The sequence below is a fragment of the Odontesthes bonariensis genome, chromosome 18, assembly GCF_027942865.1.
Source record: "Odontesthes bonariensis isolate fOdoBon6 chromosome 18, fOdoBon6.hap1, whole genome shotgun sequence".
Lineage (NCBI taxonomy): Eukaryota > Metazoa > Chordata > Actinopteri > Atheriniformes > Atherinopsidae > Odontesthes > Odontesthes bonariensis.
The window spans coordinates 9176156-9295449 of NC_134523.1; the positions used below are offsets into that span (position 1 = coordinate 9176156).

General features: G+C 40.9%; 6 protein-coding genes and 2 long non-coding RNA genes across 11 annotated transcripts in view; 7 read left to right on the plus strand and 1 right to left on the minus strand.

Moving 5' to 3' along the window:
• Positions 1-1522, plus strand: part of LOC142367515 (homeobox protein Hox-A7-like) — a 2481-nt gene extending 959 nt beyond the window's left edge. Inside the window, exon 2 of the mRNA XM_075449511.1 lies at positions 335-1522. Within this exon, the coding sequence (XP_075305626.1) occupies positions 335-627 (293 nt within the window). The 3' untranslated portion in view covers positions 628-1522. The remainder of the gene's footprint in view (positions 1-334) is intronic.
• Positions 1523-5515: 3993 nt separating this feature from the next.
• Positions 5516-7888, plus strand: hoxa5a (homeobox A5a). The gene is made up of 2 exons (XM_075449496.1): positions 5516-6233; positions 6827-7888. Exons 1-2 carry the CDS (start codon positions 5651-5653, stop codon positions 7075-7077), a joined length of 834 nt encoding a protein of 277 aa, XP_075305611.1. The 5' UTR covers positions 5516-5650; the 3' UTR covers positions 7078-7888.
• Positions 7889-15643: 7755 nt separating this feature from the next.
• On the plus strand, positions 15644-18342 carry hoxa4a (homeobox A4a). Its single transcript, XM_075450151.1, has 2 exons — positions 15644-16141; positions 16665-18342. Exons 1-2 carry the CDS (start codon positions 15724-15726, stop codon positions 16997-16999), a joined length of 753 nt encoding a protein of 250 aa, XP_075306266.1. The 5' UTR covers positions 15644-15723; the 3' UTR covers positions 17000-18342.
• Positions 18343-20839: 2497 nt separating this feature from the next.
• On the minus strand, positions 20840-27415 carry LOC142368090 (uncharacterized). Its single transcript, XR_012767251.1, has 2 exons — positions 27199-27415; positions 20840-21464 (listed from the first exon to the last, which is right to left on the minus strand). It is a non-coding gene; the product is annotated as an uncharacterized LOC142368090 (long non-coding RNA).
• hoxa3a (homeobox A3a) lies at positions 21823-32787 on the plus strand. 4 transcript variants are annotated; one of them, XM_075450147.1, is made up of 4 exons: positions 21823-22161; positions 24325-24385; positions 28096-28675; positions 31074-32787. In XM_075450147.1, the coding sequence occupies exons 3-4, from the start codon at positions 28213-28215 to the stop codon at positions 31856-31858; spliced, it is 1248 nt and encodes a 415-aa protein (XP_075306262.1). In that variant the 5' UTR covers positions 21823-22161; positions 24325-24385; positions 28096-28212; the 3' UTR covers positions 31859-32787. The 4 variants fall into 4 exon arrangements, with proteins under 4 accessions (XP_075306262.1, XP_075306264.1, XP_075306263.1 ...); XM_075450149.1 differs by lacking the exon at positions 21823-22161 and adding an exon at positions 22706-23082; XM_075450148.1 differs by lacking the exon at positions 21823-22161 and adding an exon at positions 22706-23028.
• A 3215-nt stretch (positions 32788-36002) lies between these two features.
• LOC142368088 (homeobox protein Hox-A2a) lies at positions 36003-38237 on the plus strand. Its single transcript, XM_075450150.1, has 2 exons — positions 36003-36592; positions 37186-38237. The coding sequence occupies exons 1-2, from the start codon at positions 36226-36228 to the stop codon at positions 37896-37898; spliced, it is 1080 nt and encodes a 359-aa protein (XP_075306265.1). The 5' UTR covers positions 36003-36225; the 3' UTR covers positions 37899-38237.
• A 3881-nt stretch (positions 38238-42118) lies between these two features.
• On the plus strand, positions 42119-43470 carry hoxa1a (homeobox A1a). Its single transcript, XM_075449635.1, has 2 exons — positions 42119-42731; positions 43091-43470. Exons 1-2 carry the CDS (start codon positions 42125-42127, stop codon positions 43468-43470), a joined length of 987 nt encoding a protein of 328 aa, XP_075305750.1. The 5' UTR covers positions 42119-42124.
• Positions 43471-45018: 1548 nt separating this feature from the next.
• On the plus strand, positions 45019-80035 carry LOC142367665 (uncharacterized). The gene is made up of 6 exons (XR_012767146.1): positions 45019-45108; positions 47698-47788; positions 48250-48378; positions 62989-63102; positions 76100-76180; positions 78806-80035. It is a non-coding gene; the product is annotated as an uncharacterized LOC142367665 (long non-coding RNA).
• Positions 80036-119294: the final 39259 nt, after the last annotated feature.

Here is a 119294-nt window from a genome sequence, read left to right on the forward strand (position 1 = left end):
CATGCAGAATATCAAAGGAGGCACGAGGCAAACACCCCAGCAGGACTCCTTTTAATTGATGCAGAAAAGTTGGAAAAACAAACATACTTGTACCCTTTAACAGAGAATGTTTGTGGGCATAGGGATAATGTGAAAATATGAGCCACAATTAAATAGCAATTACAGATACATTAAAAACACCCTGTTGTTTCCTTCAGCGGGTTTTTATTGTCAGCACACAGTTTCAGCAACGTTATAATTGATGGTTTAGTCTGCCATATGTCATAAATACAGACACGTGTATTTTTTAAAGTTGACAAATCCCACCAAAAGTCCTTTCTCTTGTCCTCCACAGATCCAAATCGGAAGCGTGGACGGCAGACCTACTCCCGGTACCAGACCCTGGAGCTGGAGAAGGAGTTCCACTTCAACCGGTACCTGACCCGCAGGCGGAGGATCGAGATAGCCCATTCCCTCTGCCTCACAGAGAGACAGATCAAAATCTGGTTTCAGAACCGCAGGATGAAGTGGAAGAAGGATCACAAGGACGAATCGAACCCCAGAGAGAATCCCGGTGATATTCAGGTTGAGACCGAAGCTGGAGACACCGAGAGCGCCGGCGCAGAGGCACAAAAATCTGCAAAGTAAAGACGGACAGTGAATTAAAAAAAACATCAAAAAACCAACACACTGTTGATTATGTCTGGGATACTAAGGGATATGTTTTCCTCACACACCACGCGCGCACAGCTATAGGCTGGTTATTTGAATGACAGTGATGGAGCTAATGTGGATTTTCTGTAATTAGTATTTAGAAGTAGTTCTGCTTTTCATATTTGAACCAGAAATGGAATTTTCTTTCTTTCTTTTTTTTAAAGCTCCACATCAAAAGAGATATAGCCTACTGTGTCCGAACTATATTTTTTATATTTGCTAGACTGTATGTTCTCTAACCTGATTGTACTACTGAGTCAACATTCCTGAAAAAAAAACTACCTAGAAGCATAGACAGCAGGCACAAGAAATTAAGCATAAGTTTAAATATATATATATAATATTAGCTCCACATTCGGCTGTTTTTTTTTTTTCTTTTTTAACGGAACAAACTCACCCGCGGAAAGGTGTCTTATCAGAATCGACTAACTAAAAGTAAATGTTATATTTGACGAGACAGCTTTGACTTAGGCTGTTCATTAGACATGTCCAACGCCTGGTTCTTTCTTTATTTGATGTTTTTCACTTCCCTTAATTGGCCGTGGCCAGTATGAGCTCGTGCAAACCTACCTCAAATTCCCAGAGAGCCAGCTTGCTTACTGTAAACAGGAACACACAAATGTACATGTTTAGCTGTATCTGTAAAATGCTGGCGTAACCCTTCATTTCAGCCTCAACATTTCATGAAAGTGTGTGACACGCATGAGGCTAATAAGTGCATGCACCGTTATTTAGAAGGCATTACAGTTCAGTGCTACTTCCCTTACTTTGTTATCGTCAGAGATAGGATCAGGATCTGCGATGCAGCATTGTGACATATTTGTCGTGAAAACCCTTATTTCAACTGTGAAGTTATATGTGAATAAATGGTCGAAATACTGTATAGAACAATGAAGGATGGCTTAAATTTGTGAATGAGCACAGTAAATAAAATAGCTTTTACCTGTATGTACTCAGTCAATATCTGCGCACTTAAATCACAATAATCAAAAGTTAAGTTTGGCAGCCAAATAGTATTTTGCTCACATCAGCTTGTGTCCCTCAATGTGATCAATGCGTGTATCGAAACATGTTGCAGTCAACGATGGTCGGTTAAGTAAACCTCTAAGTTAAAGAATGTGAACTATGAGGACGCGAGATGGGACAAGCTGCGGATGAAGGGAAATTGCTGTTGAACTCTGTGTTCCCTCTCCTCTCAGTAAGATGGCGCCTGACCCCCTCCCTCCCTCCCTCACCATCTCTCCCTCCAGCGCTGGGTCATAAATCCGTTGTTGTTTATGAAAATTTACAACATAGCGGCACAACTTTACGACGCAGCTCGGCCTCCTATTGGCCACAGCTGGTCACGAGGCAGGGAGCCGTGAACATGAACTTTTTTATATATAATTTCCAATAGCAGAATAGAGCAGCCTTTCATTTAACGGGCTCTTCGCGACAGCGACCTCCGTTCGCTCTCTCTCACATAGCCATTTTATTTGCAATTTCTTTCCTTCTTTCTCGGAGTTTGTTGTTTTCATCCTGCCAGGCTGACGCTCAGCTCGAGGAGCTTACATCTAAACATGACTGGATCATTTGGACTCCTGACATGTCTTGGCACGATAAGTGGAAGGAGCCCCTGTGCGTCAATGACCCCCCAGGAGCCCCTATGTCCGTGCGAGGACTCAGGTGGAGACTTTGCTCCGTCACTGGCCGTCTGCACCTGCCCACTCACTCCCCTCACCTCCTGTGTTGACACGCAGAATCCCACGTAAGGTAAGAGCTGAAAATTCAGTCATTTTCATGCATCTGATCTTTTATTATTATAAAAGGACAAGCGGCTCTGACAAATATTAAGATCTTTATCCAAAGTTTTCTCTTTTACTTTCCAGTGTTGAAATTATGTGAAGGAACTGGTTTAATGTTACCATTTATTATTATTTCTATGACTGATGCTCTTTGTACATCTCATTTGGTCAGTCTGATGTAGAATTGACAATCTCTTTTCGTGGGATCTTTGCGCGCTTGCATGTCATCTACACCAGGTTTGTTGTTTGATTTTAATGTGAATGCAAACTCGACTCGAGGACAAAAGTGTGTGCTCTTTGCCGCCCTCCTGTGGAGGCTCTGATGGTGTCGTGGCTGCAGCTGCTTTGCTGCATAACCCTGCACTCAGGCTGGACAGCAGACAGGTTGACCTCTATGTGTGCTCGTACAATTTTCTTTGAGGTTTTCTGCCTCACATGTGTGCACACAGGCATCGATTCTCTGCGCATTTCACTGATCAGGACAGTCTTCGGTCTGCGAAACGGAAATTGGATTCACTGGTTGAATGAGCTTTGCTTGACACAAAGGAATTTCTCTGCAGGAGTAATTCGAAAATGTCGTTTTTGTCCAAAACAAAATGTCCCCACATTCCCAAATTAACGTTTTTGTTTGCTTTGATCATGCATGTATTGATGTAGACAAAAGCAAAACACGCACTCATTTCTTTGACATTTTATCCACTACAAAACTGAAAGAACAGTTAATATTTCAATTGTAACCTTCGTTTGTCTAGTATACACAGTCTGTTATTTCTCTGCAAGGGTATCAACAACATTTCTATTTTCACTTTCATTTTCGTCTTCAAAAAATATATATTGCGCAAATTAAATCGTAAATGACAGGACCGTGAGTGCAAAAGTATTACCGTCTGTGGTGTTTTTGTGTGTGTGAGGGTGCCTGCAGAGTGCACTGCCCTCTTTTTTCACTTCCCTAGTAAACCCCCCCTCCTCCACCTTCTTTCCTCCCTCCCAGTCTGACACCAGTGCGCACTCACTTTTCTCCTCTCCATTCTTTAGGTCCAAATTTAGTTTCTGGGTGTGTCCCTGTCTCAACTCGGAGAAATAATTTTCGTGGGAACTTTGTTGCCATTGGCTTACCATAAATCAGCTGCTGTGGTATGACTGTTAGCCAACACACTCTCTGTGCACAGGTCTGCCTCTTATAATGGGCCCAACTGCTGCATAAACTTTCCTTAGAACATCCTGCCTCCTGGGTTTCTGTTCCCGCAAAGGGCACGCATACCTGGGACAGAATAAATAATCAGTGTGGCTGCTCTTGTCACAGTTAGCACAGGAACGGGCTTGTGTTGGAAAAACAGGCCGCTCTTCGAGAAAGGGCTCATGTTGAGGAAACCAGAGGGACAAGTCTCTGCCTTCGAGAGACGAAGGTGCCATAAAAATTCCTCAAGGAGAAAACCAAACGGCAGGACGCTGCGCCACGGCTTTATTGAGACTTCACGCCTCTGTCGGGCTCTGTGCTGATCTGTTTGTCTGATCTTCCTCACGAATCTAGCTGGATAAAGTGGATTGCTCTTAAATACTACGTAGTCATATCGTAGTCGTGGATTGTGAAGTTGGGCAGTGTGTCAAGGTTTTTGAATACAAAAAAGAGGACTGAGGAATGGAACTTTAACAGCTATTTGTACTTGGAAAACCAACTTTTAGTTTATCTTTTAGCTTCTTTGTTTGGAAAATTAATATTCACACTATGTCATGCATTTTATGAGCCAATTTTAGAAGTCTAATTGGTGGAGAATATCGCGAGGTTGCTACATTTTTGTATTGCTGGATCCAAAAAGCACATTAAATAAATGAACAGCTGTTTCTACATCTATTAAAAAAAAAAGTAAAGTAATGACTGAACATTGTTTGATTTTTCTCTCTAACTGTTTCAAAAGCACCAGTTATATATTAAACTCAAAATAGCTTCCAATATGTGCAAATTTCAATCGTTCATGGTGCTGTTATTTTTTCGGTCGTTTTGTTTCTCCAGATTCCACTGGGACACGCAAAGCTTTGCGCTGTGGCCGTTGGTTTCTAATAAAAAAGTTATTATATGCTGTTGTCTATCTTAAGCTGACATCCCATCAACAAACAAACAAAACACAAGGAACGCAACTCGGTAAGACTGACTACTTAAAAGTTAAAATGACAGAGGAGTTGCCGCTAAATTAAACCAATAATAATACCGGCTCACGTCCAACGGGCCTCCAACAGCTATCATCTGAATGTTTGGCATCGTAAAATTTGAACTTCGGCGTCAACGGTCTTCGTGCTCATATAAAGCCTGTATATGTGGCTATTAATATTGTCAAAGTGGCAAAAAAGACAGGCCTCGAAACGGCAGCCCATGTCGCGTTATTTGATAATGTTGTGTTTGGTTTCTATATTCCCCTCAAACATTTATTCATTGGAGTTGTTTTTTTTCGCACGAAGCCGCTCACTTATTTCTTTGATTGTAGAAAAAAGCTGTGAAAGAGCGCAGCCCCTGCTCTGGATGGGCTTTTATTCTATTAACTGCAGAGACTATTTACACCCATCGCCCATCACAACGTGCATAACAGATCCTGATCGAATTATTTCTGTACACTATCATTGCCGAGATTGCACTCTCAGCATGTCACTTGTTGTATTGTTTAGGAACCCGTTGTTTTTTTTTGCCGCAATGGTCGTTAACCTCCGAATGACCCCGCATGGAGCCCACGCCTCAGAAATCGCCGCAGACGGGCAGTGCAACAGTTGCGCCAGAGGATGGCGCACAACGACAGTTCAAAACACTACAGAGCTGCCTCTGAGTTTGCCCTAGCCGAGAGCGCAGGGAGGCGCGCGCCCCTCATATCCCACCCAGTATTTCCTGCGTGCGCGAGTTTACCTCTCGAGGTCACCAAGCAGGATTTACGACTGGTCAACAAAAGCACGTGATTCTTCGCCGTACCCCATATTTGGGTGCCTACGTAAGAGAGAATCAAGTCCATGTCCCACTCATTTCCATAATTCATCATAAATTGTGCAAGGGTGCTATAGGACGCGCTAAACCATAAGAGCCACAAATCAAGACAGCAGGTTTATGCTTTTTACTTCCTAAAATAGTAAAAAAAAACAAAAAAAACAACAACAACTACAATACTGTAAGCAAGCGGTGGAACTGTCAACAAATGAGCTCCTATTTTGTGAACTCATTCTGCGGTCGCTATCCCAATGGCGCGGACTTCCAGTTACATAATTATGGAGACCATAATACGGCAAACGAGCAATACAGAGACTCAACTGCAATGCATTCCAGCAGGTACGGCTATGGCTACAACGGGATGGACCTAACAGTCGGGCGAACTGGTAGCGGACACTTTGTGGGCAGCGAGCGGACACCGGGCTACTCCCCGACTCACTCAGCGGCGACGACACCCTCTGTGGAGCCCATCAGGTACAACCAGTCCGCGAACAGCACCGGGAACTCGTCTCTATCGCCTCCACCTGACCCTCTCCCGTGTTCCTCGGTCGCCAGCTCGTCCCCGGTCAACGAGACGCAGTCGCAACACAGAGCCGTGAAAAACTCCATAAGCACTCCGTGCTCGAGCTCGAACGGAGGCACGCTGCTGCTCAGCCGGGACTGTGTGCCCAAGGCTTCCTCCCTAGAGGAAGAGAAGCCTGCGGGAAGCGCACCGACAACTCCCCAAAATACCAGCGACTCAACGCAACCTCAGATATATCCGTGGATGAGAAAACTCCATATAAGTCATGGTAAACTGCTAAGTTAAATGATCTTGTATTGATTTTATGTCTTGTATTGTGACCTGGCGCTGTGTTATTTAGTGACTTTTGTAACTTGCAAGCACGAGAGAGACTAATTTGGACAGTTTTGCATTATTTTACAGTAGGTTCAAAGGCACAAATAAATGTATTATCCAAAAAAATGTCATGTGGCGCCAAACGCGCCACTCACCTGTTTGGTAGATTTTTGGTTAGCACAACTATTGACAAGGTTCGGCATGATTTCACTTAACATACGAGGAGACACTTAGTTAAATTAAATTCAGTAATTACCAGATAGCTGTATGTTTTCTGGTCGTATTGTACATATTTTTAATGTTAAATTTGAATCTTTGCTATGTTCAGTTCATCAGATGTGTACTTTCCATTGTTACCTGTAGTTTTTAATGATTCGGATTTAGTTGCCCTTTAAGACTAATTTCTGTGTTAAATGTAAACCATCCTTACCTAGAACATCAACTCACATCTTCACAATTTGCCAGAAGTGTGTTCAAAGTTGCTGCACCACCCTAATCAGTTTTTACATCCCCTGTATCTGATGTTCTCCCCTCCTCGCTTCCAAGATTTGTCTGGACCAGAAGGCAAAAGAGCCAGAACCGCGTACACTCGGTACCAGACCCTGGAGCTGGAGAAGGAGTTCCACTTCAACCGGTATCTGACCCGCAGGCGGAGGATCGAGATAGCCCATTCCCTCTGCCTCTCAGAGAGACAGATCAAAATTTGGTTTCAGAACCGCAGGATGAAGTGGAAGAAGGACAACAAGCTGAAAAGCATGAGCATGGCGGCTGCAGGCGGAGGTGCCTACAGGCCTTGATATTCACACATTTACTCATGAAAACGAGCACGATCAAATAATAAAAAAGATACAAAAAAACAAAAAAAACCAAAAAAAAAACAGAGATTGTCATATCAACTTCTCCTGTTGTAAGAAAGAAAAAAGAAAAAAAAACCCGCAGAGACTTATTGACGGGGTGTGAGCGGGACAGGGGGTACTCCACCTCCTGTATGACCAACAACAGCCCCATTATATTCCTTAATATTATTTCCTTTATACTCCCAACGTGTTGATGCTTATGTGAGTAAAAACTGCATTATGTACAGATCTGTTTAGATTTAGGGCAAAAAAAGGAACCACGTGAAAATATACGTTTGTTTAAATTATTTCTTGCTCAGACGAAAAAAATGAAAAAACTTAAGAAATGTCAAAGCTTGAAATGCTATTGTCTGCCGCGAACAATTCCAGTATATTCTGTGGGATGCACTCAACAATAACAGAAAAATAGACCGTTTGTGTTTAGCCTATGTTTTCTCTGTATGTACTGTATATGTATGTATTTATTTGTTTGATGTATTGTGCCAACTTGTCAGAAAACTTGCTTCCAAAAGTAGAACCAGCAGATAAGCCTTGTGTGGTTATTGTGTGCGTCGTGAACACATGTATGGACAGAGGTGCCGCCTCACCCTTGTATGTACAGTAGCTGTACCTCGGTTTTTTTGTTTTTCCAGGAGCTTATGTTTGAGTTGTTCACCTGGGCGCAGCTTCTTAGTAAAAGCGTGTTTTGTCTCTCGCTGTTTTTATGTGAAAGGTCCCGCAGTAAAATTCCTTTGCCTATGTCTATATCTTCATCGTGATGAGCTTTTTGTAAATGTTTTTCAAAGACTGGAAGTCAAAATATGCTATAATGATAATGATGGTCATGTAAATTATGGCTACAATAAACTTTTTACTGGAACGGAGACGTCACTGTGAGTTTTTGTAAGCTTGGTTTGCGGCTGTGCCACACAGGGCTGCTGCATGGAGGAGCCAGAGTGAGTTTGCTTAGTTTAAAAGTCATTGCAGCTAAGCTGTGAAAAAAAAAGTGGCAAGGTTCGCTCAAGTTAAAATCTCCCTGAATTCAACAGGTCCCTTTGAATGAAAGCCTTTACTCACCTTGCTCTGGCGCTGGGGGCTTTGGGGTCCACTAACACGCTTCAGGGGCCGAGTGTCCCCTTTGCGCACAGACTGCTGAGCTATTCCCCGAGAATTAGCTTGACTTTTCTTGCTGTAAACTTTATTAGGGCACGATTCTGGCTCCCTGACATTTGGGTGCTAAATGAATGGGGGTTTTGTCTATGAATTAGATCGTAAAATTCATCCGGAGAGCGGCCAGATAGGCTCACTGGCCATAAACGGTCACGTGGTGGCCATTAAAGTAAGTTTTATGGTTTTGGGGAGTTGACAGTATATTGCACATAACATATAATCGCACTGACGGCAAAGCTTCGTCTGACTCTCTCTTTGCAGGCTGTAAGTGTTACTTGACCGGTACAGCCCTTCTCTATTGCTCAGACTTCCCAGTGCGGACCGGACGCTCTCCAGGATGAGGACCGCGTCTCAGGGTAAGTTTCTCCAGACTAGCCGGTAGCCTAACAACAGCCACCCCGTGTTAAACAGCCGTATTATTGTATTCGCTCCCTCTATCCGTCCCTATTAGTCCATTACACTAATTTGTCAGTTGTGGAGTGCTGAATACTGGTCTCGGCAGATGTTGCGCAGGGTTGGGTCCGGCTCATGGCTATTTAATTGCTTCCTTTCCTGTGCAACTTGTTTCCCTCCATCTGTGGTGTAGCTCATAATCCATTTTTACATGTTGGATAATTATCTCTGTGTCCATTTCCACCCCCACAAACTTGTCGTTTTATTACATTGGAGTATTCACAGACCGTGAGCCAGAAAGTTTCCGTTGGGCTGCAGTGGAGTGTGTAGATTTCCTTGATAAAGTCAAGCGCAAATGCAGGCCAATTGAGTCGCAGCCAGCAACTGTATGATTTGATTTTGTATGTGAGGATGACTTTTGCAGATTGTAAGTTCATATCTGAATGAGTTGCAGTTGTCGCTCTGCTGATCGCTGCATGCGCCCCACATGTTGGCTCCCTGCATGGCTGTAGACTTTAGGGCCGGCTGTAAACAGTGTCAAGTAAACACAACATGGGGAAAAAACAGCAGCAGGGAAACGTTTAAAGGGAATTCCGTTTTGTGTCAACTAAGTCTTTTTGTGTGTAGGGTTGAAAAGTTCAGATGACCTTTTAAAAAGTCACTCTCCCTGTGTGGTGACCTCTTGTCCGATCAGAGCAGGGGCGAAGCTGGTCACCAGTGGACACTGACTCCGAAATGCATGAACTGAAAAGGGGACGATTTGTGTTATTAAATTCAGATTTTTTTTTATTTAGATTATTTTAGATTTTTCTTATTTATTTTTTGTTCTTCAGAGAAAGGCTGTTTTAACCCGGTGCGCTCCTTCAGTTTTTAAACATTTCGGTCCAAACACAGACGTTAAAGGTCTAAAACCTGTCGCGTCTTTTGAGATTTAGCAACTGAAAATGTCGGAAACAACAACTGTGCTGTATGTTACTGGGTCCTGGGCTGATTTTAAAGGATGTATGGCCCGCTTGACAAAACATTTTAAATCTGAGGGTTTCATTTTCGGTGCAGAGGCCTTCCTCGTGCTGCCTAAAATCGTTTTCTCAGTAAACTTTAAAACAAAGTCAAATTCACAATAAATCTGCCACTGTTTAAAGAAAAAGTGAAATCTCAGCCCTTTTAAGAACACAAATTCTGTGCAGTGGAGGGGAATTTCTTCTCGATCGATTTTTTTCCCCATTCCTCTTCCTATCAAGCGGAGGGGGAAAGGACTTTAAAACTGCATTTGCTCAAATCACACAGATGAAATCTGTGGATTCATCGCCTCACATATTTACATTGTTGTGTAAACCAGTCACCAGCTTAATAAAAATACGGATTTATGCTCTTTCTAGCTTGATTTTCGACACATTGAAAATAAAACAGGACGTACCGAGAATGCGGATATTTGGAACTCTACCCCTTGCTAATATTTCAAAAGGAGACATTTCGACAGGGCCCCATGTGCGGCATACTGCCAGGCAGATAGAGAGAGGAGCGCTGCATGGGTTCATCTGGAGGTCAGCCACAGCACCAAGATAAATCTGCATCCTCTCAGAGCCACCACCAGAGCTCGCTTTAGGCCAAGTTCACTGTCACCCTGCTGCAGAGACAGAGAAGAGAGAGGAAAACCGCTCAAGCATCCACTGTGGCGCCCGTGCACACACACACACACACACACACACACACGCGCGCGCGCCTATACGTTAATGGCACGTTTGCTTGGCATCGCCTATTAGCACAATGTACATAGATGAAGTTACGGGAGGACGAAGAGCCTGTGTTGATGTACTACAGTGAAGAGGCAAACTGTGTGAAGAGACGGTGGGAGTGAAACTTCAAGTGTTGCCTCCAACAAAGACTTTTGGCTGCTTTGGTTGCTCTGGCTAATGAATGATTTGCATATTTTACGGCCCTATCAGTCTTGACTTGGAGCTTGTTGTTGGATGGATCTCCCATCCCTGCCACAAACATCACGACGACACAACTGTGTTCTTGGATCTTGTGCTGGCATCCTCTCCGCTCATCAAAATTGTGAAAATGATCATCGTGATGGCAAGAGATGTACACATTGTTAAAATCAACTTCTCATTTCAGCAGAGGGGAGGGTAAATTGAGTGTGGTGGGGGGGTTGTATCTCTCTGGGCTGGGACTGATGAGAGCGAGATAGCTGCAGAAGAGGAGGAAAAATTGGGGTCAAGAGTTTACGCGCTGAACAAGTCTCCGTCATCTGTTCACTCGGAGCTTGATGCCAGCCTTATAATAGCGATCTTGACTCTCCACACAAAAGGCAGAATAGCTTTGCATTACATATGTTGGACGGTGCACTCCAGGTGAACCCTGGAAGCGCAGTGACCCCGCGTTTGGGACCGGGGAGGGGGCTGGATACGTCCCCCAGCAACAAGATTGAGTGGCTGGCGTTTTATTAGGGAGGTTGATTGGTGAATTTCCTTTGAATAAATTGCATTTGATATGTTTAGGGACGAGGGCAAAATTAGCATTTTGAGGATTAATACTCTCGACCCGGTCACGGGGTAATGAGAAGGCCCACAGCCCCCCAGAATAAGCCTCCTGATCCCTTAAAAAACATTTAGCCCCTCTCTTCCTGATCAGCTGAATAGAACTTTTTTTTGAAGAGTAGAAAGTGCAGTTTTTTTTATGAAGCAATTTTAGAAATACATTTTTCAATGTTGTTTTACAAAAGGCCCAGTCGCTGTAACAAAAAAAATGAAAAATGAAATATAAAGTATGATTATAAGAAAGTGTTATTATTGTGAACATTGAGTTGTGGCTGTAAAGGGGATAAAGACGTGAATGCGACATGTTGCCTAAATTTATCCACAATCGTCTTTTGGTCAGATTTCTTTATTCCTACATGCAGCCGGGATCACAGCACATGATTACAATATAATTTCTTTCTTAGAAAACGTAGCTGAAACATTCAATTTTTCTGAAAAACTGCAATTGCACATTATGCACGTGAACTAAAAATAACCTTCAGATTCAAAACAGATAACCACTTTCGATTTCAGAATGTTTTTATTGTCACATTAAAACGAGATGAAAGAATAAAAACTGCAGTTCATTTCACAAATGTACAGAATCGACCTGGACTTGTCTGCTTTTATCAAACATATTTCTATATATTTTAATTCATTTAAACACATCCCACGTGCACAACATCTGTGATGAAAAAAAAAATTGACGCGTTAGAGACAATAAAAAGATTGACATTTCCAAAAATGTTTTAAAACAACAGACGTTGTAGCCATTTTTCCTTTATTTGCCTTTAGGTTTTTTTTTGTTTTTTTTTTTAGAAATAAGGCCTCACTTTCAAATCCAGAAGTGTTTAATAAAGAGGTGGAGTCCAATTCGTTCAAACTTCAATCCCAGCGCAACGTGCTGTTGCTGCACATGTTTGAAGCTTATTATTTCTTAAACAGCAAGCAATGTTTCATTTCCTGTAATGCAAATTTTTCACAAGGGTTTGTTTGCTTTATCTCGCCGTGAAGTGCACATGCAGTCAAACAAATTTTGCTTCAAAAACTTAGTCTTTAAACAGCTATATGCAGCAGTTAAGCGTGTGTTTTCTTCTTCTTCTTTTTGTGTTTTTGTGGTAATTGAAGAGTCGTCCAATGAAATGGAAATATCCTGACTCCAGTTGCATCTGCGCCTCCACATTTTCTAAAGGACGCGCACTTGCCTCTGTGCACCCTTCCTTCCACGAGGCTTCGGGATGTCTAATCAAAGTTAACAGCTGCAGAGAAAAGTTAATGATCATTATTGGTAATTCTGAAAACCACTCTAGCTTTTCTCAGTGTTATTCCTTCCTCAATAACCAAGTGGTGAAAAGCCAATCACACATGGCACAGCGGGTATGAAAAAAAGTTGCTTTGTTTCATCACCAGTGTTAAGCTGAATTACAATGTTTCCATAAAGCCATGAAATGTTTGTTGTTGGCTCGGGTTCTTGGCACATCTTGAGCGCAGGAAGACGCTTTTCTTTTTTTTTTACTCGGTCATTCATAGCTCCATATAGACAGGAGACCTTGTGGGAGCGATCCGCAATCTGTCACCATCGTCACAGCACTTCTCTGATAATCTAAATTTACAGTAAACTGTCAGCATGATGTATGTTGGCTAACAAGACCTTCACTTCACAGTATATGCGCACAAAGCGAACGCGCTCCTCTGGCTGGTGGAAATCTCAGCACAAGCTTGCAGCGGTTTTTTTGTTCCCAACCAGAGAAAATTGGGTTTTAAAATTTTCTGGAAAATTGCCGAGATAGCGTGAGCAGCTTTTACACTCTCACTACATGCAAACATTCACTCCGCTGTGAAATTAGATAAGTATTGCTTTGCCATGTTTTCGCGTGGCCTGCACTGATATTTCAAGACGCTGTTGCATTCAAACAAACAGCAGCATTTTGCAGGCCTGCAGATAAGAAAATAATTACCAATTGGTAAGGTAAGGCTGCCATATAAAAGAGTTCTTCTGCCGCACCGGATTCTTTACCCTTCCTGATAATACCTTTTTAATAAAGTTATTCCCAGCTCAATATCAAAACATATCAGCAACAAGTAGAATGACCCGTAAAGCACGCAAGAATAACTCACAGTAAGTGGATAATAGCCATGCTGACCCAGCCCATATTTATACAGGACCTATATGTAATAGAATGGCAGCAGAGTGTGAATTTAGATATCATGTAAAGTCGTCTTACCCGCTGACATTATGTTGACGAATTGCCTCTCAGGTGGTCTCCCGGCCGCAGGGATACAGTGAATCTGTGGCGGAAAGTACATCAGCTGCCATTTCCAATGAGTTAGGTGCAGGAAAGCCAGTTAGATACACAACAGCTCTGCCTCACAGCAACAGTGCACTAACATGAAAGGAATCAAGAGCCAAAAACAGAGGCCTGGGTGTTCTCAGTCGCCCTCATCCAAAATCAACCATTTCAGAGTTGAAGATAAGCCTGTGAAAAACAAAATAAAATATGACTCATTAATAAATCTTCCATTTTCTACAGATAAGTATTTCATATGTAACCAGTGGTTCAACTTCTGAGCGTCTTACATAGTTGCAGGTCTTTTACACTTTTTATAAAATCTTTTGAGGACCCTCCTGGGGTGCTGACCCGCGCTAAGTGACTCCCTCCCCCTTCATCCAACCATCTCCCCAGAGTTGAACAGAGCCTGCAAAACTGAAGTCCAAGTCCGGGGTGAGCCCCAGGTCACCACGTCTAACAGATATGAAAATGTCGCCTCTTTGGAGAAAAAAAAGGGGGCACGCCTTGTTGTTTAACAAAGAGTGTCAATGGGCAAGATTAATCAGAAACAAAATGGAAACGGTGTCACTTCGGGGTCAGGCAGAAGTTATCTCTGTGTAGGGGTGCAAAAAGAATAGGGAGGGTGACCAGGAAAAAAAAGAGAAGAGAGAAAAGAAAGCTTTCAATATTTCCGTAAGTTTGGCCCCTTGTTTCTCTTTGCAGAGGCCTTGTTGAAGTGGACAGTGTGGATAAGCTTTAAGAGGAGCTGCTGCATCCCCACGCAACACGGATACAGTGAGTCAGCTCGGATATGGAAAGGAAACTGGACCTGGACGTGATGCCCGATGGCGAGGAGCACGGTGAGAAACGTTTCAATGATCTACTCATAAACATGCACTTTCACAAAATCTGGTTTATTTTTTTGTGGTCCATAGAAATACATGTAAGAGTAAGACAGAATAATCCTTTATTTGTCTAATTTAGAATAGTTTAGACTAGTTTATATAACAACAATTATTATCATTATTATTATCCATTTCAAACTTTTATCGTCTCCAGATTTTTATTATTACAAAACATGAGAACGATTTTGTATGATTCTTACATCAAAGTAAGCTCAGGAGAACCTATGTTCAGTGCACTGAAATAGTCCAAAACCGTTTTGAAATTAAGTGAGTTGTTTTGTCCTATTGTTTTCGTGAATTTCCACATGTGCAGAGTCCCAAACATCGTCTGTGTGTCAGATATGAGGTCATCTGCACAGACCTGTTAAGGCCGACGTGCAGCTCCATACTGTAAATCCTTTGTGCTAGTGGAAAATGTTTGTTTCGGCATCTTCTTTAACGTGAGTCATATGTTCTCAAGTGTTTGTACGATGTTTGTATGGGCTTTTTTGTAACACGCAACACACGGTAATGCACAGAGCATATTCTGTGAGAGCTATTTAAGCTTAATGTTGCACTAAAAGGACAGAAAGAGTCTAAAAAAGCTTCATATCGCTGCCTTCTTCTGGCAAACAATAGAAAATCTGTGCTTCTATGTCTATGGCAATGTGCTCGGATAAAATATCGTGTGCAATTGCACAATTGTTCAGCTTAAAGAGTGCGCGCTGTTTATTTGTGTGTGTTAAGCGGGGAATCAGTCAGCTTTTATAGATGCTAGATCTTTGCAGGCTATGGAGGCTTATATTTTATCAGCAGAGAAACGGCTCGTCAGTGCTGCCAAGGAAGCTTGCGCTCTTATGTTGTTTTCTTTTTCAATGATTTGAATAGTTTGATAATCAAAATTGCAATTTGCATGATTGTTTTTGTTGCCTTGTCCAGCTCTTGACCCGGATGCAACAGATTTCCAAAATCCAGTATTTACGTTTGTCATAGGATCAGTGCTTTGTTACTGAACAGGCTCTACTCTTCTCATGGCTCAGATTTCATGCTGTTTCACATGAAGATAGAAGCCTCACCCACATTAGTTTTGTCCATGCAGTATACAACTTAGTTGATTAGTTTTTCTTTATATACTGTGATTTAATAAGGAAAACACCAACGCAAGCCAGTCCGAGCGGTGCTGGTGGTACCAGTGCCATGCTTTCCATTGGTTCCTGTTTACATGATGCCCACAGGACAGGCGGTGATTGGTGGCTTCTCACACGTGACCAGGCAACTTTGTACATTTGACAGGGAGTAGGAGGGTTTTGTGGAGATCAGAAAAACGACAGCGCGATAAAAATTAGTATTGTTGCACTTCACAAATTAATGACCATGAGTTCCTACTTGATAAACTCCAACTATATCGAGCCTTCCTTTCCTCCATGCGACGAATATCAGCAGAGCGGATACATCCCGAACCCTGGAGATTACTACGAACGGCCAAAAGATACGGGCTTCCCCCATCACGACGAACCATCCTATCCGAGGTCCAACTACACAGAAACGGGCTACGATTATGGTAACGTACCCGCCACGGGACTCGACGATTTCGGCGATGGACATCACGCACAACCGCAACCGGTTCCACAGAGCCACGGTCCTCGCCTCACCGCGGCGCCAGATGGTGGCGCAGGGGCAAATGCCAGCAAAGACTGCAGCCTCGCCAGTGAGGTGTATCCCGGCGTAGCGAAAGGCAAGGAGCCGGTAGTCTATCCCTGGATGAAAAAGGTCCACGTTAACACCGGTGAGTTATCGTTACGGTTAAATAGCAGAACCACTGAGAAACAACCACTGGAACACACACAAGCCTATTGAGGCAGCACTAGTAGCAGCCCTTACAACAGCAATTTACGACTATCGAGCAGCAGGGTCGGTAATTAAGGACCCTCGTAAATTTTATTGCCTGTGTTCGTCTGTCGGGGCCATGTGCCTTTGTTGCTTTTTAACCCAAACTACCTCCACTACTGGAGTCAAGCCAAACTGTAATATTCCGCCCTGCTGTTTTGTTAATCATTCCTAAGCTTGATCTTTCCCTGGATGCGAGTGTTTGTACATTCGGCATCTCCACATAAATGTTATGCCCCTAAACTAAAACAGGACAAAGAGAAAAGCAGACAAAAAAGTCGGAATTTCCATTTCTTATCCTTTTGTGATTTTACACTATGCAGTGTGTCCAGTTGTGCCAGTAAAGGACTGGAATAAACGCTATCAACCTGCATGTAACACCTGCTTGCCTGCCTATGTATGGCTTCTTCTTTCCCTCCCAGTCAATGCCAGTTACAATGGAGGAGTGCCCAAGAGGTCTCGCACTGCCTACACCCGCCAACAGGCTCTAGAGCTGGAGAAGGAATTCCATTTCAACCGCTACCTGACCCGGCGCAGGCGGGTCGAGATCGCGCACACCATGTGCCTATCCGAGCGCCAGGTCAAGATCTGGTTTCAGAACCGGAGGATGAAGTGGAAAAAGGAGCACAAGCTTCCCAACACCAAGATCCGCTCCTCCAGCTCGGCCTCGTCTTCAGCCTCCGGGGCCCAACAGCAGCAGCAGCAGATCAAAACAGGCCAGCAGCTTGTCCCCACGCCGTGCACCGTGGGTCTATAGTGCACGAATGAACCCTCAACCCCCGAAAAAAAACCCAATCCAGACTGAGATGGCAAACAACACAAGTGGAATTCGATGGACTGATTTTCAGTATTTTACACACGTGGTGTTATCTCTGTCACCTTGCCTCTGCCATTGGGCCCCTGTCACGTCCTTTGTACCCTTTCCCCTCTGCGGTCATCCTCTTCATATAAGCTTGAAATTCACCTTTAATTGCCACGGTGGCAACAGTGTTTATATATTTGTTTATCATGAAAGAATCCAACGCACATTCAAACGTAGGACTGGGAGCAAAGTGTACCTATCATTGCAGTTAAAATTGAGTGAGATGAAAGTAAGTTTGAGCTTATTTTTTTCTGCTTTCTTCCGTTTTTTAATTTTTTTTTTTTATTACTATTGCTCATGGAAAGTTCTAATATACTTGAAAGATATTTAGCGAGACTCTGTAGATGCCTGTTAGGAAACCGGGCGGGCTGTTTTAGAGGATTGGTATCAAGTCAGGGCAACAGTGTAGTTTGTGTGTTTGAGTGGGTTGGTTTACCGTTGAATGTAGTCCAGGTGACTTTCACATCTAATGTAAATAGACAAATCCTACCTAATGAAGGCACAAAAAGGAAAACCTTTCGTCAAATTGTTGGTGTTGTAAGGTCCAGTTTAATTTGTGCTAGTGCGTCCTATGTTGTGCTGTGTTCTAAACTGTGAATATTTGTATGTGTTGTCTCAGTAATGACCGTTGTAATGTATAGGCTAGTGTAGGTTAAACATGTCCTTGTGAAATAAATATGTACTTCACTTACAAGGCTGAGGTGGTTTCGAAGATTTTGTCCGCGTAAATATCTGGCTTCACTTGATAGGGCGTTTTTTTTTTGGTAGTCGTTTCCATTTACATTTATGTCCATTTGCGTGTCTCCCAATTTAAATATTTATGATTAATTTTACAGATTGCAGTTTCGAGCTAAAACCTGCGCAGTGTCACACTAGAATGTGTAACATACGCTCGTCGACGGTGCAAACGTAGTTACACAATATAGGTTAAAGAATATATATATATATATATATATACATATACACACATATATATATGTATATGTATATACATATATATATATATATATATACAAATATATGTGAAAAAATGACAACTCTTTCTGGATTTTGAATTGTTACAGACCTGTGCATGTGTTTCAAATTTGGTTTAACTCGCGCATCCACAAAAAACTGTAAGAATGATACATTTTCAAAGCTCCAAAAAGTCATGACAACATTGTCTTTGTAAATTTCACATGTTTACGTTTTGCATTAAATGAAACTATCTCAGAGCCTTTACCCGAATCTTGTACCTGCATAAGATTGTGATGGCCTGTTCGAGTATTTGATAATTCCCTGTGTCACGCCCTAAATCATCAGTGCAGATTGCTGTTTAAATACTTAAAAAAAATAAAAATTAAAAAAAAACTTCAGTGAAGTGGAATAAAGTGAGTTGGCCACATTTCAGGGCATTTGCAGTGACTAACTTGGTGTTGCGCATTTCCACATAAAAGAAGATTAATTTGCTAGCAAACATGTGAATCTGTAGCCTAAATCTGTGCAGAATTGAGTGTACATGCAATAGTGTAGGTATGTGTCATCGTGTTGAGATTGTCATTGCTCACCTGTCTTAAACCCTAATCCGTAAAATGTGCATAAATATCGCACATTTCCGTGGATTAAGATGGGGTACGGGGGAGAAATGTGTAATTCGCTAACAAGAAGTTTTTTGACCAAATCTGAATTGTTAGACGTGTCTGTCCACAGTTATTGTTTTCACTTTGGCATTAGAAAGAGATCTCAACTATCCTTAGAGCACCAGAGTGTGAGTGTTGGTCACTACCTGCTACAACCAAACAATAGAGAGTTCAGCTTGGGGACACGGCCGCCACTGGCCAATCACCAGCACGGAGCACTTCTTCTGACCCCTGACCTTTCGACACACACAATGTTCAGACCATACATCAGCGCAGAGGTCTCCGTCAGCTTTTTCTTCTCGTTCGAGATTTACCCAGAGACGGCGTGGAAACAATAACGATGTTTAAGTGTGAAACTGAGCCATGAATTTCCCAAAATGATTCTAAGAGACAGCTCTTGTGCAGATCACCACAGAGACACCGCTGGCAGGACTTAAAGGGAGGGCAGACATGAGCAGAGACATGCTGGGAGCGCTCATTTTGTGCAGAACAATCGTATGCACGTGTTGACACTGAAGATTTAGCTCAGCGATTATGTCAGTAGGTTTGTAATGGATGGGATAACAACACACATGATTGTAAATTATTTAGAAAATAATCCAAATAATCCTTAGGGTGACAGATGCATAGAGTTAAGATATATTTTAGAAGGCTGTTTGGTGTGGCTTTTGTTACATCTTGTATGTCGCCAAAATATCTATGCCCACAAAAGCAAGATCATTTAAAAAATGACCATATTTGCTCCAGAAATCATCTCGGGCTTTTGCGCAGCAGGAAGCTGTGAAGAAGACAGCTATGAGGCTGACTGGCACCGATTTTGCGCAGACTCCAACAAGTCCAACTATAGTTCAATTACAGATTGCAAGTCATTTGATTTGCGAATAGAGGTCACTTTCAGAGTACTGAAATTTTAATTCGCCCGTTCACGTGACTCGTTGAATAATGAATGCCCCGGGGGGTCAGAAATAGATCTGAAAATCTGAATTATTTTCATTTGAAGTGATGCTCTGCAGGGTGCGGGTCAGATCTCCTCTCTTCTGACAGAACTCTGGACTCAGACGGTCATGACCTGTGAGTAGATTTGGCTGCTTTTTATTTTTGGCTTTGGCGATATTTGCGTAAAATATTCCGGAACTATAGTCTGTTTCATATTAAGATGCATAATAACATATGTTGTATAGAATATTTTTTTCTCCCCTCAAAATGTACCTTTTTATTGACCAAAAAAATTGTATTAATTGAAATTCAGAACATCTTAATTGATTGAGAGAGCACTCAACAGATGTGTTAAATCTGTTAACAAACGTTCAAAGTTTTAAATGGAACATACTTTGATATTAAATCGCTCAGCAAATATGCTTCAAGAGAGCAGCTCTGCCAGTCTTTGATGTTGGATCATTGGTTTAGAAACTAAATTGAGATGCAGACTCTTTACTTTAAGAGGTTCATGATACTAAACATTTTTCATCTTATCTTATCTTATCTCATTTCATTTCATTTTATTTAGTCTCATTTTGTTTTTATTCAGTTTCTTTTATTCTTGTCTATTTTATTTTGTTTACTTTTTATTCTTTTTCATTTCATTTGTATTTATTTAAAGAGAATGTAGCTGTGACTACAACACAGCCAAGCAACTGAAGCTGCCACGAATGGTGACAAAATAAACAAACTGCCTGCTTTAATGCTGGGAGTTTGACCTCAAGTATGCATGCAAAATTGTGTTAGCTGCCTCCATGAATGCTGAAAGTGAAAAACTGATAGTGACATTAACTTAATATTTGAATATGAAAGTGTCAGAAACAGCTATTAAACAGGCGTAGAGGCTTAGCTGTTGCTCCAGCTCAAAATAGAAGAACTATTATAAAGAAAGTGAAGCACATCCATTTTGACAGTTTAACATGAACAAAATCCCAAAACGTCTCGTTGATTTCTGGCGTTTTTTACATTTAAGAATTATTATTTTTTTAAATATAAATGTTAACATTTTATCAGTAGTATTCTCATGAGTGGAATCTGTGACCCATCATTTTACTTACCTCTAAAAATGTGCCTGACAGCTAATGCACACAAGTCTACAATGAAACACTAACAGCCACGATAAAGAGCCAGTAAAACATGAAAATAAAATTTGCTTTATTACAACCACCTTCAAGCAAACAGTTCCTCTGTCCTCGTCCGTCACAGTGTTGGGCTGAGGTTAATTAGAGAAGGCTCCACTCAGCTTAAGGCGTTGAATTTCACATTAGCCTTGATGTTGGCCGGTGTAAACCTTGCAGAGGCAGTTATCTTCGGCTGAGAGAATGGGTAATTCTAGCCTTGCTGTTAAAAGCTCCGAGTGTCAACATTGTGGGAAGATATGGACCACCGTCTGGCCAACATCCAGAGGTCTGCGCCTAACTTCTTTTTGCTGACAGTGATAAGGAGCCCTGATTTGTGTAAATACACCCGAAACATTTGTGTTATTGATATGTGAAGCATCATCAGTCAAGTATTACTTTGGTTCAAATGGAAAATTTGAAAGTTATTGCATCAGAATGTTGGGGGGGTTATATCTGCTACCAGCTGTGGGCCTTGGATTTCCATCTTCTTCACATTTTGAACCACAAACAACGTCCCACTCAAACTCTTCATGCATTTGCGCGGGTCAGGGAAAAGTTCAGGTGCGGTGGCGAAAGGCACCGTGGGATGATCTCCCAGATCACGGACACATAGAGCCACACGTCCTGCTGACGGCTTCACATCTGTAAAAGGGAAAAAAAATAACATATTAAAGACGCAAACCGGTCTAACGAAGGAGAAATAGCTTTCTTTTCAGAATTATTCCTTTAAAATTACCCAGACACCTTCTTCTTCACGACTCTTCCTCTAATCTCAATTTTTAGATTAAGTTTAAGGTAAATTGATAGGGTTTGCCTATGCTCTTGACTCTTAAAGTTTGCCACTCAAGTTGTAGTTTGAGAGGACAAAGGCTCATGTGGGAGTGCGATGCTGTCTCTGTCCGCCCCAAATGATTAATAGTGGTGGTGGGATTTTTCCACGCCCGCTGCTCGATGTTGACGGAAAACAAGCGCCAAACGGTGCCGAGAAGAGAGAAGCTCTTCCGGGCGAAGACTTTTGGCAGTACTTGGAGTGCCAGAAGCCAAATATCTTCCGTAGCGCACGTGGTTGACCCTTTAGAAATAACCTTTTTTCCTTCTTATAATTGCGGATTTGGCAGCCAATAAACTCAGAAAATTTGGTTCAAGCTTGCAAATTCTGCCATCACTCAGCCGGTCATAGGAAATGCACAAGTCCGTGTAGTTCTAATGAGGGTCCATGTACTGATCAGCGGGGTCGAGCAGCCAGTCTTTGGTTACCTCACCTCCACTTTCCGCCCACTGCTGACTGACAAGCACCCCTCACGAGCACCAGGACGCACACCCTCCTTGTGTATGACAGGTAAATGTGTAACGTTTGGTTTTTATTTACACCGCAGCATGCACACTTTACTGATGGAAGACCAGAGAGAGACTAAGTGGTACTAATGCAAAAGTGCTACGAGGACGGGGGGGCGATATTGAGTTGAGTTTTGTCCAACACACCCTACATGCAATGAAGGGAAAATGAGTTGAGGTTTTCGGGGGTAATGAATATACCATCTTTAAATTGTGCTTTGTAAAAACAGCTTTCCCCATCTCACATGGTGCGAATTGTTACGCTTGTTGTGTTAACATTTTAGTTTCTGCCTCGCTGTGGGCACTTGAAACTCTTTAAGGATTAGCCCTTTCAGCTGCTAACTGGCACCAAATATATGGCACTTTAAAACTGTCAGAACAGCCTTTCCCTGTGAATGGGCGACACGTGGAAAAGCTGCTTCTCAGTAAGAGGCTTGCTCCTCTGCCAGATACATTGCAGTGTCACATACCCCTCTTTTTTCTCCCTCCAAACTGATCCGTTTCTCCTCAGGGGCAATGACTGCCTCCATTAATGATTCACGGGCTCAAATAAAAGGGATTTAAGTTGACGTTGCGTCACGTGAGCAGGGCGCATAATACTGCGCGATGTTATGGCACTGGGAAGAAAAACCGGAGCCCCGGTCTGGCCATATGATGCAGATTATATGCTGGTTACCCCCACTTTCCGTGAGGGGGGTCCTAGCTTTGTAGTTTGTTTATCAAGAGGAGAAAAAGAAAGTAGAGGCGAGGCGGACAGAAAGAGAGAAGAGCCCCGGCTTTGTGGATGTAATTTTGCTGTCACGGACGGATATGTTTTTCCACGCGGACAGAGTCTGAGCCTGGGCTTTGGGAGGATGGATTATATTTTGAGGTATTTCCGCCGATTGTTCATTACTGTCGTGAGTTATTGCTGCGCGAGGCAAAGGTCAGTATAAAAAAGGGGGGTACATGGCTTTAACAAGGCGAGAAATATCAAGAAGCGATTGACGTGACTGTGGATATTTTAGAATAAAAAAGAAAAGCATAACTAGACCTAAACGATTGACGCTTATATTGGCAGCTATTTGAGCTCTTACCCCGGACCGTTAAGATTGAAGCGATGTCTTATTCCATTATTTCAACACTGATATTTTATCAAATGCACCACTGATTTCAGTGCTAGAATAAAATGGTACAATGTAAAAAAAATCTGCATTAACTACGCCTTTAAACACACAATTCATTTGGTTATGTGGGCCTGTGGAAGCCTTATGTTTGTAAATAAACCGGCCATCCATCGGTTTCCAAGAAGCACCCAAACAGAGTGCACGGCGCTCCAAGGTTCAACCTGTCCTATGAAACAAAACACCTCGTGTCTTTACGTGGGTTTATGTGTGTGTCTGCGCGTAAATGATACATCAAGACGAGCTCCATAAAAATTAGGGGGAAAGCGGTGGTGCTGTGTCGCTCCGCCGGGGAAACGAGGATATAATGGAAGACGGAGAGCCATCCAGGACCGCGCGACCGCGCTGAGGTCACGGCGCTCCTGGTTGATTTATGGGCGCGGGGACTTGGGGAAGATGGTGAGCGAGAGCTAATGACTATTCGATCCGTTTGTGGAAAAGATGCACAGAGCAGCAGGGAAAAAAAAACAAAGGCATTATTTGCATAGGCCCAATTTCAACCTTTTTAATGTTGAAATGGTAATAAGGAGTAATATTCATACGAGAGGCTACTTTAAAGGAGAATCTCTTTGTTGTTGCCTTTATTTGCGCATTTTGTCTATTTGAATCTTGCAGCCATTTTTTCCATCCTTTGATTTAAAAATAATTACATTTTCTGTTTCATTGAATATGTAAAGCTATTCACTCTATACTCTAAAACGGCGATTTGAACCCTGCAGTTGAAATTACAAAATTACCTGAAAATGATATTCAAATTTCCCTCTTAATAAATTTACTACATTTACTTGTAGAGCTAATTTGCCATAAAGTCTTTGTGAGCCATTAAAACGCGGGCCTAAACAATCGCGCTTAATGACCCAACAGTTATGATAAAATTCGATCTTAACCACATTATAGAGTTTTAAAATGAAATCACATCAACGTTAATTCAATATAAAATACACGTGAAAATGTTGGACAATCCTCCAAAAGATTGAAAACATTTATTCCACTCCTCGTTGCAGAAATCCACCCCAGTAAAGTCAGGCCATCCCACGGTCTCGGAAACACCCTGAGCTTCCTTCGGTAAGTCCATATATCTTTATTGATTTGTGTTATGAATGCTTGATGGTGATATCCTTATTCAATTTCTAATAAGTACCACACACGCCCACCAAAGCGCTCGCAGGTCTACAGAAGCAGCCTATGGCTTGTACATTTCCGTGTAGCAGCAATATGACCAGCCCGAGAGCAATAATTCCTTCTCTTCCACTTGTCTTTGTGGTGTAATTTGTCACTATAAAAGTGACGAGGAGAATCGCAGCTCTTGGAGCGGTGCCTTACTCATTTCAAAAACTACTTTCTCTGAAAGCCATCTGCCTGTAGTTGCTACAGCCTGCTGCAGTGAAGTTTTTAAAAGTGCTTTTTCTTTTTATCAACATTTCAGGTTTTTTTCTTTTCTTTTTCCTCCCACGTTGTTTGGCGTCTTCTTACGCGCGGCTGTGAACGAGCACAACCTCGCTGACTTTTAACCCTCTCCTCGGGGCCAAATTAAAGAGAAAGACGAATCAGCATTTTAGCAAAGGACAAAGGAGTAAATAATTATACAAAGTGACAACATTGCTTTGTAAAAGAAAAAAGCAAAGTTAGCTGAAAAAAAAAATCCTCACGCGTGGATTTTTCTCCCACTCAGCTTCCCACGCCGTCCGTGTGTTGTACATTTCTAATTGTGTCATTGAATTTTGTCCCAGAGCCTGAAACCAGCAGAGAAGCTCTCGCCTCTGGCCGTGTTTACAGCTGAGAGGGCCATAAATCTATCTCTCTAAGTCTTTCTTTCTGGCTGCAAAATATAGCATTACCACGCAGAGGGATTCCCCCCATGATACCGGCTCTCTTCTCCACAGTTCCACGCTGCGTGTCCCCCGCTTTGCCTTTTGGTGATGAAACTTCTGCTCATTTTTCACATCATCCTCCAAGTGGGGTTTTCCTTTAATATATACGGAGCGCAGCTTTGATCTTGAGTTGTGCTTTCTGATCAAAATGCACACGGTGTGTTCTTCGCAGCCAAGAAGGGAATATCAGGCTCAGAGATGCAAAACGAACTGTGCGCCCTTGTGCTAAAACGCTGAATCTTTTGCTAAAATACGGGTTAATGATTAAGCCATGAATAGTAGCCCTTTATGTCCCATGGAAATGGAAATGCAGCATGCTCAGCCTCTGATTATTCCTTTGTATTCGCCTTCTCTATCCAACATCCCAACAACAAGGTTCATAATTCCCCAGCAGGACTCGGAGCAAATATTAAGAAAACGTTTTAAAACACTTTTTGGGGTCGATAATTTGGAACGATGTATTATTATTTTTGTTTTTGTTGTAGATGCACAACCTCATTTGGTTGGGGGAGGAGGAGAGGCAACCACTTGATTTGTACTGGCTTTCCAAGGCGCTACTTCATTTGCATAATTTTTCTTGTCTATGGTGACGCTCTGGTTCGGGGCAGTTCACTGGTGTCTGCATGGTACTGGTGAAGGATCTCATAGTCAAGCATTGCCTTGGCTGACGTTAATATTGCTATGAAGACCTGTCCATTGCTCTATAGCATGACGATAAATTCAGTCCTGAGGCCAGATAACTCTTATCTCGCTGACCCGACTGCTCACGCCTGCTTTCGTAATCTCGGTTTACCCATCCACGTCGAGTAGGAGAAAAAGGAAAAGGAAAAAAGGAAAAGGGGGCTTCTCTCGGCTCTTCCCTTTTTGTTGTGGCTGCTAATGCTTGGTGTATGGCAGGGCGCAGTCTACTACTGCTCCTTCACCCAGTCAGCCCTGCCTGCCTGCCTGCCTTTAAACTTTTCTCTGGATTACTGCTTTGATCGATTTCGTCGCTGAATGAGAAAATATTGCTCGGTGCTCTGCATTCATCGTGAGAGGATAAGGTAAGCAGGCCAGAAATAGGCTCCCTCGGTTGTAAATGGTGGAGTTTGTGTGTCGCGCGGTGATTTATCACCGTTTGACTTAGATCTCGGTTCAGGAAGAGTTCACACACACACACAGTCAGGCAGCCAGATTTCTCTTGCGAGGAGCAGAGGGCTGCGCACACAGCTCAAGTCTGTCTTTTGTCTTTCTTTCTCTGCCATTTATGAATGTCGCAATGGTTCGCCAGGAGATACACACTACAAAGCTTTCTGATATCTTTACCCGGCCATCATGAGTGCAGACACAGCGAAGACACCTTCTTTCAGCCTGCGGTTTAGCTGCGTTGAGGGCAAGCTGGGGGCTCATTTTAGACTGATTTGCCTCTCGGTATGCACGGATGCAAGAGAGAAGAATTTAAACAATTTCATTTTTTATTTTCTTTTTTCAAAATAATTCAAAATTCTTGTTGTGCGTTCTTCTGAACCATAGTTTAGGCCAATTTACGAAGGAAATAGCCTATATAAATGTTTTTTTTTTGCGAACCACAGAAGTCTTATATATATTAATTGTTGGGGTCCGATTTACATAAACTCTAGGCCTTTAAGTCAAAACTATTTAATGTAGGATTCCATGCAAAATTTGCATTTTGTTGAATTTTATACATTGTTTTTATTAAGTTTTGAAATACTTCATTTGGGCGGCGGCAGTGCTTAAGTGTATAGTAGCGACACACAAAAGAAATGCACAAATTCGAATCAATAAAGAGAAATAGAAGATAAACGTAATTAATAATAATAATGGTAATAATAACACATATAATGATAATCATAAAAGATAAGTAGTATTATTATTATTTTTATGATTACTATTATTATCCCATCACTACATTGTGTAATTGTATAGCTAAAGATTCCCCCAGAGGACCTGTAGATGTGTGTATATCATGGTTTATAGTTTCCTACTATAAATAATCCCTGCTGTTACCTGCATGAATTACGGGTCTGTAGCAGCAGGCTCTGCGTCATCCCCGGGTTTCTGTCCGCTTTTGCACCGGGCTTGGCTGTTTACCGGGCCGCTCATTCCAAGCAAGCAATCCCAGTCCTCTGACCCCCATATATCACCGCGACGGGCAGCTTGCGCCGACAGCACCCCCGACAGCAGCCATTATTATGGGCCTGCGAGGAAAAGTTCACGCCATGGTCATGGGGATGCACGTATGCTCGCCCGGTTTTTCAGGTTTCCTCGGGGCCCTTTCATTTATCTTGCGACTTGCAAAGGTAGAAGAAAGAAGGGAGAGAATGTGTTTTTTTTTCCTCTTCTTTGCTCTAGGTGGACCAAGGTTCCCAGTTTATTCTGTTACAAGGAGCGCGTTTTCCGATGGTAAACCCCCCCCCCACAAAAAAAGGGTTAAAAATGTCGGCCACACAGAATGTTTTCACCTGCTGCAGAGGAAATTAGATATACTGTTGACAGCCTTGTTGGTAGAATAATATTGTAACAGAAATATTATTTTCCTGTGTGGTAACCCGCTAACAAGCCATTTCCACAGCAGACTTTTTACCCTCTGCATTCCCACCATGAGGTGTACTGTAACTATATTATTTTTTTAGCTCAGGTTTAAAATGTCATTCAATTTCTTGTTAGGTTTATAAACTATTTGATTGCTTTCGAAAACGTTTTTTTTTAATGTTATTTTGCACAGATGGTAATACAAGGTTAGAGAGTGCCTTTGTGCCCCGTGTAAGCCATAAGGTAAACGGTAATAGTCTACAGAATTGTTGGCCCTATCTTGCCTCCATAGTCTCCAGTGTCAGGTCTGTATTGAAAAGTAAGATGGATCGCCACCATTTCTCCTCCTCACAGTGCTTCTTGTAACCCTAGGTTCACCCAAGGAGGCCATTGGCGGAGAGGCGTCACGTGAACACGGGGTGCCAATGTTATTCTACAAGGGTGTCAAGACCCTGTCAGTTTCTGAAATAAATATTGGGAAACGGCGAGATGCAAAAGGCAACCTACTACGACAGCTCCGCAATTTACAGTGGCTACTCATATCAAAGCGCAAATGGCTTCAGTTATGATGCCAATCAGATCCAATATCCCCGGGCCTCTCATGTGGAAAGTGAGTACCATCGACCTGCCTGCTCCCTGCAGTCTCCTGGCGGCTCCGTGGCTCTGCAGAAGCCGGGGGAGATGGCGGAGAGCTGCGACAGGACCACAGCCATTCAAGCGGCGCAGTCCAAGGTTCTTCCCGAAAGCAATCAACCGCAGGTGCCGGTGTCAGGCCCACCCCCTCCTTCACAGTCCCCCGGTGCTATCAGCCAAAACGCAAGCAACGGGTCCAACCAGCCCGGTGCCAAGAACGGCTCCCCAACATCTACCGCTCGAAGCAAACAGATCTTCCCCTGGATGAAGGAATCCCGTCAGAACACCAAGCAGAAAACCACCAGTAGCTCCAGTTCAGGTACTCGCTGCTGCTGACATTCACACAACTTGATAGCTACATTCATGCTGAGGGAGGGTAAAAAGCACAGGGGGTGAGGGTGGGTGGGCAGGTAAGGGGTTAAGAGGAAGGGGGGAGAAACCACAACAGAACAATACTTAGTGACTGAAGGTCATAAAATGTTCAGTTTTCTGTGCTGGTGGCAAAGGGGTTCATTTCACCACATCATTTTTAACTCATTGATATCAAATTGCTCTAGACAGAATGTACCATACGCCATATATTTGGTTTCCTAAAGTTAGCAACTGCAGCCAATAATACAGCCAGATCAACTATCCAGTCAACAGACTGGCCTATATCTACAGGTGCTGCTTTCACTGAGTCCACGTCCTGCAAAGGTTTAGTTAAACTGTGTTGAAGACTCGTAAAAAAATAACTTTATGCATCCAATATAAGGCAGTAGACTGCAAAGGAATTCTGTGGCATATGATCTCTCCTTGTTGTCCCCATGCCCTGCAGCTGACCTGTCCCTACTGTAAACATGCATCTCCCCTGATCACATAATGTTCCCGGAGAGACAGCAAACAAACACACACAACAGTTGTCTCAGTTTGTCCTGCTGTTTTGATTAGAGAAAAACTTGGTGGGTCAGTGTTTGGGAGGGGGGAGGCCATTGTTAGAGTCAACCTAAAACTTTAGAAATCCTCATCTTCCCATGACCCTCTGTAAATTTGGTGGGTAGTGTTTCAATTAAGGTAGGGGTTGTATACTAGTGAGAAATGAAAATGCAAAGTTGAGAGGCTTCATTTCAATAAACTGTATTCTGGATTTTATTTTATTTTTTTAATGGTACGCATGAGATGAATCTTGCTGTTCTGGTGAGAAGGGGACTTGGTCAGGGTTGTGAGTTTAGTTATCTATTTGTAAATTACCCGAATAATTAATTTGAGTTCCCTTGATTATGACTTTTAAGGGTGGTTTAAATGAGCTTTTTTAACATCACAACAAAAGTCCATGTCAGACAACCCTTAACGCACTATTTACTCATATATAAGCCAGATGCTGCTGTTAAATGAAGGACACCGAGGTTGGTTTGGCGGATTTGGGTTGGGGATGCTAGCATCTTTTCTATGACTTCATTATATTATAAACCAATTGGCTATTTAGTTACATGGTCATCATTCGTAAAAACAATGCAAAGCAGGATGACGTATTCCCCTCTCAACTCTTGAGTTACAACCTATTTAATTGCTAACAGTGGAGTGACATTTACGCACGTTTTAAGCAAGGACTATATCCAGAACCCACTTAGATTAGTGGAAATTTATTGGGTCAGGGTTGCATTTAAATGTGTTTATTTGCATTGGGACACTTCAGAAATCCAAATGTGTACAGTCTTTATTAACACTTTAAAATGCAAATTAGTGTGATTTTAATATAGCTTTTACGTGGAAAGGTTGGCTTTGTCTGTATGACACACTGAAGCCTGTTACGCACGTTTTACGCACAGCTTGTATGCAAGCCACGCCATGCATAACGCATGCAAGGAACGTTTTTGAATCCCCATCTAATATAAATCACGCCATCAAGTCTTTAAAAGAAAAAAAATAATAATCCAAAAATCACCTTGTTCGTGCGTGAGCACCCAACACTGCCCTACCTTCATGGACATGCAATCTAATCCACGTGGCAACTTCTCTTTCATCTCTGCAATATCATTATGGGTCAGGTTATGTCATGTTGCATTCCATTTACACCAGGTTTAGGAGACAGGTAGTGAAATGTATTAAATGTTGGCCACCTGCCATAATAGTAAGTAGACCGACCTTGCTATTCTGCAGCCAAGCTTCAGCCTTTTAAGCTTATCAGTAAGGGCAAGTCGAGCTGTTTCATACGCCCATGAGGAATGGGCCACATTAGGCATGCGCCTACATTATACGCGTGCTACTGGGCAAGTGTGGTGCAGCAAAAGGGTTAAAATGCTTCTGTAGAAAACCTGAGGTCACTTGGTTCCATATCAAATACCGAATCTAGTACTCTTCAGTTACTTTCCTGTCTTGCATTTAGTGCATGCAGGCACATTGATTGTTAATTTTGTTATGGAGCCCTGATGATAACCCCAGTGTCTGGCGCAGATTTACCAAATTGTTGAGATATTTGCATCACATACCCTTGTTAAGAAGGAGCGCCGAGAGTTGACGATTTAAAAAAATGTACTTTAGGGCGCATAGGTCTATTTATCTAGTAAACACTTCTATCACCGCCACGGACCCCTTCTGATAGGGTTTCGCTATCAGTGTATGTGTTATCATACGATTCTGCTTTCACTCTCACTCCTCTGTCTCTGCCTCTGTACCTCTCTGCATGTGTGTCTGTAATTGATTACTGACTGACATCCTCCTCTCTTTTTCCCTGACAGTGGAGAGTTGTCCCGGAGACAAGAGTCCTCCGGGGTCAGCAGCTTCAAAGAGGGCCCGGACAGCTTACACTAGCGCCCAACTTGTGGAGCTCGAAAAGGAGTTCCACTTTAACCGGTACCTCTGCAGACCCCGGAGGGTGGAGATGGCCAACCTGCTCAACCTCACAGAGAGACAGATCAAAATCTGGTTCCAGAACCGCAGGATGAAGTATAAAAAGGATCAGAAGGGCGTCGGAATGATGCCTTCTCCTGGTGGACAGTCCCCACGGAGTCCCGTGGGCCCTTCTTCCGGTGGGGGAGGCGGATACCTCAACTCTATGCATTCTCTTGTAAACAGTGTACCATATGAATCCCAGTCGCCAACGTCTTACAGTAAACCTCATCACAATGCATACGGTATGGCTACGTCATATCCCCCACCATTAAACAACTCCCTCAACAACTGCCCGCCTTCCCAGAAGAGATACCCCGGGACAGACTCGGCCACGCCCGAGTATGACGCGCATCCCCTCCAAGGCAATGGCAACTACGGGACACACATGCAAGGAAGCCCCGTTTATGTCGGTGGAGGTTACATCGACTCAATGCCCAATTCTGGGGCCTCTGTTTTCGGTCTGACCCACCTCTCGCACCCACCGTCCGCAAACATGGAGTACAATGGAGCAATCACAATGGGCAACAGTCAGCATCACGGAGTGTGTGATCCGACACCGACATACACAGACCTAACGCCGCACTACTCTCAGGGAAGAATCCAGGAAGCGCCCAAACTGACCCATCTGTAGCAGTGGCGCTGTCTGGATCACTCCGCCCATTGTCTCATCCACCTTCAGACATATTACTGCTTTGTTTCTGCGCCTCCTCACGGCTTTCACCTTCTCTTCTGCTTTTGTTTATGTTCTCTATAGTTTGATGTGTGAAGTAGTGTAGGATAAATAATCACGACTTGCTTGAATTTTCCTCTATTTGCTTGTGTCATTGTCTCACAAAGACCTTTATCTAGACTGTTTAGAGCGGGTGGGAGGGGGGCGCAGCATAGCCTATGCATAGGCCTATTTAATCTTTTCTTTTAAAAATCTTCTTTTAATATTGAAGCTCAAACAGGGTATTATGATCACATGTTATTCATTTTCAATGTGAAGTTGTCTGTCTATTATTTATCCGCAGTTGAAGTATTGTGTTTTTTTTCTTTCTTTTTCTTTTTCTTTTGCATTTTGTTGCACTTGTGTAAGAAACCCCAAGAGCCACGAGTTGGGGTTCTGAGGGAAATATACGTTTTCAAGAACAAGGGTCATGAGCTTACACGCAACCTCCCTTGCTTATGTTTTGTTCTATTGGACTTTCTAATGTTATTTATTTTTGTTCTCTGCAAAAGATAAAAGACTCCTTTAGTATTATTTGACACCCCTCGATCTTTTTGTGGGGAGAAGGTTGTTGGAAAATTAGCGTCTCGGCCCTGTTCAGCCCGTACATGTTGTCTGAGGCTCCTCGACGGGAGCGGCAGCAAACCATGTCGCCATTATAGGCTATGTTTTCATTTTTTTTTTGTTCTTTGAGGAGGTGTTGTATTTTCTCAGCGAATGTAAAATCAACCAGTCATGCAATAAGGGTGGAAAGAAGTAAACACGTTGGCAGTTTCTTTATTGAAGAAAAGAGGAACACACACATCATTCTTTTTTTCGATGTCAAACATTCCATGCTGCTCCAGTTCGAAGAAATGAATAAAAGAACTGAAATAAAATGAAAGCATTTCCTTCAGTTTTAATTAAGACTTCTCAGCAGCATTTCACATGGTTGCAAAATCAAATGCAAGCCAATTTTCCCTTTCAAACAGACCATTTCCAGATTTAGCATTATTTGATATAGGCCAATATAGCATATATTCATGAATAACAAAGACTGGAGGAAAAAACAAAACAAAAACACACAAATGCACCCACAAACAACTGGCAGTAAAAGTGAAATTTAAAGAAATAAATACAAAAATTAATTTCAAAAAGAGAAAAAGACTCAGATTACTCAGATTTATAGTAAACAAAATAACGTGGAACCATTGGTCACATTACTCACCGATTACATAAAGAGACTAGATAAATACCCAACATTGAATAATGACTAGATCCCTTTATGTTTCTCGCCTCTGCCCGATTCGACGTAAGGAAAACTCAAGGGTGGCCTTCTCCCCTCCTCTCATCTGCGTGGGCACATCCATAATAATAAAAATGTCACCCGGGCCCTCGTGGAGGTTCTGCAAGGAGACAACAAGCTAAATGAGAAATCGTTTAAAAAATAATTCGCTGATATGTTCAGTCAGTCAAATGCGGTCAAAGAGGATACAGTTCGAACTAGAATCATAAAGCAGCTTATTTGTGTCATTATTGTGCAGATTTGCTGATGGCAGCGCAAAGCCACTTCAGCACAAAGAACCTCGGTTATGACGATGGTTACTGCAAAAGAAATGATCGATGGAAAGCTGAAATTTCGCTGACAGTGTGTTGCATTTAAAAAATCTCCCTGCGTTTTCTTTTTAGTCAAAGGGCTGTATAAAAGCAATCAACCTTTTTTTTTTTTAAATGTCTTTGTTTTTTATTTTTTAATCAAATATTTTCTCGCATTCAAAGTATCAAAACGCAACACAGGCAGAGCTGGATCTACAATCTTCAACTCTGGGGGAAAAAAATGCAAAATATCCTCATTCTAGAAAAACCATTGTGTCCAAGCTTTGGCTTTTTTTTCTTTTTGGATTTGCAACATTATTTGTTCTTGCTGGTTTATTTATGAATTTAATCTGTTTGGTTTTTTTTTGTTTTGCTAAACTCGTTTTCTCACCAACGTGATTGATATCATGGGCATGAACATTAGTAGCCCTGACATATGGTTAGCAGGGAAACCTAGAACAATTGAAGCATGGTGTGTCACAGGAAAAAAAAAAAAGATGCATTGAGTATTTCTCATCCAACAGACACACACACACTGAGAGATACATGCACTCGCATGCACACGCATACCCAGCAGGACGACGATTTGACCTATATGCGTCTCGTACAGGTAGCGCACAAATATTGTTTTAACTGAAACAGAACACTCGAGTTCCTCTTGTTTCATTTCATCCGTGGGAAAGTGGTCCTAAATCAAACCTGCTATAAAGATAAGTGTGTAGGACAGGCTGGGGTCCACTGAATGCCGCCACCCACTCCTTTCCTTGCACACAAAGCCCGTGCGTAATTCCAAAAAACCCATCCGTCTCTTCCCCTAGCAACTCTGTCCTTCACACAGTCTGGTCCGCTGACAAACCTATGCTCATACTAAAACGAAAAATATACGCACTCGTGTATATTCACAATTATAGGACAAAAGCCAGGTGAAGAAGCCTGCTTCGTTCTCAGACTCACCGTTGGCGCATTACCGCCCTCAGAAAGGAAATGGTCGCATCTTGTGTGGCTGGCTTCTTATTTGTCTTCTAAAATATCCCTCCAGCGACAACCAGTCTATAACTGCGAGCAGAAACTGGTTCTAATCTGAGTGGCCAGTGTTTCTCAGGGCTTCCTGGCTGCATTTGATCTGGGGGAGAGTTAGAAGCCTTAAATGTGTTGTGAGGGCACCGAGCTGTCAGACCTTTTGGCGAGTAAGATTGATCGCGCGCAGGCTTCCAGGACTCTTTGTTTGGTATATAAGCAACAAACTGAGAGAGGCCTTGTACTTCTCTTCTTCCCTCTGTTACTCACTAAGTCTTTTTTTTTCAAATCAAATACTGCCTGACTTAAAACTTTCTGTATGTGGCTTTTACAGATTATTCTGGAAGGGCAATGAAACCAAACATGGCGGGGAGAAGAGCGATTCAATAACGTCCCCCTCTGCATAATAACGCTGCAAATGGATTCGTTGTAAAAGGTCGATTGTAACCAAGTTGATATTTGCTTCGTTGTAATTTCAGGTGGGGATGATAATGGAAATACAGTGAGGAGGCTTTTCCCGACATTACAGCTAGTGTCCTTCCAATAAATCCCTGTCTAGTCTTGTGGTGTCTATGTCTTAACAGATGATTTTTCTTAAGACTTGGAAGCGATTTAAAGGAATTCATCATGCTGCTTTAGCTATCAAAAAATTCCACCGTTTGAAATCACAGAAGAAAAAGCTGCTGCTGTTTTTATTTAGCATTTGAGAAAAGGTGCACGCACATGACCTCGTTTTAATATCAACCTTTTATTGAATACATGAAAATATGCCTTAATATAGTTTCTACAGTCCGCTTAGTTGGACAATCTTAGTGAGTGCTTGTAACGAGTTTCCGCACAATGGCTGTAAATGTTTTTGCTGCTTTTATGGGGTGACGTGTTCTGAATATGTCATATCTGTCAGTATTAGCTTAATATGTAGGGCTTTTTTATTGCAACACATGCCAGTGGATGAACTGCATCTGTCATTTTAATGGATATTTAAAGACTCACGCGTATTCTAGTGTCCACACTCAGTGAATAGACCGGGTTGCTTGTTTTGTTCCCACCGAGAAGTCTCAATATCAGATTTTAGGGTTTGTTTTTCCACCTCTGACGGCTGCCTAAATATGAAGAGCTACTGGCGTGAAATGTGTGTGTGTGTTTCTGTGTATGTGTCTGAGTGTGCAACTGTGTTGGTGGTGGGGGCGTTCTCGACTGACATCCTCAAACAATACGAGAAAGAGGAGTGCACGAATCCGCGCACCCTAGGCTGGGCTCCTTCCTTGTAATAGTGAGCGTCAGCCATTCTTTAAAAAAACACATTTTGTAGCTTAGTGGAGTGGACTGGAAGGGCGACAGGAGGATAAACTGAGCGGACAAAGATGTAAATAAAAACAGTCGTGCCCCAGCTGAGCGAGGCGATCTTCACCAGAGTTTTTGGATCAATCAGGCAGACAGGGGCTTCTTTTGATTAAACCCCAAATTGTCATTGGGCAGAGGTAATCATGTGACATGCAATTCGGTCCAATTTCAACCTTGTCTCCATGAATTCAATAGTTTAATAGTAGCTCGGTCCCCATACGGCCGTAATCAGTGAAATAGAAAAAACAACACCAGGAGATTTTTTTAAATGATTTTTTCTTCCTCGTCCTCACTGAGCCGCAACATTTATAAAAATACGCGTGCAAACTTTCCTCGGCTCTCAGGGAGCGGAGATGAATTACGAATTCGAGCGAGAGAGCGGTTTTATCAATAGTCAGCCGTCGCTTGCTGAGTGCCTGACATCTTTCCCCCCTGTCGCTGATTCATTTCAAAGTTCATCAATCAAGAGCTCGACGCTTTCACGCCCGACACTGATTCCTCCTCCCTTTGAGCAGACCATCCCCAGCCTGAATCCGGGCAGCCATCCGCGCCACGGCCGACCCAGACACAGCCCCGATGGATGCAGCCCGCTACCCACCGCTTCCTTACCCCCGGAATACCCGTGGATGCGGGAGAAGAAAGCCTCAAAGAGGAACCACCTGCCGACCTCCACCGCTACCAACACCATCTCCAGTGGACCTGTGTGCTTCTCTCCAAAAGGTGGGTGACTCGAAGCTAGGGATAAATGCTGCAAATTTATTATCTGTTGCTGTAACGAAGCCCTGCGAGGGCCTTCAAAAGAAATAGAAAAAAAGAAAAAGTGCTTAGTAGTTTTGTTCTGGTAGATTTATGGTTATTATGTCGCTGTGTGTGTTAAGCAAGACAAAAAGTTTGGGTAAAGTTTGGTGATGTAAGATGATTTATTCCCCTAGACGAAGCGCAGTTTTGATGTGTGACAGTAATGAAGAGTGATGGAGTGCCTTTGCCGTGGAGGGCAGCTGGAGCATTCATTAGAATCCCACACCAGTATGGACCTCACTGTTTTATAGTGCACTGTGTTTGGTCCATGCTCGTGCAGTCTGCTGTTTTATGTATAAAACAACCCAATGAGAATCTTTGTACAGATATGACTTTTAGATAAAGGTTGCATAAGCTAAGGTTAGTTGCTCCAGCGGCCATTTTACTGCAGCGTGTTGTCAGCCACTCTCTTGTGGATTGTGATAGACATAGCGTTAGATTTACGGGCAGTCGGGGTTATGTAATTGTTGTGTCCTGTGTTTTAATCCCAAACTACCGTGCTGCTTGTTTTCCAGGCTCGCCTGAGATTGTGGAGAGCGGTGGGGGAGGAGGGGGCTCCCGTCGGCTAAGAACTGCATACACCAATACACAGCTGCTGGAGCTCGAGAAGGAGTTCCACTTCAACAAGTATCTGTGCCGACCGAGGAGGGTGGAAATAGCGGCCCTGCTGGACCTGACGGAGAGGCAGGTCAAAGTATGGTTCCAAAACCGGCGCATGAAGCACAAGCGACAGACCCAGAGCAAGGAGAACCACAACGTGGACGGGAAAGGGCAAGGTGCCGAGGACGGCATCCACAGTGACGAGGAGGACGAGGGGGCCTTGTACGAGCAGAGCGGGGCCCTGCTGGAGAGAGATACCTGCTCCTTTCAGAACAACACACAGCAGCTCCACAATGGAGAGTCCGCGAGCTTTGCTGCTGCGCCGCTGAGCAGCAATGACAAAAATCTGAAACATTTTCCCAACCCGTCACCCACTGTTCCGGGCTGCATGTCAACAATGGGCCCCGGCTCGGCATCTGGCCCGGACAATGGCGACAGTCCTTCGGCCCTGGATGTTTCTTTACACGATTTTCAACCTTTCTCTTCGGATTCCTGCCTACAGCTCTCAGATGCAGCTTCGCCGAGCTTGTCAGAGTCTCTGGACAGCCCCGTGGACATTACTGCGGACAGTTTCTATTTTTTCTCGGAGTCCCTAACCACAATCGATCTGCAGCATCTGAACTACTAACTAAAATGACACACATTTCTTTTCCTTGCTTTTTTTTGTGATATCAGACTACAGCGGTATTAACTCTGATGTTATTTGTATATTCGGCACATTAATTCTGTTGATATTTGACTTGACGGTTAATACAAGGTAAGGATGAAATTAAATCACTGAAATAGCTCTACTTTAAGTGGCTTGTAATTACCATAACAACTTGATCTCTTGGAATGGAAATTATGAGTGTGTGTGAATAATTCTTCACTATTAGGCCTATGGAACCTGCTCATTTTTTTTATTTTTGTATAGCTTCCAATGTCTTGGATATTTTTGTTAGAATACAATTAACTTGCTATAATCTTTCTTCTGGTGTTTGAGTCGTTTCTTTTGAAATTTCCAGAGTACAAGATTTCGCTTGAATTATTCATGTAGGAGACATGTAAGATGCAGAGAGATAGAGGCGAAGCAAATAAACAACAGGTTGGCTATGAATATAAATAGTCTAGTTATCATTAAGTTGTTGAGGGGACACACTTGTTAGAATATTACTCTTAATATAAACTTGATTCTAATATAATCTGAAGAATATTAATAATTTATTGTTTTGAATAGTTTGCCGCAATTAAAAAAAAAACATAAATGCACACCATAGTTGAATTTCCAACTTTAAACATTGGTGATTTTTTTTTTCTATTTTCATTTGACCCGATTCAAAATATGTCCAAATTAGTCCCATATTGTTCTAATTTAGTACCATTTGTAAACATAGATAGCATTTGTTTTATTGAAACTTATCTCTAATCATGAACACATGCACTGAAATGTGAATACTTTTCTATGCTGCGCTACGAACAGAGTAACATAGATTATTTCTGTTTTCAACACCAAACTTAAATTTCTGTTGAGAATGGGGGTTAAAGGCAAACACGCCAACACGGATCGGAGCATGACAAGGCTCTTAACGTTGTGTGCAAGTTGCAGGCAAATACCCGAGCCATGTTTGCCTTCAGGAGCTCATAAATCACTCCGTGGCATGAATGAGACGGACATTAAGGAGACCAATTGTGGCGTAATGTGCACAAATAAAACCCCACTTACGTTTTCATACGGGTCTCCCCAATTCCTAAGCTTAAAGGAGCTGAGTCTGTGCATGCGTTTTGCAATAACTCATTTTTATGGCTTGTTTAAACACGGCTCTGGCTCGGCAGCAGCAGCAGCCTGCTCAGGTTATGACTCTGCACTCTTTCTCAGTGTGAAAAGTATAGACCGAACTGAAGACAGGCTACTTGTGTTACATGTAATTTGTCAAATTACTAAAAAGAGGTTTTTTTTTCCACTTCGAGCGGGGATTACAATCATGCTTTACTTTATCAAGAAAGTGAGTTTAAAGGATTTTGCAGCGTTACGAGGGGGGTGGGGGAGCAGCTTTTGCTACTCGTATGAGTCCATAGCTCAATACAGGGATTATGAATAGTCATGCACTATTGCATTTCTCTTGATAAGACTTATGGGAATCAGATATTAGCACGTCCATAGATTAATCAATTGGGTGGTCCACCTCAACAGATCTGAGTGTGAAAATAACTAAAACAACCACCAGTTGCGACGCAAGTCGGCGTGGATCGATTCAGAAACTCATCTACACATGTGAGACTCAGCTCGAAACTTTATCGAATAATCTGGAAGCCATAAGCAACTCACTGACTGGCTGAACACAAGTGGGAAAGTTGTGTAGGGTGTGTGTGTGCTCAAAGGAGGCGGGTGGGTGAAAGCGGGGGCAGATCTTGCACTCCTGCACTCTGACTAACCACGGGGCCTGTATAACCAAATCATTCCAAGACAGCGCGCCTTTTCTGCGCACATGTGCTTACACAAAGAGCCAAGAAAGCAGCGAGGCCTACATGGAGAAGTTTCTTTCCACGAGCAAGCGACGCAGGATCCACTGCGCCCACTCACTCTCTGCAGAGGCAGCTGGGAAAGACTAAGAGAAGGGAGGAGGGTGATGTGGGTGGGGGTATTGACCCTAATGCGCCCCCCTCCTTTTTTTTCTTCACTGGTGGGAAGTTTGCAACACCCTTTCACTTTATTCTATTTCTTGAACTTGTGAAAATAAAAAGTGCCTCTTGAAAAAGCTGTTTTCAGGAAGCTATTTATGTCCCATTATACATTTACCTGAAACAAGTAATACACTGAATCACAATTTGGAGAAACTCCTAACTTCGCTTTGCATAAAAGAAGTTAATAAGTTTTACCTTCAATGTCCTAAGAAAACGAGTACAGATTGCATAAGAAAGTACCTAATTTAAATCCTGTTTAATCTTAGAGTAAGCAACCATAAAGTTATTTTTAACAGTAATATTTAGGACATTTGGACAGCTAGCAGAAGTGGGGTAAATTCACCTGTCTGTACACTCGTGTGTTATCTAATTAGCGCCAGACAGCGCTAAACAGAACACGAATCCCCTCTGAAATGTGCTGAGGAAAACTTACACAGTAGCAAGTGGAACGGGGCTTCTGCACAACGTTCCGAAAGCATCTATATTTTAAGTCGAACTAATCTGGTTAAACTGTATTTATATATAACTTTTTCACTACAAGCTGCATTCACCCATCCACACACACACAGCACTTCCTTGACTATAGTGTTTCTATCACATCCACCCAAATTCATTAATTATCATAGTACTTAACTATTGTTCACATAGCAGTATAATATCTATTCTCTATCTATATCATCGGTGTTCATATACATACTAAGGAGCATTCAAGGTGCTTGATCTCCTTCAGCCTTTAGGGGCGCTCACCCCTCCATATGATCCTTTCCTCCCTCCCCTTTCTTCTTCTTCCTCAGTGAGAGGTTGGGCATCTGCTCTCTGTTTTTTTTCTCGCCGCCGCTGCTTTCTGTGGTCATTAATTTCTCCAACAGCTTTATTTGATGAACTTAACAGGATAATCAGCCCACACTCGCACCTCGGGCTACGAGCGTGCATTAGATCCACTTCGGGCCTCGCATTATTATATCATTTGATCACTATACATGCATAATGAATACATGTTGGAGTGAAACCAGAGTAGATTGCAGACCCTATGACCTGAGAGTAAAACATTAATATCTCATCGTCTTAATGTTAAATGTGTTGCCTTGTCATTTTGTCTCCTGTGGCAACCCATCTTAATGTGGTAGCCTAAAAACCGGGCACCACTTCAGGCAATTCTTTTTTAACGCATTTCTGCGCGTGACGTTAAATGAAACAAAAACAGGTTTGAACAAAAGTTCAGCCCGGGATGCAATTTCTCCGCACAACATGGCGTGAAAGGACACGTACAAAACAGGATGTGTTGGGATATAATGCCATATGACAAGGCGTGCCTGTTGCCCAAGAAGCCAAACAGTTCTACTACTGCGACTTTAATTGGGAAACAAAGTTGCTAAAAAAGAGATCAGTTTCGCTGAATAAACGTATTCTCAGTCTGAATCCGGAGTGAAACCTCGGCTCTCCCTCACTGTCACACTGTGATAATATTTACTGAGAAAATCCCTTAATGTTCAAGCGCGAAACATTTCGCATTGGAATGAGACATTAATAGCTCCCAGATAGCCCGTGGCAGTGGAACACACACTCTTAGTCATCCATCCATCTAGGGGAGAATGACACGGTTATACATATGACACCGCGGCTGTTATGCGCAAAGGGCACATGCACGACCGTGAACGCGCGCACAAACACAGACTCACACATCTTCACTATTCCAAAAATACCGTACCTGAGGTCAGAGTGCGGGGCCATCCTCGTGGCGAGGTTGCGGAGAGTGAGCTGTTAATTTCTCCCCGGTGAGAAAGTGCGCAGCGGGGGTTTATAAAAGACGCCGTGTATGTAGTACCCCGCTCCTCATGCGACCCCGGAGCTGTCCGCTGCAGTCTGCCTCTCAGCTCATTGTTTGCTCGGCCAATACATTAGCGGCGACTCGCGTCACCTTGATCGACGAGAGCTTGGAATTTAAATAGCCCCTCAAACACCAATCTGTCACCGGCTGAGGGGATAAGGACAAGTACCTCACTGGCTGACCCGGGCCCACGTGACAGCACCCGTTCATTGAAATCGGCCCGTGCTCCCCCCTCCCTCCACTGATAAGGACCGAGTATAGGTAAAGGTTGGCACGGTCACTTGGGGTAAGAGTGAGAAAAGGAAGAGATCAGAGGGTGTCTAGGAAGAAGACGGTCCCCTCGGCCCCCGTACAACAATGCTATAATGAGCACCTTCTTAGAATACTCCGTGATGAGTGGTGAAGGTGGCTCGTGTTCGGTCAGGGCTTTTCAGTCGGACCACGGGATTACAACTTTCCAGTCCTGCGGGGCAAGTGTCAACAATTGCGGGACGGATGACCATTTCATGGCAAACAGGACCTCTCCTGACAGCATCCCTCACCAGCCGGGGTCATACCAGTCTACTGCAAGCTCTCTGGGTCTCTCCTACGGGGCCCATCCGGCCTGTACCTCCAGCTATGGACCTCAAAGTTTCTGCGCTACCTATAACCATTACACGCTCAACCAGGAAGTAGATTCGACAACTGCATTCCCCCAGTGTGGCCCACTGATGTATTCTGGTAACATATCCTCTTCTATGGTCTCTCAACATCGCCATGGTTACAGTGCCGCCCCCCTGGGTCAGATGCAGTATACCCACGCTGCCTATGGCGGCGGGCACGAGCAAGCAGCCCCTTATCTTGGGGCCTCAAACCCGCTGTCACCTCTGCATGCTGCTCACCTGGAGGCCTGCTGTTCACCTCTGTCTGAGGGCACATCTTCTGCGCAGACTTTCGACTGGATGAAAGTTAAAAGGAATCCACCAAAAACAGGTGGGTGCAGACTGCATGTTAGGCTCAGTCTGTAGGCAAAGCTGGTTTAAATGATGTAAGCTCTTTGAAGTAGGGTGTAAGACACTGGATACACGCAATTTTAATGTCGGTTTGTTATTTTTAAATCTGTCACTTTAGCATACTTTGTACGACAAAACATGTTCTTTAGCTATATTTTAGAAAATGCTAACATTTGTTCAGTTCCTTTTTAAATAAATGCTGATGATGATTGGTTGATGCGTAAAAGTTGATTCTTCTTGATTAGAGATAGGGGTTGGTCTCACAGCGTTTATGTGTAATATAATAAGAACAAAAACATGATTAGCCCTGTTCACAGCGATTTGTTTCCCCGTTTGCAGGAAGGTCTGGTGAGTACGGTTATGCTGGTCAGCCGAACACTGTCCGGACCAACTTCACCACCAAGCAGCTGACAGAACTGGAAAAGGAATTCCACTTCAACAAGTACCTGACCCGGGCGCGTCGCGTGGAGATTGCAGCTGCTCTGCAGCTGAATGAGACTCAGGTGAAAATTTGGTTCCAGAACAGAAGGATGAAGCAAAAAAAGCGGGAGAAAGAGGGTCTTCTCCCAGCTAAAGTTCCAGCCTCAGAGACAGGAGAGAGCATTCAAGAGAAAATGGACGATGCAGCATCTGAGAGGTCAATCTCAGCCCCATCCACGCCCTCTCCCACATCCTCCACGGTTTCTTCCACAGGGGCTGATCCTTACACCTCAAACTGAGGACCAACTGCCTCCTTGGCCACGGGGGCCGTATACAAAAGTGAAAGTGTATGAATACCAAAGTTCTTGTTGGCGGATGACTTTTTAAATGGACATTTATGAAAGCTAATGCACTATTTGGGAACTTTGACAATAACATGGACCAGTTACTGGCTTTAGATTTGTTTTATATTGTGTCGTGTGTCTACAAGAGCGACAGAACTGCTGTCTAAATAAGTGTCGGTTATGGTTAAAAATATGTCCATTTGCTTTTGAAAGTTGACGTAACGCGTGCAAACTGTTGGGATCATGTTGAAACAGTGCAACACTTATACCCGTCCTGACAAGCGCTGCTAAATGTCAAATCACAAATCTGCACACACAAACAAATACCTCAAATGTGCCAAAGTTGTGCATCTTGTCCACATGCGGTCTGGATGCACTGGACGCTGTCAATAAGGGATCACGATCAACGAGATGACTATAGTTTGTTAATCATTTGTGACTGAATTGTTATAGTGGTTCCGTAAAAACTGTCACTTATGTGTTTTAGGTCTCTGTCCATCGACTGTTTGAATGTATTGTGTGAGATCTGCATGATGCGTAATACCTTCATGTATAATTAGTGGGGCGCTGAGTTTTATCAGTTGCAGAACCGGTCATTCAAGGCTTTGTATGTCCCAGGCTTTTATGTGCTAGCTATTTAATCAAGTGGAGCACAAACTGTTTTGTCCAGAGAGACGTTTACGGGTCAACAATGTGTATTAAAGTGCATTTGCCACTAAGTATTTTCCTATGTGTCTTGTGTGGGGAGAAACAGAGCCCAGAGAAACTTCAAGGTTCATTCATGTTGGATATAATACCACCAATCGGACCTATATATTTAAGTTCCACAGACAAAAGAGCAAACATCTATCCAGTCTGAGAAACTACAGAAACTCCACGTGCTTGTTTTACTCTTTTAAGTCATTCAATGTATGCAGCCGTGCGCGCTTCCGTCCCTGGGCTGCAGGAGTTATTGGCATAATAAAGGCATGTTTATCCAGGAGGAAGATGAGAGCGCGGGAGTCAGCGTCATTTGTGATGACAACCTTATCGAGCTCTCGGCTTTGAAGGGACAAAAAAGAAACTATTGATTGAAGTATCGAGGTTAGGCCATTGACAAGGATGGGAGCCCCACCGCTACTGTCAGCGTCAACTCCTCAGTTCCCCAAGATACATAGAGGTGTCATCACCCCCAGCTGATGACAAGATGAACTGTGAAAACTTGCAGCACAGCATTGTCGTACAACCAGCAAATAGTGTGCGAGCATAGTTTTAGGTAAATAAATAAACCGTTTCAAATGCTGTTTTGAGCCATTTAAGCCTGATAAACATGATTTCGAAACAAATTTATAGCAACATGGCTGCATTTGGCGCCTTGGGAACTGGGTTGGCGTTTCCTGGTTCATGTGTTGTTTTAATTCCTGGTGTGCAGGATGCGAGTCCATCCTACCATACAAGGGCAAAGAAACTCCCAACTTGCCATGATTAATGAGCGACATTCACCTTTTCCTTGGATCCACCTGCGGGAGCTGCTGTATTCGAGCTGCGCAGAGCCGCCGAGGCTGCAGCACAGGCCGCCCATTCCAACAACAACAACACACATGGAACAGGAGAGTAAGTTATGCTGAGGATCGTCTTTGCCTTCTTATTAAGCTCTCTTCCTTAACAAAATATTTGATCTATTGTCTATTTTCGGTACATACTTGTGTTGATTTTTTTTTTCTACACAGAGGACAACGGATGTTTTGTAAGGCTGTAGGCTAACTTTAGTTTGGTAACTACAGACGCCCTCATTTTTTAATTGTTTCGGTGTAAATAGTAAAGCATGTGAACACACTTCTTGCTCGGGGGCATGTTTGTGAGGCCAGTTGGATTTAAAAACTTATATCAAAGCCTATCGACTTCGTCTGTATTAAACATTTGATTATGAACAAATTCATCAAGAGGAAATGAAATAAAATGAGACAATATACAAAATTATTGCATACTAAATAAATTTCTCCTGACTAGAACGTAATTCGAAATTTCCCAACAGAATAAACGAATAAAGTAATAATACAAAACGAAAAAGTACTCAGTTGTTTATGCTTGAAAATTGAATTATACCGATATACATATTTTTAATCTACAAATAGGCTATGTAGGTTTTGGGAACTATATCTATTTCTATCAAGAATAATATATTTGGATTTGATTTGAGTATCTGAAAACTCCAAAAATCACCCTACCTTTGTGATATATTTACATGGCGATTCTTCAGATTACACGTTCGGTGTCCCTGTATTTAGCAGCCATTATGATCAGGGACAGGGACCAGGGACAGCCGTATATTTGATTTTTTTTCAGGGTCTAACATGTTTCTTCTTTTTATCTGAACATAAATCGAGACTCTTGGCGTAAATTTGAAATTATAATCAAATCTCTCATTTCAAATAGAGAGTAAAATTGAAGACATTTTATTCTTGATGATATTTTTACTTTTACCATTCAAGGCTGCGAAGATGATTTTGGATACGGCAATAATGGACAAATCATAATCTCTACCTGTGTTTCTGGAGAGCTTTAAGGGAACCTTTGGTATTCCTGGACCCTACGTTGTAAGTAGGGTCCAGGAATATATACCCCCCCCCCCCCCCCCACACACACACACACACACACTCTGCTGTGCGCTACAGGAGCCTCACAGAGTGAAACGCAGCTGATCCTCAAATGAAACCCCAGGGTCAATCCCGGGTCATGGTTTGAGTTTGTTGTCACAGCACCACCCCAATCTAAACTACAGTTTACAGACCAGTCGCACTCCGGCTGTGACGGCCTGTTTGACCGAAATACTGTCCGAGGGGGTAAAAAAAAAAAAAAAAAGAAAGATTCGTTAGAATCTTGTCGGTCCTGATGGTTCCCATTAAGGCCCTGAGATAAACACAAGGACGATAACAGATGTTGAAGTCAAACCACTGGACCACAGAGGCTATGGGAAGGAGGAATAAATGTTTTAGGCTCGAAGAGGTAATGCAAAAATTATGTCGAGAATTAATTTGCGCAGACTTGATGTCCGGCTCATAACAACCAGATATTTGTGCGAGTAATAAGAATTATTTTTGGAATGCTCTTTGAAAAACGAGTTTCTTACATGGATTGTCTGAGATCGATGCTCTGGAGGCAATAGCAATGGTTTAGGTCATTCCTTTGTTTTCGTTGTCTTTCGTTCCCTGTATTTGAAATCAACTCTTAGATACACAACATGAACTCTGATTCTGAATTGTCACAATAAATCTACATATTGTGAAGTAATTTACTGGGAATAAATAGCCTTAAATAAAGTTGCTCTCTATATTTTCCTCGGTTCAATTGGAGCAATGACCAGCATGGACGTATTTCAAAGTAAAATAATTTCGTACAGGAAGAATAATTCGGACTTGTTCTGACTGTTTAAACTACAGTATTTTAATGATCAGGTTATAGTAAAATATCAAACGTGTATGTTTCTACTTTTTATTTTATTTCACATTTTTTTTGTAGAAATGAAAAACATTTTGAAAGTGACTTGTGGTTTTTGTCGTGTTCCAACGCAGTTTCTTGTGTTTACATTTTCCTCTGAACATAACAATAAACTGAATGGTGCACTACACTAGCATTAGAATAATGAAGTCTCAGTTATAACTTCTGTTGTATTAACAGGGGTATCAGGGACTGTTTCTTACCGTAAAACCTTTTCTCAAAAACTGCACAAAATCTGTTGAATAGAGCGCCTCAATTCAATCAAAGCTACAGTATATTGCCTGACAAAGACTGTAAAAATAATTTATTGATGATATAGCCAAGCATGCGTTCCATAACACAAAATTTACAATAACAATGAAGAAAATAATCCCACTGGGAAAGTGAGATTCTTTTTCTCCAGCAGCACCATAAGGTAAAATGGTTTGTGAGGCCCAAAAAGGAAGCCAAGTTAAGAAAAAACACTCAAAGGCCACCATCTAACAGTGCACAGGTGTTTAACTTGCAGCCCACACACACTTTCACTCTGACTATGAGATTAAATACTGTTCAAAAGGTATGTGCCATGAATTTGCTTTTAAACAGATCCAAAAACAAGCACGATAGGACAATTAGATATGTGGCAAAACATTTCTTCCTCTGAGTTTATGTTCTAATGTTTCTCATAATTGCGTATCTGTGTGTGTCTGCTTATGCATACAAAAGACTGACAAGAAAAGAGAGACCATGGAGATCTGAGACATTTACTGAACCTGAGATCGGAAGATTCCAACTGAAAGACTTTTGCATAGAAAAGGTATTTCATCAACGATAAATGTCAAGAAGTTTTACCATCAAAACCTATGGATTTGTTAAGGTAGAGTCCAATTTCTCCATTGTTAAAGAGAAATCCCATGTGTCTCAGAAGATGTACAAATATAAGCTGCATGGACAGTCACTTTGTCACTTTTAGTGAACAGCTAGTAGATGCCTGCTTGATCAGAACATTTTGTTGCAAATGACAGTTGTAGTTTGTTTATCCATGGTGATCCATGGTTGTGTTACTGTGCACTACATACGCAGCTCAGAAAAATGAAATCAAGACAATGAGGCAGTTTCTGCTCTCAGATACATAGTCTTTGTCTGTTAGTGAAAACATACGCTCAGAAACAAAGTACTGTAAGCCCAGACAGACAGACAGACAGAAGTCACTCATCACGGTAGTCGAGATATTGGCACGTCTGCGCTCATTGACCACTCTCCTGTTGTGATTGGCAGGTAAAATGAATTCCTCCATCGACAGATGTGCGTCTCCAAGTGCCGATAGAGGGAAGGAGCCGATGGAGGGATTGACAATGTGATGGAAGAAGAGAAGGAGGGCAAGAAGAAGAGAGATGACATCATGTGGTTAGTGTCTGTCTGTCCTGCTATGTGTGTTGGACTGAGATGCCAAAGTGTGAGAAAGTATAGGACAGGGATGAAGGGATGTGCGTGATTAGAGGAAGGTAAAGCAGAGGTTACATGAGCAACACAGGCTGAAGGGCTGTACCTCCACATCTTGACAGCAGAACTCACCTCAAAGAGTTGTCTGCAGTTTTCTTTGAGCTCCTTTCTGCCTGATGAAGCCCTTCTACTTGGGGGTGCCAAGTGGAGTTACACAAAGAGATGTGAAAATAGCAGAGCACAGCCAGGGTACTTCAGCGAGTCGGAGGCCCACAGGAGGAGAGAGGACTGGGAGCGGGCTGGGTAGTGGTCTAGAGACAGAGGTCCATCCATCACACATGTCCTGACCTTGGGTTGACCCCAACATAGCAGCCAATGAGGCGCCCTCACCCCCAAATGAAAGCGCCCCATTGCATACGCACACACTTATCTACCCACACATACACATGTGCATGCAAACACACAAGAGATCGGGTGTCACTGAGAGGAACCTGGATGCTCTTTGTGTTGGCCATCACAGCTTCCCCGAGTCCTTTGTTTTTTTACATGACTAATGTGAGCACCAGCACCTGACAGACAGAAACACACACTCAAGCATCCACTCACGCTCTTCAGTTTACACATAACATTTCACAATTAAGAATGGCCTGGATCAAGGATGGTAAAACTGAGCATACCTAATCATACATATTATTATTGCAATGATTCACAAAAAGAGGCACGATGTTCAACCCCCGTCACATGGTTCAGTGTAAACATTGTAATAACATCTACCGAAGAAACTGGAATAGTATCAATACCCCTCACCTCACCTTCCCCTTCTGAGTTTTTTAAGAATGCTGTGGTGGCCATTAAAACTTCAAAAGGTAGATGTTTTGTGTCTTGTGAGTTACTAGTAACATATGGTGCAACATGGCAGAGGACAAGGTGAAGGATCTGCACCATCAGCAGTTATAAACTGGTAGTTTGAGAGGAATGATAACAAGATTATTATTGTATAAAAAACCTACACTGTTCTAATGGATATGAAATATGATCAGCACTACCCCTGATTGCAGTACATTACACATAGATCAGTCAGTGCAACCATAAATGCCTAAGAAAATATTCAGGTTTTGGAGCAGCATATACGCTGCTTTTCAGATTAAATCTGGATGCAAAGCCACATTCTGCACATATAACAGTAATATCTATAGTATACAAATCTCCATGCTAAACTGACCTTCCTGCAGTCCAGACATGTCACTCATCAAAAACATTTGCCAGAGAAGATATTACAAAGGAGCTCAAATCCAGTGTTTCAAAACTACAGCAGTTGGTGCTATCAATTCCCACCTCTGTTAGAAATGGGTTGTTATTAAGTGTTACTTTGCTATTTCATATTCTGCTCTGCCCAACTCTGCCACAACTTCCACCCTAATATTTTCCCAATATTTTCCCAATCTTTCAGCAGTTTAAACCTGTAAAAATAGAAACCCAGACATTGTACTTGAAAATGCACCCAGGCCAAATATAAGTGTTTTTTTTACCAAACATTTTAATCTAACTTTAACTCTGCTAAAAAAGAATGATCTCCTCCGGCAATTTGTAATTAACGAATCAACCAAAATCAAATATGCATGCAATTTTAAATGATGCATCTTGATGATCTTTTTTCTTTTTTTTTTATACAAAAAACAAAAGGTATACAGTTTTACGTGTGTGAGCGTTGTTTTTTTTTTTTTTTTCCAAAAGTGAACCAAAAACTGACTTAACATTCTACTAACCATAACATTTAGCCAAAGCTTATCACAATCATTGACATGCTTATTGGCTCAAAAAAAGAGAGAAGAGGCTGGGTATTTCTAACTTTAAAATGACACTTCCCCACAATAAGAAGGCTTTTTGTCCCTTTTACCAGTGTATCATACAATACCTTACCTTCTGAATGCAAATACACTATTTTTGGTAGCTGTGCATCCTGCCAGTTTTAGTTGAAAGACATAAATTGGCAGCATGAGAAACACTGACAATATACAAATACAAGGTTTCCAGAAATGTAAAGAGGCATCTTTATCTCCAGGGACCTAACTAAAAATACTGTGATTGAAAATGAGTTGTTTCCTTGTCATATCTGCCCCTTATTTTGCATAATTTTGTGCTTTTTTAAAAAAAAAAAAAAATTATAATTCAACCTCCATAGGGGTGTCTTTTATTATGCTATTTAGCCAAAGATGTAAGGTCAGCACACAAAGCCAAAACATAATCCCAAACCCTGAACTGCAGAGCCAGCAGTGCTTGTCAATAAGGAAATAGAGCCTGAGCCAAGCCTTTGATATCAAGGACCTGAGCCTTTGGTCTCATGAATAAGTAGACAGGTGAAACAGCACATGCTAAAATGCCCTCAAGGAGATACTCACTGACATATGGCAGTGAGAACCGCAAAAGTCCTCTGACTACTTTTACACGGAAATTTGGACGCACACAGCTTCAGAGAAGAAGGCAGGTTTCAGCACCTCAAGTCAAACGTCTCCATGTCAGGTGGAGTTTGCAGATGATGTGAGTTGTGGATTCTGCTGGGGGGGACGTGAAGCGATTATCGGGGTGTTTGAACTCACCTGACACCATTTTACCTGAGAACCACCTGCTCGTCCTCCTCATAGGAAGAGCAATGGTGCTCACGTGTGCTGTGACAGAAGACCGCTGGAAACACAATCTGGGAGGGATTAGGGAGCAATTTATGTGTTAACTGATGCAAAATGGAGCGCTCGACCTTTGTGATGGTTTCTGACATGAGAAAGCAGATCAGATCATGTTAAGGATTTAGCCTGTTGTCGGCTTAATGTGATCTATTTGACGCACTTGTCTAGTTATCAGTTCTGATTGAGCTTTAAGTGATACAAGCATATTTAATGATATATCATATTTTCAGCTGGAAGCTGAGGATCTCCCCCAGACCCTTGTTTATGAATCCCAAATACTTGACTGTTTCATTGCAGTAGTCTACATGGATATCAAAACAGGCAGTGTTGTTATTGTAAAGAATAAGAGAAATGTTTTAGTGACACGTTAGGCTTAGTGTAACTCAAAGCCTCTCGTATGTACACGCCCTGAAGCGCATCGCACTGTGGGAGTCTGAGAGTTGGAGTGAAACTATGCACTGATAGCCTGATAGCCTGTCCCCTTTAGGCAAAGAGCAGTCGAGATAAGAATCTCCGGTACTCGTAACAGTAAGTTTAGCACAACAAATTGAGTCTGCGTAAAATCTGCAAGAAACTGTATGCTTATGGCTGTGTTAACACAGCAAGATGAGAGCTTTTTATCGCACTGTTGGAGCCGAGACTCTAACAGAGAAGCAGTGGGCATGCTATTATTTTATCTATTTATTTTTGTCAGCACTGTGGTTCTCAGAGGTGATCGTGACTTAAATTTTTCAGATTTATGATGGTCATAAACATGTCTCATATAACTGCTTACATTCATAATGTATTTTCATCAGTTTTCCAATTTCCAGCATGACTGCATTGTTTTTGGCTAAAGGAATCATGTGCACAATTCTGACCCTCCATTGCCACTATGTTCCACAGTGGGAGTAATTCCTCTTTAATTCTTCTTCACGCATTTAGCTTGTGGCATATGGTCCAGACTGTGTTGTGTGTCCAACTAGTGAAAGTACCTCTCATTGTGCTTATTGTTAATTTATTCACAGTTTATTTTGTATATGTGACATATTATAAAAATCTAAAGTCTCTCAGCAAGGTGTTGGGCCGCTGTTTGCTGGCAGAACAACTGAAACACTTAGTCTGTGTAACTCTGTGGATGGAGCCCCAGTCTTGCAAAAGATTTTTCTCCATTTAGTGTTTTGATGATTGTGGTGAAAAGCGCTGTCAAACATATCAGCCCCATAATCTGCCATGGCAGGTTGACATCAAGCGACTGAAAGCCACATGATTCAAATCATTTTCATCTGCAAATCATCCATGAACCCTTTCATGGGCTAAATGGAGGCATTGTCAACCTATCAGAAAAGACACGTGTCATTGCAGAAAAAAGATTATCTCTCAGAAAAATGTTGTGCTGAGTTGCAGTGACCCTTCTTTCTCAGTGACAAGTGGACAAGCAAACCAACTCGTAAATTTCCAACTACAGTATAACAGAGCCACTGTTCCCCCTCACTGCAGTGTTGAAAACCTTTGACTGAGCCTGTCACTCCTCTTTATATGTTGTCAAATTGGTGCAGAACTTTTCATCATTCGATTTGATTGTGTGTATTTCCATGTTCTTTTCACTTCAAACCCTAACTCTTAGACCAAAAACACATCATATTATTTTCTCATTGGCAACATTAAATAAGCCAAATATCAACTTGCTGCATATCTCTAAAACCTTTAGTATCCTTCTCCTCTTCAACCTCATTCACCTGGTCTACAGTACCAGAGAGCATGTAGCGTTGCTGTGACTGGATGACTACGGTGTATGCTGAGAAACATGCTGGCCACTATTTATTTATTAATTTGTTTAATTTATTGTGGGTAGTGCCATTCCAGTCCTTTAATTTGTCCTGTTTATCCTTTGTTTGTCAGAGTGCTCTTTAATAAGTACATTTTTTGTATTTTTCCTTTGAGAGTACTGAGGGTTGTGTCATCTGGCTGAAACTTTTCGAGTTCTCCTTGTTAAAATAAAATTTGTGGAATATTTGTGGATATTTGATTTGTGGAAGTCTTGATTAAACAGACAAAACCTGTATGAGACATCGTATTGAATAATTATACACTAAGAGCAGACATACGATGAAGATATAGCATTATCTGATTCTGGTTGAGAAAAATAAATATCTACATTTACCAGATCCAAGTATTGTACGCTTCAGCCATTCAATGAGAATGAATAGCAATGAAAGTGTGTGCTTTTAGTGTGCATCTTGTGTCATTTGTGTTACTGCTGCATGTTAAAGCAAGCTGACCTCTCCAATGCCACAAGCACACCTGCAGACAGCTGGACAGTCAACCTCCTCAGCATCTCCCTGCTCTTCCTCCCCCTTTCTCGTTATCATTTAAGCTCCACAGAGACTCTTCTAATGACAGCACTTGTCTATAGCGTCGTCACGGCGCGTGTGTGTTACCCAGTGTGTGTATTTACATTTGTGCTCTTGAACTAGTGCATGTTTGCCCTGTAATGACAGCGGCTGTCTATAATGCCTCTTCCTAGCAGGCATCATTTGGTCCTCCCTCCCTTTCTCTTGTCTGCTGTCCGGTGTCACCAATGTCCGGATGGACGATGATGTGATCTTTAGTCCCCTCTGCGATCTATAGACTGGCATTTGGCTTGGAGAGACTCCCCCCGGCCCTGACATGCATGCTAAAGTTTGCCACTGTTTTGCCGATATCCCCCCTTGCCTGCCTAATCTCCCCCAAAACGGGACTTAATGCCATCCAAGGCAATATTCCGACAGCCAGCATTAGGACTGGCATTTAGCCACGGAAGTTTGAGCCCATGCAGAGAAAAGTGTATAGGGTATAATCTGTGGGTGAACATGACTGTGTGGTACAGTTTGCCTGTGTGCAGAAGCCATCCACTGTCGAGACGACAATGTGCACATAAAATTAAAAGAGCAATTTCTTCTGCTTTAGTTGTTAACTGTAACTTGTTTTGAAGGGGACCTGTAATTATTTACAGCTCTTCGTTTTTGTTTAAGGACTACACTTTAAATGTCTTCAATCATTTTCATTACACAAACACAAAAAGAGCAATTAATCCTAAACATGAAAAACTGTGAAATACAGTGTTTGACATTTCGGCACCTTCGTCTTTAACTCATCCCATACTTCTTTTGCTGTGTTGTGTGACCACCACTGTTCCTGTGGGAGTTTTGAAAACAAACTGTAAGCCAACTGAGTAACACAATTCATCGCTCTTGTGTGGTAATATAAGAAGCCACTTTGAGGCCACAAAAGAAGAAAAGATTTTGAAGTCACATTTGCACATGGACACAATTTGTTTGCACGATTTAGTCGTTTCCAACACGCTCTTATAACAGAGCAAGTAATGGCTGCGTTGGTCAACAGCACAAAATGTTACAGTTTCAGGGCTCCAAAATTGTACTATTATTATGTTTTCAATTACTATTCTGCTGTGATGGACTGGCGACCTGTCCAGGGTGTACCCTGCTTCTTTCCATATGACAGCTGGGATAGGCTCCAGCCCACCCACGACCCTAAATTGGATTAAGCGGGTATAGAAAATGGAAGGATGGATTACTACTCTGTTGTCCATAAAGGCCAACTCACATTATATCGACATTCAACGTCCCAATATGTCTTACAATGTGCTGGCTTTCACACCACTCTCAAAGTATATCTTTATGTCTACTTTCCAAATCTTGCTTCAGATTTGACAACATTGATTTTGTCACAAACACCTATAAGAATTAAGGTGGGGGTGGTGGAAGTAGATAATTCTTGACCTAATTCCAACACATTGCAAACTCGAGACCCTCCCTGTACAACCTTTTACACAGTATTGTCACTTCTCAGTCATAAATGGTTAGGGTTAGGAGTTAATAACAAATGTTTTCTGTTAGAATTAACATACACCGTTAGGTTTACATACTATAAAAATACACAATTCCATTTAGAAATCCTATACATTGTCAGAGCTTACCCATTTCACTTTTAATGGGATGAGATTCCCATCATGTCACATTGATGCTGCCAACAGAAGACAACAGCCTTGGGATACGTTGCCATATTACAATGTACAACCATTATTGTGACACAACTATTTTAGAGATGCAAACAAATGAACCTATTGAAAGGATTCCGGTGAGACTGAGCTTTTATTTCATTTGTGCTTTTTAATTGCCTTGTTTTCATATTTTACTCTTATTATTTAATGTGTATATAAGGTGGTCCTAAAACTCAATGAAGGTTCTGTTTCAGTTGTTGAAGGCAGAAAACAAGTCAAGAGTTAGGTTTCTATTAGTTGATTTTCAATGCACATTTTGAACTTGCACATCAGAAAAAGTTGATGAAAGTGGAAAACAAAGCAGTTTTGCAATACAAATGTTTTTAGGTTCCCTTGAGGTACTTTTATTGATATTTTTTTTAAATAATTGATGTGTATCGGGTGAGGATAGAAAAACCCAATGCAAAACAATGGGTGTAAAAAAAATGACTGATCAAATGAAAGTCTCAAGTTTCTGCTTTTAGAGAATAAAAATTCCCAAGTCTCTCTAACATGAAAGAAGAACCACAACATATCAAGTTGAAAAGAATTCCAGAGGACCTCGCATCAACTTTCTTTTATTTGTGGCAAAAGCAGCTCGAGTCTTTTTCCTCAAAGTTTTTGTTTCCAGTTAGCTCTAATGTACTGTTAATAACTGCCATGTAATGTAGCTTTTACCACAACCTGTATGACAACATTATGCAGCCTAGTTCATTCAGTCAAAACCAAATAATGGAAATAAGCCATTTGTGCATTTGAATATGAAGCAACATTTCAAAAGTTTGCTTCATATTCACTTCACAGTTTAATGGAAACACCTATAGAATACACCACAAAATGACCAGTGCCTGGAGCACAGTGGACAAAGCACAAGTATTAGCTGTTGAAGCTAAACAAGTTTAAACTTTCACTGTATTGATAAGTTATTTCTGTTTTATTACTTCAAACAGAGATATTGAAGTGCATTTATACCATAGTACGCTACAAAGATGAATACATTCAGAAAAATACGTGAACGTTTATGATCTTATAGCATCATGGAGCAATCTAGCTGATGCATGAAGGGATGATGGAGTGAGAGTGGGGCCTCACACCAGGAATGGCTTGTGTTGGAGTATTAAGCTACTAATCTTCTATGGAAATGAGGACTTAAGTGACATCTACCTCTGGCACTGAACATCATCAATTCAGTCCCATGCCCAAGTGATGAAACTTACCCCAATATGCATCTTGTGCTGGTAATATCTTCAGGATGTATTCGCTTGCACACTGGAAGCAATGCGTTTTTCTATTCCCAGCATAATGAACCGTTTGCGGAGGAGGACAGATTCAGCAGTTAGCTTGAGCACTGGGTCGTCATATAAATATCAACCAACCACAAACAGAAAACAGTGTCACAAACGGTAAAATCTGAATAAAATAATTCACAGCATTGGATACAGTACTTGATTTAAAGTTGGTCTCCAAAGAGGTCTATAAATTTGTCCATTTACTTTATAGCTCAGGGTTGTGTAGATTGGAGTCACCAGTAAAGCACTAAAGAAAAATAATGATTAAATGGCAAAGAAGATATTTTGTAGACTATCATTTTAAAGATGATTCATTTACTTAAATGTCCCTGTCAGATATGCTTTAGGTCAACGCATTATGTAGCAAAGGTGAGAACATTCCTGTGGAATATCAGTAATATATAGAATAGTTTTAAACTGAATGTACTCACAAAAATGGTATCTTCTTTAACTTGAAGTGTGTGGTATGTGATCCAAGGCTATTTCAAAGGTAAGAGCTTCAAATTCTAAATTCAGTGCAACGAAAAGTAATACAGATGTGATCACTGTAGCTTCAGCAATTTTCTGTTAGAACTCATTACTTCAACAAGGTCGGAAAGAAAATATGACCACCAAAGCTGCATCACACCAGGTGGGGAGTTGTGCTAAAAGCAGCAGGGTTTAGGAAGGTAAAAAATTGCCTTCAAAAGGGACACAGTGTGGTTCAACTGGTTGGGTGGGTGCCCCATGTGCTCCGTGGAAGCTGTTGGTCTTCATCGCAACCGGCCTGTGGGTCATTGTTGCGTCTTATCTCCCCCTTCTTTGCTTATCCTGTTCAGCTACTGTCAAATAAAGGCCTCTAGTACTAGATGAGATCTTTAAAAGAAAAGAATAGCTTGAAAAAGTGTAACATGCTTCTGTTCTTTATTACGGAGAACTGTCATAATTTACAGGCATCAAATGTTCAAAAATACTTATGAGGAGGTAGTATTGGTAGTCATTGGCTTTACAGTGTGGACTGTCAAGCAGGAGAAGCAGGTTTGAGTCACAGCATTGTCTAACAACTTTTCCATTTCCTATTTTGCTGTCAGCTGTGGTTTGTAAGGGTTCGGCATAAAGCATTCATGGTTAGTTTAAGATTTCAATCGATAAGTAATTGATAGGAATAATAATTTAAAAAACATGTTTAGGCTTTTGCTTTTGAGGTTTTCTATACAAATCAGCAGGCAATGAATATACATATACAAATATGAAATAGACAAGATTTTCATGATCTTACCAGAAATGTATTCAGTTTGGTTGCAGACTATCTATTTTACCACAGGAAGTCTCTATCTCAACCCTTTTTAGCTTATTCTATTGATGTGTGTTATGCTCAGGCGTCCGTGTTATCTATGTCTAATTAAGGCTTATATGCTCTATTGCTGAGCCCATGCATGTGTGCATGTGTTGTGACTGATGTGCGTGTCTTCCTGAGGGACCGGTTGTGTCCACTCCAGCATTGATGCCATCACGCACTCATCTACATACCTGACAGCACAGACCTTTCTATCATCTCTGTCTGTGTGCTTCCTCCAGTTCAACCTTTTAGTGTCATGTCTTATTTCCAGCTTCCTTTCCTCTTTTCTTTGTTCACCTTTCTTTGTTGTCCTGTCTAACACTCCTCTACGTTCTTTGCTTTCTCACCCCCTTGCTATTTCTCTCTCCAGGTCAATACTGTGTGTGTTGGGGATTCAACGGTTGCACTTTCTAGATAAACACCCTGTTAGCAGGATTATCCCTGTTGTCCTAACAATGTAAACCCTGGATTAGATGCGACTCTCAAGGGATATATATGCATGGTGTGGTGTGCGCGTGTGTGTACTTGTGTTGCTTTATCCATCTCAGGTCACAATTAGAAAAGGGTTATTTTCAGAATATGTAAGATCACAGAAGATGTAATTCTCTACTGATTCTACACTGTCACAGAAGATGTCACTGCACATAGAAACAACTCATTATAGGCAGTATTTTCACTTCAAACACTACAAAGACCTTTATGCATGTCCTGTGGGTGTATTCAATTCATTCAATATTCAAAGTGCAAAGTCAATTGTAATTTAGTTTAAACCTTCAAAATATTTGTTTATATAACACATTGCAGTTACTTGTACTTTTTAAAATGTAGCTATTAGAAACAACAGTACTCTTCTATATGCCATATCTGTAAAGAACAACAAGAAGTGCTTAGACTGAAGACACAACAGGGTTGGGGGGAGTATTACTGGTTTGATGAATAGGTCTATTAGTATGAAATCTTAAGAATATTTCAGTTCTGAAAAGGTTACAGTGGTGTTGAAATTTTTATGAGCTTCATAGAGCCAAGTAGGTCACAGACTACACACCACAGAGTAATCAACAATGCCAGATATTGTGCTTTTATGACGCGTTATGTGACTATTTCTTGCAACGGTGCAGTAACTTTCTGCAGTAGTGGATCCTGTGAGGTTGCCAGGCAATGAAAATGCAAAGAAGTTACTACTCCCAGCCAGGACAAAGGCTCCATATGCGTACATACTACTGACGAATGCAGTCTGCAATATTTGCCACAAACTGCATATTACTTTTTAAGAGCATTTCTACAAAAGGGCAATCTTCATTCTCACGAGCTTTCTTTAACAAGTGAAGTCCTCATATGGTGGAAAGAGGGGTGGAAGGTACAATGGTGTGCTTTTAACCATGGGTGCTTTTAAAACTACAAACTAAAACTACTTGGTTGTGGTTAAGATGGTTTGGACTAAAATACATAGTGCGTATTCAACCTCTGTCACCATGATGAAAATCTTTTTTCATAATTCAAATGCAATTGCTCTCAGTACCGCTAGAGGCCACATATTGATGGAACTTTGCCACTGATTGTTATTGCCTACATGAATAAACGTCCCGTGGGGTAATTTTAGAGAGGAGAACAGTCTTGTTACGATATAACCAACTGAGAAAAGTAGCTTGTAAAAGAATTTGACATAACCGAAAATGACCACCTCTTTGCAATCTGTTGCCATCTGTGCATCTAAGTTTGAATGTAGTATTTTTCATTGATTTAAAATCAAATGTCATAACAGTGGACACATTTGTTTATTTCCCCTCAGAGTGTCAGCTTCAGCCAAACTAAAAGCACAAACATGTACGCTGACTCACTGGTATGACTGGATACTCCTCCTGGCTTGTGTCTTGATATGAAATCAGTGCTTTTTTATTTCATGTTGATGGGAGGGCAATGTACCTATTTGAAAAAGTAACGGAATGACAGCTTTTTCAATTGCAAAACTGATGCATCAAATAATTAATTCCAACAAAAAAGTAATATAGCTACTGTAAACATTTATATGGACATTTGATGTAGTCTACACAGTTTTTGGTCCACCACTGGACACAACACAAATTATTGCTGTCTGTCATAATTGACATCAGTGTGACTTTTGAAGCACTTTGTATTGTTATACAATAGAAGAGGTCAGATGGGCCGATGCATATGTAAGATTTCTTCCGAATGAGTAGAAGATCCATGATGATGCATATTTGTTTTCTGGTATTCCAAATACTACCGTACATGTTATATTTAGTTCAAATTAGTGTACAGCTCATATTGTACTTTATATAGTGCTCATACAATTTGAGTGAATGCACCATAAGTGTAATAACAATCTTCTCTTGGTGAAATTACAAAAATGTAAATTGGGAACAACCAGTTTAAACCCTTGCTCCTATATTTTCTGCTATGCCCTCATTTCCCTCCATGATCACCTAATTTATTCATTTCCGTGTCCGTAATCATAAATGGCCTAAGGTGATCAAGTTTTCTACACATAATTAATGCTTATAGAGCAAATGAAACCATATTATAAGACTATAATTCTTTTTTTTATTACAAATTTTTTGGGAGTCTAAAATGTACAATATTAACACATTTAAATTAATTTGTGCCATTACTGCAGGTATAACTTCTTTACATTTGGAAACGGTGAATGAATCTGTAAGTGTTTGGGTAACCAAAGTAATGGTGAAGGGGTGGAGGGGAAGGAGGGGAAGGAGCTGAAAAGAAATGAAGGCAGGGAAGCGGGTAAAGGGGTTCTTGAGAAGGCTGGGTGAGTGCTGTGGTGGTGATGAGGAGGTGAAAGGTCAAAGGTCACCCCCCCACACACCGAATGATATCTCCTGTGCCAGAGAGGCAGTCACGACCAGGTCAGCGGAGGTTCAGGTGTCAGTGAGAGACGACTGACTGACATGCTCAAGCGGGACGCCTCCTGTGCTTCATCCCCGTTGGACCTTTCATCCTTCCTTCCCTCCTTCTCCCCGTCACTCCTCCATGACCCATCCTTCCCTTCCTTCAGCCACTACCTTCTTTACTCTCTTCACTAACTCTACACACAGAGCCCCAGCCCTGTCATCCCCTCATCCTTCCCCCTTGCTTTCTCCCACTCACCTTCTTTTTCACCCCTTAAGCTAAACATTACCACAGGGCTTCACTCAGCAGGCCAGGCTGACTTGGGCAGCTCTCTGTGGGAGTGCATTTGTCTTCACTTCACTGTCACACACTCACACAAACACTTGCAAATACTGCAAATGGATAACTTGGGTCGTTGATGGACAGTCTTACACAGAAAATTGTTAGTGTAATTACAAGTATAAAATTGCTTTAAATTCGAACATACTGGGTCTTTTACTAAATTTCTGCAATGCCTTTTGGTTAGGAAAACACATTGTTCAAAGGACTTTATTGTACATACTTTGCACATGTGGAAACCACAGGACAAAGATGTCCACTTCAGGCAAAGCCAAGCTTGATTTACTGTACCTCCCTGTGCAAGAACTGAAAAACATTGTTTGGGTTGAACTTCTGAAAAGCTCAATGTTCATTGTCATGTACACAGTGATGTCACTGCCAGTGATTGTATTAACCTTCACAGATTTATGTTGGTCATTTTGTCCTATGGGACAATACAACTAAATGTGTTCTTCATTTAACACATACAAGTGCTCATTTCCTTCTTTGGATGCTTCCATTAAATCAATATAATGGCTTTATACTGTAGATTTTATTCCTTTAGAAAGGCTTTGCGCATTCTATTGCTGGTAGCTGTATCCTAATCAAAGCCACAGTAATACCATGAAATTCCACATCAGAGAAACTATATTTACATGTCAGCATACATATTCAATATGAAATGTTACAATGTCGGATGCTGTACTAACTGTACTAATTATTGACTCCTTCTGAGCTGGTTGCTTGCCAGAGCTGATAGTTAATTACAGCTGACCTTAATGCTGCTCTCAGTAATGCTGTCACTTCTACAACTAGTGGTGATGGATGAACAAAATGTATCCATTATTTACTGTCATAGCCACTATGACGCCTATTTCTTGTTTCACACTAAAAAACTATATATATATATATATATTGAGGTTGCTTCTGGAATAACTGTTTTATTACTTTTTTTATATAGAACCATCACCATTGCTAATGAGCCAGGATAAAACCAAAGCTACCACTGTTCATTCCTTCAGTTTCATAGGTTTATTTGGGAATGGCAGCTAACGTGTAGTTAAAGTCAATGTTTTTGCAAATAAATAACATGGTTTATAGTCAGCCAACAAAAACACAAAATTTAGGGAAACATTGTGTACAGTTAAAAAGAAAGATAAAAAAGAAAAAGAACATGCTTGAGCGACAGTTCTTATTTACTACTCAGACCCTCACAACATTAAATCCCTTTCATGCTAGTCAAAGAAGCCACAAACACCCTCTAACATGTGATTTTTTTCTTTGAGTTGTGGTTGACTGTGGTCCGTGCCTGTTATGAAAGAAATAACAAGCAGTAGAGTAATGGAAACAGAGACCAAACCACATCCATCCATCCATTTTCTACACCCGCTGAAACCAACCCAGGGTCGCAGGGAGGCTGAAGCCTATCCCAGAAGCCATTGGGCAAGAGGCGAAGTACACCCTGCACGGCCGCGAGTCAACACAGGGCCAACACACTGTACACACTCATTCTCAGGGACAATTTAAAATCAATCCTCATACATACCTGCAAATTATGGAGTTTAGAAATGACATTTTCCTGATAAGAACATGCATGTTATACTGATTCTCTGTACATGTGGAATAATCCAATATCCGTCATTTCACATTTTAGCACATATAAAACTGTTAAAATCTACCAGTGATTTTTAACACTTTTTTAAATTGATCTAAAGGCGTAAACACGTGCAATCAAACTTAATACGTGCACAAAGGTGACATTTTTGTGGCTACATAAGCCTAAATATGCCTTGAGATGCCCAAAACTTTTTTTTAGGTCAATTGTGCTCATCACATTGAATGTATATGCTTCTCAAATAAGAATCTGTGATTATTCAAACTATCTTAATTGACATAACACACTGTGTGATGTCAGTCATATAATTCAGCAGAACTTTAGCTGATTACAGCTCCTAATACTGGCAATTCAAAAGACAGTGCAGTGTTTTTTTTTTCCTGGGCTGTATAAGTATTTTACCTCGTATTTTTGTCAGTGTATCTTGTGTGTGAACAGGAGTATTCATAACTATTTCCCATGTGCAGAACGTACCTCACCCTGAAGGCATGGATGAGCTTCTCATCACTCTCTTACTGTCTCATCATCGTGCTGACTGGCATGCCTGAGGACACGAGACAGCTTGACATAGGCACTGGCAGGTATGCACACACAGACATGCACTCTGGCAGGTGCAGACTGCACGGGAGGCTACCAGTCGCTTCTTCTTTGTTGCTTTTCATTAACTTGTCTCATACAATCAAAGACTGTCAGCAGACGTGAAAGACGGAGAACGAAAAACGGAAAAGAGAGAGGGATTGCTTACTTCTTTTAACAGATATGAGTCTGTTCACACAGCCGTCTCTAAAATTAAACTTCCCTTTTCTTTCTGATATCATGTGTTGTTTATTGCTCTGCAGATGCCCTCAGGAATTTTGTGCACACAGATGTACACATAAATATATTGGGGAGAAAATATGGCAATAAAAGTGCGAGTGCTCTGGGCAGCGTGCATTCTATACTGTCAGCTCATCTCCAGAAGTGCACACCTGCATGTTCCACAAAAAAAAGGCAAGGGGTATCTTTAAAATGCTATCAGGACTTAAGTGAAATGCCACAGTTTAATGAAATAATGCCAAAATACATTTACCTCCCAGCATAAACCCATGGCTTATTTCTTTGGTTTAAGGAGTCGCGTCACTCTGCTAAAGGTTAAAGGGAAGATATTCTAATCAGGGACACTTTACACAACAGCAGCTCAATAAGGTCAACTGGTGTCAAAGCATTCAGGTTGGAGGCAGGAATGTGTGTAAATACAAGTGTGTGTGTGGCTACTTTGTATTCACTGTCTTTATTTTTCTGTTGCTTGTGCAGGCACTCCAAACTTTGTCTTCTTTTGAGTCCCTGATTGTTTCTTTTCTTACCATGTACCATTTCTCTATTAGATATCAAAGGAACACATACATAAACCAATGCATGCACACTTAAACTGAGTCGCATGTAAACGGCTGGTGTGTGATGGGGTGATCCGCTAGCCGATCAGTTGTATTGATTATTGGGCCAGAGGAGGCTGGTGGAGCAGCAGCAGTAATTAGGGCTTTTTGGTGTGGATTAGCTGAGAGAAAAGGTCACCCACTCAACATCAGTGGCAGGACCACAGGCAGGGATGGGGGGGGGGGGGGGGGGGGTAGATGGGTGAAGGAGATTGTCCCCAAAAGTGATGAGCACAATTGGCAGGGCCATGTGCATATAGATCTATGGATGGATATACACTCATAGATAGATATAGGTAAGATTTCTGATTTATTACAGGCCTAGATCTTATTTCTGGCACTTTTTGGGCTTGAGTTTTGGTGTTGTGGAACTGCCTGACAATTTCAAGGTAAGACAAGGCAAGACTAAACTTTTTGTAAAAAAAAAAAACTCCACTGTATTTGGAAGAAAATCCAAATCTGGTAAACAGTCTCTTTTTACCTTATGACTTTGCTGTTGGTAGTTACTGACAGATGTTCCCAGATTTGTCATCTCCTTTCTAAAGGTGTCTTTGTCTTCAGTGACACCTCTTCTTCTCTATCATCAGATGTTTGCTCAAGTTGCTTATTTATACATGGGATTTGGCATGGAGCAAAATTTGCATTGGTTGGCTGGCATGGTGAAGTCAGTGCAGTGTGTGGCCCCACTGATCTGCACTTTTGTGTTGTCACGTACAGCTCATACAAATTCTATGGCTTTGTATTAAAATCACTAATGGGAGGAGTTTCACGTTGTGCCTAGGGACAGAATCTATTAATTCATTCATTTCTTTACAGTGATGTTGTGTCTTTACCAAGCTTAACTAATCAATTTGGTAAGTACCTATTAAAAATGACAAAACAGCAAAAAGAAGATCCATGCACTTTTAAAGGGAAAACAATGCACAGATCATGCAAAGACATACAAATACTTCAGTTAACTGTGAAATTATACCTTTTGTACTACTGCATTTGTACCATTTTGATTACGTCATACCTTTTCTCCTTGTGCCTTTAGAACTGCAATTTTATGTCTCAGTGGTATGGCAGGCCTGAGTGTATCTGTAGTAGGTCATGACCCTCCCACACTGCGAGCTGGACAAACAGGACTGTGGAGCTGCAAGATGGCATGGAATGTTCCTTTTGTTTTTGTTTGGTCAGACACAAATGCAGGAAAATTCCACCATTTGCACTTAGAAATGTAGATTATAAAAAATTAAAAAGATGATCATTATATGACTGTAACAAAACCAAATAAGGTACAGCATAGCTCTGTGTTACAACTGTGTATTCATTGTCCCTTCTTTACTCTTTGAGATGGCTGCTTGACAAGTTGCTGTAAATTTTATTAATTATTACCGCTGCACTTAAACATATATGTGTGATGCCATTCACACCCACTTGTCATGCATATCCCATCAAACATTTGTGAAGTCATATGTTTCTTAAAAAAGTCTTATGTGAAGGATTAAGTGGATGTTTGCTTGTCTGCATTTAAAGTGTGTCAGCTCCCCTTCCTCAGCAGCTCAGAGTAAGACAGCAGCAGCTGTGGGAGAATTGGGAGGACTGGTTTTGTGCAAAGCTGCAGCACTCCTAGTGGTAGAAAGACAGAAGAGGTGCGTTGTTTCTGCAAAACCAACCAGACCAGAGGTGACAACATCTGACTGAACTTCATAAAGATTAGGTTGTCTTGTTCTTGTGTGTTGTTCTTTATCAGTAACAGCAATGCGTGTGTGTTTATATCATAGTTGGTGGAGACAGGGACATGGAAGCATACAGGACTTTTCTGTGTCTATCTATCTCATCAAACGACAATGCACGTGTGCATGTGTGTGTATGTGCATCACAGGAGAAAACTAATCGTGGCACTGTATGTTCCCTTGAATATCCGGGCTCTGGCTGTGTTCATTTGACCATTTTTTTATGTATGAAACAGTATGTATGATTTGTAAATTTCACTGGAAATGGCACGGCAACAGAGGTTCTGAAGAAGTGTTGTGTTGTGTGACAATAAAGGACATACATAACCAAAAGGCGAGCTGGAAACAAACACATGAGGGCCAAACAAACTTTGGCACCTACCAGATTCTAAAGCAGACTGCCGAGCCTTCCAGGCTCACTTATAGCCAGAGGGGATGTATGTCATTTAAAAGCCTTATGCTACTGTAGAGTTTTGATTCATATCTGCAACTGTATGAATATATTATTACAGTGACTGGGACAGGATTATCAATATGTTGGATTATAAACAAAAATGTGCCCAATTTATACTCAAGAATGCATGTAATTAATTGCGTAATCCCTGCAACCTTAGGTACTCCCATTATGGGAAAGAAATTGTTAATTTTTTCTCTATGACACGGTATACAGTATGAATCCTTGTCTGATTGGGTCTGAAAACGGTAGAGGACGGCAACCTGTGCATAATGAACAAACTAAATCTATTTAAGCTACACATTGTGGGGGGGATCTTGCAATATAGAGTTCACCAGAGGGTCAAAAGTGTCACCACATACATCACAGCTGTAGCAGAACGGCACACACAGTTGCCATGGAGATCAGCCATTTTCCCCCCCTGCTGCTCTAAGCCAAACAGTGGTGGGTGGGTGCCAAGACACACATGAAAAAAAGACAAAAAAGGATTGTAAGCCCAGTCTTATGTAAGTGTGTGTGTAAGTCAATGTGTTTATTTGTCCAGGCGTATACCACTTAAGAGACACATGTGTGCCTTCCTTGTGTGATATGACTATCTGTGGTCTCAGCTGTACTCATCAGGAATGCTGCGCAACAATAGCTACGGTACCCGTGGTGGGAGCTGCACAGCGTGATAAAACAGGCAAAATGACGGTGTCAGAAGCTCCATTGAGCATAATCAGGCGGTGGTAGATGGGCTCGACTGTTGGGTTTGGGACCATAAGTCTGGCGATTAAACATGCATGGGGAGAATCTTTCATCACGGGGCGAAACAAAACCGCCCTGCCCTTCCCACGTGTTCCAACATCGCCATGGAAAGTGCCTGTTTCCTTGGCAACTAAACTGGCTCGCTTTGTCACAGGAATGGTGAAGGAGGAGGTGAGGAGGAGCAAACGGGGGTTGGAGGGGTAGGGGGAGGGTGGTGGGTAGAGTGGAGGCATGACACTCTACACTGACCTCCAGCTAACCTCTAGGTGAATGAACCGTACTGATATCCTGTAGTGACGCATTGTTTTTGAATAAACAAAGACGAGTTCCATCACCTGAGTTAAAATTTCACAGGTAAATTGATCTTTTGAGAGTTTAGCCACTGCACAGCCTTAACAGATACTTAATTTGTCTCAGCAAAATATGATACGGAGTAAAGGAAACTAAAAAAATGTTTCTAGAAGTTTACATGTGCTGCCACTGTGCCATGTTAACAAAATGTGTTGTCCAAATGCTCTCTTAAAAACCAGACTCTTTCTTCTACTGCCCCCAGTGGCAAAATGTAAGGCCTGTGAAGGTGATAGAGAAAGGCAAGAAAAAGGGCAGAGTGAAAGAGAAATGACTCAAAGCAGAGAAATGGAGGATATAGTCGTCCCTAAAGTGTGGTGGTGAGAAAAAGACAATGGCTTGTTAACACAGGCAGCCAGACAAAGAGAGGAAGGGAGAGGAAGGGAGACAAAGTGAGACGCCGCTTTCATGTCAACCCACAACTGCTCTCATACCAAATGCTGGTGCGCTAGCTGTAATGTTAACCTAGTGTTTCCCTAATGGGCTTAATGACATATGGAGCACAGATTGCAGCAGGAGCTGGTTCACTTTGAAACCACTGTCGCCTCCCTCAGGGCTTCGCAGGCAGAACATTATGAAGACATGGCAACTGAGGATGCAGGTCATGTCAAGTGAACTTTAATGGTTTCCAACTTAAATCTGAAATGACCTTTATATGACATTAAAGTTCCTATCTGATAGAAAGGATCTCTCAACAGGTGCATTTGTTTTTTTCTTCACTGATTCTCAAAACAGCAAAAATAAAATGCAGGGCAACATTTCCTGAATGATCATTATCTCAAACACCACATGACAATCTTCTGTCTTGTCAATTTTCGTCACCGGCCCATATGACATCTTCCTGAGCATCTCCTTGTGGCATATCGCCCGCCATTTTGTTTCAATTTGTTCCCATCACTGATATCTCCTCATCCTCTCAGCTCCTTTACTTTATCCACATCTCACTTGTCGTCTGGCCATCATTTTGTCTTGGACTGTTACTGATGATATCAGAGTGCTGTTGGGTTTGCAATGTTGGAAAGTGGAGCTAATGGGCTTTCAAATGCTTCGTTGTGAATGGAAGCTGTCAAGACGGGAGAGATAGGATCAGATTTGATTAGGGGGCGACAGCAGAAGCATAAAATCTATTTAAAAAGAGAAGGGAGTTTGTTTCTCTGCATGTCTCTGTGAGAGCAAAACAAAAACTGCATTAGGTACTTGTATGATCATTTACTGCTTTGCCCATGCCTTATTAGATGCCACTGGATCATGTTTATTTCTTAGAAGTCTGTATCCCTGCTGACATTCTCCTTTTCAGTTTTCTATTTCCCATATGTATTCTTCCCCTGCGGAGCAGAGAGCAACACTGCCTCTTTTGGCAGGACGAGGTAAATGTGTTCATCTCTGGCAGATGAATGATGTCAAAGAGGCATATTTATATTCATTTAGGACTGAGGAGGAGGAGAACCCATCTGTAACGGATGTGATAGGACCCACTACATGTGAGTGTGCGCAGCAAGGTGTGTGTCTATGTGGTAGTGTACGCACGTGCGCGTTTGAGCATGTGTTCCAAGGTATCCATCGTTTGTGATAAATGAATCAAGCTTTTGTGTGGGATGATTCCATGTGTGTAAGTCTGTGCGTCTGCGTGCAAGTGAGGTCATTCCCCGGTCACTTGTTCAGGCTGTGTGATGAATGAAGAGGAGAGGTGCCTGCAAAGCCAGAGAGATTTGGGAGAAACATTGTTCCACCGAGTTAAAAATGGTCTTGTGTTGTGCCAGAGGCTGAAGGAACATTACTAAAAAAAACAAAAAAAAAACTGTAAGGCTGCAATTTAAGTGGATGTTCATCATAACCAGGATTTAAAATCAATCTTACCAAAGTAATAAACTTGTAAAATATTAATATTAGCCATGTGATTGTGCAGTGGTTCAATGAGAGGTTTTGCATGTAAATAAGTAGGCCTATCCAAAAATGTGCCCACTCTATGTCTGGCACTTTTTTCCTGCTGGAGAAAATTCAGTGGAAGTGGCCATGTTTGGTTTTCCATGGCAGGCCATAAGGGTCAAAGGCATCTGACTCAACCAGGAAGTATCAGGTTACAGTAGACAGGAAGTTAGTGAGCCAAACAGGAAGGACTTTATGCCGAGAAGGCTACTGAAAGCCAGCAGCTTTCAAAACCATCAGTGTCTGTCATCACTGGACAAAAAAATAGATTATGTATGTGTCATGTGTCCAAGTGGTATTTGTATTTTTCATAGGATGACCATTTCCATATTTTTTTACAAATGTATCAAATATTAAAAAAAAAAAAAAAAAAATGAAGTTATCAACATGATGACACTGAATTTAATTCAGTGTAAAAATGAAAGAGCAAAAAGTTTGCTACACCAACAGAGTGCAAGTGTCTGTTTGTGTCTGCGTGTGCTTTTGATAAAGGGAAGGACAGCAGAGGTACAGATACAGGCACAATAACTACACAAGAATACAAGCTTGCAATACAAACAACTGGTTTGTAGACATGATGGTAGGGCCAACAACTAACATATTGCAAATCTGTTTTGAACACATTATAAGCATGCTAGGAGTTGTAGAGCTATAGTGAAGTCCTGCAAAGGCATTGTAGCCATGTTGTTGCCAATACAGTGGGTGTAAGATAGCAATCATTTCTTAGGATCAAGGCTTGATGGAGGTCAGCTCTTATCAGAGGAGTTGCTGAGGATGATTTGAGTGTGTGTGTTTGTGTGAGATTATGTGCTTTGGACAGTGTGGTCAGGAAGAAGTGCATAGTGGGATCGATGTCCACACACCTCGTCCTAAATTATTCATCCTGTCAGCGGCCCTGTCCACCATCGCTGTGGAAACCGCTGACCAAGAGCTTTAACCCATCCCTACGGATTCACCTCTTCATCTTCTCCTCAACCCTCACTTCCTTCTCCAGTTTTCACTGGCTCATTATCTCCTCCCTGATTCGTTCATTTACGCCTCTCCTCCTACTTCCAGTCTTTCTTAGTTCTCAAATCTTTCCATCTGTCTTTCTTCTACTCCCATTATTCAGTATATCTGTCTTCCTCATTAGTCCTGAACTCCTACTGACTCGCCCACTGCTTTTTCCCCCTTTCCTCTTTCTCCCCCAGTCTTTCTCCATGCTGACATTCCCTCTTCTGTTTCCTCCGTGTTGCTGACCAAGATTATAATGTGTTGGCTTTGTACGAAGTTTATGTTTGTGTCTTTGAAGTCTGCCCCAGAGGCCTTTTGGAAAACAGCCATAATCCTCGTGAGCTGCTGGAGGTTGTTCTGGGTGCCGTGTGCGTCTGTTCATCCTCATGCATGTGTGAATACGTGTGTGCACACATTCAACTCTGAGGGCAGTGTGTGCGCACAAGCATGTGAGTGTGAGTCAGTAATTGTGACATGGCTCATACATCATGACCAGAGCCCGTTTGATTACAAGCGGAGGGGCCCGGTGATTAATCGTTGGATTCAGCTCCCTGGCCCTAGTTGTGACACCCGGTCACAGAGCATCTGTACCGACACACCCCCCTAGCCCCACTGCCAAGCACCAGTGTACCCCTTTACCACCTACACGTCTGTACTCTCACACCCACACATTCACATAAATACCCCCTGCCTTCATCTTACTTCCGAACCAGCACTAAGTTTCTTTCTGCCCTTCTCGCTCATACAGTGCACACTTTGCCATTATTTCTCTTTTTCTCCACCTCCTGTTTTGCCTTAGCCTTACCATACCATTTTATTCAAACTCTCATCTATACATCTTTACCATTATGCACTTTCCACCTTTAAACTCTCCTCAGTTTTCCTTCCACTAATTTCCCCTTTAACCACAGCTACACTTACTTTCTCAACTGATATGATTCTGATTTGATTTTCCCAAACTGTATAACAAGTAAAAAAAAAAAAATCACATGCATGCACCTTTAAATGAACAAAAAGTCTCCTCTGTATGCAGTTCCAGCACCTCGAGCTCTCTCCACATGTCGCAGAGGTCACCAAGGCAAAAAGTGACCCTTTAACCTAAAAACAAGCAAATTGAGGCCAAGCACGTGCCATTTTGTTACCCTAAATGTGTAAATATATGAACCAAGTCTAAATCTAAAGTAAAAGATTTGTGCTCACAGTTTGAGCTATTTCTTGTACTTGAGGATTTTGTAAAGGGATTCAAGCATGCACACATTTTTTTTGCAATTCATGCAAACATATTTTAAAAATTATTTTACTGTCAATTCTTAGAGTTCCTATTACCAGAAAAATTGGAAAAAGTGAGTTATATGATACATAATAAGTAGAAAAATGTTAACAAAAAAAAAAAAAAAACAACCAACTAAAGGACTAGCCTGGAATCACTTAACCTTCTTTTTTTTCTTTTTTGGTCATAAATAGCCATAAAACAACAACGGCTTACAATGTGCTAGTCCACCATTATTTCCTATTCTTACCTGCCTATTTTGGGCTGCCAGCTACAAGGCCATTTTTCCTAAATTAATACAGTAAATCTGTAAAATGGGTTAATCATAATAATACCTAAAAAAGAGCAGAAATTATATTACATTACATTACATTACGGTCATTTTGACGGTCAAATTAGAGCTTTATTAGAGCAGAAATAAAGAAGGTATTTGTTTTTATTTCCAGGCATACATTAGACATGATTTAGAGATGTAGTAGATCATTTCTTAATAGACTACACAGTTCATGTTCTGAATAAAAGATTTCACACAGTGCAACTCTGTAGCTTTTCATGGTTTTTATCCAAAGGCTATATGTTAACGATAGACATAGCCACTATGACATCATCCATTTTATGCTGTCATTCTGAAGCCTCAAGTTTAGCATTCAGCTGTCACCATCCTGGGCTTCCAGCAGCCAAAAGTAATGTGCTTGGGAAAGATTTGAGCAAGAACGCAAGAACTCTATAGCCATTAGATCAGACCACACCTGCCATAAAAACAGTAGCGTTGCACATAATAATGAAAACTTTCAACCTAATTCAATTTAAACAGGTAAGTAACAAATCAGTTATTAAATCAGTTATTGAGACAAAAAAACTAAACAAAGTCCATAAAGATGCTTATTTCTACGATAAAGCTGAGCATTTTAAAATGGTGGTGTGAAAGGACACTCCTGTGAGAGGTTACTGCCAGTAACTGAGTGCTGTGGCGCAGCAAAATAAGATGTTTTATCAATTAGGCAGATTGGCCTAATAACATCCATTTTAAATCGCAGGGACGGCTTTGAGAATTTGAAGTAGATGAGGGTGTTAAAAAAGGGGGTTAAAAAAAAAAGAGTAGATGAGGGTGAAGAGACAGAGTGAGAGGAAACAAGAGATGCAGGATAAAAGTCAGTAGCAAACAACGGATGAGAAACTGTGAGTGTGATCAAGGAAGCTGGTGAAAGGCAATGTGTGTTTATGTGTGCGTGTGTGTGCATGTGTGTATATGTGTGTGTGAGGGTTCCCCTGGCTCTCACCTCCATACGGTATCAAGATGAGGAATGGTGCTGCCAGCGATCAGCCCAGGCCTGGACTAAAGCTCCACACAAGGATTCCCTGCTGAAACCATTAGTCTGGGCATTAAACACCATTAGAACACACATCCACACACACTCAGTTGTGTTTCTATACGTTTCTATTAATTTCATAACTACTTGTCTGATATTAAAATTAAAATATGTCTTACCTTAAAATCTATTGATGTATATTATGAGTACTTGCTTTTTGCCTGAGTGAAACTGTATAAGCACATGTATGTGCCAATAACACGAGTAATACTGTAACTATACAGGACCACTCATATACACACACATTCCTCTTTTTTTTTTACAACACAATATACAAAATACATTGAACATCAGAGATATGAGTTTGGGTGCACGCTTATACACAGAGCTTTAAAAACACACATACCTTCAGAACAAAGAGTGGAGAAGAGTGACAAAAAAAGAAAAGAGAGGATGGAAGACAGAGTGTGAAGGGTAGAAGGACACTGAAAATTTACTTTTACTTTAAAGTCTCATTTCTCTTCACATCATCTACTCTATTTGCCATTTCTAATGCATGATTAATTAAAGACAAGTAAGAAATTAATTTCCTGGATGTCTTTGTCTTTTTTTTTTATTAACAAGGGCTTACCTCATATTTCCTTATATTTATCAGGGTCTTTCATATCTGCATATATGATCTGTCTCTGTATGTAAGTGTGTATGTTATGTGTGTCTGTGCTCAAATGTTGCACACTGGAGCGTGCGTGTCCCCAGTGATCCAGGTGTAATTGGGTTAGTGACAACCAGGACAATGTGACACCTGCAAGTCTCAGCTGTGCCTATCCCCACTGAACTGGCCTTGAGTCAGCTGGAGCTCTGTCATCTGGACCGGACTCAGCTGAAATAGCAATGCTGGACTGTTCTAGGGTTACAAGCTTGGCTGGGTACGAACAAATATCAGTCCTAACCTTTTGTCTTTTAGCCTGATAAGAGGCAATAGCAAAGTACAGTAAAGTCAAATTTGTGAGACTTTCATCTCAGGGTTTTCAAGGCAGTGGCAGAACACACAATACTCCTCTTAACATAAAAAGAAACAAAAATTAAAAGTAGGTTGTTTAAATAAGTTTTAAAGATAATGAGGCAATGAAAGATTTGTTTGTATCAAATATGGTTGAGTGTACTACATCAATTAGCTTTAGAAAAAAAAAGAAAATTCATCGTGTAGCGATTTGTTCAAACTCAACCATATATGTTTTTCATTTTTATTCTATTTTTTTTTTCTCTTTAAATTGCTTGTTTGTATGCTGCTTTATACTGTTCTTTTGAATGCCTTGTCTTTATGTAAATCACATTGAGTTGCCTGTGGTATGAAATGCGCTATATAAATAAAGATGCCTTGCCTTGCCTTGCCATGTATACCACACCGTCACTGTATTGTTGTGCATTTCTAAAGTGCATTTTCAATGTATCACTTTGAATTTCTTGTCACTGTCATTAGCCTAATCTATGACTGGTGAGGGACTATTTTGAGGTTGACCCAGCTAATACCACTAGCTATAGAGAAGATCTGTGGGAAGCAACGGTCATGTGAACAAGTGATAACCTTCTCTAAATTCTGAGGCTTTGTTAATCTAAAAAAATCAACTGGCCCCTAACAGACCCCAGACTTTTATAAAAACAACCACATGTGATGTATTACATAGTGTCATTATGTATCGTACAAAAAAAGGCAAAGTGCAAAAACAGTGTGTAAAAAACTAAAAACACCCTTACTGCTTCCTGAGGAATTAAGAGGGTAAGTAGCAGCCAGGTTCTGCCAGTCAACTGCATGTTATTAACTGATCATCAGTAAATATAACCATAACTATGAAAGCAGAGGTTTTGGCAGTTTGTTGGTCTAGAGCATTCAGGTATGTGTTAACATAGTGCCAAGGAAGAAAGACAACAGCAGTGACCATAGAGAAGCAACTATTGCTGCCCATCAGTCTTGAAAGGGTTATAAGGTCATTTCCTAACAATTTGGACTCATCATTCTAAAGTGAAAAAGATTATTCACAAAAACAAACAAAAAAACAAACATTCAAGACAGTTGCCAATCCTCCCAGGAGTGGACACCCCAGCAAGTTCACCCAAAGTCAGACGGTGTAATGTTCAGAGAATCAGTGAAAACCCAAGGGCCACATCTCAGATTCCCCAGGCATTAGAAAAAGACTGAACAAGTATGGTTTCTTAACGGTTGCCATAAGAAAGACTCTTCTCTCTAAAAAGAACATTAAAGGACAGCTTAGCTTTTCAAAGTTGAATTTGAACAAACTGCAAGACTTCTAGAACAATGTCTTTGGACATACATACCAAAGTGGAGATGATTCGCCAAAGATGGTGGCCAAAGAAAAACTGACATCAACTGTCAAGCACAGTGAGAGGTGGAAGGGTTACGAGGTTGTTCCGACACCTTGCAGTCATTGAGTCAACCCTGATGAAGTATTCTAGAGTCTAACGTGAGGCCATCTGTCTGACAGCTAAAGCTTGGCCGACATTGGGTCATGCAACAGGACAAGGAAATCTGCAGCAGAATGGCTGATAAAGAATCAAGGTGTTACATTTACCCAAAGTCCAGACTGAGGCCACTGAGTGAGGTACCATAAGCTAAAGGATGCAAAATACAACCCTTATGAGCAGCCTCCTTTTTCATTCTCATTATTTCTGTGCAGACTGATACATAAATGCAAAATGTATCTGTTTCTGTGCAAAACTTTCTCAATTGGAAGGAACAGCTGCTTCCTGCACCAAATCTAAACATGTGCCCAGCTTTCCTTGTCCACAGAGTCTATTTTAGTAATACTTGTGAAAATCATTAAACCAACAGATCTTTCTCTGACTTAAACCTTTGAAAATGGCAAAGCTAAGGGGAAAGAAAGTGATAATAGAAGTGTTCCCGACGAGTACCCCTACCAACGAGTAGAGTATCCCCCCTTTTGTTGCAACTCTGCCACCCCCATCCTCACCAACATACTTTATCTTGAATTCAACGTTATCTGAAGTATGGCTATCTAAGAATATTTTAAGGTAATGTCAATAAACAAGCCATCAGTCTCAAACATCATTTCTAAAAATAGATGAGAAGAGGAAGCCGTGCTGTGCTGAAAGGCACCTTGCAGCCTCTGTATTACTGTCCAATGTCACACAGAGATACTTCAAATAAACACTACTGGTCTATGACAGTTTTCCATATGCCCCCTTTTTCTCATCAGGCGGGAATTTGTGATCACAGACTGATATCATACCAACGTCTCCCTGTCATGTTGGATTTCTACCTCTCATGTCTAAGAACTGTCTCTCCAGGCCAAAGTGGCGACAGACCATGCTAACCAGCACGACGCCATCGGAAGCTAATAAATCATCTGTGGTTTTATTTCAGATTTATTTGGACCGTAATGAAGACGCGACGGGCCCGGGCTGTAACCGACAGCGACAGGGTGACACTGATGAATGGCTGAAGGTGCGTTCTCTACAGTTGGAAAGAGAGGGAGCACTGTCAGACTGCAACTCTGCACTGTGTGCATGTGTGTGTGTGTGTGTGTGTGAGAAGAGTCTAACAGTCCTGTTAGATCAGACAGTTTGAGTATAAATAGCATATTTGCATCATATGTATAATTATCACTCTTCGCAAAGTGATAATTATCCAAATCAAGCTTTTGATATCAGCTTTGGTATCATCATCATAACCAGTAACAATTTTCAAAGTAAAAATCATGTGTGAATGTTAATATCAATATTATCGTCATCACACACACTCACTATCCATAATGCAGTTATTAAAACTAATCTACATTATTTTTTGTTATTTTCAAGATCCATCTGACATCACCTACTGTAAACATCAAAATTACCAATATTACGCTAATCTACATCAAAATCCCTAACATCAATGACCTGAGTCAAAATATTATCAATTATCACCATCATTAGCTTGAGCATCAATATTTTGGTCAACATGACTATGACTTCTTGCTGCAATCAGACCCAGCAGTTTTCAAAGTAGCTCTTTTGTGATTCATCAGAATCAGTTGAATAAAAAGATTAGCTGATACGATTAATTCACTGAATTAATTTAGTGCCTGACCGGACTTTGGCTGGAGTAGCTGCTGTTCCACTAGATTCTGTAACCCATTGCAGCATCTCAATCCTATCCACATCTGTAAGAGTAAAGTACGTTTGTAATTTAGTTACCAAATTCACAGAAAAGTCTGCATTTCCACAACTGCTGATTGTGGAAATTTGTATTTTTAGCCATGTGGTTACAGAACAAACTACAGCTCCCATGAAAGTGGATTACAAAGAGGGAGGAACAAGTAATAAAATCATGACTTCAGCATGGCTAGGTTTAATCTATCTACGAAACCTAACAACACTTTTGATCATTCCTCTACTTTCTTTTGTGACCTCTGTTTCCTAAAAACTTAAAGCATTCAGTTCTAGCTGCTGCCAATATATGCACATGTGTCTCACCCTTCCACCATACTTACTCCCCACAAATTACTACAGGGTCATATGACTGGTGGGGAAAGGTTCTGGATTTTTGACAACAGTGAAAAATATCAATGGGATTCAGAATGGATCCCTGGAGACAAAGCACAGAATTTCCTGATTACCTTTTTTTCCTCTTTCAGGCACTGTCAACTGTAGAGTTGCAAAACATGAAAGGCTAAATTTAGATTGTTGAAAGGAACTTTTAAACTCATATGAATAATCAAATAATAAATAATTCATGTTTTCAGAGCAAAGGATTATACTAGCTACATTATTTCTATGTTAATGTTACAGCGTGTAACATGTAGAAGGATCTAATGGCTGAACCGTGATGAAATATTTATCATTATCTATTATCTATGTTTTAATTCATGTAGAATTTTGAGGAAATAAGAATTATTTTTATATCACCCAGGTATAAACATTTTTTCTACACATTGTTCTCTTCCTTGTGGTCCACTATGTTGAACAACAGTGTTACAATAGTGGCTCAAAATGGAAAAACCAAAAGCTGTTAATGAGAGAGGGCTTTAGTTTAGCTGTAGTCGCTTGGAGTTGGAGGCGGAGGATGAGGCTGGCCGCATTTAGTTGATCGCAATCCGTATTTTCACCACTAGAGTAATTATTCTAAATTCTTATTATCGTTATTCAAACAACATTAACCAAGAACATGCATATTAGTGACTCTAAATTTTCACTTCAAGTGTACCCTGCCTCTTGCCCAACAACAGCTGGGATAGGCTCCCCAACTGACCCCCCTGACCCTGAATTGGATAAAGCGTGTATAGAAAATGGATGGATGGTTAAATGTATTGTTCATTGTTAGTTCATTTAGCTTATTTTCTTATTTTAAGACACAACTTATAAAATCGTCATTTAATACGATTTATTTATAAGGCAAGTGCATGTGTACAAGTAGAAAAGGATATCTAAAGAATTCTGATTAGCTGCAGATTGCAGTCTCTTTGTGTTATGAATGAGTTGGGATTTTGTGAATTACAGCGTGTGAACAGAAAATATGAGCTGCAGAGCACAGAAACGATAGACACAATCTCCAACTAAAGCCAGTTCATTTTTAAAATCTGACTAAATTTTGATAGAATTCAGCAGCTGTGGAATCCTGTTTTGTCAACAAGTGCATTGATTAAACATTTTGGATTTCATGTCGTTCCTTTTTCTTAGCAAATGCAAACAGTGTCTTGATTTCAGATACCAAATCTGATGACTCAACAACTGAAAAGTAGGCTGTACAAGCACTGTGTGATCTGCATCTCTCCATGTGCAACTCATAGGCCTGCCAATGATAAATTAATTTGAAAATAACTAGCTGAAGTCATCAAACAATGCCTTAAACATTTAATCAACATTATCATCATCTCAATATCTCATTATCATCATAATAATCTTTATAGCAAAATAAGATCATAAAAAATACCTTTATCACAGCCATCGCCGTCATCAAACCTCTGACCTCTTCTCAACCCCAACCTTCCTTCTCAACATGAATGCATTTTTTATCACTCTCTCTGCATTGCTTTTCTTGTTCCACTGACTTTGTGAATTAATAGTTTGCTCTTTCTGTGTGTCATCACAGTTCTCTCTCTGTCAGCCAAGGACAAATCGACTGAGCCGACTCAATGCTTCAAGCCTGGCAGCTTCCAGTCATCCTGTCAATCAATGAATCCATACGAAGCATGTCTCATGCGGGCCCGACAGAATGTGGCGCAGCACTTTGTGAAGAGCATAGAAAGACATGTGTACATCGTGCACTGTAGTGGAAATTTGACAATGGGTTTGACTAACTTCTCACTGAACACCAGTGCCTGAAAAGCTACTCTGATATGGGTAAAAAGCATTTACCCATATCATCCTGAAACTTGGAAAGTTAAATGATCAGGTGATAGTGTTACACTGAAATAATGCCTGTACCTATTCAGGTTTCAATGAACTTTTTTCTTTTACACTAGGTTGAAGAAGGCTGACGGAAACTCCCTTTGCAATTATATTCAGACATGTGACATGACTGATTACTTGAGAAATCAGCCATTTCTGCTTCTAGAGAATAATAGTTGGTGATACTCACTGAAATTAAAGAATAATCACAATGTATCCAGCTGAGGAGAATTCCTAAAGATCTCATCATTTTTGTCTCATATGTGGCAAATGCTGTAGTTTTGCTTTTGTTCTTCCACATTCTTTTTATTTCCAGGAAGGAACTAATGTGTAGTTTATTATGGCCGTATGTAATGGCTGTTGACCACACTGTGACTTATTCACGCCAATACAGGTGATAGAAACAAGATGTCCATTAAGTTTTGGGCAAGAATGCAATGGTTTGCATCAACTTTGCTTCACAGATGGTTAGAAACACAGCTTATTTGGCTTATTGTGGACTTTTTGCTACCATACCTAATATATGACGCGACGAACTGGTAGTCCAATTATCACAGTGCTTGATTATAAATTGTCACTTGTCTTCACTTTGATACCTCTTCTGACATCTTATTCCCTCCCACTTGCAAAAAAGGAGCAGTGGAGGAAAAGGCATTTGTGATGCATATTGCAAAAGATATGTAGCTCATTTGTACCATGGAAAAGCTGGGGTTTATGCACATGCAAAAGCATTGAACCCAAGGTACAGTGCACAGTGAAAATGAGTACACCCCTGTTGAAAAGTAACATTTTGAACAATATTTTAATACACACACAAGTTATTTCCAAAACGTGCATAGAGTAAGTTTAATACATCATCTGTTCAGCTTACAACAGAAAAGAAAGGTCAATAATATAACTTAAATGACATATTTGTCCATTTTTGTGAAATTATGCTGGTGCAAAAGTGAGTACACCCCTATGTTAAACTCCCTGAGAATGGGCCGTGTTGGCCCGAAATGTCATGAAATGAAAAGGCATTAAAAGGGAGGTCATCGTTGTGCGTTTCATCCTTGCCTTACATTGAAATTTTACATTTTGAGTCTGCACCAGGCTAAAAGAGACGTGTGTGAGATTTGACTGAAATCCTATGGAGAGTATCATGATCTGCTTCAGTAGTCACAGTACATGTTGACAAGCATGTTTCTTTTGGTGAAATTCAGCTTCCTACTGTTGATGGCATCCATACAGCCCCAAACCATGTCACTCCCACTACTATGCTTGACTTTAAGCATGGGGCACGTTTCTTTGTACAAATCACTTTTTACCACCACACATGCTTGACACCATTGAAAGCAAATTTGTTTATCATTGTCTCATCAGAGACAAACAAACTAAGGATATGGATTGCTGGAACCATGTCCTGTGATCTGATGACACCAAGATGAACAAATTTGCTTTAGATGGTGTCAAGCCTGTGTGGTGGTAAAAAGTGATTTGTACAAAGAAAAGTGCCCCATGCTTAATGTCAAGCATAGTAGTGGGAGTGACATGGTTTGGGGCTGTATGGATGCCATCAACAGTAGGAAGCTGAATTTCACCAAAAGAAACATGCTTGTCAACATGTACTGTGACTACTGAAGCAGATCATGATACTCTCCATAGGATTTCAGTCAAATCTCACACACGTCTCTTTTAGCCTGGTGCAGACTCAAAATGTAAAATTTCAATGTAAGGCAAGGATGAAACGCAAAACGATGACCTCCCTTTTAATGCCTTTTCATTTCATGACATTTCGGGCCAACACGGCCCATTCTCAGGGAGTTTAACATAGGGGTGTACTCACTTTTGCACCAGCATAATTTCACAAAAATGGACAAATATGTCATTTAAGTTATATTATTGATCTTTCTTTTCTGTTGTAAGCTGAACAGATGTTGTATTAAACTTACTCTATGCACATTTTGGGAATAACTTGTGTGTGTATTAAAATATTGTTCAAAATGTTACTTTTCAACAGGGGGTGTACTCATTTTCACTGTGCACTGTATGTGCTACTAAGTCGTAAGTATTTTGAGAGCTGGAGGATGTGTCATTTTAATACGCTACAGCAGACCTCTGGTCAGGGTGAACCAGGCAGCCGGACACAAGTTTGATGGAGCATTTTATCAACGACAAAATTCAGTTAAATTTATATATCCCAGAAGGGAAAGTCACTTAACTTTATTCATTTTGTTGCTGAAATGAAAACAAATCTTGTTCTGAAAAATGTCTTTGTCGTTTGTAGTTTTGTATTAAGGAACGAAACAACATCAAAGAAAAGAAAATAGATAAAATTGAGTTTGGGGGGACAAAATCAGAGATTATATATTTTTAGGCCATATCGCCATGCTCTACTACAGCTTTAACAACATTCTTTTTTGCATAAGCAGCTCCAGGTCTCCAGAGCAGTCCCTTACACAGAGATAACCCTTTCTATTGGTTTGTTCAGTTTATTTGAATCACTGCCCCTAATGCTGCTGTCCCAAAAGATGACTCCAAAGCAAATTGCACTCTTGACAGACTTATGCAACATATTGCTGCAAATACTGAAGGACCTAAGCTTCCCCAAAAAGTAGGGGTGCCCTTCTTTTATCTAAACAGCCTCAGTGATACTTTTCTAGGCAAGTCTGTCTTCCAGGTGAACACCCAGTTACATGTATCTGCCCGTCACAGCCTAGTTTCAGTGTAAAAATGGTTGTTCACATTTCCACAGCATAGAAGTGTCACAGGCCATGGTCCATGTTGTAAATTGTAAGATAAGAATGTATTCCTAGAGTGAAGTTTTCTGTATGACAGTGTTTTCCTGACATGACAGGGATTGCAACACATGAACAGTATCTGTGTAAACTGTAAAAATATAGATTTTTGTAATTGCCTTGTCAGGTATTTTGTATCAAGTAGACCTAATTTACATTAATTGTAACTCTAACTATATAGTTTTAACTCCAAACTTTTACAAGTCACAGGTGAGAGTGACATAGAAAAGTAAGAAATAGTAAGTGGATGGAAATCAGTTCAATGACTGTTGAAAATCTGAAGGGCAAGACTCTCTTGCACAAAGACTCATGAATTAGTATCTTTTGTGATTCCTTCCTTCCTCTTCGTAAGTGTTTGTGGTTAAATGAACACTCACCAGCTGTAAAAAAAAATGGACATGGTCAATTGAGAGAACACATATGGAGAAGTGTAATTTTGGCACGCTTTCAAATTGAAACTTAACTGCATCCGTGTAATAAACAGAGAGAAGGAAATGTAGAAATTGTAAAAAACTTCAGCCTATCCTTCATTTTCCACCATGGACCATTGTAGCTATTTCATGTTCTTTGATGACATCTAGTTGTCCATTGTTTTGTAACAGCCTAATAAGGTATTTTATGATTTCTATCAGATAAGAATGAAATGCTTTTGAGGCAAAGCACATATTCACAGTGATTCAATTGAAATGGTGGGATAATTTGTCAAACTACCTTTACATCATGGATGCCAAAAAACTTCAGGATAGGTCATGATCCCAGACCACATCAGAGGACAGAAGAGATGATGAGGTATATATAAAAGTAATGAGAAAAGCCTAAAGTCGGACAACATATGGAGCCACTGGCACTGGCAGCTTAATAAACCATTTGTTACTGCCTAAAATCAAAAATGCTTTACATCATGAATAAGATATTCATGCTAATGTTTGCAATCATTATCCAGCAACAACCACAGCAGGCTAGAGTTAATAGGCTGGGCAGTAATGTTACTTTACCTTTCCAGCGGGAAGAAAGCAAGCAGAGAGTCGGTTTTAATACCAAAGTGAATTAAACTCCCTCATTACTTTGGATGTCCTGCTGGTGTTGGCCCTTCCCTTCTCCCAACAATTACTCAACAATTTCATGAAGTAGTTTTAGCACTTTGAGATTGAGAGGAGTCTTGGTAGGAGTGGGTTTAGTAATGGGAGCTGGTCGTTTGCTGATTTTGGCAGAATCCATGGATAAGCGATTGAAGCTATCATTAGCAACTGTTGTTATTGCTAATTGGAGCAAAAAGGAGCAAGCACAAGCCTATCTTTGTTTAGGTATAAGAGGAATATTCTGCAACTTCCAAATCAGTCGATGTGCTGTAACAGGTTACTCAGAAACTGAATTTTGGTTCTTAGTTTTTTCAGCTCCATTACAGTCCATGCACACATTGTCAATAAAAAGGGGTCTCTGATCCTTATTGTGGCTTATACGTACAGGATCTCAGTGCGTAGTTGGGGAGAGTGGGATATCTGGTGAGGGAACCTCAGGGTCACATGTCTGCCTTTTGTAGATTATGTGGTTTTGGTGGAGGAGTTTAAGATATCTCGAGATCTTGTTCATGAGTGATGGCAAGTTGGAGCAAGATATGGACAGATGGATTGGGGCTTCATCAGCAGCAATGAGGGCGCTGCACTAATCCATTGTGTTAAGAGGGAGCTAAACCAGGAAGTGAAGCTTTCAATTTACTGGTCCATCATTGTACCAACCCTCACCTATGGCACGAGATCTGTGTAGTGACCGAAAAAATTAGGTTGCGGAGGGTGGCTGAGCTCAGCCTTCGAAATAAATTGAGGAGCTCGGCCATCTGGAAGAAAAAGTAAAGCCGCTGATTTTCCACAACGAAAGGAGTCGGTTGAGGTGGCTCTAGTGTCTGGCTAGGATGCCCCCTGGTCACTTCTCTTTAGAGGTTTTTCGGGCTCGTCAAACTGGGAGGAGGCTCCGGAGCAGACCAAGAACTCACTGGAGGGATTATATATCTCTTCTGGCCTGAGAAGGCCTTGGGACCCCACAGAGCTAGAAAATGTCCCTGGGGAGAGAGAGGTTTGGGTTTCTTTCCTGAACCTGTGTGACCCAACCTCGGATAAGAAAATGGAGAAGACGATGGATGAATGGATGGATTTTCCATCAACTTTGTTCTTGAATTTAAGGGTATATTATGACACATCATTTTACAGCTATGTACACATACAAATTATTGACATCTGATTTGGTGAACTCCAACCAAAAAAGAATATGTCCACATTAGCAATTCCATTTCTCTCACTGGTTCTCCATACACATATTGGATTTGTAAAATGGAACATTTTGGGAAATAATGTTTGCCCAAACAGTTGGCATTTTGACATGAAAAGCAGTGGTTCATGGAGTGGTTTGTGGGCTGTGAGAGGAAGAAAAGTGGACAGATAAGCTGCAAAGAAATAATATGCATGGTTCATAAATTATGTTATTGCAGCTGTGTCTACTGTAGTTGTCCCTATCATTCTGACTCTCCAATTACTGCCTTGTATCCATTGTGAGACAACGGGAAGACATTCTGCATCTCTTGCTGACAACCACCATGAAAGGACAGATAACTCATTCTAGCTTTAAACAAAGCTGGCACTATCTATGTCCTTCTATCTTCATCCCGCCCCCTCGCATAGTCTGTTACACTCCTGCACTCTGCCTCTCAGTCTTCTTTCTACTCCTCTAAAAATCTGTCACTCAAATCTTTATTACAATTTCTCATCTAGTTATCTAGCCTGTTGTTTGCTTTTCACTTTTGGGTCTCCTTCCGATTTTACATGGAAAGCTCAGCTGTACTTATTTGCAATAGAGTTTAAAATGTTATTAGCATATCTTGTTGGTCACTGAATCCCAGCGTTCATGTAGGTGAAAAAGACGCTTTTACACACACACACACACACACACACACACACACACACACACAACAAGGGCGCACACGTATGCATGCATATAGACGCACACACATACACACCTACAAGTGCGCAGAGCCAGTTAATTAGAGCTTGAAGCTCTTCTCTCCTAATGAACCTGAGGGTAATTAAAGAGCCTCGGGACACAGTTGTGTCTGTGAGCTGGTTCTAATTAAGCCCCAGCGAGCTGATTTAGCTAATTAACTAAAGGCACGATGTCCGACACACCAAAGCATTACAGCCCCAGCAGAACACAGGAAGTTACGATGTTCCCACATCGTCCCTGGCAACACTTTCATTTCCTGGGGCATTAATCACCAGAGTTACAATTGTCTCCAAGGTGACTGCCATGTGGGGATGGGGAGGGAAGCAGGCTGCAACCCTGAGGGTGTGAGGTGTGGACCATTCATGTTCTAGATCTGGGATGATGTGACAAATCACAGAAAGCAGGTGGAAAGAGGAGGGGCTGGTAAACATGACACGATGGGGAAGAATGAAGAGAGAATGCAACATAAACATGTTTGACATCAGAAAACTTGTGATAAAACAAAGGAAACCAATGGATCTCAACAACTTTACTTTTGTTGGTTGCACCACAATGACCAAAATAAGTTGCTCAGAGAAAAAAACAAGTCTATCTGAAATGTTGGTGAACTTCTTTCCCTCTTGTCCTAGCAGTGTGTAATGGTGTATAATGTACCATCTGCACTGTTGGACCCAGTTGACATTTCTTGCAGTCAATTCAGAGAGTTGGATCGATGTTGGGTCTGTAAGTGAGTAAGGTCATTCTGACTGGCTGATAATAGCTGACAAATCTAATATTTTACCCAGTTGGTGCGATTTCCCCTTATTTTTCCTCTCTGCCTATTCCAATCTTCTGCCATCACCAACAGACCAAGTCTATTGCACTCCTGAAAACAAAGTCCGAACCAGTCATATTATCAAACTGCACACATTCTTCCATGGTGGGTGAACAACAGTGGTTTGAAAATAAGCAAACACTGCTGTGGTTAGATTTTTTTATCAACATAGTCGTTTCCCTTGTTTAATACCCTAAATACATAGAGTTAAGTCCTTTAGTGCAGATGATAGCTTCTAGCTGGCAGTTAGATGTGGTCTTTGCGGTGTGTTTGAGAGGAATTTGTTTGCTCAAGTACCCGTAATGTGAGGAGACCTAGGAGGGGACCTTTCATCACCACCAGTTCTTGACATTGGCTTGGTTTAAAAGCCCTGAGTGTGGCTGGTCTGACTCAGAACGGAGAGAGACGGTTGTCTAGTTACTGAAAGGTTGGAGCTTTTTTCCCTTTTAGTTTTTGGTTACCACTGATTTATGAGAAAATGTTGTTAAATTATTTGTAGAGCTACTAAGGTTGAAACTGAAACTACCTAAGTTTTGGCCATTCAGGTGCAGTTCTTGAAATTAGAAACTCTAAGACTGAATAAAAGTCATCAGTTTCCTGCTCATTTTCATCTCTCCGTAATCTCTCTCCAGCTTGTGTCACCATTAACTCAGCTTCCAACTTCTCAGACGGAGCGCATCTGATCCCCATTCATTTCCGCAGTGGTAGAGGGAGAGCTGGCCTCGGCCACTACGTCCCTGATCAATCATGATCTAGCATGACAGCTTGTATTAGCGATGGAAAGATGGAAGAATGGAGAGATACAGAGAAAGACTGGAGGGAATATAAGATATTAAGACATGGATATTCCACTTTCCGAAATGCATGTGATTTGTCGACATGACCAGATATGATCAAGAGGGCGGTCAGAGGAAGAAGAGTTAAAAGAAGGGGGGAGACGGTGAAAAGAAAAACATCTCTGGCCCTGTGCGTTATTAAGAGATTAAATCCCATTTCTGACAGTCTTGTCAGAACAGGAGACAGAACTGAGCATGGCCGGTAATTTGACTAGTTCGCTATCTCCTTAAAGCTCAGTTGGTCGATGACAGCCAGGCGACAGAGCGTTGAATTTGCAAGATGTTTCTACCTCCATCCCTCTTAACTCTGCTTGTGAGCCCTGCCATGGCTGACTAAGGTGTGCATGCTTTCACACACACACACACACTATAATTTTCATTCTCACAAAGAGGTTTTGACCTCCCAAGATATGGACGGATGAAGGTTTCAGAGGTTCAGGTGCCACAAATGGATAATAGAAATACGAATTCTCAAATTTTATCTCGCAGAAGCTTTAGCTTCCCTGTGTTCAAACTCATTGATTGTGTACGACCATCTCCGCTGACAGTTCCTGTTAGCCTGATGTGCCGATCCTTCCAGCACACCCACAGTGAATCCAGTCAGGCCAGGTGTTATTTTAACGCTCCCTTTCAGAAGATGAACGAGGGACGTTTTCCTCCTCCTCCCATCTCACATTTTTGCCGCTCTGTCTTTTCCCCCTCAGTCTCATCCCTCCATGCGAAAAAGCCTGACCCAGTATTAAGTTGACATTATGGGGCCACTTACCGCCCTGCTAAAATAAACCCTTGTGAAGGAAGCGTGTGACAGAACGGGGTTACAGCGTGCCATTGTGCAAATTAATCAAACAAATAAACGAGGAATTTAGACTTAAGCAGGGAAGATCTCTCCTTCCCTTGTCTCCTTCCTTGTTTCCGAGCTTGTGTGTTTGTGCTCCTCATCCACTCTCTGAGACACACAAATAAAAACACAAAAAAGCATGGATGCACATAGTCATGCAAAGACAGTCACAACCTGCAAAGTAAAAAAAAACCCTGAAGCTTCAATGAAACCTGTTACAAAGCTTAAACTTCGTCACCCTCAGGTTGCCTTTCTCTCTGGACCAGATGTCTCCTGGCAGTGATGTGAAAAGGCGAGGCTTGAAAATGCACTTCATCATTTGAATATTTATACCAAAACATAAGTCAAGAAAATCATTTCTCATGGGTCCTGTCAAATGTAACACACTTACAAGCCTACTCTCTCCACAGATTGTTTAATGGTAAGAGTTTGGTCTTTGAAATATTAAACATAGCATGACTGATGAGCTTTCATTTCATTTTGCATTCTGGTCATTGCCACAAAGATCATTACTTCATACTTCGCATCAACGAGCCAGTACGTTCAGTAACACCAATATCCAAACCAAGGAAAGAAGTTAAAATGATGCATCACACCAAAGGAATCTACATGGCATTGTCATGTTTATGTAGTTTTATTATTTGTTGTTTAGCAACATCAAATAGCTAATATATAAAACAACTACATAGCATATACTATGTGACAACACTTGCTGTGTTATTCATATATATCATGATATCTGATGCTCTTTTTGTATACCTGGGATTTTCTGTTATTCTACTGTTTGCTTTTGATAGTTGCTGACAAGTATTTATGTGTATGTCATAAGCACCATTTATTCACCACGGACCTCTGAAACGAAGGGGACTTTTTCAATATTTCTGTTTTGTATTGTTATCAAACTAGTTGCATTTGAAGCCTCACAGACACACATTCAGAGAGCAAGTCAGAAGCAATACGCATTTGCTCCATTTAAACACCATCTCTGTCACTTCCCTACACTTTCTGATTGCAACTAGCGTTATATGCTTGTAAGCACAGAGAAGACTTGGAGCTCCATTCTGCATGCAGGCAGCATCTTGTTTTAATCTCGGCGATGACAGTGGGACTCTTGATGGGGACAGCTTCACACTGATCTGTAATGAAGACATTTGAGCTGCGTGACGAATGGAAGCGAAAGAAATTTGTGAGCCTGTGATTAATGAAATAATTAATTAAGTAATTGGATTGACTTAATTATTTCCCAATTCTCAAAGTAAAAAAATAAATTTAGATGGCATATTCAAATCGGGTTTTAACGCTTGGTCGCTAGAAGGATATGTACTCCAGATCATGCTGGAGTTGGGCAGAAGTTATGAATAAGAAAGTGTTACCCATATAGACCTTGGCCAGATAAGCAAAGACTGCTTCTTTTTTTTGCATATTTCTTAGATTTAAACACCTTCTGTCATATGACAAAGTAGATGTGACTTCCAAAGTTGTGGGGTGATTTAATTTCAGATAAGATTAATGTTCACGCTTAATGTTCTCCAGTTTGAAGCAAACACAACTGTTTCTGGTTATCTTTTATTCTTAAATAAGTTCAAAGAGAGTTAAGAGATAAGTTTGGGATCCTATTCTCATATGTGACTGCCAACACGTCTGGAAATAGGTTTTGTGAATCCACTTTGTCTTTTCCATCTGCTGTCTAGTATAAAGGGTGTGTGTGGGGGATGTTTCCTGGACCTGCTGTGAGGACTGTGAGCTTTTCCAAGGAAAATATGCAGTAATTTTGGATCTCCTCTGAAAAAGCTGGCACAGTCTGACTGCATGAGCTTCTGCGTATGTCATGCCTGGCATTAGAGCTTTAGCTTCACTCAAACTCATGTGGAAAAACCTATTCAGGTTACATCACAAAAAAAATTATATGCCAGTTATTTTTTGGCCAGCATGGTAGCAAACCTTATATTCACAGCTATTGGCTATGACACTGCAGCTCACTCTACTAACGACATAAAACACCAATGACTACATGTCTGCAAACCTCAAGCCATGCTCATCTGCTACACATCTATTAGCACTTTCCCCGCCTCTGCCCTAACATTTAAGTCTAGAAAAACATTTTTATAACATCCTGTTACTTTTAATTTTGGAAAGTACTTTGCTGAGTTTGCATGCTGTTTTAGCAGCTATGCCCCACTTCAGCAGCATGTCTGCAACTGCGAGTCAGGTTATTATCAAAAGAAAAAAACTTGGTGTTTAATTCACCTTTTTTTTTCATACATTTTGGTACAACTATTATTATTCTTGTGATAACTTGAAAAAATATTTTTTTGTGAAAGCCTTAACCTGTTCAATTTAGAAATCTTCAAAATAATAACTCAAATTACATCATTGCCGTTAGTTCCGTTATTAAAAACCCTTTACTGCTCCAAAAGCCCACCCATAGGCTTTATACTGTTTGTTTGCTTTGTAGGCAACTGCTGTCAGTGGGTACACATGTAACAATGCTGGAATGTCCAGATTTTTGGAATTTGATTGATCCAGTTTAAGATGCAATCATGAACAACTGACATGAACAACAATGGCAACTCACCAGGAAAGCAACTTCGTTAGCCACTGATAGGAAATATCCTGACAAAAACTGTCAAGTCCCGGTGACACAAATCCTGATGTACCATGTCAGGTAAATTTTAGTCAACAAAAACATCATTACATTGATGAAAACTGATGGATCACTGTTGTATTTTATTAAGTAGTTGGCACCTTTGCCTAATCTACCAGTTATTCTCTTTTATCATACTCGTTTGAAGTAAACTCCTCTGCTATGTTTTAATAGGAAGCCCCTTAGCTTTTGATTGGCACCTGACTTGAGCGAATAAGTGCTACCATATCCTGTCAGCAGGGTATAAGAGGTGGCAAGAGTACTCTTTGAAAGGAGCGGCATGTGCCTCTTCTTCAAAGTTTTTGTCTGAATGACACGTCGAGCAGCCAATGAAATGTTTAAATACTTAAAACTGAGGTCTGTTGTTTGCCCATGATGGTTCAAATCACATCTTTGATAAAAAGGGAAAAAATATCTAATAAATTATTAGAAAAAAGTGTATTGTAATGCTGCCAGTTGTTTGAGCATCACCGAATCATAGATTTGAATTAGTTGAATGCTTTTGGAGAGTTTCTGATTTTTGCTCAGAAATGTCTTTTAGAAAAATCGTTTTTAAAGTATTCATTCTTTGAGGTTGTTATCAAAGTTGGATGAGGACATGGTAAGTCATAAGGCTGTTGTCTGCTTATGTTTTCCAGCCAATAAGTGACAACTATAGCCTTCTGCAAGTGTTTGCTTGCAAATGAATGAACTGATTAATCAACTGAATGGATGAAATAGAATTACCAAAAGGGAAAATAAAATAAAATCAAGCTCAAATATATATCAACCACCTTTTTTTGGAACATATTTTTTCTCAGTACCAGATACACCTTCAGTAATCAAGTAGGGATCAACAATGGTCAAATTTCAGTAAAAATCATTTTCATCAAAATTTTACTGGAGTGATGTCATGTTAATGTTTTTGCTTTGTACAAAATTAAGTTGATTTTAGGGACACAATAGTCATAAGGGATATACGGTTATGTTTGATTTGATTTAATTCATGTTTATTAATGTTGTGTCGTATCATAATTGGGAACTTTATTTTATAAGGTAAAGAGCCTACAATATTAGCAAAAGAAAGGCAATCTCAAGAATTCTCTTAGATTAAGTACTGGGTGAAAGGAAGGAAGAAGAAACTCCTTATTAATGAGAAAAAAAGACTTTTGCAGAGCCAGGCTTAGAGAGGGTGACTATGTGCTTCAGCTGGTTGGAATCCTGGGACAAAAGGAGCAAAGGACAGCAATCAAAACCCAAACAGCATCTTTAAGCATCTTAAGCACCTGTTTAAGGTCAGGGAGAGCCTTACTATGTTTGACAAAGAGGTCAAGGATAATAGGACACTTACTCCTGGAGGAAAGTTGGGCCTACACATTGATTTCCCCAGGTACCACAACTTTACTTTACACCCTCACGACAAAACAGACACTTCTAATGCTAAATGGATTTCATTTGTCAAGTTTTTTATTTTTTTGATGACCCCTCAATGCACTTTACATTGTCAGATATATTCACATACTCCTTTTCATTCTGTACACTGAGTGCATCTTTTTGTCATACATTCTGTCACAGTTTGCATGTTCTCCCCTTTGCATGGGTTCTCAATGGCTTCTCTCACTGGCCAAAAGCATACATGTCAGAGTAATTGGTGATTCTTAAATTGACCGTAGGGGTGAGTATGAGTTTGAACACTTTTTTGTCTCTGTGTTGTGTTTCTGTGCTGCCTTGTGATGGACTGACGACCTGTCCAGTGTGTACCCGATGGCAGCTGAGATAGGTTCCAGTGCTCCAATAATTGATAATTGCTCAGTTTTAGATCAATTATACAAAAAGTAAAATGTTCAACTTAAACTATCTCCATGAAAGTTTTGAATCATTTAATGTATGTAAACTGAGGTTATATCTAATGTTCTGATTTGCACGAATGTGTAAGAGTCAGAATATTGTAAAATGTGCACCTAAATGTGTATCATGAAAGTTTCCTTTCCACTTGTTTGAAATAGGACGGATAAAGCAGCAGACTAGCCCAGATCTCAGAATTGAATAACACAGATCATCGTGTAACGTTTTCAACCAGCTCTGCTTCCATATATGCTGCTTTTTAACAGAACAAGTTCAGTACTTCATCAAGGGTCATTTAAAGTTTGCTCTATCGTTTTCTTAGATTTTTTTTCCCAGCTCTCAACACTTACATATAAAAGAATAACAAATGTTAAAAATGAACATGAATTATCTGCGGATGTCAACAGGAGCCTATATGCATCCTGTGTGTGAATCCCTCATGAGTGTTTAACTCTGTACTTCTGTCTTTGTATGCAAAGTGTGCCGGTCTAGCTGTAGCATCGTATTGGAGATCATTGTGCATCCATCAGTATGCCGTTAAGCAGTGGCCAGTGAGGATATGAAATGGCTCACACTTTGGGGCTATTGCTGATCAATGCTCATAAACATTTAATGTCATAATCAGCCATCGGGCAGCACAATAACACATCAGCACTAACAGCTTTGGTCACTGACAGCAGGATGCCAGCACACACGTTCAAACACAAATGCATGCGGGGTCTCACAGCTGCAGAGTGACATCTCTGCTACTCTGAGTATGTATATTTCATGTAACACAGCCACATATGTAGAGAGAACCTCTGCCCTGCACACTCATTAAATGCCTTGCCTCACACACCATTAAACAAACACACACCATCAACCATTTAGGCACTAAAATAATGTTCGTGAACTCAGCCTGTGTATGATGTTGTGCTATGGTCCAAGTGAGAAATGAAGGAGTGAGGGAGACAGAGGGAGGGTGGTGGGTTTAGGAGGGGGGGTATTATCAGGGGAGGGCTTTACAAAGTAAGCCAATTTATACAAGGTATCCCGGCACGAATTAGCGGCTAATGACTCTATTAGCTTTCATTTTTGCACCGAGGAGATTTGCCTGCATAAATTAGGACCCGATCATTGGCAAAGTGTCACGGCCAAAGGACAGTTTATAAATACAACAGCCAGGCCCTGTCAGCCGAACCAAGCGCTGATATAGACGTCTCTGCAGACTTTGTCGTTGAGCGCAACAGACTTGTGCCAGTCAGGCTGTGACAGGGGACCATGGGTCTCGGGGGGAGCTCTCTCACCGTCGTCCCTGAAAAGGTCAACTTGACGTGGGCACAGCCCATTGACCTACCTCCCTGTCGACTCCACTGATAAAAATCAGATAAACTTAAGACCACTTATTGATCCGGGTTGCAGAGCCTTAGGCAAATGTTGGCAGAGCACTCCTCATCCTCTTCCTCCTCCTTGTCCTCCTTCCCTGCGCATATGATTAAACGCAAGCAAATTGAAATATGGGGCTGAAACAGAGTGAGGAGGAAGAGGTGGTGGATGAGGGGAAGAACAGCATAGCCAGGAATCCTTGTTTCTCTGGAGATAAGGGGAGGGGGTGTTATTAAGAGGTGAGAGGATGAAAAGTGGGAGAAAGGACAGTAAGATTAATCGCAGAAATTTGAGCAGAGACAGGGAAATTTCATTAACTATGAGAGCACTTGTTAGAGCTAAATGGTCAGCGAGAAGTGGGAGGTGGAGGGGGTGAGCCTAGCTTACTCTGAGAGGTGAAAGAAAAAATGAAAAGGAAGAAAAAAGGTGCACATAGCACATGCTCAAGCAACTTATAACCCCCCCCGAAACAAGCCTGGAATAGTTCCCGAAAAAAGGATGAGGACACAGAACATGCATGAAGTACAAATCATCTGCAGTTGTTCAAACTGAAAAATGTCCTTTAAAGGGTGTACTAATTACTAATACTAAGTACTTACTAAGCCTAATTTCATTGTCCTACTTGTGGTGATGCAGATGTATGGTGACAGGTGTGAGCTTGTTCTTCAATAGCCTATGTTGTCCTAACATTATTAACAATTTTTCTATGTTATTGTCACATTCAATGAAGATGCATGTTCCTCTATAAAACTTGTACAATGAACACTGAGCGAGGAAATCAAGTGATGGCGAGTTTACCTTCAAGATAAAACAGTTTTGCAGTCACATTTTTCTTACTTTCTTAAATTTGAATAAATTGCCAAAGGCAATAAACACTGTGAACTATGAACTCCATGCTGCGTACGCCTATTGTGAATTTATATGTTAATTAACTTATATAATAAGTGAGTGTTGATGGTTGTATTTAGAGATGTAATGTGAGGGGTCTGAGTGGTTAAAGGAATAATCTACCTTGAAGCATATAGAATTTGTGCTAAGCAGGAGCAGCTGATCATGCTGATCCACTCTTTATTTACCGCTGTCTTTGTTTTTTCTTTACTGGGACAAAGAATAATCAACCACAACTATTTGTTATTCTTTGCTATAGTTAAATGAAAGAAGAAAAAAATCACAGCATTAAAATGTGTTGATTTTCAGTTATCCATGTTCTTATGATCACCGAATGGAATGTTTCAGTTGATCTAAAGCGGGCTTGTGTGAAGTTCTTCCGAGCAGTCATTGTCTTACTGACAGTAAACATTATTCAGAACTCTTCAAATTTAGAGAATCAAAGAGGAATTCTGATGCCCAACGTATCCTACCACGTCTGAGCTAAGTCTATAAGGAGATGCAGCAGACTCATTGGCAACTTACTGTTGGGCATTACTTTTGCTAAGCTTAAGCGTTTGTGCTTTTCCATGCTTTTTATTAATTTGTTACCGTCCTGCATTTGTTGTTTTGATATTATAAAAATACAACTATCAGTATCAACTGATCAGTGTGTCGTTAAAAGTTAAAGCTGACTTGGTTTTAAGCCAGTGTTCCCCAAACTTTTCCTTGCATCCTCTCAGAGGCTCCACAGAGAGTTTTTAGTTATACGGTCTGGTTAATTGGGTATCGGTCAGGCAGGAAGTCTCCAGGAAATTAATGTAAGCCAATGTAATGTCATCTGTGGCGATGGAGACACGTTGGTGAGTCACATTGCATGGTGACAAACTGGAGATACAGTTAGTAACTGTGTGATGGGAAAGTTATTGAGTATAAAATTTATACATAGCATTTACTCAAACTCTTAACAATTTTGTGGTTTGACTTGTTTGAGATGGCAAAATGTTCACTCTCCGGTGACCCTGTTCTGAGTAGCTGTTAGCTTTACTCCTCTGTCAGAATTCCTCCTCTATTCAATTATTCCTCATTACTGAGAGCATGCCGACACCTTTCCGATGCAAGTACTTCATACAACCCCAATTGCAAAAAAAAAAATTATAAAAACTCTAAGATATGTTCTTGACATGACCACTATTTCTTTGAAGACTAGCACTCTGGCTCTCAACTTTCTCATTCAATCTTCACTGATCAAGGAACAAAGTGACATTTTGGTGCACTGAACTGAATGACATGTCATCATTCAGTAAACCAAGACCACAAACAAACACATCTACTATTGAAGAAGATGTTCACAAAAGTCAGTTTGCATTAATACAAGCGGGAAAATGAAATTATCCAGTACCCCCCCAAAACAGGCATTTTTCAGCATCCAGGGTGAACAACTGCAGATGAATTATACTTCATGCATGGAGCAGACTCACAAATGAGTGAAAGCGGCCTGTCGGGAGATATGAAGAAATGAGGGGCCCCGCCGCAGGAAGGACACAGAGCTGAGCAAAAAGCCGGGCGTCAAACCTGGTGAGAAAAGACCGAGTGCAGACTGCTGCAGGGAGACAGAATTAGAACAATAGTGCAGGAGAAGTGAGGGGAGAGGTAGAGAGTTGTAGCACATCTGGTTGGCAACACTTTCACCACAGTGATCAAACCACACATCCTCTGTAGTTTCACTCACTGTCCTCACTCCCGGCATCTTACTCTCCAGGCCATGTGTCTGTCTGCTGCCCTCTGCACCCGCACTATCTCTCCACACTTCCCTCCTCCATCCTTTCGCTTTGCTTTATACACACACATGCTGTGTGCACATACACACCTAAGCTGTCTCACATAGTCTCTGCCTTCCTCTCAGGAGGATGAGCATTACAGCTCAGGGCAAAGAGGTGCAGATAAGGCGACAGGACTGTGACGTGAGCAGGGGCCGATGACCAGAGATAACACACTTACTTCAGAGTGTGTCCACGTGTGCATGTGAGGCCCATAGTCGTCAGGGTGTAAGTGGGAATGATGAGGGTAACCCCGTTATCAGCTCTGTCTGTGTCAGCACCTCCATCTGGTGTCGGCTCCCTGACCAGTATGCCTGTGTGTGTGTGTGTGTGTGTGTGTGTGTGTGTGTGTGTGTGTGTGTGTGTGTGTGTGTGTGTGTGTGTGTGTGTGTGTGTGTGCATGCGCGCGCGCGTGTGTGTCACTATAGGGCGCTAGATGTCTGGTGAGCAGGAAACGGAGTCTAGGTCAGATTGGTGACACATGCAGCAGAACCTTTAGTGTCTGCCTTATTCTCTGCTACTTTGGTTTATCTGTGAAACAAAGAGCTTCAGCACGCAGCATGTGAAATGGAACTGCTTTTTAAACTATTCGAGCTTATTTAAGCTGCTACCTACTGCATGGTGGTCAGCTGGCCACAACATGCCTTTTCAGCTTTTCACATTGTAGTTGACTTTTCAGTTTGTACTGCTGCTACAGCGTTGACACATTTACAAGACAAGCAGGTGTCAGAGCAATGTTAAACTTTCTCTGAAGTAAATTAGATGCAGAACTTATATATACAACCTAGTGGCAAATGAAATGTGCAAAAAAATGCAAAGATGCTGGTGAGCATGCCAGCAGAGGAGTTATGAGTGAGCAGTGGCGTCTGATCCACAGCTTTAGTCCTCTGCTGGCAACTACTGGATGAAAAATGCAACAGCAGAGACTCACATAAATATCTCCTTCTCATGCTCTGTTCTCTTCTTAGCCACTGTGCATAAGAAAAGATGATGTTGTTGAAGCAACTTGTGGCAATTTCAAGTTTGATTCTGATTATTTTACCACAACAACAACAAAAAAAGTTCTAATGAGTGATTTATCCAAATGCAAAGCATCCCATTTATTAACAGAATGATTCCTTTGACAAGGACTGTCAAGGAGAGAAAGGAGCAATATTCATCTCAGAATTCAAAAACAGCTCTTGATGTATGTTATTTTTTTCTTTTAATTAAAAAAAAAGATGAATATTGAGCAAACTAAAGTGAAGGATGTATTCAGTGTTAACATCCTACTCTCTAATATCTTCATCGTTTGGATTTTACCCCTTTTTAATGCAAATGTTTTCTCTTGACAATAGCAAAGCTGAATAAGAGCTTATGGTGCTCATTTTTACAATGCTTCGTAGTTCTCCCTTAAGAGTAGTCCCTCTGTTTTTCGTACGTCTGTTGCATTTTACATTAAAAAATAAGAAATAAAGCATATATCTGACTACATCTGACAAAATATAGCTTGTTTATCTGGATAGGGGGAAAAGGACTAAAAGATTAACGCAAACACCTCTGATGCAGCTTGAAGAGTAGACTTAATCTTTTAAAATATATGTATATGATGCAGCAACATGATTCATATGGACAAATCTTGATATAACTCATTGGAGAGATGCCCTTATGATTACACTGAGTGCTCTCCACTGGCCATTATCATTCAAGTGCATCTTTACACTGAAGGACACAGCAAAGCCTGTTCAAACACTGTGGAGTAATTTGTGACTGTGTGTGTGTGTGTGTGTGTGTGTGCATATTAGTTAAATGAAAACGTAATCCAGATTTTTGTTGAGTAGACACAGGGATCAGGTGCATTGCATTTTGCAGGGTGAGTTTTTTCTGTCATTGTGTCATGGGGATACTTCAGTGTGTCACTGTGTGTTTGTGTGCACCCACGAGAGCAGAGTATAGGCCTATTTCATCATAAGTTTCAGTGGACGCTAAAGGATGCAAATAGGCTCAATAAAATATCTGTTATTTTCCAAATCTAATATTGATGATTCAGTATCTAGCCTCTCAATAAAACTTTGCCGTAAATGGCTGGTGGATTTATATATAGCCATATTCTGACCATGAGGTTAAGTGTCCCTAATAGTTATAAATGGGAGGCTGGTCGTTACTTTTGTTTATTGGCATGCTTTCTTTGGGTCCTCTCGCTGATTCCAGTAATATAACATGTCGCTCTCACCGCGCTGCAAAATGAGATTAGACTGTGACATGGGCCCCGCATCATCTCACCGACAAGTCCGCACCATGAACTCTTCACCCGGGCACGACACGGCTGGGAGAAGACTGCACGGAGGCAGGATATAACCAAGCAGGAAAGGGAGGAGGGCGAGCAGGCGGCTGCGCGCTTTAGGGGCGCGCCTCCGCGTCCGAAAAAATTACACATTCAAGCCTGCCATCTACTGACGGAAAAACGCAACGACGCCACCAAAAAGTCAGGGCTGACTGTGTTAGCCCTAACAATAACATTAGTAGGTGTCATCCTTATGGGGATTCACTTGTGATTTTTTTAAAAATCTGTTCTGTGCAGGTTCATATGAATATATATTAATATATTTCGTCACAAACATGCCATCTCCATCTTTCATGTGTTATCTCCAATGGATGCATTCATAACATAAAGATACTCTCCTTCTCATTTGGGGTCCCACACATTTATTGGCCTATAATTGGACTTTTTCATATGTTGGCGTTCAGATTTAGATTGTTATTGATTGAGGTTTGTCCCATTGTAAAAACGTCAGTCAGAGTGTCTCGGCATGCCTGAGCACACACAGAATGTAAACAAAGAAAAAACTGCTGAACAAGACAACTTTGTAGCTAGTTTCTTAGATAGATAAATAGATAGATAGATATTGCATAAAAGGCACCTATATGTAGTGCATGTGCTGAAGCCATTACTACAGATGGCAAGAGCCTGAAGACAGCCAGACAGACATGGTTTTACTGCTCTCACACAGGTCTCTTATCCTGGGTTTAACGGGGTGAAAAGCAATAGCTTTTAAATGGATGCCTGCGTGTGTCTTTGTGTATGTCTGTTTGTAATAAGATAGTCAGAGAGAATGAGGCAGAGGTAATGGGGATAACTGCCCATTAGTGCTGGTTACGTATAGATCTAGGCCACATTGTATTGAACTAGGCTGATTACTCCAACTATGGCCAAATAATTCTACTGGTACTTTCTGAGACTCCAGTTTGATTTAATGTAGTATTTAATTTCCTCATGATGATACACAGAAAATTAAAAGATTCAACTTTTCAGAGAGGTCAAAGACCATGGGAGGAAGCAACAAACAGTTCAATAAACTGCCATTCCCACCCGATTCACTTCAAAACACGTTTCACATGAGCCTTTCTACCAGCTCCAACATCACAATATTTACACATCTTGTTAATAGTACCAGGGGTAGACGTTCCCCGGTGGCCTAAGATGCATCTTGCGCCGGATCATTTTCCGATTTGTTTAGATTGCAAGTAAACAAGCATTTCCTCCCAGTTATTTAATCCATCTGACACTATCACTTTGAAGATAGAGTAACATAATCATTGAGTTGGTCCATCTTGCTATCTGTGTGCAGTAAAGATGGTTGTGTAAGCATGAAGTGTTGCTGCGTTTGTGCTCTGTGTGGCCATTGGGGGAGTCTCAGAATGAAAATGAGCTATGGTTTGAACGCTCTTCGAAGCTCATATGTTATGTTTTACCGTGCATTTAAGGATTTCTTTCTCTTCATGGCTTTCAAAATTTACATTTGAGTTTGAGCAGGTCAATCCTTTGCTATATTTTCTTTAAATATTGCTGCCTCGACAAGGTCAAAGTGCACACACAAAATAACATTGCCCAGAGCCTGGTGGTGAAGGAGGCTTGTAAATCATTACAGAACATAAAGGTTTTATTTTCGGTCCTTCATCATGTTCATGCTCATCTGATTAATCAAGCAACAGAAATTCTTTAGATATACATTTGATTTAACGTGATGTCTGGTTACATGCGGTGGATCCCTGTTGGCAGATGCCATTTACACTTGCTGAAGGAATTGCGATACTGTCTGAAAGCAATTTAAATCAATGGAAATCCTGACTGTGTCAAAACCATTAACTGAAGTGGGTGAATAACTGAAGTGGGATCGATATCTAAAGAAATTTTTCATGAATAGGGATCTAAGATTTCTGTTGCAGTCTTTTGTTAACCTCTTAACGAGCATTTTTTTATTGACAGGTTTATTTTTCTTACAGTTTTTTCTTAATCAGTCTCATTCCATTTCCCTCTTTTCTATAGTCTGTCTATGACATCACTTCTAATAGTAATAACTGTAGCATCAAAGTTAATTGAATAATACTGCTTGTAGGACGCAAATGTTGACCTAAAAGGGGCAAAAATAGATGTAAAACATGAATAAGTAGGTTTCTGATTTATAATACAGACGATCTCCAACAGTGATAGGAATATATTGGTAAAAGAAAAATGTTTTAAATATATGGTTAGAAAATAAAGGAACTATGGGGGGCACAAACATCAAACATGGTGGTCAGGAAATGGACCAAAACTCCCAAATTGCAAAGTTAAAAACTTATACAAAGTTACAAAGAAGTTCAGTAGCAAAGCCAAGAGATGGAGAACTGATTACTCTGCGCTCATACTGTGGGAAACAAACTCCAGTTTAGCCTCTAGATGGCAGTAGAGGACTAACAGTAGCTGCTTCATTCGATCGCCTGTGAGGCTGATGTGTGTTGCAAGCCTGCCCTCACATCACATTTAGGTACCTTAGACTTTAAGAGGAAGATCACATTTAAAAAGGTTCCACTCTAAATGAATATGTTACATTATGGTTTACTAGCCAAGATAATACCTCGATTAGACCTGTTTTAATAGGTATGCATCAATGATACCTGCTATAGTCTGCTTCATCACCAACACACACTTAACAGCAAAGGACCTGATTAAAAGACACCCAAAACTCCTCTTCTTGAGAAACGTACATTTCTGAAGGTTGTGTAAAGCTTAAACTGGAATTACTTGGGCTGCCTGTACACCACTTCGTATCTGTCTCGCTTTGTGTTTCAAATTGATTCCATCTAATTCTATTACAAGCTGTTAAACCTGCATCCGTGATCATCTGCACATAAAACTATAATTGACAATCTTCTTGGCTGTCGTCATATTAGGGCGGATTAAATGCCACGTGGAGGCGCGTATCGGGCAGCCTATAATTAATATGAACTGTTTACGGCGTCGAGAGGGCCACATTGGTTAATGGTGTTGTTTATTGTGTTGCAGGAGCCCCGCGTTTCCGGTGCATCAATCCTCGTGTCAGTGCCTGGGCCCCGGTGTCGCCCAGGAGTGATGGTCGCGCGGTGATTATAACGGAATAAAGGGACGTAATGAAGTGCTTTCCGCCCCGTTATTCTCGCGTGCCCGACTGCTGTCAGCCACCTCCACACTGCCATGATGCTTCACACCTCCCCCTCTTCAGTCTCTCCTTACTATCACTGTTTTCTCCTTTATAATACCTCGATCTTCTTCATAAGGTTCATATAAAGTTGAGTCGCTCAAATATTGACTGAGTCACTGCTGTTTCAGCTGTGTCTGGGGTGCTTGCATTAATGCCCTCCCTTTGGTTTCTGTTAATATCAAGATTTCTCTATGTTTGTCTTTTTTTCAGTATTTGATTTGTGCACATGGTGGTACAGCCTTTTTGATATGTGTACACAAGAGAGAAAGAAAGAGACTAATGGAACATGCTGGTGGTGATTAATTGTAGAAATAGAGAGTTGATTGTAGTAATTAAACAAAACAAGGTAAAGCAAACGACTGGGCCGCCATCTGGGCCCGCAGGCTGAGAGCACACGCATTTACCCACTGCCAAGCGCACCATTTATTTACCCTTATAAAGATGCTAGGGGACCAACTGAAGCTTACAGGCTTGTTTGTGTATGGATGTGTGTGTATGGGTATCAGTATTTATGCCATCATGTGTCAATCTATACGTATTTATGTATTCGTATATATGCTGATGTTTACTTTTCAAAGATTTTTGGTCTCTCTTACTGTGGCCATAAGGGTAAAAATGTGTGTCGCATGATTCTACATGTTTGCATTTGTGATGCTGGAAACTATCCTGTTTCACACTGCTAATCATCTTTTCTGCTTTGGTGGATTAACAGCACATTCAAGTGATGCAGCAATGTGCAGAGGTGCATAGAGAAGCTGATAGATTCTAAAGCTATAGATGCATTAACATGCACACATCTAAATTTAAATGCAGATGTACACATATATGCACATGGCCATACAATTTCAAACGATTTTATGCAGCCACACAAGTGGACATCTACCCATACACACTCACACTCTCTGTGTTATTTTTGAAGTCAGCCAACCATCAGCTAAATCTGGTCTCTTCATTTCAGAGAAAGCGGTGAGGACTGGTGTGCGCATATGAAATTGCTTACATTATATGCTGCAATGTTTTTCCAATGGGCTGGAACATATTAAGCTGAAAATGAATAGCAGGTCTTCTTGACACCATGTTGCGCGGTGGCTAAGCCTTCACTTCCCCTTCTCAGAGTGCTCCATCATGACGACAGCTGTCACTTTTATAGCCTGTGTACGTCTCTGCCTGTGTGCATATACTGCATTTGTACCATATGTTTGAATCTAGCTGTATTTATGTGAGTGTGCATGTCTGCTATTGTACAACCGTGTGCAATGGCCCTCCCTAACAGGTCATGTGTTGAGACAAAGGATCACATCTGCCTGACTCCTGCTGGAAAGAAGTCGTGCATATCTATTTGTTCTAGCGGGCGGTCATACAAATTAGGAAGATGTTCAAATGATGGCCAAACAGCTGATTATCATAAATATGACATCTTTAATACTCCCCAGAAGGTATGTTGTGTATGCAAGTGAGCATGTGTGTGTGTTAGTACGTCTGTGATCTGTTTGTGTGCACATGTGTATATTTACGCCAGAGTGTGCATGCTTATATATATGTGTGTGTGTTGTGTGTGTGTGTGTGTATCAGACGGTGGCTCATTGGTATGCTGAGTGTCTCCGGTTCCCCTGTGGTGCTGGGTGGGATAGGAAGCATCTGTCACCTCTGCAGAGATCCAGCATGTTGCCGACTTAACCCTTGAAGTGCTGCATCACCTGAGGGCTCCTATTAGAGAGACAGAGTGAGAGGGAGACAGAGAGGGAAAGCAATGGAGAGAGGGACAGATTTTTATTGGCAGAGCCACCCAAGTGGGCAGGTCTCCTGTCAGGATTTTGCCTTGATTAATACATTCAAGGGAGGAGCAAATGCAGACAGGCAGGCCTATCCTGACAGGAGGTGGAGCCTCACTGCTGCAGCAACCGAACACCTTGACAAGCTACTGAACAACCACGAAAATTGCTGACATATTGCTCTCCTCCACTCTTTCTTTTTCTTCTTCAGCCTCTCTTTTTTGTGCATGTGTGTAGCTGTGTATAATGTTAAGAGGTCCCCAAAAGAACAGGTGGCTTAAACAATGTTAAAAAAAAACTAACCTCCAGTGACTGAAAAAGTGAGCTCACACAGCACAAGTTTTCCACAGCATGCGTATTTATAAAGACCCTTCACAATGAAAACATTTTAAATGTTACATCTGCAAAAGAATGAAATGACATGATGTGAGCACTGGCTGGAATCCATTGACGTGAACCCACTGCAGAGTCTTGTTATTTTGCATGCTGTTATCTATGACACAATGAAACAGGCATAATCATGTCATTGGTCCACAGCATTTGGTTTTACAAATCTTTTGAACTTTCAAAGGACAAGCTGGCAATTTGTGATTTGGCTAGCTAACTACCAAGATGCAAGATAGGTAAGCCATGTTTCCACCCAAAGTACCAAGATCTTGAATGAATCATTCTGTAAACCATTGTTCGTTTTTTGCACAGAATTATACAACAAACCCCTTCTTTCCAGTCTAATGGATGGCTGTCATTTAGAAGACCTTTGAATAAAGATGGCACCAGATGATCATGATATTAGATGATCAATAGACGATGCTGGCAGGCTGTCAATATGTCAACAAATTACCTATATTCCCCGAACTCCAAGGTTGCTCAACTATTAAGATGTAATTCCACCATACCAGAGACTTTTGTGGGGTAAAATAATTTCCCCATACCTTAATTGAGACACTTGTCCAGATGGAAACAAAGTAAGAACTCTAAAAGTTCCTTGTCCTTTCTGAGAGTTCCTGTTATGAGCTACTAACAATGATGTACTTTGCCCCAACCCTTTTTTCATGGGAAAGTAGATACCCAAATTCAGCTGCAGATTGATTATAATTCTGAACTCTTTGCCAATTTACTTTGCCAATTAATCCTAAGTCTACACTTATAAAGTATTGTTTTTTTCAAGTTAATATGAGTTTAAATGCAGTGGCTGCAGCATCACTTACAAAACAATTGAAAAAGTATATTAGGCCTGATGTTTGGACCATGACCTCAATGTTTCACACAGCAATTACTCGTTCAAATTCTGGTTTTGACGAATAATCATATTTTACAAATGAAAAATAAGTGTTTCTGCTGTAGCTTGGACGGAGTGATTAAATTCATATTTAAATTTGCATCTTAAATTGTCATTCCCGATGGCTCCGTTATAATGGCATTAGTGCAGCATCTGGACACACTTTGAATTTGGACTAGTATGATTATAGTCATGATATGAACTCATTTCCAGGTTGAAACAGGTGAAAAAAGGTTACATTTAATCTATATTGTAAACTAGGGAAAACTACCTTGCTCCTGTGCTATCATGAAAGCTATAAGCTAACTTCACTCTTATATTAGAGGCTTAGAATGGAAACATCCCCAGCTTTTAGAGTGTTCTATGTACAGCTCCTGAATGTGGAATCAAAATTCACAAGTTGAAACAACGTTGTTTTTCTTCTTCTTCTTCTCCTTTTTGTCGTATCAATTTGGCACGTAACTTTTACAGCTCTTGTTTTCACTCAGAATGAGGTGGGCTTGTTCCAGGGGAACAGGGAAGTGACTTATGTTAGTTCTCATTTGGTCACAATCGGATTTCTCCATACTGTGCAGTTTACGTCCCACCAGCCTTTAGTCATAAGGACTGTGTCATTTTGATAATTTTCTTTCACAAATTGTTTCATTGAAAAGAAAGAAGCTCTAAGGGCTCCCAAGATAGCTTACTGTCATTCAATTGTAACAAGAACAATGAACTGGCACAAATGTTTCATAGCACATTTGTCTGTATCAGTTACTACATCACGCTATCAATTGTTTAGAACAGTTTTTTCAAAACTGTTTATATAAAACTGAATAAAAGAGGTAAATGGCACCAGTTAATGTTCACTCAAAGGATAGTGCTGGTCAGTGGCATAAATTTGTGAGTCAGCAAGTTTTTCTGACTTTGTGTGCATCTGCACAGTTTTTTGGAAACTGTGCAATCTCACACAAACTGATTCCTGACTCATTAATGTTTTTTAGTTGTTTTTTTTCGTGCATTTGTGTGTATGTGTGTGTCCTCTGGGTGTCATTGAGTGCTCGTATGGGTGTGCGAGTGTCGAGCTGCAGTAAATTAGCCAGGTTTTAATTGTGTCTATAATAGATGACTATAATTAGTCAAGGCTCTTCCTCAGCTTCTACTGCCCGACATAATCATCTTCCAGCCAAACTACAAATCCCTTTGTATCTACAATTCCCCTTTCTTCATTTCCCTGTAGCCTGGAGGGAAGGGAGGGATCTTTTACTCCTTCAACGATCTCCCTCTGACAGCTTTGCTGCAGAACCTACCAGAAAACACTACCTTCTCATTTATCTCAAGAGATCCTAAAACTTTAAACAAGAGGGAAAGAAAGAGAGTTGACTCAATTTCAAGTCAGCAGTTGTGAGTGTAGTGCTACTTGTTTAAATACTTGTATGCACTTTGTTGATAATGCAGATTGCTAGGTGTTACACCTAATTTCTTGGGGTATGCACTGTTCCATCCAAGTTCTGATGTTCTCAGTTACCTCCCATGTTTATCCCATTGTTAGAGAGAACCAAGAAAACAGCTCCTGTTATATGCAGTTAAACCATTAACCATAAACTGGTTAATTGAGGTCATTTGCACATTGAAAATGAAGCACAGGTCAGTCTTTAATTCTAAATCATTGTTCATTTAGATCCATAAAAAGTGCACCAGTCATTTAGTCTCTTAGCACATTTTGCATTTGAATTTTTAAAGTTGTTCTTGTCATTCAATAATTTTGAGAAAGAGGAGTTTCATAAACACATTGAAGATAAAGAGGTTCCTCTGGAATTGATTGCCAGTTGACTGGCATTCATTTAGAGAACCAATGTGGAAAGAAGACATAGCAACACTGACTCTCTGCTCTTGATAAATGGACATATTGTCAGAAAAACTCATACTAAGTGGATGAGGGGGTCATTAAAGTTTGTGCAAAGCAGAAATAAATTTCTCCCGAGTTTGTCACGCCAGAAAATGTGTTATAAAACACACAGCCATGCATGAATGACTGAAAAATGTCAAGTCAAGTTCATAAAATTGGGTTTCAACATCGGGAAAGAATGAGAAGCTTTTTCTTCCTTCAGATGCCGGAATCATGTTTGCTGTGATCACTGATTAACTGCTCTTCCACCTGGTCAAATTATCCATACTAACCAGCAAAACAAAAGAAAATGTGTTTTAACCAAATCGTAAACAAACATTGCTGATTCAAAATACTGTACTTCCCTGCTGTGAACTAAGTCACAATATCAAACTAAGCACAAAAGGCAGTTAATTGGCAAGCCTGCATATTGCTGACGACTCTGTATCAAATGTCCGTGTGACTGGAAGGCAGAGAGCTGGGTCTGCAGAAAGTCAATTAGGCATAGTCCATCGTTAACAGCGGTTTAGCCATTAGCCGGTGTCACCAGTATAACATTCTCCTACTACCAGATGTAAAGTAGTCATTAAAGAGGTGGATTTTGATGGAGATCCCTAACTCAAAGTAAATCCACTGAGTGTAATCTCAAGTCTATGAGTGCGTGAGTAGTCTCCTTATAACTGTACAAGTTCGAATACAAGCTCTGCAACCTGACACTGCTAATCATCTAGTGTATATCCAGTTCTATACAAACCCTCTACATCATAACTTTGGCTCTTTACTAAATTCATCCACTACTCTTCATCTCTTCATTCACAGGCAGTTTAATAAAAGCGGCATGAGCTTTTCATCAAATTCTGGCACCCAGACACATTTACCTGATGACAGCAACATTAGCTAGCCAAATGTCAGCTGTTTAGCTACTCTGCCTCATTAAACTCTTGCCTATAATATTTATAACTTTATGATATTGGAGGCATGAAAACCGAGAATAAATACTTCACTACATCATCTTTTCAGGATTTTTAATCCACCCAAACGCTCCTGAAAGCAAAAATTATGACAAATTATTTAACTGTTTAACTCCACCGTTCAGTTCAACCCAGTTCACAATATTTTCATGCTTTTTCAGCAAATATCTTATGACACATATAATGTGTTATAAAGCAAACCACTACATTTGCTCACATAGACTTTAAGCTTGCATTGTTTAAAAAGTGGGAACAACACTCTGAATCATCTGAACGTGTCTGAATGTTTTCTTATCCCGATTTGAACAGGTATTGGGTCAATGACATATAAGGGTTGGCATGATGACAAATTTAAAAATATGTTTTCAACCTGTTAAAACAACATGACCAAAGACCGTTAGAATGTATATTTTGCATTTCTGTTGGTTTCATAGTATTTGATATGACATTTGTACCATTTTTAAGCAAATACAGAGCTAATGGCCCATTATTTTGTCAAATGGTGTAACCACAAAACAATTCATATTTATTTGATATTTCACCCTCTAAGATTTTATGTAAATGTAGCCATGAAAACAAGTAATTGATTTTCAAACATCACATGAAAAATATTTTGTTATATCTATTTTTAAATTTAGATTACATGGATTTTTTATCGAGCCGAGCAAGACAGTATGTTGTAAACATTTAAGTTTTCTGCATATTCCTTGACCAGTTGGGTAAAAATGGTTTTAAAACACATTACTACAGTGTACTTGAATACTTAAATCTCATCCATAGTAACTTTTTTGTATAATATGAGATTTTTGGAAAAAATACTGGTTACGCCAATTGACACATCGGTTACACCAACTGACCATAAAACATCTACAGCAAAAGGACAAGAAATTGACACAGAAAATAGTCATCAAGGTAAACTGAATTGGATATTTTAATACTCCATATCAAAAATGATTTCATAACAACAATGAAGAAACAGGATTAATTTGTGTTCTATTTCAGTTCAGATCTCATACAATTTCAGTCTATACCCATTGTTTTCAAAAAGAGTAAGAGAAAGTGTGTGTGAAAGAGAATAAGAGTGAGTGAAAGAGTGAGTAAGATCATATCTTAACAACCATGAAGAAACAGGATTAACTTGTGATCTATTCTCATACAATTTCAGTTTGTAAAATAACAGCCTTTGCTTTCAAAGAGAGAGTGAGTGAGAGAGTGTGTGTGAGTGAGAACAAGAGAGAGAAAGAAAGAAAGAAAGAAAGAAAGAAAGAAAGAAAGAAAGAAAGAAAGAGAGTATCATCATTCATTGTGAGAGAGTATCATCATTAATTTCTTTCATCACTAAACTGTTCTGATTACACTTTTAAAAACCCGAGAACCATCAGTGTAAGTTCATGCCATCTGATGAGATCTGAACAAATTATTTAACATTAACATAACAATATAAATGAAACAGCGTCTCAGAAACTTAAGACTTGAAATATTTTTGCCCAGAGAAGTTGAGTCTGTGGAAGAAAGACATTAACCTTTCAAGTTGTGTGCTTGGAACTGTTTCCAGGCATCTTCTGTTAGTTTGGAATGACGTGAGTTCACAGGATCTGCGTTCACTTGCGCTCTGTGGCGAGCCACTTTTTCCTTGCTTATAAGTGGCATCTAAGGGGACAAGAAGTACACTTTATTTATGATAAATGTATTATTTTTTGTATTATTTATTCATAATTTAAATATGTTTACATACAACATAATAAAATATTCAAATTATATTGTGGAAGTTAAAATTTTAAATAAAAAATATTGACATTTCAAAAATCACTTAAAATACAATCTAAATGAAACCCTATTAAAGCTACTGTTCATGCTACAGTTAGTCACTATTTAAATTAGAAAAATAATATAATTGCTACCTTAAATTACATAATCTTTGGCCTGAATCTGATCAAATTGGCCTCAAACAGAAAGGAGTCAAATGGTGTAACCGGTTACACCATTTGACATTTCTATTTAAAATCAAAATTTGTAGGCATTATTATGGACAACTATGTACACACTTGACCTTTATGTGAATATTCAAACACAGTTTTTACATTAAATTCAATATTTTATGATTATTATGGTTTATCAACATTTTAAGGAGGTCATACCATTTGACATGTAAACTAAGCTTGCCTGACCATGGCCTAAAAACACTAAATTATTAACAATTTTAAAGAGAGTTACTAACCTTGACTCATAGCAGTTGGGGTCTTCAGGGGTCCTTCTCTGTGACATCATTTCCTGTCACATGATCTTCTGACTAAATACTTACAAAATGGCTCCTTAAATGGCGGTTACACCACTTGACATTTCAAGTGGTTGATGTGACAGACACGATTCCCCATATTCATTAAAATATTCAGAACAATGGGATTTCATTACTTTTATTTCATATTGTAAAGTTCTTATGCAAGATCATGCCAGATTATTTTACAAGGGATTTCAGAGAGAATTTCACATTTTTTTCAGCAAGTGTAATTATTTGGTTCATGTTTTTGTGGTTACACCGTATTGACATTTTTACCCAAATTCTCTTAATACTCTCTAAAAATTGAATAAATCCCAAACTTTAAGATTAGGGTTTGATGAGAATGGTGTTGGAAAATAATTTGTCAATTTATTTTCAAATTTTAACAATTTTAAATGTATCTAACCCATATGTACACAAAAAAATGAGCGTCACGTCATGACTTTTCTTTAAGTCGTGTTTGAGTTTTGCCATTTGGAACATCTACACTTTCTCCACTTAATCATTTTAACTAAACACAAGCCTTTAGTAGAACAGCTTTATTGCACAGTCGTGCAGGTTCCACAAATCTCTGGACTTCTGCTGCAGATATGAATGCTGTTCCTCCAAAATGTATTTGTTCGTTTGGAGTTTTGTAATTGTGATCGACAGCACTATCAAACTCAATAGCTCTCATGTCTGTTTGCATCAAAAGCCCATGATGACTTAAACAAGAAACTGGTTTTAGACCTTTTTGTCAAATCCTCTAACCCTGATGATAAAAAACTTGATGTAAAATAGCTTAATTTGAAATGTGTATGACAATGACCTTAACCTAGATGTCAAAACTGGTTGATCTAAGCAAAATGGCAGTCGTGTAGTCAAACTTGTTCAAGTGCGAGTGCAAACAGGGATAATCCAGAAATCCCAGCCTCTGTTTGATCATCTATAATGCACATAATCACCAATGGGTGTGAGTGACAGAGGGGTTGGACCAATGGGATCTGACACAGCTGACAGCCTTCACCTGATAAGGCAGGACAAAACTGAAAAATGTTGCTGCAAGGGGATCCATGCACTGATTAGGCTTGTGTTCGATTCCTCCGAGTGCCGATTCATCAGTGTCCACTAGCAACCGGGTTCTCGGGTGTCAGTGTGGTCACATTGGTGCTGGGACCTCGCCAATCTCTGTCACACAGTATCAGCATCTGAGAGTGCAAGAGTTCACCCCTGCCCCATTCAAAATACAAACACACACACACATGCATGCACATACACAAGAGACCTGGCCCTAATCACAGCAACATGCATGATAAACTGTGTACACTCACCCTGCTTGTATACATACTGACCAAACATAAGTTTAGCTGAAAATGACCACACACACACACAAGCACACCCAAGTCCATTCTGAGATATGACCCCCCCCATGGAGTGCCTTGGTCACCAATCAGGACCACTTTGTCAAGGCACAGGTAACCGTGACGAGTCTAATCCCTCGGCAATCGGCCGGTCATTCATCACCGCAGAGAGAAGGAGAACAAGGGGAGAAATAGAGAGAGAGGAGGAAGAAAGGGAGGGAAAGAAGGAGGGGGTGGTGTCACAGACCGGGGCAGTGGTGCAGACAAATGGCCCCAAAAATTTGGTATTAATCAGCAACTGATTTGCTGCCCCTTTAAAGCCAATACCACTTAAAGACTGGTGAGATGGAGGAAGGGGGGGGTATAGGATGGAGAGATCTTGGAAAGATGAGTGTGGACCAGAAAACAAAGACAAAACAAGAAAAGTAAAATGAGGAAAACAAATGAAGGAGTGAAGGGAAGATTGAAAGAGAGAACAAAGAAACAGGAAAGCACCTTATTGGAGTCTACTGTTGCATTATGTGTTTCGTTTGTGACATAGTAGCCTAAACTGCTGCGTAAGGTGCTCTCTACACGCACGCACACACACACACACACACACACACTCGCATGCACAAACGCAAGTAAACCCCCTGTTGATTTGTCACTGGAGTTGATCAATAGCTGTGATGGAAACAGAATCAGCTCAGATGGATTAAACATCCCAGTGGCTCTGACGTTATTTTCCCATTAAGAGAAAGCCAATCATTACGCACACGCTCACACATGGACACACAAAAACAAACATACACTCGTACACATGTTTGCACACAACATATGCATACATCCCAAGTACACTGTGTGGCTTCATATCAGTGTAAGCACACTTAGCAACAACCATGACTTTTCAAGCATAATGACATGCCGGACAGCACACGAACACATCATCACACCACACATTTCCCATTAAGGAAGCTGCAACTAAAGTGCTAACAGTGTGACTGTATTGATCTAAGCTCACTTACCTCACCAACACACAGTTTGGTCTTAAAGGAAATACCCCACTTATCACTTTGATCGACAAGAAAGTTACATGTTAAATGTTTCTCACTTTTCATCACCCTGCTTTAAAAGTCCTGTAGGTGTAAATCTATCTGGACGATTGCCCATGCTGTCCTATAATTTATGTAATGATAATGCTGATGAGTAAATGGAAAGTGAGAAAATCTGCTTTGTAATTGATTATCTCATACATTACAAATTTTATTTCTAACCAAGACAGACATAAATAAATATTTGTCCTCAAGGAATCAGGTAACGTAAACTGAAAAATATTCAATTGTATGAAAATGAGGCAAAAATCTTACACGACAATATTTGTCAGAGAAATCATGAAAACAATAAATATGTTTCTGTGCCTCTATGAGCTCCATGGAGACTTTTTCCCATTATCTATGCAAGTTTGTGATGCTTTTTTGGAAAGATGAACAACATTCTACCAAAAGATATTCTTCATGCAGTATATATTTCAAAATGTCCATATTTCCCACCCTAAACTGAGCAGTGACACCTCAAGCCTTACATGGAAGGATTTGCATTTTTATGGAACAACAATGTAAAAGCATCTCAGGTCCCACATGAAAATGTTCTAAATGTTTCCTGAGCATCACTCCCATGTACAACTCAAAAAGCATGTGATCCAACATGGATATGTTCCACATACAAACGACATAAATTTGTCGGTCAAAACATTTCCGGACATATTTCTGGTTTAACTGATCCATTGCAAGCAAGCAAAGAACTAAATTTCATGACCTCCGTTGACTCTTTTACTCTGATGATAAAAAAAAAATGTTGGATTTCCTGGGTGTAAGCTGGTCCTATACCTGCCTATGTACTTATGGAACACATCCATAGTGTTAAATTAAAAATAAATGGAAAAAAAGGTTTATTAATTCCAAAATGAAACTACAATATTGCAGTTCTTAAAGCTGCGGTCGGCAACTTTTTTTTAGTCATATTAGCTTTAACTGTCATGGGATTCTGGAAGTAGAATATTAAATAGGCTGTTTAGGAAAAATAACGAAATCTGTAACTCCCTCTGAAGCCTGTAATCATGCTTGCAAAAACCGAGCGCTGTTTTTATCAAGTTAGGGTGGAGGAATCCTACCTGTCAATCACAGCTTGTGCACACGCTGCTGAGCGTGAGTCTGCCCCAGCTTGTGTGCGCTCACACTGGTGTGAACTCACGTGCACAACCTCGTCCACAGAGGGGGAGGGGTTTGGGGGGCGATTCGGAGCTTGTTAGAGGTTGGGGGAGGGACCTGAAAGTTGTATCAGTTCGAATTTTCCGACTTTAGACTCGGAATTTTGAAAACCTGCCGACTGCAGCTTTAAATATATTTTTACCCAACTCAAAATAAAGTAAATATATAAAAGAGAAATAAATTCAATTCAATAAATAAATGACGATCTAAGGGAATTGAATTTCAAGCAATTATCAAAACAAACTTAAAAAATAGCCCCCATAAGTGCTGAAACCAATGTATAGGCTATTTTTACCAACAGGTAAACATATCAAATATATTTTCATATCAAATGTAGCTTATATGTGGCTGCATGGTAGTTAGCACCACTGTCTCACAGAAAGAGGGTTCTGGGTTCAATTCCAAGCTGGGACATTTCTATGTGGAGTTTGCATGTTCTCACTGTGTATGCATGAGGTACCCAGGCTCCGCCCTCGCAGTGACGCAACACCTTCGGCTCTGCTACACTTACTCAGGCCAACTGCTCATTCAGGTGGATTCGAGTTCCCGAAAAAATGGGAACTCCACCCACTTTGTCGGGAAGCAATCAATTTTGAGCAGCGCCAACCAAGGCGGGTTCAAGGTAGTGACGTGGTTGAACTGCCACTCAACCCATGGATTGTACACGGAAGCGCTTCATTCAATATCAACATGGAGCAGCATCAAGCTTTTGACACTGCTGTAGATGCTGTAATGAAAGTGTTCGACGGGAGATTCTCGTTAAAAATCGAGCAAAGAACAGCCCTTGAATCGTTTCTTGACAGGAAAGACGTTTTCGCCTGGCTTGCTCCCTACTGGCTTTGGTAAGAGTTTAATCTACCAGTTAGCCCCGCTGGTAGCTAAATCATACGTCAGAGGAAAGAGTGGTGTGATTGGCTTAAGCTTAGGCACAGCCTTTTCTGGCCTCAACCAGTAGCAACCTGAGGGAGGCGGGTTGACCAGGCCATTTCGAATCGTATTCGTTATGGTCTTGGTCAGACCAGAATCTCGAAGAGATTTGAAAGTCTATGTTAATCAGGCTATGCATGAGGGTACTCCAGCTTCCTCCCCCCACCCAAAGGTGGAGGTTCATTGGTGACTCTAAATCCTCCCTAGGAGTGAGTGTGAGCATGGATGGTTGTTTCTCATTTGTTGTTATGACATTCTGGTCAACCTGTTGATATTAGGGCTGTGACTCGATTAAAATTTTTAATCACGTTAACTACAGGCTTTGAAATTAATTAATCGAAATTAATCGCATTTTAATCGCATGTACTTTATCCTTTAGAAAATTAACATTTTCAACAATATTTCAACAAACACAGAACATATCCCCATTTGAAATCTGAATGTAGCATGCATGAAAACACAGTATATTGAATCTTGGATGTTAAGTTGCATTGGGCCCCCGTTAGCTTCCACGCTAGCTGCTACATGTTTAGTGTTGAGGTGATATTTGAGGCTTGATCAGCGGCAGCGCCAGCGATTTTTCGTTGGGGTTGCTAGGCAGTTGCTGCATGAATGTGAGGGGTTGCTAGTCAAAACAGCACCCGCAGTAGTAGATCAACCCTCATCTTACTTTGAAGCTCCCAGCTCCCAGAAGTGATGTCTACGCAGCTTTAGCAGCAGAAAAGCTATCAGGCTTGTGTTGATAATAATAAACTCCTGGACTATTTTCAAACTTCCAAATGCATCGTTTTGTGAGTACAGACCATATTTGTACTACTGTAGAAGTTTGGTGTCATGGCATGTGATTTTAGTGTGGTAATTTTGGAGATACTGCCAGGGTCCATTAACCCTTGTACGAAGCTATTCGGGATAACTCAGTAACTCAGCTGATGTTCAGCCAATATCGAAAAAACTCCGCGTGGGCTACTTGGCTGGATATCACGGTTCAAATGACCCCAGGTTGAATCTACTCCGGAGTATCGCTTTAATTAATCGAAATTAACGCGCTAAAGTCCCAGCCCTAGTTGATATTAAATGCATTCACATTGAAGATAACTGCCGATTAACTGAATCTCAACACCACTTACAGCTCTAGCTAACCAAACTCAGTAATAGTTATAATTCAAATCCAAATTAACATGTCCACCACCAAGATGACATCTGTTTATTTTTCTCTTCCACAGCATTATAGTTCAATAACCTGACAGTCACATACAATAAACAAACAACACGCTATCAGATAAATGGCTGCAGGTATTATTAATAATTTCTTTTTTTGGTCTTTGCAATTTTTAATTATGCATGATGCTCAAGACAAGATACTCACCGCTTGAACACAAAATACCACACAATTCCTCTCCTCAGCTGAGACAGGGCTGCTAGCTTTAGACTGACCAACCTTTTCCCAAAATGTCTCGATTTTCTTGCAAAGTCCTTCTGCAAGAGGCCTCCAATTTATTTTTGAAACTGTGGAACTTCCCAGAGAACAGTAATGAAATACCATCATTTCATTCAAATGAAAATATATGTGCATTGTATAACTTTAATTTTCTTATTTCAATCATCTTTCGGTCAGCAGAGGAGTCAATGCTGGCTCTGAAAGCCCACCTCTGCTTTCACATTAAAAGAGCATTTGCTGAGAAACTGCTTCTGGGGGAGAAAATTTGCATTAGTTCAGACAGGCACTTTGTCTGTCCTGAGAGCAAATGCTTTTCTGCTCTTTCGTGCTTAATTTTATCCAATTAATAGCTTTAATAATCAAAGCAGTGAGCAAACATCCTGCCTGCTCTGTGCTCACCACATCACTCCTTCATTTAACTATCTCACGCCCAACTCAAGAGTCTCCTCCTGTATTGGCCGATCATGTTCGTTCAAACAGTGATTTTGAGATCTATTATGTCAGACACTTTGTGTCATGTTTGACTAGATTCTTCCAGAGCATCACTGAAGCAGAGTCAACACCAAACAGTGCGAGGACAGACTGTACTTCTTGAGAAAGCTTAGGTAAGTCATTGTTTGCAGCAAGATGTTGCATATCATCTATGGTGGAAAACACAATCTGCTTTGCAGGCATCTGTTGGGACAGCAGCATCATAAATAGGGACGCAATGAAACTGAACAAAATGACAAAGAAAGTTGGCTCTGTGCTAGGGCCTGCTTTGGAGCTGACTGTGCAAAGAAGAATGCTGCACAAGTTACTAAACATGAAGGATAACACTGCCCAGCCTCTAACATAGTGATGAAGAAATGCGTGCGTTTAGTCAGAAACTTCTTCAGCTTTCTTCAACAAAAGCTATTACTGCCCACAGTAATGACTCTTCATACTTACTTTTTTTTTTTTACAATGAATAACAGTTTTGATTCTTTATGCTGAAAAATAATTTCCATGCATCCATTATTATTTACAGGGGCAGCTCATTCAGAACGCTGCAGCCCGAGTTTTAACCAGAATAAAGAGATCAGATCACATTACCCCAGTTCTCAAGTCTTTACATTGGCTCCCAGTCAGATACAGAATAGATTTTAAAGTTCTTTTACTCGTCTACAAATCACAGAATGGTTTAGGTCCAGAATACATGAATGACATGCTAGCAGAGTATAAACCCAGTAGAGCTCTGAGATCTGCTGACTCAGGTCAGATAGTGGAGCCCAGAGTTCAAACTAGACACGGGAAAGCAGCTTTTAGCTGTTATGCTGCACACAACTGGAACAAACTACCAGCAGAACTGAAATCAGCCTCAACTGTAAGCACTTTTAAATCCAGGTTAAAAACATTTCTCTTTCGGTGTGCTTATGGTTGAGTTTATATCTTTCTTTTTCCCCTCTTCTTTGATTGCTTTTAACTGTGTTTTTAATTTTTATTCTATTTTTGTTTTCTCTTTAGTTACCAGAATACACATAATGAGGTGTAAATATTCTTGTGCGAACACATATGCTAAGTTGACATTAGGTGAATGGCGGATGGTGGACTTGAAGAAGAAATGAAGGCTTGTGACACAAACAATCGACTTGAAGGGTGTTGAGTGTACGAGGCAGTTGAGGAGGAGGCTTTTTGAGGAATTGTTGGTGGAGGTTGGTGGACTTGAGGGAGAAGGAATTTCAGTCATCGTCAGTAGTGTACCTCTGGGTCATGGGGTGTTTCGGCCTTCAACACTATACACCCTCTCCAGAGGCGGCCAGCTGCAGGGTGATCAGTCCTGAGCTTGCGTCCCAAGCCCAATTAGCCTGTTGGCAGACATCTCAGGGGACTATGCATGGCAGGGGCGTCCAGTTCCCTGAGTCAGGCCTAGGCTGGCTGACCGCATACCTCCTGCTGCACTACTTGGGGGCCCAACTGGGGTCGTTCCTCTTCAGCCAAAGCCACTGGCTGCTCCTTTCGGCTGCCTCTGATGCGTCTTTGACGGCTGTGCGCAGGCTCTGGCCCCTAAGTCCCATGTCCCTCAGAAGCTTTGTGGTAGATTTTTCCACAAAGCCTCTGCACCCAACCTCCACTGGGCGGACTTCAGTATTCCAGCCTTGATGTCGAGCTTCTGCGGCCAACTCGGAATACCGCAGGTGTTTCCGCTCGTATGCTTCCTCTATGGAGTCCTCCCAGGGTACAGTGAGCTCGACCAAGTAAACCTTCTTTAGGGAGGGTGACCAGAGCACCAGATCAGGCCTCAAGGTGGCTTTATGCTGTTCTTTTAAATGCCTAGTCTTTATGTAAAGCACATTGAGTTGCCTGTGGTTTGAAATGCGCTATATAAATAAAGATGCCTTGCCTTACGATGGTGAATGTGAGATATCATCATTGACCCGATAACCTTTATCATACCGGTCATGGTAAACACCAAAGTGCCACTGTTTCAAAATAAACCTTCTCAGAAAAGTACTTTTATCAGCAGAAACTTAAACCTAAACAAACACAGCGAAAGGCAAAAGTGAAAGTTAGGGTGCAACCTTTCAACAACTCACATATCATTAACTTGCATAAAACTGGCTAATTAGGTAAAAAGGTAGTATTCTTCTCCACGTGGGAGTCTAATTTACCAAATTATTAACAAAATTAAAGTCATTACTCAGTAGAAGAGAAGCTAGAACTTTGCTTACATTGTAAGCGCCACACGTGCATGTTCCCACATACCTGTGTTTGTGCACATGTAGCTTGCCTGGCATGTGTGAATAATATGAGCAGCACAGGGGGGAGGGCTGCACTCTCTGGTAAGAACATTGTTACATGCCTATGTCTTGACTAGCAAATAGTTGTTTTCTGCTGTATTAAGATTTAACGTATGATATTGGAACTTTGCAAGTGTAGGGTTCCAGATACAATTACATCTAGCAGCATATAGTGTAGATGATAATAAAGGGAATACCCACCAACTTCTCTTCCCCTCTGCAAGTGTGTAAGAAAGACACAATGGCCAAGAAAGAGAAAAACACTAAAACGAAAGAGGCCATCTATAGAGCCCGCATTTGTTTGACCTGTCTGGGATACTGTAGTAACATGACTTTGAAACTTGGTGGAGAACATCAAGAATTTCCGCATATAAATGGCTGGCTCTTTCATAATATAAACAGCCGTTTTTCTTCTAATGTGATTCAGCACTAATAGAATATAGTTATGAATTCTTCATTGCATTTTTGCTAGAGCACCCAAAACAGTGCACTGAACTTTAAATGGTTTTTGACAAAAAAAAAAGTAGGCCTAAAACAAATTAGCATCAGGTTTTGGACTAAAAATTCTTGTAAATATAATAAATCAGTTATTTCCTAAAAGGAATTTCACATTGAGGAAAAACCCAGAATTCTATATCATCCTTGAGCTCATTCCAGCGACAATTAAGCGTAAACTCTGCCAACAGAAGGTTGTTGAGCAGTGGATAAAGCACAAGACAGTAAATATTGCACGTGACCAAGGACGCTGAGGTGAGATGATACATTATACGACGTGTGATGCACGAAACAACATGAGGCAGGAGTGCAGAGAGAAAGAGAGGGAGAGTGATAGCTCTGCAGGGAGGAAGTGTGAGACCATCTGCTGTTGGCTACCTGCTGTTCCCTCTCTCTCTGCACTCACCTTCCTTCTCTTCTTTCTCCCCATTTCCCCTGCAGTCTATAAAGGTACTCAGTCAGTTAGTGTCAGAAAACTGGTGTCTAGTCACTGGAGACATCACACACACATGCTACAGAAAAAAGCGAGCACGAAGATTTCAGTTTCAATGAATTTTATATT

Coding starts and splice junctions, on each gene's coding strand:
- hoxa5a (XM_075449496.1), top strand. CDS start 5,651: ATGAGCTCCTATTTTGTGAACTCATTCTGCGGTCGCTATCCCAATGGC. Junction 6,234..6,826: donor AAAACTCCATATAAGTCATG/GTAAACTGCTAA, acceptor CTCGCTTCCAAG/ATTTGTCTGGACCAGAAGGC.
- hoxa4a (XM_075450151.1), top strand. CDS start 15,724: ATGACCATGAGTTCCTACTTGATAAACTCCAACTATATCGAGCCTTCC. Junction 16,142..16,664: donor AAAGGTCCACGTTAACACCG/GTGAGTTATCGT, acceptor TTTCCCTCCCAG/TCAATGCCAGTTACAATGGA.
- hoxa3a (XM_075450147.1), top strand. CDS start 28,213: ATGCAAAAGGCAACCTACTACGACAGCTCCGCAATTTACAGTGGCTAC. Junction 28,676..31,073: donor CACCAGTAGCTCCAGTTCAG/GTACTCGCTGCT, acceptor TTTCCCTGACAG/TGGAGAGTTGTCCCGGAGAC.
- LOC142368088 (XM_075450150.1), top strand. CDS start 36,226: ATGAATTACGAATTCGAGCGAGAGAGCGGTTTTATCAATAGTCAGCCG. Junction 36,593..37,185: donor TGTGTGCTTCTCTCCAAAAG/GTGGGTGACTCG, acceptor CTTGTTTTCCAG/GCTCGCCTGAGATTGTGGAG.
- hoxa1a (XM_075449635.1), top strand. CDS start 42,125: ATGAGCACCTTCTTAGAATACTCCGTGATGAGTGGTGAAGGTGGCTCG. Junction 42,732..43,090: donor AAGGAATCCACCAAAAACAG/GTGGGTGCAGAC, acceptor CCCCGTTTGCAG/GAAGGTCTGGTGAGTACGGT.